The sequence below is a fragment of the Dermochelys coriacea genome, chromosome 3 (assembly GCF_009764565.3).
Source record: "Dermochelys coriacea isolate rDerCor1 chromosome 3, rDerCor1.pri.v4, whole genome shotgun sequence".
Taxonomy (NCBI): Eukaryota; Metazoa; Chordata; order Testudines; family Dermochelyidae; genus Dermochelys; species Dermochelys coriacea.
In genome coordinates this window covers 30,019,002-30,140,897 of record NC_050070.1, presented here as the reverse complement: position 1 = coordinate 30,140,897, position 121,896 = coordinate 30,019,002, and the positions used below count along the sequence as shown (strand labels likewise).

Genomic DNA, 121,896 nt, shown 5'->3' with positions numbered 1-121,896 from the left:
CCAGCAAAAAATAAGTTGTGCTGTAGAACAGAAATAAATAAATGTAGAAAAAAAGTTATAAAATTACAAAGTCAGAACATAGGAAGTATTAACATAAAAAAACACTTAAAGATGCAAGTGCTTAGCTACTAACATGTTATTAATATCTGTGGTTAATTGAACAATAATTTAAGTAGCACAATGTTAGCACATCATTTACTTTAGTTCAGGACAGTAAGTCATAAAAATGCCATTTTTAAAATAAGCACACTTTAGGAGTGAAACTACATTAAGTGTGGAGACCAAGGAATGGAGTAGTATGCGGGCAATCAGAACATCAGATAAGAAATTTGTGATTTGCCATGAGATTATATGTAGACATGTTGCAGCTGTAGAAGCTGACAAGGAATTTTTTTAAACACCAAAAACATATGAGAATTATGAAAGATTCTGGGATTTTGTATGTGTAAAATATTTCACGGAATCAAGTCTCCTTTCGTCTGGTTTTCCCTTCTGCCACTTTTCCAGGGGCTCACCTCTGTCACCAGTTCTGCCTGTCTGTCCCTCTCCTACCCCTCCTTCCACCTAGTTATTCCTCCTTGGAAAAGTTCTGCCCGTCCTTCCCTTCCCATTCTGCTAGCAAAGAAGGGACAGCTAGGGCAGTGCCTTCAGAAGATGTTATTGAGCATGCTCAGATCTCTGGAGCATATTCAGTTGCAGGAAGCAGTGTCTGGCACTACGCCTGAAACTCTTCACTCCCTTGCAAGCTGCACAGAGTAGCTAGTCCAGACCAAGCCACCGTTTTCACCAGCAGGGGCTCAGAGCATCGGAGCCTCTTCTCTCATGGAATGAAAACTTCCATTCAGCACAAGGTAAGAGAAACAAAGCAACTGAACTATACTGTCTGTATGTGAGCTGGGGAAACGATTTATGCCCTGGGTCTTTTATGTCATTTTTAAGTGATTTAATGTGTTGGGAAACTGGGGTCTCTCTAGTGCCTTGTCTCAGAATCTTAAAGGTGAGGCAAATGACAACAGTTATATTTTATTAGTAATTACCACAATGTTCTAGGCTCTGTACAGAACATACAAGTAAATGTTGACTGTGCCTCAAGGAGTTTATACTCTAAGCGCTGATTATGCATTTCTTGCGCTCCCCAAATTCCCAAGGAGCTGTATATGTGCATGCAAATAATTCATGATTAAGCCCTAAATGATCAAACTAGTTATGTCCCTCCTAGGACAACCTGTGAAGATGGACAAAGAAATCTAAATCATGAAGTCCACTGCAGGAAATGCTATTTGAAGGTTCTTTTGAGGTATTTTCATGAAAAAGAAAAAAATCAGGAATCTCTGTGTGACAGAGAGGGAAATTCTCTTCCCATCCACTCTAGCTGTTCCTTTATTCTGAACTGTTTAATAATGTACTTTCTCATTCACCTTTATTTTTTTCTGCAGTTTGCATTATTAGTTGCTAAATATATTGTATTTACTGACGTGTTCTTTACACTGTAGATTTGAGACCATTTAGTGTGGTTTCCCCCAATTCTCTTCTCTGTATATAAGTAATATAATTGTGGAAATTGATCACCATGGTACTAAAGTTTTTTAAGAGACTGTGTTTAACAAACAGAAACACATATTACATTTGGATTTTTGCGACCTACAAAAGGCTCACTCAGCGGGAGTTTTCCATTGGCTGCAATGGGAGCAGGATCAGTGCCTTAAATCTGATAGAAGAGGGTGTGCTATCATGGAGATTTATTTTTACAAAAACCTCCTCTCCAGAAACCAGATGAAACAACTCTGGGGGAGGAGGAACTTCTGCTGCCTTTTCATGACATTCAGGAGAAGGTCACATTCAATTTAGGTTTCAAACTGAGGGAGCTACAATGTTCTTTAACTTATTTATTAAGTTAGTTTGGATAATCTCTATAGCTATATAGTGCTTCATTCTACCTGGATTCAGTTCACAGGGGAAATACAGTAACCTTTGCTTGTCTTGTTATTTGTGGCTATAGTGATCAGGAGTGAAGAGAGAGACTAAAAAGCATGTCGGAGTTCTGGTTAATTTCTGCACCGGGGGATAAAGTAAATCTGCAAGCCCTGGAGAAAATGAACACAGTGACATCCAAAGCCAACCTGTCCAGCAACAATAAATTCCTCATCCCAGACCTCAAGGTAAAAGCAGAAAGAGAGGATAGGGTTTGGCTGGCATAACGAACACAAACAGGAAAATCTTTCTTTTTCTTTACGGGGTGCATATGTTGGGAAATGGAAGAGAGTTATGCAGGGAGTCCAATGAAAATGGATTTGAGACAAAGATGATCAGGAGAGAAAAAAGAATGGGTCTTCTGAGGTTGCCTGCATACATTTTACTTTACTGAGAGGATGTCATCAAGGAGTGATACATGCCAGAGGTGGCTAGACAATTAAAACTCTACACATGCTGGTTGATCTCTGTTGCACTCTGCTCACCGTTTACCCATGCTCTTCAAGGTAGTATACCATTACACACAATAGGCTCACTAATGCAATGGGAGTAGTTAGATATATGGATACCCAGGAGTGTGTTAATGAGAAACTTGACGAAGAAGAAAATAGACAGTGATAAATAAATAAATAGAAAATGATAAATGTTGCTCTGAGGAAACAAAGAGTTGTACACCAAGGTGTGCACATTTAGATCTGATAATGGGCTGAATCTCTCATAGATAGATAGATGATTACACTTCAAATTTCAGTCCATTATTAATCCTTATTTTTAAAGCTCTGAGTCTTATTTTGATCTCTGTTCCAGCAGTTCCAGTCACTCCATTAAAGTCAATGGAGTTACACTAGATTTAGGAACAGATTTTTTGAGGGAGCAATCTAAGTTGATGATGTGCAGCATTTTGAGGAAGAATCTCAGAACATCTGAGAATCCAGCCCTAAATCCAGAGGAACCACTTACCATCTAAAATTGAGTTACTCCAGATTTCTACTGATGTAGTTGAGATCAGAGTCTGGCCTTCTGGCTGTTAAAACACTGAAACCAAAAACAGTTTGTGCAACACAGGACTTTCAGACTGGGGCCAGCTTTCCAAATATATAGTTACCTACTATGAGCAAATCTTCAGCTGGTGTAAATCGGTGTAGCTCCCTTGGCTTCAAAGGAGATTAGTTGGTGTAAGTTAATAGATCTCCTTTGAAGCCAGGGGAGCGATAGTGATTTACATCAACTGAAGATGTAGCCTTTTACTTTGATTACCATATTTTTGCTAATTACACTCTGTAGAATTTGCTTCCACCCAACCCTTCTTCTCTCTGTATGGCCTTCCAGCAAAGTCCATCATGATGAACTGGCAACATTACAATAATAGATTGAGCAACAGACTGTGATGTCATAAACATAAGATTATGACTATAGTGTGGAATCATATAAAAAGGAGAAGCTGGGCTTGGAGAAAGACACGATCTTCAGTAATAGCAAAGAAAACAGACAAGCATTGCTCAAAAGCATTTCTTTAGTATAAATACTGTTCCTCCTCCCACACCAAGTTTGTTCCTGTGTGTATGTGTTAGTCTCTTAAATGCTTACAAAAATACAGTATTTTATTAGTGAAATGTCCAGTCTGTTCTATGTGATGATTCAGGAATCAAAAATAGGAAGGAGGACATCAGTGCATGATCATGAGACTAATGTATGCATTTTTTCCATTGATCATAATGTGCTTTATAGTCCCAAAATCTAAAAAGAGCACCTACTGCTATTTTCCATTAAGCGAACAAAGTTCTACTAAGTTTTCTGTTTTTATAATTGCTAAAGAGAAGTCGGTGCTGATAAAGCATTTAAAGCATATGTCTTGCACAGGCTTGTGTACATTTAACTTATTTATGGTCCTTTGCACAGGTGGGGACATTGGATGCTCTTGTTGGTCTCTCAGATGAGTTGGGAAAACTTGATAGCTCTGCTGAAAGGTAAAATAGATGTTATTTACTGCATACAAATGAGAAACGGACATTGTTTTCACAGGACACAGTGTCCTTGTGTTCATCTACCTCGACTTGTCTAAACCTGGTTCTAGAACTCAACTAAAGTTGATAGGTTTGGCTAGCCTATAGTGGGTCACCACAAATAAGGGGCCAGATTCTACATTCCTTAACCAACAGGCCCACTGAAGTCAGTAGCAGTTTTGTCCAAGTAAGAGCAGCAGGACTGGGGTCCTTGTGCAGAATTTGTTTGAAAGATAACCCTGATTAAGGCTATAGTACTAGGAAGGAAGCTCCAGTGAGAAATGTAGGAAGGTTTTAAAAGCAGGAACGCCAATGAATAAAGGATTTCTCAAAAGACTCTATTCCCTCCCCGGTAAGAGGCAGGATTTTTCAGGGGAAGGTTTGTCTAAGCAAGAAGTTTGAGTTCTCCAGAAGTCCAGTTCACATTCCTCAACTCCTGCCATGCCAACACTGGGCCAGATTGTTGAGCCCTTATTCCCACAGAGGAGCAACATGTACAGAAGCAAAGAGCCATGCTGATCTCATTGGGACTCACCTTAATGAATGAGTGACCGCTCTAAGGTCTGACCTTTGGGCCAAATGACACTTGCACACAGAGGGCTGCATGCATCATGAAGGGAGCAGAGAGGTTGCCTGGTTACAAGGCATTCTGTAGCACAGGGCAAGACTTCACATGCTGAGTCAGCACAACCTTCTTTTGGTTGTTCTTTGCTCCTTTTTTTGGCAACACACATTGCTCATAGTCATGGTTCTGGTGGTGGCAATGGAATACGCACATGCTCACTTATGGGCTAATCATGCTAACCCTCTTCAGGCTGTTTTCCTATCCCAGGTACATATTTGCCACCTGAAGGGATTTTGTGCAGCAGCTGAAGCTGTATGCAGGGCTACCTGTGAGGGGATATGAGGGCTTCTTACAGCTACATCAGATGGCTAAATCAGGATTAAGCCCATTAGAGCAAACTGATTCCTGGTGTAATTCTCGACTTCAGTGGAGTTACAGTAGGGCTGAATGTGGACCATTGCTTTTAATCATTATACAGTGCACATGCAATTGCACTTCTTATGACTGCTTTCCAGCCTTTTAGCAAAACAGAGCTATTTAATGCTTAGTTCAATGATCAATCTGCCATTCCTGTGGTGGCGGAGGGAGTCAGATTTTCTCCCCAGAATCTTTGAAAACCTAGTCACAGCAGTCAATGTCCACAGTGGTGTGGGGTGAAGAGTGGGCAAGAAATGGGGAAGATGGTTTTCACTTTGTAGTCACCAGCTGTAACAATAGGGTACCACTTATCCAAGTGAGCCAGGGGCCAAGTTACTACATGGTTTGGGTTTGAATGTTTGTCAAAAGCACTTAGGTCCTGATTTTCAGAGGTGCTGAGTATACACAGCTCCCATCAACTACAGCGAGTGCTCAATACTTGTTAAAAGTCAGGCTCTTAGAGCTTGGGCTCTGCACTGGATTATTTCAGTGTGTGTAGAAATACAAGGTGTCCTCTTCCCTCCCCCAACCCTTCCCTTTGTTTGTCATCTCCTTGTGTTTTCCTTGTCTTAACTTAGCTCCAGATTCTGATCCCTTATCAAGTCGCACCTGACTCCACAAATGGTCCCATTGACTTCAGCAGTCCCACTTGTGAAGTAACATGATATCCATCACCAGCAAAGGGATCAGGATCAGGCCCTTATATTATAAGGTCTTTGGGGCAGGGCCTCAACATATCTGTTTTGTAAAACTCCTGCTTGTCAGTGGTGCTAAGTAATACCGAGGAATTAAACTGGTTTAAATCTAAGACAAATATGTACAATATCAAAGCAAAAGATGAGCAGAGAAAGATATCAGTGGATACAATTGTGGTAAGGCCTTAGCACAGTGAAATACAAAAAAAAAAGCATGTTTTATACACTATATAAATAGTCCGGTAGGTTTTTGAGACTAGATTGTGTAATCCAAGGGTTAATGTACCAAGCACACATGCCTCAGTAGAAGTAAACAATGTACAGTTAGTTATTAGTGACAGGCTCTGCAAATGAACTGGATATTTACATTCCTGCTCATTGAAAGGAGCTCCCTGCTGAACTGTTGTTAGATAAACAAATGCAAGAAATGCTGGTTAAAGCGAGGCAGCACAAACCTGTCAGCACTACTTCTCACTAGGACAGCAGAGAAGGGGCAAGAGTTTTCAGGGTCTCTTGTTTCCACATACTTTTATTATTTATTTACACAGCAAGACAGTGTGTTTTTCCATGTCACTGGAAGGCAGTGTTAGGCTCTGATACTTTCTGATTGCTCACTCCTGATATGTGCCTTTACTCAGGGATTCACCCGCATTTTTGTTCCATGGACCACTCTGTAAGGATCTGATCCTACAAGGTGCTGAACACATTCATATCCATTGGTTTCAAAGGCTGTTGAGGGTGTTCAACACCTTTTCAGAATTGGTTCCTGAGAGAGATACTGACATTGACCCCTGTCCTGTCCCCATCACCTATCTCCCCCACACCCCTCTGCACTGTTCAATTCTCACTGTTCAATGCTCAATTCTCATTCTCATGACCCTTGGAGAGTGGACTGAAGCCTGAGCATTGCCACCCTGGGCAGGTGGGGCAAAGGCAAAGCTTAAGCCCAAGAGCTTCAGCCCCATGCAGGGGGCCTGTAACTTGAGCCCCGCCACCCAGAGCTGAAGCCCTCAGGCTTCAGCTTTGGTCTCGGATGGCGAGGCTTGAGCTTTGGCTTCAGCCCTGGGCCCCAGCAAATCTAACGCCAGAGCTAGTGACCCCATTAAAAAGGGGTCTCAACCCACTTTGGGGTCCCAACCCACAGTTTGAGAACCGCTGTTCTAGACCATTATAATAGACTACAAGATGGTTATTTTGAGAGAACACAGTTCACAGGTTCTGATTCTTATTACTCAAATAAGAGGCTTCATTGAATCATATTTTGCTTCAGTTATCTCCTTGGCAGTGGAGCCCAGGAGAGTATGACACCAATGCCCAGCGAAGGAGTGGTGAGGAACCAAGTGCTGCCATCTCTCTCAAGGAGTCAGAGGGAAGAAACCTAGACTAGAGGAAATAGCTGTGTTGCTAGTGAGCTAGAGAAGACAGTAGGGGGTTAAAGGAACTGGACCACTGGCACAAGGCCTCAGCTCAGATGGTTCTTTGTAGCCAGTAAGTCTTCAGATCCCTGCATATCTTGTGGAACCTTCCAGTTTAGGAGGCTGGACTTGCTGCTTTTTCTGCAAGGAGGCAAGTAAAGGGGTGGGGTGAGGGAAATCCTCAACAGAAGTAAAATTTGGAGGAAACTCTGTAAGGGGAATCCTGCACTCCCCCAGCTACCTCCCATGGATATTTCTGCAGGAGAGGAGCAGTTAGGCCCGTCCCTCTGTGGAACAATACATAGGGGGTGCACCTTTGCCGTAAAGTAGGATTTTGGTTATGTCCTTAGGAAGCTTTTTAAATCTTAGTGAACTACAGAAATTGATTTAGCATCCTCTGAAACTGATTTATTTTTGTTCTAGTTGCACATTTGCATTACTTTTTTTTATTTCAACCACAGCTACTCTGGAATACTCAATATTTAGAAGACAATCCCTTGACCATCCTTGGAATTTTATGCACACATACATTTTTCTAGGATTAAGTCTTTATGCATACATGTTATGAAGTGTAGTAGATGCACATGAGGTCAAATCCTAATCGCAAAGAAATCAATTGCAAGATTCCCATAGGTTTGAATGGGGCCAAATTATAGATTAGATTAGAAAGTATTTACAGAATACAGTGTATTTAGAAATAAGCAGTGTAGTTATGCAATATGCCATAGGTCTTTTGTTCATCATCATTTGAATTACAAATTAAAAGTCTTGCCTCAGAAATATGTTGAACAAGTATCTCCTTGTTAATCAGATAATTGTTGTAACTGTTTTATCTTCAATTAGATTCTGTCACTAACAAAAGCTTCTCTTGTTACACATAAGCGTAATAAAGAAAGTAGCACAGTACATAGGAGAGGTTATGGAGGACTCGAAAGATAAAGTCCAGGAGAATCTTCTGGCCAATGGAGGTAGGTGCTGTGAATATGAATGTTTTTATTCATTGATGCTTTCTGTATTTATGTTAGAATTTGAACAAATAACATTAAGACATCTATCTTTTTGTGGGGGAGATGCAGGAAATTCACTAATACCATTTTCTAAAACAGATCTTAACCCTGGTCCTACTTTCACTGATGTTAATACAAGATTTTTCCAGTTTATTTCAGTTTCACTTCCCCTTTCCGTTGTCCAGTGTCCATTTTTCATTTAAGAGAGAACTTTTATCAGCCTGGGGAGGGGAATAGAAAAAAAGGTAGGCGTTATTGTCTGACTCATGACCCCTCATGGGCTGCATGGTTTTGAAAATGTATGGACCAGTGAGCCTTAATCTGTTCTGATTGATTATCTGACTGGAATGCTAGTTTGTGACATCAGTTAGCAAAGGCATATATGCTTCTCATTCTCCACTACAATACTGAGAGAGGAGGAACTCTCTGGTAATTACAGCTTTACCTACCTGACATCATAAGTGGACACGTCAGTCTGCCTCAGAGCCAGACCATTAAGAGTCACTTCATCTAATGGAGACTAAGTGCCAGTTCTGGGCAACAGGACAGCGGACATTGTATTTGTATAATACAGTAGTCTCAATACTTCAGGTGTAAGCAGTACTTTAAGCAGTTTTCTGTACCAATAACTTAGAATAATGGTGTTCTTGCTTCATACATAGGGCAAAAATCCTGCTTTATTTTGTACAGGAAGAGAGAGGAAATGAAATGAGGGGCTTTTTCCAGGGCATGATCTTGCTACATTGCTGAAAGTGTTTTGAGATGTTCTCTTGAGGACACAATGTGTGACCAGGGCACTAGTCTGCCAATTACAGGGCAGGATCAACTCCAGTGCAGCAGTCAGTGGCTGTGAGGTAGCTGGATACACACACATGCTGCTCCTGTTTGGAGTGTGTTCCCTTCAATCTTCTCTGTGCAATTCTGCCCTGGCCACCAGCATTTATACTCCATAGAGTGCTCTTCATTCTCAAAGCACTTTACAAATATTACAATGACCACTCCTCATTGTACCTCTGTGGTAAACATTATTCACATTTTACAGAAGGAGAAATTAAGTTTACAGGCCATGCCCAAGGCCACAGGGAGAGTCTATGCCAAAACTGGAATTAATGTTTAAGAGCTTCTAGCTCCCAGTCTTGTGCTCATATCATTAGCCTATGAGTGTCTCAGCTGTTTAGAAATGACTGTTCTCCTTGTGTTTTCTGAGGCTACCACAGACCTGTAGCGAGAAATCCTTAGATACCAGAGGAATGCCTTGGCAGTCATACTCTGTGTGTTCCAATTTTAAACAAGTAGTTTAGCGTTGACTGTTTGTACTGTTTTCTTTCCAAACCTGTAGGAATAGTGTTGGGGTTTCTCTTTTAGAAAAGCTCCTCTTGCATATAATAAATCTGCATCTGATGAGTCGAACTCTGAAAGTTTAATAATCCCACTTACTGTGTTTCAGGACTGAAGAATAAAATGAAGTGTCTAAAGAGTATGTTGAGTATTGATTGTTGCTGTGTTTTTACAAGCATGCACTTGAGTGTGTTAACGCAAATGATGGGTCTCTCAGTCTGGTTGTAGGGATACAGTGATCAGGTTACGAGGGATTTCTCAAGTAACAACCTCGTAGCTCGATCACGATATCCCTATGACTTAGATAACAACAGGTTTAACCCATTGTCTTCTTTTATTTCCTCATTTTGCCCTTCTCCTCTCCTCTTCTAACAGCTCTGCATGCACAACAGACACATGTGGGAATGAGTTGGCTGTGCAATATTTCTTACAAACATTTAAGTTCTGATGATTAAGATAATTCATTTCTTTCTTAAAATCAGGCTAGGAGTACTTCAGCCTTTCAAAGACTATTGCATCTTGCAAAATGTAGTCAGATTTTTGTACTAAAGAGTTCTCCTTATACATTAGGATGTCATGCATAGACGTCAGCTAACTAATCCTCGTGACACCATCTGAGATAAATATTACTTCACAGTGGGAGAAACGGACACCCCAAAATTAAGGACTTGCCCAAGGCACAGAGCAAGTCAGCATCAATACTATAACACTTGAGCTCCGGCTTCCTACTCCCGTTTTCAGCCCACTCAACCATACTGGGTCAAATTCTCTCTTCAGTTACACCTATGCAATCCCATTGATTTCAGCTGGATCATGTGTGTGATTGACGGAAATATGGCCCAGACTTTCTGAATTCAGAGAGTTTAAGGCCAGAAGGGGCCACCAGATCATCTAGTCTGCTTTCCTGTAAATCATAGGTGACAAAACACCATCCAGCCATCTCCACAGCAACCCAGAATTAAACCAAAGTATTTCAGCCCTCAGGAGACTAAACTATCAAAATGGCATGTGTGTCTACATGACAGTGGCTTGTCTACATTCATGCGGGGAGGGCTGGGAACAGCACAACACATTGCCTTTTTAGTTTAGCCAACAGACATATGCAGAGTTCATTGGGGCAGGAGCCAGTTAGTGTTGGGCAGGTGGGGTACGCCTTTTATAAAAAGCAAAACGAATATGCTACCGGGAACACTAGCCCATCACAACAGCAGGAAATACCTTCTTGCGACATAATTATATGAACTTCAAAAGCCAGGGAGTGAAAATAAAGCTTTTCCAAAGGTGCTAGGCCCAAATCTGCTGTCATTTATAGCAACATTAATTCAACGTGACTTGAAATTCAATGGAGTTACGCCATCTTTACAAATTATGTTCTATAGTAGAAGGAGATCAAAACTCATAGGAACAGCAAGAGGGGATAAAACAGGGGTGGAAATATATATACATTTTGAAGAATTAAACAGTGTGGAATAAAATTATTACAGCTGAGTGACTAATTCACAGCCAATAATTTCCTTGAAGGATTTATCTTATAGCTTGTCTTTTGGCTCTTGGAGTGCCAACAGCAGCTGGATTGTAAGCACTTCAGGGCAGGAAATGTCTCTTTTCTTTGTTTGTACTTTGTACCCAGCACAATGGATCTCCTAATCCCAAATCAGACCCCAGGAGCTACCATAATATAAATATTTACTACTACTAGCATTGATTTTCCTCAAGGATTTTCAGTATTTGAATTAATGCAATTTTTTGAGGATCTTTCTCTTACCTTTGAATTGAGTCTTTACAGTTTTCTGTAAATATCTGGTATTCGGTATTGAAAGTTTGTGATGGTATTGATATTCTGTTTACTTCCTAGGTGGATAAATGTAATTCCTGATCAGGAGGAGGGGCTTGCAGAAGCTCTGGGGCTTTGAATCTCAGGGATGAATAGCAGCTTAATCAGTTTTAGAAGGGGTAATGTGTGGCCCATAAGAGGAAACAAAAGCTTGCCTGGAGTGCCATTCTTGCTACAATTAGCACACTACAGGGACAGAGCATTGATTGAAAATCAGTGTGTGCTGTCCCAGCTGCAAAGGTGTGGTAGATTGTTTGGCTCATTTAGTTGCCCCAGTGCTAGCTCTGGTGAGGGGTTTGGGGAATAGTGTGTCCCTGTTGTGTCAAGCAGCATCCCATCTCAAATTATCCCAGTTCCAAGTACTATTGCACAACAACTTTGGAAAGACTTAAAGGTCACTTTGGAAGTACTAGTGTGAGTGAAATGCAGACACAAAGAGGGCATAAAAAGGGTCAGAGTGACTGTGAAGTTTGAACAAATGCTTTTGGAAGCTTGTGTAGAATTTGCTACGTCTATTTACTATCCAAACTAGGCTGATTGACACCGTCAGATCATTCACAGACTATGTGGGTGACTACCCATGCTCATCTCTTTCTTCTGACCAATAGTATCAAGCTGGATATGCATGAATTTAGCACTCCAGATTTTCTCTTCTGCCGCTCAAATGCCAACTTTCTTCCAAATGCTCTTGACTGGCTCACAGACTTGCAGGTTTACAGTAACCAGCTCTCATCAGCATTGTACCTGCTCTAAGATGATTTTGAAGTCAGTTAATCCAGTGAGGAAAACTCACACAGAATGTTCACTTCTGTTGCTACAGAGACACCTTTGAGGCTATTTTATCATACTCCATAGCATATGGCTGGAACCCATAAGCTACAATAATTAGAGCATGCATTTCCTCAGGAAGGCAATTCAACCTCCCTCTCTAGGAGAGCTGTCAGAAATGAGTTTTAAGAGTGTTGAGTCTGAATGTTGGAAGGAAGATGCTTTGGTGAATAGGTATTGGGGGAGGGGCATTCCAGACATAAAAGAGGAGCAGAAAAGGGGGATCCTTGGCATCACTGGCAGGTCAGAGATGATGGAGCAGCAGAGAACACAGAAGGAGGCCAGGTTAGATATCTGGGCAGGGACCATGTGATGTGGCTTGCCCAAGGTAAAGAGAACTCTGAATTCAATGTTTTGAGTGTTTTGGCTTGTTTGCCCCAGGGAGGGGGTTGGTAAAGTCTTCTTGGAACTTCTGTCTTCCATGTGTTTTCATGAGAAATTTCCACATCATTAGTTGCAAGTAGCTCCATGTTGTATTCAGGCACACCTTGCCTAGAAACCAGGTTTAAGTTAGGTTTGTCACCTATAAAGCATTACTTTTCACTATGCACATGAAAAAAACAAACTCTGAAGTGACTGTAACAGACATCTAACCTCTCCAGCACAGAGATGCATCCACTACCTCACTTTCCCTCCAGCTGCTAAGCTGATTTGGCATGTTGGCAATTTGGCCCTTCACCTTCTCAACTAAATCTGTCACAGTGAGCAGAAGGGAGCCTTATATAGTCCTGCCCCTTTTCCCAATAGGCCTTGTTGTAGGCTGTAGTCATATGATCCTTCTGGGGAACTACAGGTTCCCAGAATGCCTGTCCTCAAAGGCCAGCACTTGGAGTAGGGATGGGCTGGACCCCTTGCCTTTCCGCCTTGTAACGCCCACATAAGTGCAGCCTGCTTCCACACACAGCATGCAATATAATAAACATTAATGTGCTCTTAACAGGCAAAATCCTCAACCCTGCAAACAGGGCTGGGTTAAGGTTATGAGGCGCCTAAGGCTAATGGGAGGGAAGGGCCTAAGTATGAATTACATATTGCAAAAAAAATTATGAAGTCATCAAACATTTATCTACATACATATTTATATATTATTTATTTCTGTAAAATTAACAAGTTTATTTTACTCTGATTACACTCAATTCTTCAAACAGATACTTCTGAGTAAGAGGTAGCATGGGGACGCTACACTGTCCTTTTCTTAGGCTTCCTTCCTCCGAGGTAGTGGGGGGCTCCTCTGTCTGAGGATGAACACTGCAGCATTCCTCATCCTGTTCATCTCTTTCAACCTGGTGCTTCTACCATCAGCTCTCCACATGGCACAGTGCAAAGCCAAGCCCTGCAGGTGTTTCCCCCAAGCTATGGACTCTACACCACATACCCTGTCTTACTCTGATTGCAGTCTAGGAGGCAGCCAGCTTTTATTATGTAAAAAAAAAACACTCAGGTGTAAAATCCACTGAGTAGAGGAAGTAGTTGTGGGGAAATTACATTGGGTGGCATTGTATTTTAGGCTGTCTTGCTCTGAAAACTGCCTCCCAATGTTTCACTGGCTGAGGACAATGAATTACTGTTTTCACATTGAACCCAAATATTATTTGTGTGATGATATCCAGTTTGTGGGTCCTTTCCCCTGACTCACAGCCTCCTACAGGAACCTATCTGTTCCCTATAGGTCTCACTCCCCAGGTCCTCTGCTGGCGTGCTGGGGCCTTTCTCCAATATATGAACTTCGAGCTTCCTAGCCTACAGGGTTACAGTCCCAGACCTGCTGCCTGGATACTGAAGAGAGCCTTTGTCTTCCTTCTTGTCTCCAGCCTCCTCCCTCAACTCAGGCTGCCCTTATATTCCAGTAGGTCCAACTCTGAGGCCCAATCTTCTACCATGTGATCACAGGACTTATTCCCTTCTGTTGGGAAGGCAGGCTCAGCCTGGCACAGGGTGCAGCCAAGCCCCAGCTCCCTTAAAGGGTCAGCTCACCCCATGACAGTCCTACAATAATTTCTAAGGTTGCCTGAACTTTTGATGGGACACGGTAGAATTTTAATGTAGCATCATGGTCTTGTCACGTCATGACACAACATGAGGACATGTGAGCCTATCACATCAGACAAACTTGCATAAAGACAACCCTACACGGACGTAACATCTGGGTTGACTTATGCAAAAAAATTGCCTGTTTCATAACAGCATTTGACATATTGATGAGCAAAAACATTCATTTGGTTTTGTAATGTCTACTCAACCTTTGATGGTAGCAGACACTAACGATCACTGTTTTCCAAGTGGTGCATCATGGCAAGAATCCGTTTTGCTAGCTGGGAGTCACTGGTAAATTTCTCCCCCATCACAGGAAGGAGTAGAGGCTCCCATTACTCAGTTTCAGAGTGACTCATTCATGGGGGCTGTATGCATAGCAGAACTTGCTGTTTCTGACTTTGGGTGCTGTGACTGATTTATTCTTTCGTAGAAACACTGTTGCACAGCTTTGCTTCCATTAGCTTGGGAATTCTGAGTTTATGCTTGCACTGGTACCTGTCAAAGCCAAATCAGGAGTTTCTTGCTCAGTTTTGACTCACTCCTTATTCAGGTTTGACTTCAGGAGGAGTCTGATAGAGTCAAAACTGAGTAACAGTATCAGCTGTATCAGTAGCAAACTGGATGAAATACTTCTCTCAATGCAATTCCATTAACTCCAGTGTTTGCCCCAATGATAGCTCCTACTGATATGATTATAAACTTCATCCACACTTTAATAATCAAAACTGAGGTTTCATGAGCATATTTGCCTAAAATGAGAATGACTGCAAAATCTGATACTGTTGAATATCTGTTTGTCCAGAACAGGCACAGCTAATTTTATAGTGACTCTAGTTTGGTGATACTAATGCCCCGATCCTCAAAAATATTTTCTACTGGAAGATAGGCGTTTGAATATTGTTGAAGATCTGGGTCTAATTGTTTGGGAACAATTTACCTCAGTGAGGATGTGTGATTTGATTATTAATTAGTTGGACCTGTGCTACGAAGTTTAATTCTGGATCTGAACTTTTTCCAAGTTTGGGGAAAGCGGGGGTGGGGGGAGGATCTTGAGGGTTTTTTAGAGTTGTGGTTCTGGTTTGTAAAATTCAGATCTGGTGCGGAACTCTGGGGTCCTTCAGAAGTGGGATTCTGGGTGAGCCCATCTCTAACGTTAACGAAAGGTATGTCTAGTGAAGCAAATGGAGAATAGCTCCCAAAGTTGTATTTTACCTTCAGTTTTAGAACATAGTGTAGTGGATTTCTCAACTTGCTTGTTTCATACATATATTTGGTATCTTTTCAGTTGACCTAATTAGTTACCTGACCCGGTTTGAGTGGGACATGGCCAAATATCCCATAAAGCAGCCACTGAAGAATATTTCAGAAGCATTAGCAAAGGTAAATCGTACTCACCAACTTCTAAAAAGGCATCCAAATGGGAGTATTATGCTGTTGCAGTTCTCAGGGCTAGTATGTGTGTCTGATCCTTCCCCTATCAGAGTCAATGGAGTTTTGCCATTGAGTTGAGTAGGAGCAGAAGCAGACCGTGTGTACTGAAATAGTCAGTGTGATTTTTTTTCATTATGAAATAATGCTGGTGAAATCTACTCAGAATAATATATGGTGAAACCTACTCATGTCACAGGAGGATGACAATGTGCCTTAACAGCTCTTCCTGTAGGGTTGCCAACTTTCTAATCACACAAAACCAAACACCCCTGCCCCACCCCTTCTCTGAGGCCCTACCCATGCCCTGCCCTTTCTCCGAGGCCTCCTCCTTCCCTAACTCTTCCCCACCTTCACTCACTTTCACCAGGCTGGGGTAGGGGGTTGGGGTGTGGGAGGGGGTATGGGCTCTGGGCTGGGGGTGCAGGCTCTGGGGTGGGGCTGGGGATGAGAGGTTTGGGGCACAGAAGGGGCTCCGGGCTGGGCCAGGGGGTTGGAGTGTGGGCTGGGTCAGGGGATTGGGATACGGTGGGGGGTTTCTGGCCACGCGTACCATGGCTCCGAGGAATCGGCTGCCAGGATCCCTTTTTGACTGCGCGTTCCGGTCAAAAAACGGATGCCTGGCAACCCCATCTTCCTAGAATATTTTTATATAGGCTTCCTACTGCTTTAATCTCCTTTATTATCATACTTTTATTATTATTATATATTGCAATGTTGTTGTCCATATGGAAAATATTGTATTTTTTTTCTACAGTATTCATGGCTTTACATTAAATCAAAACATTGCAGGATGGATGAATTATTTACACTGTAAACTTCTTGGGGCAGGAGCCATCTGCTATTTTATATCACTATACTGCTTAGCACAATAGGTCCCAGATTCTGGTTGAGGCCTAATGCATTGGATATAATGGGAGGGAGGTGAAATGGAGAGAGCATGGAAACAATGAATTCTGTTTACAACCACTTTTCCTATAGTTATTTTCTTAAACCCAGGTGAAGCTACCTCTTTGCAAGTGTAACACCTTTCATTAACAAACATGCCATCTGATAACTCTCTTACTTGTGCTGCGGATGCACTGAAAATGTAATGAAAATATACATGTAATGAATTTAGCATTTGGTCCAGCTCCTTGCATTGTGCTACTTATTTTACAGCACTGTTGACTTTGTAAACATAAATGCAGTCAGTTTACGTCAGGTGCATTTTTGCTTTTGTATTTAGCAAATCACACAAATAGAAACAGACCTGAAGTCCCGAACAGCAGCATACAACAACATTAAAGGAAATTTGCAAAGCCTGGAAAGAAAAACAGTGTATGTATAATATCTGCCTGTTTATGTTGAGTGTTTGTGCTGGTGTGTTGTTTGTACGTATGTACTTTCCTGCCTACTTTATAAAAGTGTACATGTTCTGACAGGAATGAGTAACAGGAGTAATTGTCAGAAGTGCTGAGCACCCACAGATCTAACGGAAGTTAAGTGAGAATGGGGATGTCCAGTACCTCTTAAAGTCAGACCAATAGATTCCTTCTCTTTGCTTAGGCTAAAGTTCATAACTCTTGTCTATAGAGGCAATGTGACTGACTTGCTTTGTAATGCATCAAAACCTAATATCATTGCATTTGTTCTGAGCATATTGCATAGTAACAGCAATAAGAGATGGGAACGTTCTACTAAGTCAACCAGTGCAATCCCATGCAATGCAGGTTGTATCCTACACTTGGTTATAGAAGTCCCATGCAATTGTGCTTCCATTATTTCCCCTGGGAGACCATTACACCGCTGTCTGCATCTCACTGATGATCAGCCTTCCCATTCTTAATTTCATCGTATTACTCATGGGTACCCCCTCTTGCTTTAGTAAATATTCTCTTTCCTCTCTTCACTAGGTTAAATAAGTTCACTCTTTAAACATGTTGAGACTATTATAAATATAGGGTATGCTGGGTTCCCTTGAGTCACTACTTTTGTAATTTTCCTTAAACAAGCAATGAGATTTGGCTGGCAAGCTCCATTCTTTTTAAATTCAAGTCTGCTTTTATCATCTCCCCACTTCCAATGGGAGTTAGAAAATCCTAGGTAAGGTGAATTTTAAGCAACCCATTTGAGAAGAAAACATCTGTAAACAGAACTTGTGGCGCATCTTAGAGAGTGCCAGGCAAAACCACTGTCAGTGCCAACACAAGTCTCAATGCTAATGTGAGCTCGCCTTTCGTGTGCAGGTTCTCTAGTTCCATAAACAGCCTCACAGCTGCCACTCCACACTGCTGGGACTGTTTCCAGGGAGCTGAACTGTACTAATGAAAGTTACCCAGGCCCTGTGGTAGGGGAAGTAGGGCTCCAGGAATAGAGAAGAGTGCCACATGCAGTGTAGCTTAGCACTTTGGAGAATGGTTAGGATGAGAAGTGGCCAGGCATTTTTCATCTTAGTGGGTTTTTTTGTTTGTTTGTTTGTTTTTATTTCTGTCAAAACCAAAATGTTAGCAGGAATAGGTCTGTTTCAATGCATTTTTTCAACTCAAAACATTTTTGAAAAAAAAGTTTTGAAATTGTTTAAATGTTTCATTTTGGCATGTTTGAACAATTCCGATTTTCCGTTTGAAATGCCCTTTTGATTTGAAATGTAAGCTAATTATAGTAAAATAGAACACAGTCAAAATCTTTTGGAGCTTCAGTTCACAAAAATTTGAGATTTTTGACTTTTTATCCAGATTTAGGATGTGAAAAATTTTCAAAAACTCAATATTTTTGCCAGAAAGAGAAAAACTGTTTCCTGCCTAGCTCTATTTAGGATGCAGCCCCTGCCCCCCTTGCAACAAACTGGTGGATTAGCATCTTCCCTCCCCCAACCCCCTTAATTGCTTGTGGCATACGCTGGCAGGGTTACTCTGTCTCTCCTTTTGGGTCTGCATTCTTTACTGCCTTCATGCCTCTCTCCTTCCCCCCCCCTTGTGCTTTTGCTTTTTGTTTTATATTCATGTTTGTTCACTTGAGTTTTGCTGTGCTCCCTGGGTCTTTCCTCCCAGCCCCGACTCAGTGGAAGAGCACTTGCTGCATGGGACAGAAGATACCCATGGTTGGCTAAGTGGAGCTGGGACTAGCTGTCCCCTCTCCAATTCCTCAGAGGGTTGACCTCCACTATGGGAAAGACAAGGCGAGAAGTAACATAGCTGTGGTGGTTCTGTTTCCAGTTATATATTGAGCTGTAATAAGAGATGAGGCAAAAATATGAAGAACCTTAATGAAGGGTCTAGTGAAAGTTTCAGTTCTACTCACCATCACAGACTCAGGGGCATGGAGGGTGTCTTTCTATACAGTATGTCCTAGCAATGGGGAAAGGCTGAAGGGCTTTCCTACACAAAACTTATACTGCTTTAACTAGACTTAGTTAACGTGGTACAACACTGCTAGTATGGGCACAGTGATACCGGTGTAATAAATATTCCCATATGAGAAGGGGAATAAACTAAACTGATATAAGGCAACTTTATATTGGTATAACTGAGTCCACACTAGGAGTTGTACTGGTATAACTCATGTAAGAAATCTCACCCTTTACCAAAATAGATATACTAGTACAAAACCTGTGTGTAGGCAAGGCCTTTAGACATGTCAGATCTGGAAAGTGCATTCCTCAGTATATAACACTACTTCGCAGTTAGCTGTATAGCACTTGACATTTCCAAAGTGCTGTAGTCACCTGTATATGCTCCAGTCATGATTCTTTTTTTCTGATTTATTTTATTTTAGGGGAAATCTGTTGACTCGTACTTTAGCTGATATAGTGAACAAAGAAGACTTTGTGCTGAATTCAGAATATCTCATCACTCTTCTTGTCGTAGTTCCAAAGTAAGATAATCTCATGTCTTTCCTTTCGGGGAAGGAGGGAGAGAGACAGAGTGCAAGAGTGTGTGGTTTCCTTTTAAGAGGGAGGGAGTTATGAAAGATAGGGTCAGAGTCACAAAGTTTGGATATAGGGTTTTGGTTTGGGCCCATCTCTAAGGGTATGTCTACACGACAGCGGCTCAGTTGTGCTGTTGCTGTGTTGCACTGTAGCTACATAGTGTAGACACTTCCTACATTAACGGAAAAGGGTTTTTTTCCCCATCCATGTAGTTAATCCACTTTTCTGAGAGGTAGTAATTAGGTCAATGTAAGAACTCTTCCATTGACCTAACCACATCTACACTGGGGGTTAGGTTGATGTAACTACATTGTTCAGGATGTGAAATTTTTCACATGAAGCTAGGTCAGTCTAATTTTTGAGTGTAGACAAGGTCTAAGATACATCTAGGAACTACATAAACATGCAATGCACATGTCACAAGTCATGCCAACTGAGAGCCCATTAAACCTTTATACCAAACCCCATCATCCTGGTTTCTTTAATGACACATTGTACAGAAAAGTTATTTTAAGAAACTTTTTGAGAGTTTAAAATACTTTTACTGGGACTATTTAAAAAAACAACCTTGTACCTGTAAAGCTATGTGTGACACTTTGGGGTTTCCCCCAGACAGTATGGGGTTGTGTCACCATCTGCCCTGTAAACCTAACCGCTTCTGTGTTGGCTCAGAGCCCTGATCCCAGCAGCCTGCTTGCAGCACCATGGCCTCACCCTGGCTTCCACCAGCCTGATTACCCCAGCAGCCCTTCCAGTCCTGGGTCTCCTCAAAACCATCTCCCCTGCAGTGCTCAGCCCCTCTCACTGTAGCACTCACCAAAGCTTATCAAGTTTGCTGCTCCTTTAAAGAGACAGTGCCCAGCACCCAGCTATTAGTTTGGCTGAGACTTTTACCCCGCATTTGGAAATAATGTACTGAGACAGGAGTGTAATAAAACAAGATCAAGTTTATTAACAAAGCACATGCAGCAGTGTTATAGCTGTGTCGGTCAGGTTATTAGAGAGCCCGGGTGGGTGATGTAATATCTTTCACTGGACTAACTTCTGGTGGTGAGAGAGACAAGCTTTCAAGCCACATGGAGCTCTCGAAAGCTTGTGTCTCTCTCCAACAGAAGTTGGTCCAATAAAACTATTACCGCATCCACGTAGTTCTTTAACAAATAACAGACATTTAAGCAATCCCAAGTAGAAGGCATTGAGATAGGAATGGTTACAAACAAACAAAAGTATGCTTCTAAGACTAAAACCTAACTTAATGAACTAGTTTTCTCACCATAGTCATTCTTCCAGCATGATTGGCCAGTTCTTTACCAGGAGCTAACACAGAGCTCAAAGCACTCTGTTCCTTTGTCTCAGCAGGAGAAGGATGCCAGAATGGCTCTCTCTTTGCTTATATCCTCAAATTTTATCTTTCTTTTCAAAGTCAGGAAGCCTTTCTGGGGGCTCAGCTTACTATGTCAACCAGGGAGCTGACACCATCTTAATATTTGCAGTCTCCTTCCACTATCATGACAGTTAAGTGGTTATCTCCCCCACTCGCTAGTTTGGTGGCTTTGTTCACCTTCTCTGTAAATGCATTTCCATGGTCTCTTCTTGCTCAATTTACATTGGTGATATATTCAAGCCAGCTGGAACCACATTCCTTAGTCTAGGGCTGGGTACCTTAAGCCCTACCTGCCAAGCGCAGTTGAAGAACATAGTTCCAGCATACATTTATCATTCTTTATCTGCTAACTGTACATACCCTGTGCAAGCATACTAATTGATCAGTGAGTTAGCTTTCCAGTGATATATTGCAAGACACCTTTTAAATAAACATGACGGTGGGTGGGTGTACAGGCCAGCTGAGACTCAGTGCTTCACCTGGGAGCCCCTTGCCCTCTGGCTTTAGGATGCTCTTAGTGGCACATTAAGTGCATCTTTTTACCATGCTGCCAACTAGCCAAGGCTCAAAGAGAGGGGAAAAAAATCATTCTCAAAAATACCTTGTCTAAAGATCAAAATGTCACTGTGTATAGTCTGTTATCTCAGGCCCTTCCAGGGTGGGCTAGGAGTAAGTGTGGGGTCCCTTTGGGAAGCTGGAATGTCCCCTCTCCCATGGAATAAAGCTGCTGTTTCTAGACCTTCAAGGGTGTACAATGCCAGATTTTATAGTTGTGCTATTTTGATATCTAGAAAAGCCATCACTGGAAACCTTGGTCATGCTGGGCCTCCAGCTAGAATAACTGGGTGGAGGAAGTGGGGAGGAATGCCACATGTGAGGGGATGAGGAAATATGTGCTGGCAGGCTGATTTCTTATTCATTTATTTATTTAATGGCTGCAGTTTGAAACAGCTCTAGTGTTTGGAATGTTAGACTAAATCCTGGTGAAAGAGCTTCATGGGCAGGTGATGTGGTAATAGACTTTTGATAAGTTAATTTATAATATGCCCTGTGCAGCTTGGCATTGGCTTTCACATACACATGTGTATACTTAGTAGAAATGCTTGCACTTTTCCGTTACTTAATGCACTTTGTTTTGTGTTGCCCACAGGTCAAACTATACACAATGGCAAAAAACATATGAATCCCTCTCCGCTATGGTAGTGCCTCGATCCACAAAGTGAGTGAAATTCCTGAACTAGCTCCCCTATTTGCTCCTGAGATCTCTGTGCTGTTTTCATCTTAACCCTTTGAAGTCCCTGGCTTGCAGATGGAATAGTGCATGTAACAGAAAAGCTCCATGAGAATGTATGGAGCGACACTATCCTCTCAATCTCATTGTTGCTACTTCAATCCCTGATTAAAATGGAAGCTGCTTGGTTGTGGGAAAGTGCAGATGAATGAAAATGCTTAAGTGAGCTATTTTACAATAACTTTGCTTTTCTTTTGAAATGTCTAGTGATTCAGGTCTCTCTCCTTTTACCTTGACACCTAACTACTCAACAAACCATTATTTTGGCTGCTATTGTTATGAAAATAGAGGAACACGTTGTTAAAATAATATGGGTCAAGTTCTGTCCTGATGTAAATAGGCACTTCATTAAAGCCAGTGGAGTTACAGACACTTATACAAGTGCTGCCATTTAACTGTTTCCTGATTGGGGATGGGTTAATTCAGCTTCCAAGATGTCTCTTGTAGTAGCAAAAGCCTAGTTAACTTTTACCCTCTTGGATTTACCAGGAACTAAAAGTTCCAGTGGATGGCCAACAGCAGGAAAGTATAGATTGTGGCAGGAGAGAAGGTCCAATCCAGAGATGAAAGGCTTGGAGATGGAAGATCAGGAGGGAAGGAACCAATGGGAGCAGGAGAAAGTGGAGGAAGGCAAGTTAGGGAGTGGGCAGGAAGGGGGGATTGTCTGCTACTTCCTGTCAAAAATATAGGTGGACAGAAAGGAGGAAGAGGGGCAAACAGGAGCCAAAAAGAAGGAACAACCGGAGAGAAGCAAGCAGACACAGTCACCCACCCCACTGGCAGGGTTCAGAAGCTTGGTCATAGGGGGCCTAGAACTGAAAGCCCAGTCCTGTTCCAGCAGAAATCAATGAACATTTTGCCCTTGCTTTCAGTAGCAGCAGACCTAAAAAAGTTCATGCTATCATTCAGTTTTGTAAATGGAAAAGAGAATTGCAACAGAAACCAGGTAATCAAAGCACAGGGCATTCTCCATGCTAGGTCACTGCAGTGCATTTCCTTCCTGCAGAATGATTGCTGAAGATGTGGAGGGAGGACTCTTCACTGTGACACTGTTTAGAAAAGTGATGGATGATTTCAAAGCCAAAGCCAGAGAAAACAGGTACTGTAGTTACTGAATAGCTCCTGCAGAGTGGGCCAGCCTCACATGGTTGCTCAGGGTGGGGAGAGGATGCAGGGAGCCCCTGCCCTGCATGAAGCAGGAGCCAAGCATAACCAGGGCCTTTACACTTCTCTAAGTGCAAGGACTGCTCACGTCTCTTGCTGCTTCTGGCTCTAGATTCATTGAGAGCAGGGAAGCCCAGCAGAGTCTGTCCTCTGTGGGGGTGACTGTACACTGCATTCTCCAAGAGTGGCACCGCAGCTGTCCACAATCACCACTCCTGGTGCTGTCCGACCTGCTTGCCTAAGCCACAATGTGTCTGGTAGAATAACTCCTACTATGCTGAAGTGACTCCACATTGCTCTGGGGTAACAGCACCATTCAGCATGCTGTATGGTATTGGCTGGCAATTTAGAAATGCATATTATTCCGGAAGCGTATAACAGATGACCAGGCAAGTTACATGAGTGGCAGCTATTACAAGCCAATATATTTGTTTTAAGGTTCATGGTCCGAGAATTTTATTTTGATGAGAAAGAACTGAAATGTGAAAAGGAAGAAATAATTAAATTAGCTTCCGATAAGAAACAACAATATGTAAGTAACAAGTAACACTTTGATTTGACCTTCCAGTGACTGATACTCATCACTGTAGTATCTCAGCAGCTCACAATCATAAATGGATTTTTAGCTCACAGCATCCCTGAAGGGTAGAAAAATCTCTTTTATACAGGGGGGAAACTGAAGCACAGGGTCAAGTCAGTGACTTGCCCAAGATCATTCAAGTTTGTGGATGAGCCTGGAACCCTGTCTAGTGCCCCATCCACTAAATCATCCTTCCTACCCTACATAATCATAAGCCCAATCATAAATGTTAATGGTTCATAATTAGCACCAGTATCACTACTTCCAAAGCAAGGTGAGAAATAGCAATGTTACTCTGTTTATTGCCATAGGGGCCACTACTGCGCTGGCTGAAAGTGAATTTCAGCGAAGCATTTGTGGCTTGGATTCACGTAAAAGCCCTGAGAGTTTTTGTTGAATCTGTCCTGAGGTAAGTGGGCGAATATGCAGAAGTTAAAACAAGCGGTTTATTTTCATATAGCAGTGTTCAGACAACTTTAGAGGCAAAGACTCACCACTTTAGAGTTAGGAGTTGCTAGAGCCACCACCACATAAAAATTTAGATGACTGAGAAGAACAGCACTGTTGCTTGAAGGAGGCAAAAGGGTGAAAGTAACTATTCAAGTGTATTTACAGGGGAGGAGTAAAATGAAGACTACAGTGGGGACAGAACATGTTGTTTAATCAACTATAGACTTCACAAGGGTGCTCCCATGCACTGTTATCAGGAGATGAGACAGCACAAGGGAGATACTTTGCACTGGTGGAGAGGAGTGAGCTGGTGAAGATAGGCTGATATGAGATTGGAGAGATAGGAGGAAGAGTTCCCAGAGTTTTTAAAGCAATACACTGTACCAAGAGCGCAAAGTGTACATCTGTGTATTTAAAGGTACGGCCTACCCGTGAATTTCCAGGCAATGCTGCTGCAGCCCAGCAAGAAGTCTGTAAAACGCCTGAGAGATGTTCTAAACGCAGTCTTCAAACATCTGGATGAAGTAGCAGCAGCAAGTATATTGGATGTATGTGTTCAGTCTACTGCATGAGAGGCCATTAGTTCTGAACGAGACTGTTGCAAGACTTTGTATCAATTTAATTAAAACCAGTGCTCAGGAAGCAGATCACATAGGCCTAAACCCTAGAGCATGAGGTGCTATCTCAAGGGGCTAAGAGATCTAGTGTGGAAGGGATGTTTCATACACCTCCCTCTGAAACATCTGCCCACCATCCAAAAGAGGATATTGGACTAGATAGACCACGTGTCGGATCCAGGGTGGCAATTCCTGTGACCAAAAAGCCCCCTAGTTTCTCCCCAGCCTCTGTATTGGCTATTCCTAAGTAATGTTTACAAAAACCTCACTTTATTCTAATGGAGGTGAGCACAATCCCATAGTAGGGAGCAATTTACAGACAAGTGGCTAGTAGGTATCCACCCTAGAGGGTGGAGAAGGTGAAGAATTAGTTTTGATTAAAAAAATTAATTTATAAATACTTCAAAAAGAATCCACAGTCAGAACTGAGCATGACTTCTCAGACAGAAAGCTTTGATTAAAGCAAATGTAAGAGTATGTTCTGTTTAATGACAGGGATGTAAAAACACAAGTGATCATATCTCAGAATAGAGTTTATTTCTAGCACCTAAGTTACTTTTGTCTCCTTTTGCAGATGAGTATGGACATTCCTGGCTTACAACTGAGCAATCAAGAATACTATCCTTATGTCTATTTCAAGATCGACCTCAGTCTTCTTGATTACAGTTAAGAATTAAAAAAAAAAATTTTTAAAAAAAAATCAAGCTTGACTTACTCCTGTGCAAGTGCCCAGTGTCCCAGTAGAGTTATGCTCTTCAGCCACGAACAAGCAAAATAAAATGCAGGCACCTACTCAGCTGGATAATTTATAAGAATTCTTTTGCATATGTAGCACAGTAATTTAAAATTGTCAGTCTCCTCCGCTTTACTATTTTATAGTCTCTTCACTTTGTATGGTTAGAAACATGCTTCACAAGCAGGTAGTTTATTTATTTATTTAGTTACAAAGAGGGATCATCATCTTTACTGGAATTTAAAATAAAATCAAAAGTTAAGAATCTGGTGGATAGTGGGTTAACTGGCAATGTACAATCAGGTTTTTGTAACAGATTTGTTACTAATCCAACAGAAAGGGAGGAAATCCTGCTCTTAACCTTAAAACCAGATGGGGTAAAGTTTTTAAAGGCTCCAAGTCACTTTTGAAAACACAACTTTAGAGCCCAAGGGCTTGTCCGCACTTAAAATGCAACAGCACATCTATACCAATGCAGCTGTGCCAGTGCAGCACTTAGTGGAGATGCAACCTCTGTTGACAGGAGAGCTTCTCCCATTGGTGTAGGTACTCCACCTGCCTGGGAAGCAGATGTGTCGATAGGAGCTCTCCTGTTGACCTAGCGCAGTCTACAGTAGGAGTCACATAGGCACTTTTAAAAATTTTATCCCAGATCCTTTAGTTAGAATTTAATCATTACTGAAGGCCAGCATGAAATCATCATCATCATCCATAGCTGGTACATTCCATCAACTTGTCAGTGTGAAAGACTCTTTAAAAAAGACAATACGGGGTTGGGGATAGATTTGTAAAATTACTATTGTGAAAAGGAGCTTTCAGCTGTGCCATCTTCTCTGATACACAGGTCAGTCCCACGTACAGTAACTTTGCTAGACATTGATACAAGAGGGGGCCAGCCGCAGAATAATTTTAATACCTGCCTTCAGGTACTAAATTTGCCTTCAGTTTTCATAATATTGATTTTACAAACAGCAGTAATTATACCAAACACCAAAGCGTAACCACCCCTGGGGTGAAACAGTAAGTTTTTTAACAGTGTAAGATGGGAAGCAAAGAACACCAGATCCAATGGAAAATGCAGGGAACATTTAAGAAGGCAGAACATAATCACCCAAGTTGGAATTGGGCCAGGATGCTGGACATAACACCTGGATTCTGTTGAAGAGACCAGTCAGTATCAGTTTTAGGCTCTCTCTAGAGAAAGCAGCTACAGCAGCACATTGACCCTTCACACTCTGGTGGGTCACTGGCTCACTACCCAACTCGGAGGAAAACTGCCACTTCCCGAAATCAGCAGTACTTTTCACCAGCCTGCATTTTCCCTAGAGATCTCACGTTCAGGCAGCAACCCAGATATCAGATGACAAGATCACCATCTGCGGTGGTATGCTGTTTCCAAGAAACTGAAAATAGGAGGAAAGGGAAGACTAGAAAGAGCATTTTAAAGCAAGGTTGTCTGGTATAATCTTCAGGCAAAGACTGTCAAGAAGTTTTGTAGTGGCAGGGTAGTTTAAGAGCTTTACAGCGCCATTCCTTACGATACACTGTTCACTTTGCAACAGTCATCTGAACCTGGACGGCTTTGTGTGCTAGTTTGTTGCTCTGTACAAGACTAATTCTCTATGTCAAAAATATCTTGTTTTATTCTTTAATTGAAACAAGCTGGTCAGGTTCCATCTGAATGGAAAAAAAAAAATCACATCTAAAACTGGTTACAGTAACATCCCCCAGAAACATTCAAAAAGCACACATGCTATGGACAAAATAAAAACCAAGATGTAATCAAAGATCAATTTTGTCCTCAAAACATTTGTTAAACAGAATACAATCAAATTTACTGGTTACAACAATTCATAGAATTTTTGCAATGTTTTCTTGAGAGGCATACAGTTCACTGTCGCAGTGTTCCAGAGAGCTGGCCAAGTGCTACTTCTCTGTAAAAAGGCCACTGGAATATCCATTTGATTGTGAACAACATTCCAAACTGCTTCTCCCAAGAAAAGAAACTTCCTGAAGATCTCACAATTCATCTTTATCCCAGTCTTCGAGATCCACATCACTGAGATCAATGTCATCTTCAACTGGAAGCTGTGGAACCGCAAGCAGAGTTTTTGAACACCAGTGCCTGTAAGGCTGTTCTAATATGTGACTTGAAAAATCAATGCCCTGCTGAGGATGACAGAGTGTCATCCAAAATAAGACTAAGTCTGGATGTACAGACAGAGCTAAAAGAAAAGGAGTACTTGTGGCACCTTAGAGGCTAACATTTATTTGAGCATAAGCTCTCATGAGCTTCAGCTCACTTCATTGGATGCTCACGAAAGCTTATGCTCAAATAAATTTGTTAGTCTCTAAGGTGCCACAAGTACTCCTTTTCTTTTTGCGAATACAGACTAACACGGCTGCTACTCTGAGACAGAGCTAAATGGCATTTCAGTGGAAAAAGCTGAAGCTCACATGACTGAAAGACCCTTAGTGCATTTCAACACAGGCCCAGTGGCCACTTAACTGAGCTTGGGACCAGTACATGTTGCTTGGGGTGTTTTCTACCAGGGAATTTATTTACAACATGCTATCCAGAAAGTTGGAATTTGTACGGCATTGCCAAGTTCTTATTAAAACAAAGCCACACCACTGATTCTTTGGCTCCTCCCCGCCTTTTTAAAAAAAAAACCAACCAACTTTTGCCACTGAACCCTATATAATCAAGAATTTACTGCATGCCTCAATTATCATTTCATTATCAATGAAAACTGTATAGTTGAGTCCCATGCAAGTGAAACTGAGTTTCAAGTCACTATACTACAAAGTCAAAGCCCATCTAAGTTTCAGGTGCTATAGTGTAGTCACCCCTTTGGTTCACACACTAAGGTTCCCTCATTACCAGATGTTGGCAATAAATTGGGTTTCATCCTCAACTGTTTGAAATTTAATACTACTGACTAGAACACAAGACATTAACAAGGCAGAGTACAACTGTCCATGACTTCAGATAACTAGCTATCTGGTAGGCCTAGTTAGGTTTCCTATTGTTTAAATCGTGTTGTCTCTGTAACTAGGAGATTCAATAGAAGTTTAGTTTAGAGAATGAGCATTACAATACTACCTAGCTATTCTTTATTACCAAGTGGCTATGGAGGTAAGTTTAAAAAGCAGCAGTCTGAATACTTTGTGAGGGAAACTACTAAGTGTTTCACTTAGTCTTGGAATAGGCTTTTTGAGAAAGCATGTCCACCCTGGTTCAGTTCCTCTGTCCAGTATTTCTTTTAACCTAACAAGGTATTCATGCACCCAGCGAAGAAGTGCCTCTTACCTCACCATCTTTGCCATCCCACGGCTCGACTGTGCTAATTTTAGGGAAACCCCCACCACCTACTGGCGCAGTTGATCCACGACCGAAGGAGAGCTCCCTGGGAGAGAGGGTGGGAGGGGGGAAAAAACAAAACAAAAAAGACCCCAACATTTAAGAAGTTTCCAATTTCATCCTCCTCAAAACACACTATTACTTTGTATACATTTAATAGGGAATTAGGTGTGCTACTGGATGTTTAGCTTGAATGGATCCCAATTCCACCATATCAAATAGCCCTAATTTGAGGTTCATAGATCATTAGAAAACGGTAAAAACTTTGAAGGTGACAAGAAGAATTTTTAGGGATAGCCAAAGATAAACACCAAGAAACAAACTTGAAGCCATTCAACCCATAAACAGGGGAGATTGGTTTTTAAAACAATCTATTGCCAGGTCCCCAAGCATCACAAGTTGACAAATGCAGCAGCTTCTGAGCACCTTTTTATAATGAATTAACCTAGTTGTGCAACTCACAGTAAAGATGAGACAAGCCCAAAATTATTGGTTGGTTTACACATTCTAGTTTCTGGCATCGAGGTTTTTACTTTAAGATGGGCAGTAACGTTACTTTGCCATCCTTAGTTGCCAATGTTACTTAGTTGCCAACTACAGAAGTTCATCTCCTTCAAGTCAGAAGCCTAAATTTATCATCAATTACGGAGTGACTCAGAGGGTGAACAGCTTCTGCATTCATCTCAACCTGCTCTGCTAATTCAGTTTGTAGAAAGAGAGTGACCTTTATGAACAGCAAGCATTATTCCTTTCAGTATTTTTTTCAGTGGTAAATTCACACTTATTCTGAGGTTGGCTTTCATTATCTCTTTAAAAATCTATGTTTTCCTGCTCCTCTCCTCTCCGGAGGCTTAGTTTTCCTGCTTTCAGCTGAACAGTTTACAGGCTTCCTATCACATTACATAAAGTCACAAGTTTAGCACCATGCTCAGCTTGCACTAAGAGAGCTAACTAGAGCTATTGTGACTGTACTACTTCCCTTATACACAGCACACCTGAGCTGAAGTGTTAATGACATCTACTTTGGAAGTCCTTCTCTTTGGTAAGGTAACACGAATCTTTAATTATACAGCCCATCAATATAGTGGTTACTGTGGGATATTTGCCCTAGGAAGACTGTCCTCTGGCATCACTATTCACAACACCTGTAGAGGTCTCACTAAAGTTGTTTTAAAACATACAAGAACTTACTAAGTTTGAGAAATGACAAACAGTTGTCATAGCAGTGCTGACCATCAGCATATGGACATTTTCCGATATGCTTTTTGAGGCTATTACTTTTGTATTTAATAGACCTTAAATTTCATGGGTTAAACTTACATCTTTCTGCTTAAAAGAAAAAAAAATTCTGGTAGATTTCAACCCAAAACTAAATGGAAAATCCACTAAATCAGTCTAACAAACATTGGTTTAGGTCAGTGGTTCCCAAACTTTAACAACCCGTGAACCCCTTTCACTAAAATGTCCAGTCTTGCGAACCCCCTCCTAAAAATGAGTATTTCCAGGGATTTTCTCCCTTACCTGAGCAGAAGTTATAAAAGCAGCGATCTTGGAAATATAAAGTTTGTTTTTATGACATGCTTATTTCACACTATTTATTATTTATCATTACAGTATTTTTATTACATTATGAAAACACCAACATTCTTCCAAGACCTCACTTTCATACCTTGTGTCACTTTGATTAAGCCCGTTATAAGACAAGGCTCTTATGTTTCATCAAGGAGTATCAGATGTGAGACAACATGAAGGTATTTAAGAAGCCAACTCAAAGAGTTCCTCCTGTACAAGCATTCAGGTCTTGAGCAGCCCAGGCAACCAACGCACGTTACAACAAAGCTTAAACTTGTTCTTCATAATCATTTTAAAAACAACACTAGCAGCGATTTAATTTTAAAAACCGCAAAAAAAATTCCACTCCCTTTCCATTTCTTGTAAAGAGTCTTGAAGTTTCAATCTCCTCAGTGTGATAGATATGCTTGCTATGATCTGCATAGCTCTTGGAAGTCCCCGGGGCTCCGGGCAAGCCCGTGCTGCCCGAGGTCCCTAAGGACAGCTCCGTCTGCCATTAGGGAATTCTTTCCCCCAAGAACCTCCTGTAACATTTCGTGAACCCCCAGGGTTTCATGAACCCCAGTTTGGGAACCACTGGTTTAGGGTGATGCTTCCACATTGATTTTTTACATCCTTGTAAGTATGTACATTATGCAGCTGATTCTGTTCTGTGCCGTTGTCACAGAAGAGTGCTAGGGTTCACAGTGCATCAACTGGTTTGAAAGAATACTGTTACAAACTCACTGGTGTTGGCAGTTGTGGGGTTCTTAACTGAGCTGCTCACAACCACTCCCACAACCACAATGCACTCATGCTAGTAAAGTTCATGGTACTTCCTGATTCACTGAAGCTACCCAGAGCGCATAATCACGATGTGAAGTACTCCGGATTAAAATGAACATCTAGTATTGGTGAAGTCACTGTCTGGGAAGTCAGTTAATCAGGATGCCACAGGTGCAAAAACAACTTTTTCTGAAATGGTGGTTAGAACTTTCCATGCTTAGTGCACTCACAATCTGGTGGAAGGAGAAAGAGTGGTGGCTGGAAGAGACATGGAGCACAGAAATGTTTTTGCTTCACAGTGCATTTTTAAAACTTAGGAAGAATGGTGATGGTGCAGACCTACCTTCAGACACGGGTAAAGGGAAATTCTGTATTGGACTTCAATTATTAGCACAATCTCAGTCTATTAGAATCAAACAGTTGAGATAGGCGCCATGTGTCTTCCCCCCCCCAAATACTACTGCCACACTAACTACTTTGAGTATTTGGCAGCTTACAGTTTAAGGGCTCAGTCTGATCCTGCAAATCCTCTGCAGAATCAGGGTCTTATGCTTTCTGACACTTCCCCCATGCCCCATATTTCAGTTTAAAAAAGCCACTAACAAAAAACCCACAGCAACTAGTAATCTTATTTCCAGAGCTCCACACTCCTGAATGAATTTACACTGGCATGCCAATGTACATTGTATAATGTGTTCTGTCTCCACAGATCCAGAGATTTAGTTAAATGAACAGTTTAAATTACTTAAAAAAAAAAGTTTGTACCTGAGAAATTCATTAATCCCTTGTTCACTGAAAGATCCTTTCAGGAGGGCAAATTTCATCTTCCGTGCATTGACTGCTGCCATTGCTGGGTACCCAAATCCTCCAATTCCCAATGAGTTTTCAAGCTCAGACTGAGCTCCAGCCTCTGTCCACAGCCACCTTAAAAGAAAAAAAAAAGAAAAGAAAAAAACCTTGAAGACAGTACTGTATTATTGCTTTTACACCAGTTTTTGGCAGGTCTGCTTTTTCATTTGCAAAAAAACATCCTTGCCCTTTATAGCACTGTTCACAGGGCTGCACAGATTCCCACCCCATAAAACTGATAAAGTTTAAGGAAGATTCCAAAGTTTTTGATCAGTATCATCACGGAGAACCGCACAGAGACCCTCATCTCTATTCAAGTCAGTAAGGTCTAGCCGTGATGTGGAATCATGCTCTGACTATGTGAAGAAAACTTTTCAATCTTCAACAGAGACTTCTAGCCCAAGGCACCAAAGGAAGCCCAGCCATTGAAGTCTGTACTGTAGAAGTGGCTATAAACAGATGCTCCTACAAGACAGAAACCATGTTACTGAACCAATGTTTAAGCACAGTTGAACAGTTACAGACTTGCTCTACTTCAACAGATTGCTGTGCTTTAACCTAAGCAGGCAAGGCTTACAGTGGGCTAAGTCACATACCTAAACAAGAAAAACTGTAGCCTTGAATAACGCCTGAGGCAGATTGCTAAGCAGAGAAGGGGAGTGTGATGTTTCCACTCTCCAGTTAGCTAATTCAGTTTCTCTTGCCCCAACAAGTCCTCCATGGAAAGTGAAGCATTAGACCAGTCAGGAGTTCAAAAGGTCTCAGCACTCCCCCAAAGTCTGTCATGTCACCCCCTCTCCCTCCCATGGCCTCTTTCCCAGCAGCTGCCATGTCAGAATGCTCCCCAACACTTCCTGTGATGTCCAGCAACCTGGAGTTCACAGCTAGCCCTAAGGCAACATCACCCTCCTTAGCAGACCTCTCCCTGGCTTGTGGAAAGAAAAGACACACTGGCTCAACCCCAGCATGGAGGAAGGGGGAAAGAAGAAGAAAGAAAATGCCAACTGGCCCACAGTGGGAATGTGAGGCAACATATTAACAGAGCCTGCACTTCTGAAATATAATCAGACACAACAACAGAGGAAAAACCAGCCTACCAAAGTAAGGCTCCAAACAAACCAGACACGTTTTACAGCTCAAATATTGCTTTCAACATTCAGACCTGAGAGGTATGTTTGATCTAATCTCAATGTTTAGATGACACTAGCCTTAAGTAGTCAAAATGCACATTTGAAAGCAAGGTGAAAAAAGGATTAATCAGTTGGGTTTTTTGTCTGTTTTTTTAAACAGATCCCATTTAAAAATAGTCATGTTGACAAAGGTATCCACTGACCTATTCACAGGGCTTTCTGTTTTACCATGCTCTTAGCTTATCTGCAAAATAGCACTGTCAGATGCTGTGTGCAATAGCACTGTGCCCACCTCTGCAAGGTATCTATGTATTTCTACAGAAAAACAAGATGCGGGATCTTCCAGAACACAGGGTAACTACCTCTCCGAATCTAACGTGGACATCTGAGGTCCTCCACACACACCCCTTTTCAAGAGAAGCGGCCAAGCCAGCAATGACACTTACCCCCACATTTTCTTTTTGTATTTGTCTGCCATTTTTAACATGACTTCCAAGTAGGAATTTCTACCTGCAGCTCCTGTTTGCCAGACAGAATTGACAAGTTAAGGCAGGTCGATCTTTTTTCTTAAGTGATATTATAAAGAAAAATGCTTCCTTTTATTCTACCTGTATCAAGAATATGAGGCAACACAGCAATGACACAGAGCTGGTGGGCATCACAGGTTCTCTTCACAACATTTTCATCAATAATCTGGGAGAATGAAACAAGAAACCACCAATTATAAAACACCACAGCACTCAGGTGATTAACAGTCCTGGGTGCCATAGCCTCAAACTTAGTCCTGCCTGAAAAGACAACTGCTTTGAGGGAGGAAAAAGAAAGAAGAAAAAAAAACAAAACAAAACTACTTTTCCCCATGGCAACATGCCAGAAGAGACACTGGAAGCCTCCCTCTAGTCCACTAGCAGGATGCTCATCTGAAACCCCATGCCCAAACCTATGCATACTTCTACCAATACTGTTGATGCTGCATATTCAGATGTGAAGGGAGATCAAATGGAGACTCAGCTGATAGGCTATATAAAACTTTATTTCCTGTCAGCAGGCTAACTATAAAAGCTAGTGAAGTGGTTAGCAGCAACAGTGGGGAGGAGCGGGGCAGTGCAGTGGACAGAATCTCCATGGTAAAAATTTCACTGAACCGGGAACAGGTTGGGTGATTTCAGTGCCTCTGGTGGAGCCAACCGCACTTGCCATGCTGCTAAATCTTCCCAAGCCAAGAGGGACTTCTAGTCTTGAGGCTCATTAGACAGACGTATTGTGGTTTGTCAATAACAAAAAAAGGCCTAGTCCAACCCTGCCAATTTCCAGAGGCTGAGAGGGGTGCGTGCACTTCATAATTTTGTCAGTCACTAAGATACCATGATCTGGGGGGGTAGAAGGGAGAAGAGGTGTGATGCCAGGCGAGGTAACTATTACTCTGAACAACAGTTTATTTCCTGTGAAATAGATCGAATTGCACCCAAGTGGTGCAGGCACCCAACCCTGGTGAAATCTGCATGTGTGTCAGATTACATAAACTGTTAACAGTGCTGCAATGTTAATATTCTCCATGCGTACCGTAAACACTTTGCCACAAAATGCAGCTTAGTATAAGTTTGCCCAGTAGTGTCATTAGCCTCTCTGATGTCAGTTAGGAGGGAGTTTTTGTTTAAATGGCAAAGTTATTCAATTGGCCAGTCCCTCACCTCAGCATAGATTTTATCACAGGCTAACGCACAAGATTTATGGAAAGCTCCTTGTTACAATAATGGCAGCCCAACACGCTACATACATGACTACAGGAGTCAATTTTTGCTTCTAAGTCAGTGGTTCAAATCCAGCCCACGTCAATCAAATCTAGACGTTACCAACTGTAGGCCGTTAGACTAAGTGACATGAGTGTGGTTTCCACCCAGTTCTTCATGTACAGGTGGTCCACATGACAAAGCCACCACCAGTCTCAGCAAAGGGGCCAAGGTTTTAGTGGAAATGGAATCTGAACTTTCATCTCACCCCCTTTCTCCAAATGAGGATTTAGATACATTGGCAAGATAGCTTATACTGCTGCCACCTTCACGGTATCTATTCCATGGATCAAGGTCTTCAGCATTCAGGACTGTCAGTCCAGCTTCTTTTATGAGCAGTACTATTCACTGTAAAAAATATAAAGCTATACCATGAACCAGGATGTTATCTTTGGGTACTCTTGATCCAAAAGAAGTTCTGCTCGTGCACCATTTTGGTCATTTTCTTTACCATCACTATTTTTCTTAAAAATAACTGCAGGGCCCAAGAGACAGGATGGAAAAGCACTCAGAGAAGTTAGGTTTGCAGAGCAGGGATACCTCTAGCAGCTCAGGTGGTGGGGCACTTTCAGAAAAAAGATCCAGAGCTCGAGCAACTATATCAGATCTTGTTCTTCCACCATCATAATCAACAGGGTCTTCCCCTTTCTGAAAGATCTTGATTGTGGGAAATCCACGGATCTGCAATAAAATATGGAAGTTATTAGTTCAAATTAACAAGAATGTTAGTGGTTGCAATGGAATACCACCATGGTATGCTCTAGATAAAGAGGGAGAGTTTTGCATCAAGACAGGGGATCTCCACACTACATCGCAGGGCTACACCCTCAGCGTAAACATTTTAAAAGGCAAGTTAGTTATTCCTTGTCTATGCTACAATTTAAAATTGGGTTAGTCAATACATGTTAAAAACACTATTAGCTATTGTAGTATTAGCATCTGTGGTGCATCAAGGGTCCAAGTTTTGACACCAGATCTTCCTAGAACCATGGATTTAAATATCAGCAGGGCCAGCTTACTCCTTCATGCCTCTGAAGGCAAAGGTGAAGATCCCCTGAGTTTATTAGGGGAGAGAGGGAAGCCTGTTAAGAACTGTGGTCACCTCTACATCACATGGACCTTAAAAAACAACTCGTTTTTAATAAGAGTGTGTTCTAGTACCTTCACTGATTGCCAACTGATTATCGGTGACTGTTGAATTGCAGTGAGATTGAATTCACCCTCCACCCGCATGCTACTCAGTGATGTTTTTTCTTTCTACTTTCTTAAACTATTTTAGTATTAATGAAATATGGAAGGACACGTAATACTTTTAAAAATCATGCTCTTAGGAGACAAGTGTGGTTCTCAAAAGCAACTAGACACCTCACACCCATTGAAATCAATGAGTTTTATGTGCCTAGGTGCCTCTGAAAACCCCACTAGGTGCCTAAATACCTTTAAAAATCAAGACAAACTTCTTTCTGGGGGAGAGTGAGCCAACGAAGCACCAAGTTCTGAGCCTGCAGTATCACATCTGTATAGCTAACATGACACCTTTGGAATTCTTTCAGCTGGAGATACTAGCTGCACTCAGACCCATGTACAAAAACTGCCAGTCTCAGAGAGGTGGTATATACTTTAGGATGGCACTTAGTAAATTACTATAGGGTGCAGTTATGCCAGACCTCATGGAAGCAAATTGCAGGAGTCATAAAGATACTTTCTCAATGGCAACATCCATATTTATTCCACCTTCTCTCAGCGTTTGGGAAAAGCACTAATTTCCCCATGAATTGCTCAAGTCCCTTTTATACTAATATTTCTTAGTACTAAGAACTAGAAGTAAGTGCTGTGGTAAGAGTTTTTTAGGTTTTACCGGGGAACGTGACCCATTAGAGAGATTGCAAACAAGGGGAGGGAATTTTCAAACCTGTAGAGCACACTCACCCCATATCGGCTGGCTAACATCTGATTCACTGTAGCATCTACTGCCGCCAGTTTTACTTTCCCCTTGGTTTGTTCTTTCACTTCTGTGGCAGCAGTTGCCCATTCTGGCTCCAGACTGAAAAGCAACATAATGCCAATTACTAGCAGTAAAAATTGGTATTTTAGAGGCAAGTTAGTGAAACCACAACCCACCGCTTATACCTGGAGGAGTGCACTCTCTCCAGAGTAGTAGCAGCTCTGGAAAAGGACTCAAGGACTACATGGAATATCTCAGTACATCTTGAATTCTGGGATTAGAAGACTCTCCTAACATAAGAAACTTTTGAAGAACCAGATCCTGTTCCCACTGGTGGCAGTGGGAATTTTGCCCATGATTTCAAATGAAGCAGGACTGGGTCCAACAAATGCTAAAACTGCTGATGGGGGTGGAGAGGGAAGAAACAGGTTCTCTGGTAAATTCTGGAGTGGGCAAATTAAAGAGTGAGCAAGTTAAATTGTCAAGACTCACATCCAATAAAACAAGCGAGACAGGGTCCCAATTCAAGAAATAAGCCTGCTTACATAAACTGCAGATGACAAGCGAGTACCCATTTAAAATGATTACCAACAGCTTCACTTACTTTTTGCAGTGTCCACACCATGGGGCATAAAACTCTACCAGCCAAACGTCATCACTATTCACAACGTTCTTATCAAAGCTGTCATCAGTCAGTTCAATCACATCCTTTTTATCACCGCCTCCACTTTCTCGGCTACTCTGTAGGTCAAAAATAAAACCTGTTAAGCTGGGGAAACTTTTGCATTGCTCCCTCACATAACCACACCACAGCCGCTCCAGATGCGATCATTTCCATGTGTGTACCTACACACTTCTTTGCTAAATTAAAACGTGTTTATCAGAAATTTCCAAGTTCAGACAATCTGAGTTTCCCCATGCGAGAGCTATCCATGTTAAGAACACCCATAGAGCATACAGATTGCAGCTAACTCCTAAAGACCTATGGGAAGCAACACTATAGTCTCTGGAAAGACCAGAACTCTGATCTTAATGGCTCAAGATTTTTTGGTTCACTTTTATAAAGAAGTCTCACAGGCAGAATATAAAGGGACACAATCAGGTTAAAAAAAATTACAATTTAAAAAAAAAGTTCTTATCCACTTTGGTAGGTTAAGTATAAAATTTTCAGGAGGTTCCTAAATCAGTTAGGTGCAAAGTAATATTTTAGAAGTGACTTAGGCACATAGGAGCACAAATCCTGTTGAAAGTCAATGGCCTTTAGTAACTTTTGAAAATGGGGGCTGGGTACCAAGCATTTTTGACAATGTTACCCTATGATAGGTTTCAGAGTAGCAGCGGTGTTAGTCTGTATCCATAAAAAGAAAAGGAGTACTTCTGGCACCTCTAATACATTTGTTAGTCTCTAAGGTGCCACAAGTACTCCTTTTCCTTTTATGACTTTTATAGGGTTCTTATTTTTCACTGTTCTGTTTACATTTTCCACTTCAGGGCTTGGACTATGAAATAATCTCATTCATTCTGCAGCACTTAATGCTTAGCAGCTGGTCTCGTTCCTGGTTATGTTTTGCTTTCTAGCTCTCATGTTAAATTAACTAACTACTTTGAGGTCCTCAGATGGAACGTGCCACAGAATTGCAAACACTAATGAACTTAGCCTTAATACAACTCTGAGGAAGGGATGAAGGAACCCCATTTAACACATGGAGAGACAGAAAGATTGAAGGCCAAGTCACCCCTTCCACAGGGTCTCTCTTGCATTAGTGCTTAGAAACTTGACAAATCTCCACATGCAGGGCTTGTCTACACTTACATTTTATAGCGCTCTAACTTTCTGGCTCTCGGGTGTGAAAAATCGCCCTCCCCGGGCGCAGCATGTTTGAGCACTTTAAAGCGCTAGTGAGGACAGGCTCCGAGTGCTGGGAGCTGCACTCCCAGTGCTCGGAGCTATTCCCCTTGTGGAGATGGATTACCAGGAGCGCTGGGAGAGCTCTCTCCCAGCGCTCACGCGTGACCACACTCACACTTCAAAGCGTTGTCCTGGGAGCGCTCCCGCAGCAGCGCTTTGAAGTTTCTAGTGTAGACGTAGCCGCAGTTACTCATCTCTTTGGGAGAGTAGGACTTCTCTTCTCATGGAGGGGACTGCAGGTCCTGGTTTCATGAGGCCATTTTGCACAGCGGTGCACAGAGCGCTCCAGAGATTTGCACATCTGTTGCAGGCAAGAACTGATGCATTACTGCAGGCCAACAGTGGAGCTGCTTTCCGTATGCTGGCACAGCCAGCCGTGAAGAAAGGAATGGTAGCCCAGGCCTCAGTTAAGGATTCAGAATCTCCAAGCGTCCGAGTTTCTTTTTAAAAAGGATTTTAGTACACCATTAGCCTAATGAGGTTTATATTCAAATCACTATGTGATGTGTTAGCCAAGCTACTCCCACTGACTGCAGTGGATGTGTCAAGGTAAAGAACCAGGCTACTTTTAAAATATTGATCATATTTTTGATGATTGCCATCAGCATTTAACTTGCTCTAGTTATTAATAACTATTATAATACTTAGCATTAGAATGTTGTGGAGCTGAAAAAGGTCAGCTAATACCTAAACGTTCCACTTCTACAAGTCAACAACTGAAGTGATTTTTTTCTGTCAGGAAAAAAAGTTCCTTCAAGTTGAATTACTGAACCTCTAAAAGGTTTCTAGACATCCTGAATGCTTACTAGTGGACAGAGATAAACATGCCATATAAACCATTTTGGCCAATGAAGAGTTCTGCTGCAGTTGGTATACCACATTAGGGTCACATGCAACCTGGCTGTTTTCTAAACCATGTTATTCACTTTATCTTACTTTATGGGTATATCTACACAGCAAGCAGAAACCCACAAGAGCAAGTCTCAGAGCCTGGGTTGACAGACTCAGACTCAAGTTACAGCACTAAAAATAGCTCCACAGACATTCAGGCTTGAGCTGCAGCTTGAGCTCTGAAGCCCATCTCCCTCCCTAGGCTTTCTGGTTGCCATGCAGACATATCCTAAGAATGAGACTTGTGGCTTTTCTGGAACGTGCTGCGAAACAGCCCAAAGAGAATCTTCTGTCAGTCAGCATAACCAATACCCCAAGTTCTTTCACACACTTTGCAAGTGTCGTACCAGCATGAACACACAAAGTGATCCCACGCACCCTCAAGTGCTACACAGATCTTGGAGCACAAGGCTCTGATTTGCTGCAGAAGAGATGAAGCCTCATCAATAAAAACAATGCGTTATCCATTCCCTGAGAACTACCTGCTTTCCAGAACTATATCCTCCACTTCTGCCACTAAGACGATCCTTCACCAGTGATCGAAGAGTACTTAAAGCAGCATCAACAATAGCTTCACTTGTTCTGCCACCTGTGACACAGCAGAATAAAGGGCTGAACTATCAAATCATATTAGCACCCTATTTTACAAGCTTAGATTCAAGGCCCAATCCTGCTCCTGTTATCTTCAGTGGGCACAGGATTGGCCTTTACTGACATTTTGTGTATGGTGGGACTCAACTAACTTGGGCACTAAGGTTGCACAAGTGTATTTCCTCACAAATGCTAAAAAGCAAGGAAGTTACATGTAAGGCAAATTGATATTGAACACAATACTCTACAAGAATTAGGTCACTACCACCATGACAGCAAACGAATACCCTCTCTAATAAACCCTCTCCTCAGGGCATACACATCAAGAAATCAGTAATATCTTACAGCAATACCTTGGACCTTCCAAACTTGAACACTGCAGTGTGATTTAACTGGGAATCTGCTATTATGTTTCCATGACATCACAACAGATGAATTACTCAACTGCAACTACTAGCAGCAGAGTTCTTTTCTGTTTGTTTCCTAAAATAACCACAGTCTACATGAAGATACCTGATTATTAAGGCTGGGAGTTTGTCATAGAGGTCATAGATTTTGTGACTTTCCAAGATCTCTGTGACTTCTGCAGCAGCTGGTGCGGCTGGCCTGGAGGCCACCTGAGCAGCTTGGGTGGCCCCCCAGCCAGTCACACTTGGGGCAGTCTCAGTCCCCTCCCACACTCCAACAGCAGGAGTTTGGGTATGGGAGGGAACTCAGAGTTGGGGCACAGGAGGGGGTGAGGGTTCTGGGTGGCATTTACCTCGGGGGGGAGGGGGAGGCACTCTCCCAGTAAGCAGCGACATCCCCCTCCCTCAGCTCCTAGGCAGAGGCGTGGCCAGGCAGCTCTGTGCCCTGCCTCCACCTGCAGACACCACCCGTGCAGCTCCTATTGGCCGCGGTTCCCGGCCAATGGGAGCTGGCACTCAGGGCGGAGGCAGCACACAGATCTGCCTGGCCACATCTCTGCCTAGGAGCTGAGGGAGGCGGATGTTGTCACTTCCGGGGAGACATGGAGTCAGACAAGGAGCCTGCCAGCTCCGCCAACTCACCCCACAGTGGGTGCACGCCCAGGCTGCACACCCGTCCCCCCAAACCCACGGGCCATCCCCCACAAAGATTTAGTCAGGGGTATACGGTACAAGTCATGGACAGGTCACAGGTCGTGAATTTTTGTTTACTGCCCGTGACCTGTCCATGACTTTTACTAAAAAAAAAAAAAAAAACAAACTGTGAATAAAACATAGCCTTACTGATTATAGATAGCAGACATGGAATAAGCAATTTTACAATTCTTTTTATCTATTGTGTCAATCATATCACACGAGACATGAAAACACACCACACATGAAAGAGTACCGCACAGCACTTACCCTGGTAATCTTCTGCTTTGTTCTTGTTGGATCCAAATATCTTGATAGTTGGAAATCCTCGAACACCGTACTGACCACCTAGGGACTGATGCTTATCTGCATCAACTGCACCAACTTTCACAACACCCTACATAAATTTTAAAAAAGCTTCAACTGTAATTTAATGCATTTGACAGCAGGAGCCATAATGATCAGGTAGAAAGAACCAGTGAGTAATGTACTGGGGAAGTTTGGGGCCATGGCAGCCTAGTAGTTGGGAATGGGAGAGACAAAGTTATCAATTAATGGGTTTTTTTAATTAAACAAAAAGGTGTGTAGAAAGACTAAACAGCAAATTCAAAGTTCAGCCGATCACTGCATTGTCACATTTACCATACTGAAACAAATGCTAGTATGTTGCAGTTTACAGAGCTATTTCCACACACCCAACCTGTGCTAGTTCTGGGATCTAAAGGCATTCAGAGGCTTTTTTTTTTTTTTGGGGGGGGGGGGGGGGGGGGAAGAGAGAAAAAGAGGAAGAAAAATATTTCTCAGCCAGGAATCTGGATAATAAAACCATTGATTTTTGATTCTATAAACAGCCTTCCACAGCAGTCATGGAAGTTTACAAGAAAAAGCAAAAACCGTTGGACAGATTATTTAGAAAAACCTGACATTTTGCCTGTTAAAGAATTTTACTTGTCCAGGGCTAGTACAATTTCACAAGGCTGACCTAAAGTTAGTTGTAAATTTCTAACAGCCTAACCCCCCCCCCCCCAACTCTAAAGCACTGCATGTGCGTGGGGAAAATTTAAACTTACTTTTAATGCCGTCGCTGCTTTCTTCCATTCAGGAGTTAGTCGTTGACAGTGACCACACCTTTTGGAAAAATAAATTTATTTTCATTCAAGTAAGTACTTGGTAAGTACTTCATTTCACAAAATACCTAAGAAATCAATGAAATTTGAACTCTGCAAGAGTCCAGCATACAAATGTAATTAATCATTTGCTATTTGCATTTTGTGAAATGGAGTTGGGAGTTCTAGCCATGTGAGGGGGGAAGAATACAAAGTTGTGATATCACCATCTTACTGCAGACACCAGGAGCAAACACTGCAAAGGATTCTTATCCTGCTGACAACGATAATCTAAAAACTAGCCTCAAATGGAAATGGTGAGCTCCAACCCAGCAAAAGAACTGTATATGATAAGAACTTGGACTGCCTGGTACTGTTAAGTCTTAAAGAAAGGAGAGAGGAAATCTCAAGGGAAGTTATTCCAGTGAAGCAGAACCCCCAAGCAATCTTGACTGAGGGATGATAACTGAGTAGTTTGTTCAAGCAGATCTGCACAAGAGGCGTGTCAAAGAAAACTGTAAGAGTATACACATGCTCTGGTAAGCTGTGGTTTTCAGTAAGCTACTCTTCTTTTTCTGGTGTGTAAAGGACATTTTCTTCTGCAAAGAGCATACACTGAGATCTTAGCTGTTTCTTATACTTCCATTATGCTTTGCCCCAGGCTAACCCTGAAGACTTTTCCTTTTTCACTGTTTACTTTATGACAGGTTATCTTTAGTTATGATGGATTAGAACCTGGATGTGTTAGCCCAACAGTGATTCACCCTTGTTAGTATGCTATTACATTTCATAGAGGAGATGAGGGACACAAAGCTTTGCCTAGAATAGTAATACAGGCTAAGTTGGGCAGCTGGATGGGGGCATCGTAACCACAAATTCAGCCTTATGCCTTCATGGCGGGGTCAGGCTGGGAAAGATTGGACAGAGAGAAACTCTTCATTTAGAACATACTGCTAATCAATTATTTTTAGAGCTGCCAAACAAAAAAAAATGAATTGTGATTAATCACAGTTTTAAATCGCACTGTTACATAATAACAGAAAACCATTTATTTAAATATTTTGGAATGCTTTCTACATTTTCAAATATATTGATTTCAATTATAACACAGAATACAAAGTGTACAGTGCTCACTTTATATTATTTTTATTATAAATATTTGCACTGTATATAAGAAAAAAATAATATTTTCCAATTCATTTATACAAGTACTGTAGGGCAATCTCTTTCGTGAAAGTTCAACTTACAAATGTAGAATTTTTTTTTTACATAACTACACTCAACTGGCACGTAAATATCTTGCATATGGCACTGTTGTTGCTGGCGTTGAACGCCTGTTCTCACGTTCAGGTGTCATCGTAAAATAAGAAGTAGGCAGCATTATCTCATGTAAATGTAAACAAATTTGTCTATCTTAGCGATTGACTGAACAAAAAGTAGGACTGAGTGGACTTGTAGGCTTTAATTTTTACATTGTTTTTCACAGTAAAGAGAATGAATATATTTGAAAAATGTAGAAAAACATCCAAAATATTCATAATAAGTTTCAATTCATATTCTATTATTGTAGTGTGATTAAAACTGCAATTGTGATAAAATTAATCGAGTTAATTTGTTTGGAATTAATCGTTTGAATTAACGATGATTGACAGCTCTAATTATTTTTCTATCTTTACTGAAGTTAATATTGATAGTTATAAATGCAAAAAGATTTGAGCGTCTAGGCTGGGATCTAATGCATCTCTTACCAATCCAGACTAATTATTTTCCCCCAAGCTGTTCTATAAACCCAGGTTTATTTTGCTGGCCACATTTGAAATGTATTGAAACCCAAGTGAGATCTATGTGAGAGAGTGAATGGTTGGTCAGGATTTCTACTAAGTCACCTTTGTATTCCTCGAAGATACAAGGGTGAGCAGAAAGTCCTTTGTTTATAGAAATTAGTCAATCCTCTTACAAGCACACCTGGCAAGACAGCATGTGCTAGGATTCTCTGACTAGCTATGATACTTACCATGGTGCGTAGAATTCTACCAGCCATAAACTGTCGCTCTGAATGACTTCCTTGTTGAAATTTGTTGGCGTTAGCTCTATCACATCATCACTGGATGAATATAGGCTGTTAGCTGCCAGGAAGAATGTGCAGCTCACAGCTCCTAAAACAAAAAGAAAGCCCAAATTATACTCCCATCAAAAATATCACTGGCTGTACTAGATTCATGGCTGAATCACCCCCCTCCAACCCCCCTTTTCTTTTAGCAGTAGGGAGAAAGACAGGAACACCAAATCTGCCAGAGGGAGGGAAATTGCAGCAACCCATCTCTCTCTCCTTGCCATCCTGCAGAAGCCTTCCCATGCAAAGATCATGTGTCCAGGACTCCATGGATTTAGGTGACAGATGCTTTCTATACCACCATCTTCCAGCAAACCTGATGGAATTTATGCTGCCTCTCCAAACCCCCTCAAAGATTTTTGGCTCACGTTTGGAGGCCATAGCAACTACCTGAAGGCCTGAAACAGCACAGACAGGCTAGACCTCCATGTGCATACCCTGGAGATCTGCAGGATGTCCTCACAGGTCTCAGGAAAAAATGCAGGGTTGGCTGGCCACACCCCTTACCCAACATGATTCAAGGACAGCATAGGCCGAAATTCTCAGATCTTTCCCCCCCAAGGTAACAGGACATGTGTCTTAGTTCAATTATTTCAAGTTACACTGGTTTGGAGTCTAGGACTTGCTACATTCAATTTGGAACTAGAACCAAACAGCAGCAGCAGGAGGGGTAGGAAGGAAGGCAGGCACTCCTCTGTCCTTGCTACTGATGAGTCCTAGCACCTATAGTATTGTTTTGTTTCTCAAGTGGTAGGAGGCAAACCAGAAGTTAGTCTTTGGGTCACACCTCCTGGAATAACAAACATTCTAAAATAGGGATGTAAAAGGTTAACCGATAAGCATCAGTCTTACTGGTATTGGTTAACAGTTAATGACTGAACTCCGCTGTCCACTGGACCCCAGGACTCCACTGCTGCCCCAGGCGCAGGGCCGACAGCGGAGTCCCTGGGTGCAGTGGCGGGTGGTGAAGGCCGGCGGCAGAGTCCCTGGGCGCGGGAGCAGAGCCTCACGTAAAACGTGGGGATGCTGCAGCACCGCCCGCCCCCTTAGTTCCCCGGTGAAATGTTTAACCATGTAACTGATAAAATTGCAATTGGTTATACAGTTCCTTTTTTTTTAAACTGCTATTTACATCCCTACTCTAAAAGGCCATTTGAACTCTAGAAGATTTTTCCTGGTGAAAAGTTGAGCAACTCTTTCTGTTGAACTGGAGACGGTGTAGAAAAGAGCCATAAAATTATTCAAGGGCTGGAAAAAATGCCTTAAGAGGGAGAGACTTAAGGAACTCAATCTGTTTAAATTTATCTAAAGATCAAGAGGTGACTTGAATACAATATATTAAGTACCTTCATGGAGAGAAAATACTAGGTACTAAAAGGTTCTTCACAATAGAAGAGAAGAACATAACAAAAACCCCTGGCTGGAAGTTAAAGGCAGATAAAAAATGTGTGATGTGTTTCTAGTTTGAATTTAACAGTGAGGGTGATTAACCATTGGAACAAGCTACCAAAGGAAACGGTGGATTCTCCATCTCTTGAAGTCTTTAGATGAAGACTGGCTGCCTTTCTGGAAGATCTGCCTTAGTGATGATGAAATTCTATGGCCCATGTTATAAAGGCGGTCAGACTAGGTAATAATACCACCTCTTACACAGCACTTTCCAAAAGTAGGTCTCGAAGTGCTTTACAATGGAAGTCAGTATCATTATCCCCATTTTACAGATGGGGAAACTAAGCCATGGAGGTGAAGAGACTTGCCCAGTCTCAGACTCAGACCTTATGACCAAAAGGGACCATTGTGATCATCTTCTAGTCTGACCTCCTGCACATAGCAGGCCACAGAACCTCACCCACCCACTCCAGTAATAGGCCCATAATCTCTGGCTGAGTTACTTAAATCCTCAAATCTTGATTTACAGACTTCAAGTTACAGACACACCTTTTATTCTACTTCAGACCAACAAGTGACCCATGCCCCACTCGTCAGAGGAAGGCAATCCCACCAGGATCTCTGCCAATCTGACCTGGAGGAAAATTCCTTTCCGACCCCAGCAAATCAGTGGCTGTGCTGGAAATATAGCATAGTTCTCCCAAGTCCGATTCCAGTGATCTCCACTTTGCCACACTGCCTTATAATGGTCCCTTCTGGCCTTAAAATCTGTGAGTTTCTTTTGAAGTAATCCTGGACCAGCTTAAGTATGTTTATTCATGTTCTAGAGCAGGGGTCTCAAACTCAAATGACCACGAGGGCCACATGAGGACTAGTGCACTGGCCTGAGGGCCGCATCACTGACACCCCCCCCCGCTGCTCCTGCCCGCATTCCAACCCCTTCCCAGAAGTCCCCACCCTAACTCCACCCCCTCCCTGCCCCCAGGGGGTGCAGGAGGGGTGTGGGGTGTGGCAGGGGCTCAGGGCAGAGAGTTGGGGAGTGGGGTGCAGCAGGGGGTCAGGATGCAGGGTGTGGCAGAGGGCTCCGGGCAGGGGGGTTGGGGTGCAGGAGGGGTGTGGGATGTGACAGGGGGCTCAGGACAGGGAGCTGGGGTGCAGGCTCTGGGGTGGCAGCGGCACGCACCAGGGCCAGGGCAGGCTTGCTGCCTGCCCTGGCCCCGCTCCAGGAAGCGGCCAGAACCACCTCCCTGGGGGAGAAGGCAGCGGCACAGGGCTCCATGTGCTGCTCTTGCAGCTCCTCCAGGTACCTCCCCAAAGCTCCCATTGGCTGCAGTTCCCCGTTCCTGGCCAATGGGAGCTGCGGGGGGGCAGTGCCTGAAAGTGAGCGCAAAGCACAGAACCCTCTGCCCCCCTGGGGCCACAGGGACATGATTCTGGCCACTTCAGGGATTGGCATGGGGCTCACGGTGAGATGGGATAGGCAGAGGGGCGGTGCATGGGAAGGGTGGGGGTGTGCAGGGAAACTTGGCAGGCCGCACAAAAGAACCGCATGCGGCCCGCATGTTTGAGATCCCTGTTCTAGAGATTTTTTTCTTCCCCTCATCCCCTTCCTCCAAAAGAAGTACTACCCTCACCACAGGTGATCAACTCACACCAGTGTACTTCAGGAGTGACACGCAGCCCACATACAATTGCTCCTGCAGCATGTCAGGCTGACCTGCAGTAACAGCTGCCATTGGGGGTGAGATAAGGCATTAAGAAAGTGAAAGAGAGCCTTAGCTGCATGGTACAGCTGCTCTTAAGAGAAAAGGAAAACTTCCCCTCAGAGCTGAATACACTGTATGTACAATTGCAGCAAAACTTTTTCAGGAAGTAACTCTACATCACCTAAGAGATCTGTGGCAGAATGAAGTCAAAACTAGAGCTCAATGAATTTTATTCAATAATTTCTGCCATTTCTCCCCCTTTTCATAAACAGATCTTCCAATTTATCAGAAGCTTTTGTTAATAAGCAAGTTGTCAACAGCTCACTATGAAATTTGCCCCAAGTCATTTTCTGTTCCCAGACTGGAAGACATCGAACTAACCAAAAATGTGATTTGCAACTTCTACAATCGCATATGCAATTTGAAATTTGCCTTCAGCAAAAATTCAAGGTTAAAACTCACTTTCACACAAACAGTAATCAAACCTGGAATAGGGCTTTCAAATCAAAAGGCATAATACAAAGTAAAAGGTTCCCCAACACTGTCAAAACAAAATGTGCTTTACAAATTTGAATGAATTATATAGAAAACAAGACCATCCATAGTCATGACAGAATAGAAGTATAAATTCTACATAGAAACCTTCACTGTCATGACAAAAGCCACCCATTGACAGGGCTAAGGAAGAAATTTCCCCTAAGGGCAGATTATTTCATGCATCCCTTACTAAGGATTTTTGTAGAAGTCTGATTACTGTGCAGTTCATAAACTGGTGCACATGCATGACAGGTAAGACACTCCACCCTGGCCATGCATGGTGCTGTTTATTCAGCATTTCTCGCTACCTGTGAATGTTTTAAGGGATCAACGCTTTTGTGAGTGCGTGAGGGCCAGGTTGAGTAATGGAGGTGGAAAAAAGGCCACAGAAGTATTTAGTCTCTACCCTTCCTTCTTTCCCCCATCAACATTCTATGCTTTCTGATAAAGTATCAATTTCTCACACTGACGTGCAGGATCCTAGTTATGTGCAGCCATGTAAATAAAGCAGCAAGACACTCACTGGAGAGGTAAAACAGAATTCATTTAATTAGGCCTGGATTAGAGAGGGGAAAATACATACTGTGTATTTTCTACAAAAAACAAACAGGTAATCTTAAGTGTTCTACCACTGTATTTCCTATTGCAAATGATTAATCATTTTGCAATAGTTGAAGTGCACACTGTAGACAGCTTTGCTTTCTATCTTAAGAGAGCCGTCATCTCAGCACTTACTTCCTCTTCCAATATATTTGCATTGCATTTGGTTGCGTCTCTTTGGCCATTCCCTCTTATTCATCTTGCATTTCACTTGACAGTAACTGCACATTTCTATTGGTTTCAATATGGATTTCCATTTTCCAGTATCACATCTGAATCCATATTTTGAACCTTCCCATTTAACCATCCATACTGTTTGCCTTCCTGTAATTATTATTTTGGTTAGGAGGTATTATACATGCTTTGCGTCTTATGATATATTTTACTGCTTATGATATACATGCTGAGTCTGAGAAATTTAGTTCTCATTTTTGATTATCTTCCTTTAAAAAAAAAAAATCTCACTTTCTAAACTTGTGTGTCACAATGCTTATCCCTCCATGCTAAAACTTATTTACATTGTGGTCACTAGTACTCAATAGCCTACCAATCATTAATTCCTCACCTGTGTATTACTTAGGATGATAGTCTCTGCTCTTGTGAGCTCTGGAGCAAGCAGTTACAAGCAATTATTTAAGAAGTTAAGAGATACAACTTATCAACATGATTCCATTAGGACATGATGCTTCTATGTACAGATAACTGCAATCTCATAGATCATTTTATTAGATCTAGTTGCTGCTTTTATCTCCCCTCAGTTATGCACTCAACACTTTTTACAATTCAGGAATCCAGTAGCATAACCATGCAGCATATTTGTATTCTATGATTTGGCCTTTTCCTCATGTTACATCTCACAACTTGACCCCTTATCTTCTGGAATGATCTTCTTCATGCATGGAGAATAGTCTCCTACACCTCCATTGGAAAGCGTGGCTCAACTAAGAATAAGGTTTGCTACAGATGGATACCTTGGTAAGGTTAGAAGACACACAGAGAAGTACATTTTTTAGAATCAGAGTCCAACAATCCCATGAACTTCCACGGTTGTTCAAAAGGAGCTTAGCCCAAGCTAGAACAGAACTGGGTTCCTATAAACGAGAGATGGAAGAGGCTCACCCCTGGCTCACGTAGGCCATTCCCCCAGGAGCAAGGCAGGATTCTTTCTGGCTATTTGCCAAGCCTAATTTTAAAATGTCTTCGAGTACAGGGCTCCTATTTTCAGAGGGGGCAGCCGTGTTAGTCTGCATCAGCAAAAACAATGAGGAGTCCTTGTGGCACCTGAGAGACTAACAGATTTAGGCAAATAAATGTGTTAGTCCTTAACGTGCCACAAGAGCTCTTCGTTATTTAGGGCTCCTACTGTTTCCCCTCAAAGATTATTCTGCAGCCGAACAGACCATGTGCTCAGGGTTTAGCTGATGGCCATATTTGGGGTCGGGAAGGAATTTTCCTCCAGGGCAGATTGGAGAGGCCCTGGAGCTTTTTCGCCTTCCTCTGTAGCATGGGGCACGGGTCACTGGAGGGAGGCTTCTCTGCTCGTTGAAGTCTTTGAACCATGATTTAAGGACTTCAATAGCTCAGACATGGGTGAGGTTTTTCATAGGAGTGGGTGGGTGAGATTCTGTGGCCTGCGCTGAGCAGGAGGTCGGACTAGATGATCAGAATGGTCCCTTCTGACCTTAGTATCTATGAATCTCCCCATTAGTTGGTTTCTTCCTTGAGCCCGGATCGCCGTCCTTTTTCAGTTAGCTTTGGTGACACACTTCTCCCCTCTCGGCTTGTGTCCCAGATACTCGGACCCTTGCGCGCCCCCAGCAAATCTGGCCAGACAGCGCTAGGGGGCCCCCTCCCGCACGGCCTCTCCGGCGGGTGCGATCTGCAGCAGCTGCCCACCGACGGAACAGGGAGGCCTGACTCGGCCGTGAGCCTCCCCCTCCCCCGGCCCGCCAGCGCTGGCCCCCGGCCCGAGAGGCAGGGACAGCCGCGCTAGGCCCGCAGGCTCCCGGGCAAGGGGGGCTCGCGCCGAGCCAAGGGTCTCACGGCTCCTTTCGGCGATGGAGCCTCCGCCAGGGTCACCGCCCTGCCGGGGCGGGGCCCAACCCTCCCCGCGCAGCCAGTTCCCAGCGGAGCCCCCTGACCCCGGCCTGCCGGCCCCAAGCAGGGCCTCCCCCCGCTCCCGCGCCCGCGCCCGCGCCCGCCGGAGCCCGCGCGGCGCCTACCGAGCAAGAGGCGGCTCGCGCCGAACATCCCCATGGTGACTGGGCTGCGCGCGACCTCGCCGCTACAAAAGCCGCTTCACCGCCCTGCCCACGCGGCCCCGCGTTCCCAGCCGTGGCCGCTGCTCATTGGTGCTGCCGCCGTTCTCTCATTTGCATAGCCAATAGACGGCGGCCGGGTCATTCCCAGCTGGGGGTGACACTGTGCGGAGGGTGGAGCCCGGCGGCCCCGCTGAGCCTATGGCGGGCGGGATCGTGGCTGGGTCTGGGGTTGCCGCCTAGAGGAGCGCGTGGGGTTCCCCGCCCTGTTCTCCTCCATGTCCAGCACTTTCCCCGGGCAGCCGGGCGGGACGCGGGCCACGCGCCACGCAGCGCGTGAACAGCTCCCCGCTGCTAATTTGGAGGGGCCCTGTTCCTCTCCCCCTTGAACTGCCTCGCGCTGCTGGCTAGAGGGGCACTGCCCAGTGTATCCCCCAGGAACTGGGGAGGGGGCGAGAGCAGGAGGGAGAAGGTGGGCTGTAGTCATGGCACCATAGTGAAAATGGAAAAATGTTTCCTGACCTTTTTATTAATTTTAACTCATGTTTTAAAATCGTCGCATATATTAAAGCTAGCTCCGCAAGCCGGCTATGAAGCACAACAGCTACATCCTTCTTGGTTTTAGAGTAGCAGCCGTGTTAGTCTGTATTCGCAAAAAGAAAAGGAGGACTTGTGGCACCTTAGAGACTAACAAATTTATTAGAGCATAAGCTTTCGTGAGCGACAGCTCACTTCATCGGATGCATTCGGTGGAAAATACAGTGGGGAGATTTATATACACACACAGAGAACATGAAACAATGGGTTTTATCATACACACTGTAAGGAGAGTGATCACTTAAGATGAGCTATTACCAGTGGGGGGGAGGAAGAAAATCTTTTGTGGTGATGATCAAGGTGGGCCATTTCCAGCAGTTGACAAGAATGTCTGAGGAACGGGGGGAGGGAGGGGAATAACGTGGGGAAATAGTTTTATTTTGTGTAATGACCCATCCACTCCCAGTCTCTATTCAAGCCTAAGTTAATTGTATGCAGTTTGCAAATTAATTCCAATTCAGCAGTCTCTCGTTGGAGTCTGTTTTTGAAGTTTTTTTGTTGAAGAATAGCCACTCTTAGGTCTGTAAGTGAGTGACCAGAGAGATTGAAGAATCTGTCCTATCTCGGGGTCTCTCCTTTTGCCCCTCCACTCCCACGAACATGATACAGTTCTGTGGTGACCTAGAATCCTATTTTCAACATTTCCGACTCAAGGAATATTTCCAACATACCTCTGAACAACATACTAACCCACAGAGACCTTTCTACCAACACTACAAAAAGAAGGATTCTGGGTGGACTCCTCCTGAAGGTTGAAACAATAGACTGGACTTCTACATAGAGTGCTTCCACTGATGTGCACGGGCTGAAATTGTGGAAAAGCAGCATCACTTGCCCCATAACCTCAGCCGTGCAGAACACAATGCCATCCACAGCCTCAGAAACAACTCTAACATCATAATCAAAAAGGCTGACAAAGGAGGTGCTGTCGTCATCATGAACAGGTCGGAATATGAACAAGAGGCTGCTAGGCAGCTTTCCAATACCACTTTCTACAAGCCATTACCCTCCGATCCCACTGAGGGTTACCAAAAGAAACTACACCATTTGCTCAAGAAACTCCCTGAAAGCACAAGAACAAATCTGCACAGACACACCCCTTGAACCCCGACCTGGGGCATTCTATCTGCTACCCAAGATCCATAGACCTGGAAATCCTGGATGCCCCATCAACTCAGGCATTGGCACCTTGACAGCAGGATTGTCTGGCTATGTAGACTCCCTCCTCAGGCCCTACACTACCAGCACTCCCAGCTATCTTCGAGACACCACTGACTTCCTGAGAAAACTACAGTCCATCGGTGATCTTCCTAAAAACACCATCCTGGCCACTATGGATATTGAAGCCCTCTACACCAACATTCCACACAAAGATGGACTATGAGCCGTCAGGAACAGTATCCCCGATAATGTCATGGCTAAGCTGGTGGCTGAACTTTGTGACTTTGTCCTCACCCATAACTGTTTCACATTTAGGGACAATGTATACCTTCAAATCAGCGGCACTGCGATGGGTACCCGCATGGCCCCACAGTATGCCAACATTTTTATGGCTGACTTAGAACAACACTTCCTCAGCTCTCGTCCCCTAATGTCCCTACTCTACTTGTGCTACATTGATGACATCTTCATCATCTGGACCCAAGGAAAAGAAGCTCTTGAGGAATTCCACCATGATTTCAACAATTTCCATCCCACCATCAACCTCAGCCTGGAACAGTCCACAGAAGAGATCCACTTCCTGGACACTATGGTGCTAATAAGCGATGGTCACATAAACACCACCCTATACCGGAAACCTACTGACCGCTATTCCTACCTACATGCCTCCAACTTTCACCCAGATCACACCACACGATCCATTGTCTACAGCCAATCTCTACGATACAACCGCATTTGCTCCAACCCCTCAAACAGAGACAAACACCTACAAGATGTCTATCAAGCATTCTTACAACTACAATACCCACCTGCTGAAGTGAAGAAACAGATTGACAGAGCCAGAAGAGTATCCAGAAGTCACCTACTACAGGACAGGCCCAACAAAGAAAATAACAGAACGCCACTAGCCATTACCTTCAGCCCCCAACTAAAACCTCTCCAATGCATCATCAAGGATCTACAACCTATCCTAAAGGACGACCCATCACTCTCACACATCTTGGGAGACAGGCCAGTCCTTGCTTACAGACAGCCCCCCAATCTGAAGCAAATACTCACCAACAACCACACACCACACAACAGAACCACTAACCCAGGAACCTATCCTTGCAACAAAGCCCGTTGCCAACTGTGTCCACATATCTATTCAGGGGACACCATTATAGGGCCTAATCACATCAACCACGCTATCAGAGGCTCATTCAGCTGCGCATCTATCAATGTGATATATGTCATCATGTGCCAGCAATGCCCCTCTGCCATGTACATTGGCCAAACCGGACAGTCTCTACGTAAAAGAATAAATGGACACAAATCAGACGTCAAGAATTATAACAGTAAAAAACCAGTCGGAGAACACTTCAATCTCTCTGGTCACTCGATTACAGTCCTAAGAGTGGCTATTCTTCAACAAAAAAACTTCAAAAACAGACTCCAATGAGAGACTGCTGAATTGGAATTAATTTGCAAACTGGATACAATTAACTTAGGCTTGAATAGTGACTGGGAGTGGATGGGTCATTACACAAAGTAAAATTATTTCCCCATGTTATTTCCCGCCACCCCACCCCCCACTGTTCCTCAGACGTTCTTGTCACCTGCTGGAAATGGCCCATCTTGATTATCACCACAAAAGGTTTTCTTCCTTCCCCCCCACGCTGATAATAGCTCATCTTAAGTGATCACTCTCCTTACAGTGTGTATAATAAAACCCATTGTTTCTTGTTCTCTGTGTGTGTATATAAATCTCCCCACTGTATTTTCCACTGAATGCATCCAATGAAGTGAGCTGTAGCTCACAAAAGCTTATGCTCAAATAAATTTGTTAGTCTCTAAGGTGCCACAAGTACTCCTCTTCTTGGCTTTGTGTTACAATTTTTTACAACTCTGTTAATGAACTTTTGAATACAGTGCGTCCATCTTCAGTGGCTTCTCGTGTGTCCAGGACTTCCATTCCTTCAACTGATATGCTCATTAGTTCATTCATATGATCAGGCAGAGGCATGGGTGACAGGTGAATGGCCGGCTGGGAGAGACTGCTGCAAGCAAGGAGAGTCACGGTTGCAGTAATTTTAAGACAACAGCCAAGGATTACCCATGAGAAAGCCAGCGGGTTTTCTCGGGTTGGACTAATTTGAACTTCAATCCCAGAGTATCTTCTGTTTTTTCTAAGAGGTTCAGTCTTTTTGTTTTCTTGCTGAAAAAAGAGTATAATGAAGACATTACATTTATGGTTTTTTAAATGTCTTTTGAAGAGTCTGGAGCTCATACTAGTTCTAGTTGGAGTAGATGGCCTCTGCAGTGTGTATAGGAGAGATTAGGGTTACACTTTTCTCTGAGCAAAGCTTGTACCCCACTATGTCTTCCAGAGAAGTTTGCAGCTCCATCAAATGCACAAGCCATCTGTTTGGGGTCCAATTTACAAGTATTTAACTCTTCTAAGGTATGGGTTGTCACAGATGCAGCCAACGTGTCTTCTATAACCTGAACATCTAGAAATGAATCTACTGGCCTACCACTGGCATCAAGATAATGTATGCAACGACGTAATACTTGACATCCATTTATATCGGTGCATTTATCAGCCCTTTATGCAATTTTTTTGAATGTGGTGAGAGAGTGCTTCACTTTTTCAACTGCTCAGTCTTTCACTGTTGCACTGCATGCTTCTAACCGGTCAGTTGAGTTTCTTGCAGAAAGATAGTGAACATTTGCCAGTCTTGTTCGGACCCAGTGTCCAACTTCAGGATTAACAAGTGACAATGCACTTAACAATGGCCTCCAATTTGTAGTGTGTGGTATCTCTTGCTTAAATAGAAAGTATGATGTGACAGCCATATATTCGCATAAAATATGTTGTGTCTCCAGCATTCTTAACAGCCTCATAAAGTACTTCTAATATTGGCTTTGACGGTGACAGGCTTATAAGGCTTTCTGCATGTCGATGCGGTGCAGAGGATTGGGGTTTTGTTGTCTTTTCACATAGTTTGTCAGTATTAACTTTGCAGGTTGGTCTGGAAAACCAAACTCCTTCACATCAGTTGTAGCTTTGGGAAGCTTTCCTTCTTCATAAGCTTTTATGCAAGAGGTGCACTGGTAGCCATCTTTTGTCACTTCAATAAATAGGAAAACTTTGACCGACAAACACTGGGAACTGCCTTTAGATTTTGGAGACACTATTTCTTCAGCGGGTTGCTGTATTTGTGCTTCAGGCTGGTCAGATATAGGATATACCACTTTAACCTTCAGATGACATATAGGTATATGCTTGGTTCTTGATGTGTTCTTTATCTTGGCTGGTTTTTGAGGCCTTTGAGTGGAAAAATTGTGGCATTGTTTTTTGTCTTTTCATTTTCACTTTGACTTGCAACACATAAAACAGATATGAATAAATTAAATGTTTTGTTAGCATCATACAAATTTAACATAAGGATAATGCAAATTATGCCAAAACACATAACAGTTCTAGATTTCTAAAACAAAAAATATACATAAAAATGTATTTAATTTAAATTGACTTTGGAAAAGTAAGCAGTCATGGGATAAGAAGGAAGGTCTTTCATGAATCAGTAACTGTTAAAAGACAGGAAACAAAGGATAGGAATAAATGGTCAGTTTTCAGAAGGGAGAGAGATAAATAGTGGTGTTCCCCCGAGGTCTGTACTGTGGCCAGTACAATTCAACATATTCATAAATGATCTGGATAAAGGGGTAAACAGTAAGACGGTAAAATTAGCAGACGATACAAAATTACTCGAGATAGTTAAATCCAAAGCAGACTGCGAAGAGTTACAAAGGGATTGCACAAAATTGGGTCACTGGGCAACAAAATGGCAGATGAAATTCAAGGTTGATAAATGCAAAATAATGCATGTTGAAAACATAATCTCAACGATACATAAATATATGATGGAGTCTAAGATAGCTGTTACTGCTCAAGAAAGAGATTTCAGAGTCATTGTGGATTGTTCTCTGAAAATATCTGCTCAATCTGCAGCAGCAGTCAAAAAAGCTAACAATGTTAAGAACCATTAGGAAAGGGATAGATAACAAGACAGGAAACATCATAATGCCGCTATATAAATCCATGGTACACCCACACCTTGAACAGTGCCTGCAGTTCTGGTTGCCCCATCTCAAAAAAGATACATTGGAATTGGAAAAGGTACAGAAAAGGACAACTAAAATGATTAGGGGTATGGAACAGCTTCCATGTGAGGAGAGATTAATAAGACTGGGACTTTCCAGCTTGGAAAAGAGATGACTTAAGGGGTGATATGATAGAGGTCTATAAAATCTTGACTGGTGTGGAGAAAGTGGTTAAGAAAATGTTATTTAATCCTTCACATAATACAAGAACCAGGAGTCACCAATGAAATTAATAGGCAGAAGGTTTAAAACAAACAAAAGGAAGTATTTCTTCACACAACAAACAGGCAATCTGTGGAAGTCATTGCCAGGGGCTGTTGTGAAGGCCAAAAGTATAAATGGCTTCAAAAAGGAACTAGATAAGTTTATGGAGGATAGGCTTTTAGGCATCAATGGCTTTTAGGTAGGATTGGCAGAGATACAACAGCATGGTCTGAGTGTCCCTTCCCTCTGTTCACCAGAAGCTGGGATTGGATGACAGGGGATGGATCACTTGATGATTACCCCTTCTGTTAATTCCCTCTGAAACACCTGGCATTGGCCACTGTTGGAAGACAGGATACTGGGCTGGATGGATCATTGGTCTGACCCAGTATGGCCGTTCTTATGTAAAAATTAATTATGATATAATAATAAAAATGTTTAGTACAGAAACTCCCCAAGATAACAACCTCTTGAGATAGTAACAATGTGAGATAACGACCTTGCCAAATAATGCATTTTAAAAATCTTGGCCTACTAGGAAACATATATTTATATAAGTTTCCCAGTCACAAATCTGGCATTCTGGATCAAAGTCACTAAAACATAGTCCAACAAACAAAGGTTCCTTTAACGTCGCTGTCAAGTCTCCCTCCACCCCACCCCACTAACTGTTGTTGTCTTTGGTCACTAGAGATCCGGAGTTCAGAAGTGCTTTCATGAGAGTTCACTTACCATGGAGGAGAGAAGGGGGAAAGTGCCTTGCTCAATTCTTCAGCTGCTCACCGCTTGCTCTGGCCACTGTTGTTCATCATGTCACCATTCACTCTACCGCTCCATTGCCAATGACCCTGTGCCCTCACCTTCTGCTGTCACCTACCACTATGACCTCTGTGAGTAGGTCTCTTGAGGTTCCACTCAGCTCTCAGTGTTTTCAGCTCTCAGTGGGGGAATCTCACTGCTGGTGAAGGCTGGGCAAGTCTCTTCCACGGAAACACTGTCCCACAGCAGGTCTCAGCACTTAGGCCTGATTATCACCTCTAGTGGTATCCTAAAAACAAAAGACTCTCAATGGTGCCTAATCAGCTCTATCTTTTAACAGGGGACAGAGGCAATCAAATAGTGCTGGTCACTCTTAGGGCTGGTCTACACTACCGTTTAAGTCAATCTAACTGACATCACTCAGAGGTGTGATAAAGACACCCCCTGAACAACGCAAGTTACAATGGCCTAAGCGTTGTCCACATTGTGCTATGTCAGTGGAAGACACTCTCCCTCTGGCATAGCTTCCACCTCTCTCAGAGATGGAGTAATGATGCCGACAGGAGAGTGCTCTCCCATTGGAATAGCACGTCTTCACCAGATGCTCTACAGTGGCACAGCTGTATCAGTGCAGCTGCGCCGATGCGGCGCGGTAGTGTCGACTTGCCCTTAGGCTATGTCTACATTGCAGACCTTACAGCTGCACAGCTGTACCACTGCAGCTGCACTGTTGTAAGGTCTCCTATGTAGGTGCTCTGTGTCAGTGGGAGAGAGCGCGCCCACCGACATAGCGCTTTTGTTGGTGAAAATCATGTCGGTCAAGGGTGTCTTTTTTTCACACCCCTGACAGACAAACATTTTGCTGACAAAAGTCCTAGTATAGACAAAGCCTTAGGCAGAGCCCACACCACCAAACAAAACACCTGTCCCCACCCTCTCTCTCCACTGGGATCTGGCCTTCAAGCCCTCTGCTTAGCGAGTGTAATTCACTTGAGGATGGGTGACCCCTTCAGTCAGGACAGGCTAAGCACAGTTCTGCTGCCCTTTAATCATAAAATAGTAAAATTGATAACAACATTTAATTACCACGGCATTCAATTCTAAAGTGATTTATAACCCAACACCAGCCAGAATTGATCACTTGGGCAACACAACTCTGAATGCTGGATACCTAGGCAGAATACGTGTTTTCATATAAATACAGTCTGGTCCTGAAGCCTTTCCCCCTCAACCACCCTAGATCATCACTACCTGTCAAGGGAGAGAACGAGGAGTAATGGTCTCAAGTTGCAATGGGGGAGGTTTAGATTGGATATTAGGAAAAACTTTTTCACTAAGAGGGTGGTGAAACACTGGAATGCGTTACCTAGGGAGGTGGTAGAATCTCCTTCCTTAGAGGTTTTTAAGGTCAGGCTTGACAAAGCCCTGGCTGGGATGATTTAACTGGGACTTGGTCCTGCTTTGAGCAGGGGGTTGGACTAGATGACCTTCTGGGGTCCCTTCCAACCCTGATATTCTATGATTCTATGATTCTATGATTCTATGAGAGCTCATTCAGACCCTGCTTGCAAATCATAATTTAAATTATTAGGTCAGCCAACATCCCTGAAATGAATGCGTTGACATTGTCATAAAAAACACAGCTGTGTGAGGAAGCTAGTCTTGGTTCATACTTTTCAAACCTATCATGCTTTTTCAGATACATGTATTTTATCATATACTGTATGTGCTTTTAAAGTGTGTATTAATGTTTCAGTTTCATTTCACATTTCCAGCCAATGACTAAATTGGCAACACTGCATGTAACTAGTTGACCACGGGTGAGGGTGGGGGGTCGGATGTCTGAGAAAATTGGCGGGGGAGTGTAGAAATCCCTGGCACTGCCCCTCTCCCCGCTCTGAACTAACCCCTGCTGCTGCCTGGAGGGGACCTGCCCCTCTGAACAGCCCCTGGAGTGGTACAAGGGCAAAATGCAAACAGATTTTTTTACCCAGCCCCCAGCCGCCCACCTGCTGAGCAGAGAAGGGGAAACTGCACATTTAGATTTTTATTCAATCAAAGAAAAAAGCCAAAGCTGAAATCTGCCTGGATTCTGCTGCTATTTAGTATCAAGTTCCCTTTTCCTGCACCAACCCCCCTGGATTCTGACAGCACTGGGCACAACTGCTACAAAATCCCAGTTCCAGCTCCTGGATTCAGCCAAATTTTGGCCTGATGCCCCCCATGTTCAAATGCATAAATCAAGAACAACTCTAGCCTCTTCTATTGCACCAAAAACATTTTGGGCTTTGATGAATCCTCTCACATGAGCACTGAAAATTTTTTGATCCACCATCTACATCTAGGTGCATCTTGTCAATTTTTGACTCTAAATTGTTCAGTATAAATGGAAAATCAGTGTAGCTGCTCCTCCTTTACTGGAAAAAATCTGCATCCCATTCTAATAGCACTGAAAACACACCTACATGATACCAGTTGCGTGATCTTTGTTTTTACAAGGCTTATGGACTGTGGGGTCCAGAAGTTTTTGGTGCAGTAAGAGTTGATAGACTGTTCCTCTAACCTCTAGAATATGGGAAATTTGAGCCAAACTTTGGCTGAAGACAGCAGGATCCAAATATCAGATTGGGGTTTTTGTAGTGCTCAGCCTTGAGGATATGCTGAGGTCTGGATTTTTTTGGTGCAGTAAAAGTGGCTAGTCTTGTTTTCAACTTTGATGGTACAGTTTCAGGGTTGGGCCCAAAGACAAGCAGAACTCACATAGATCTGGTTTCAGAGTAGCAGCCGTGTTAGTCTGTATTCGCAAATAGATCTGGTGTTTAGCTTTTTCCTGCCATTGGTGATGTGCCCACAAGTAATGCTGTTAGTGCTACTTATGTCTGGCTCTCAACAGTGCGACATTGTTAGCACAGTAATGAAAATGACACCCAGACAGTATTAGCCCCAAGTTATCTCGCAAATGGGGAAGCACGTAGGACGGAGGCACAAGAAATTAAGCAGCCGTGATCAGAGTGGCCATCAACAGTAGAAAGATCACTTCATCTTTATCTGAGAAGCTATAACAAGGTGCAACCTGCAGAGCTGGCAGGGTGTAGGCTGTGATGTTCCACAGCACCAACATAAAACACTGCATGCTTGGACCTGTCATCTCTGCTGGCTACATTTCTGTATGAAACATAAAAGGTTGCTGTCTGTTTCATTTTATGTAAGTTATGTGCAGTCCACAACAGCTAATATATTGCCAATACATCGTCTCATGTGGGAACACTACACTAGTTTGAAGATATGAATAAAAAGTACTGGAATATTAAGAAAAGCATAATTAATATATAAAATAAACAGGAGTTGCTGTCAAGAACTTAATGCATCCTTTCAACTGTTCCCCAGAGGAGTTGAATGCCAGGATTTCTGTAATGTTGTGCCAACATTCAAAGAGGGCAAACAGGTTGACTTGAGTAATTAGAGGCAGGTTAAACTGACATCAATCCCACACAAAATAATAGAAAAACTAATACAAGAACCAAACAATAAAGACTTAAAGGATGGATGCATGGAAAACAGGTCTTGACAGAGAAACCAGATTCCATTTTTTGATAAGTTTGATAACTCTGTAGATATATAGACTTTTACAAGGCATCTTACTACTGCACAACATTCTGATTTTAAAAAGTAGCATTTTACGACGTCAGTTAAGCAAACATTAAATGGATGAAGAACTGGTTAACTGTCAGATCTCGAAAAGTAGTTGGCAATGGGGAATCATCATCAAATAGGGATGTTTCTGATGGGATTCCACAGGATTCAGTACTAGGCCCATTGCTATTCAACATTTTCATCAATGATCTGGAAGTAAATACAAAATCACTGCTGATAAAATTTGCAGATGGCACAAATACTGGCAGAGAGGTAAATAATGATGAGGACAGGGCAGTCATCCAGGTCAATCTGGATTGCTTGGTTAGCTGGGCCCATTAAAACAAAATGTGTTTTAATACAGCTGCATGCAAGGTCATACTGCCAGGAACAAAGAATGATGCCATATTCACAGAATGGGAGATCATGTCTTGGAAAGCAGTGACTCTGAAAAGGATCTGAAAAACTGCATGAATAATATCGTGTTTGGAGGCTAATACAATAGAATCTTGATTTCTTAGACTACTTGGACAAAAATATGTTTGTATAATTAGGCTCGGTGGGATTTGATTTAAATAGTTGGTTGTCGGTAAACGTCAATTTCACCTGATGTACTGAGATCGAAAAAAAAATGTCTATCAGTAACAGTCAGCCAAGTGTAACCTTCCTTGCACATAAAGGGATTTGGTGTCACCAGCCCTCTGCAGCCCCACTATCAAGGCCCTGCACACTCACCAGTCGGGGGGTAAGAGGAGTAGGGACATCCCTGGGCAGGAGCCATTCAGCAGAGGTGTGACTTCCCCCGTAGCTGGGGACTCTTCCTCTTCCTGGCAGTCCTAGCTGGGGGGGTCTCTGCCCCACTAGGACTGCAGCCTCCTCCATATCTTATGCTTGCAGGATCCAGTATCATTGGCTCCATGGCTGCACAGGGAGCCCTCTGCAGCCCCACTGTCATGGCCCAACTCACTGACTTACCAGCTGGGAGTGTGGGAGCTGTCTCCAGGTTGGAGCTGTTCAGCAGCGGGATGGCTTTCCCCATGGCTGGAGGCTTGTCCTCCTGGTTATGGTTCCGGAGGAAAGGATATCTTCCTGGCAATGCTGGCCATGTGGCCAGACAAGGTGCACTTGAGCAAGTGATCACCTGACAAAAGGCTAAGGCAGCTGCTAAGTAGGGTTGTCAGGTGTCCGTTTTTTGACCGGAACGCCTGGTCAAAAAGGGACCCTGGCGGCTCTGATCAGCATTGCTGACCAGGCCATTAAAAATCCGGTTGGCGGCGCAGTGGGGCTAAAGCAGGCTCCCTGCCTACCCTGGCTCCGTGCAACTCCCAGAAGAGGCTGGCATATCCAGCTCCTAAGCAGAGGCATAGCCATGGGGGCTCCACGCACTGCCCCAAGTGCCAAGTGCCAGCTCCGCAGCTCCCATTGGCTGGGAACCACGGCCAAAGGAAGCTGCAGGGGTGGCATCGCAGACAGGGCAGCGTGCACAGCCACCTGGCTGCCCCTGCGCCTGGGGGCCGGAGGGAAATTCTGGGAACAACCTGAGGTAAGCACCACCTGGAGCCTTCACCGTGTTACCAGACGCAGCAGATATTCCATAGTCTGGTAAATGTTTTGTGCACTGAAGTGATTCTAATGAATTCAATCCAGGGTTCAAGCTTTTTATTAGCTCTGCTTCGCAAGTATGCATCGGCAGCACACATTTGCCCACGTCTTCGTCTTCGGAAGAAAATACCTACCTGAAGTTTTTGCTTACCAGCAAGCTGCAATTAAGGATCCTTTGAGTGTTGAGAAATTCTCTGTAGTAACTGATGAAACCCCACAGCTTTCTGGGCACCCAAAATTAATGTCCTTACAGTGTTCTGCAGTGATCAGAATAAATCTTTAAATACTAATCTCCTGAAACCTTCTGTTCTTCAGTGCAGTGCGGGATTCATTTAAATTTGGATTCAAGATGTGTCACCAGAGCATGGCCAAACTTGGGGAAACTATGTGTCAATCAACAGTGACGCCATAGTCATGTACAGTGCTATCGTAGGCTGGGGGAGACTATACCTCCCTAAACAGCCCGGCATGGCCCCGCCCACACACCACCCGGAAGGCCCCCTCCTGCTTGCCTTTTCCCCTTAGCCCCAGCCCAGGCAGGCTGGCTGCTACTCTTCAGGGAAGCGTGCTGGGGTTGGGGCTGGAGCTAGATCCATCCATGCAGACTAACTTGCAAGACTGGGCTTAAATAGACAGGATAAGATAGGTAGGCCTAGAACACAGAAAGAAGGGAAGGAGGAAAACGAGTGACAAGAAGAACACAAGGCTGCATATTTTAACTAGCTGTACAATTTGGACGCTTTGTAGTTATTTGTCATTTTAATGAAATAAGTGAACAGGGGCTGTTAACAAATCACTAATAGATCACTCACCTGCCCATTATCATTTGGTTGGCATGGATTTAAGAAAGTATCTCTAGTCTATCCCCATTCAAAGCCTATCTCTGACTGTACCTAGGCTCTCCTGAGAGGTTCAGCTCAGCCTTGTTTACCCATAACCACCGACTCAATATAACTCTTTATAAAAAGAAATCTTCCCTACCACAATTATGCTACAGTTGATCAGGCAACTCAACATATTTTTAAGACAAAAATATAAAACTCTTAAACCAATATTAACTAATTTACCTAGTCACAAACAAACCTGCCTGCAATGTAAGAGATACTCAGCTACTGCCACGTGCTTCCCAAAACACCACACAAGCCTAGAGTCAGAGTTCATGCCAGGGGGAAATGATTTAACTCAAGACAATCTAAATAAATTGGCTTAAATCACTTGATTTTTTTCCAAGTCATTGATGTCATTTTTAAAGGTTGACTTTGTAAAGCTAATTTGAAAATTTTTGCTATTGCAAATTTAGATTAAATTACGTAAAATTCAAGATACCCTACCAATAGTGGCAATTATAACCCCCCCCCCCAGCATTTATAATGTAGTTATTTATAAATTTTATAATATAGAGTGTTACAAAACTGCTATATGCAAAAAACCCCAAGATATTGAAAATTAAGACCTTGATCCTGCAGACACTTAAATATTGAAATCAGTGGGACTGCCACTGGTTTTGAAGTTAAGGATGTGCCAAACAACTACAGCAACAGGGACTAAAACTGTATTTTTATTTTAAAAAATTTAGTGGCATAAAATCTGTTAACAACAATAAAAATTATTTTGAAGCAACAATGAAAAGTTATCTAGCCTTTCTATACATTAGCAAAGTTATTGTGCACATATTTATACTCACAGGCCAACATTTTCAAAAATAGGAGACTAAAGATAGGTTCCTAAGATCCAGTTCCACAAAGGTATTTAGGTGGCTAAGTCCCAGTTTTACTCTCCATTGTGCTGCCTAACTCTGTGTGCGCCTAAACTAATTCAGTGACTAAATTTCTGCTGTAAAAGTTCCCTTGGTACCAAAGTTTCTGCCTCAGGGCATGCACACTTCCTCCTGTTTCTGGGCATCCAGGCACTTATTTCCTGGCTAAGCCCCATGCTATCCATGAACCCGTGAAGGCAGGCAAAGGACTGCCTCTCTCACCTATGGGGCCCAATCCAACAGGTGTGTTCAGAGGCTGCCTGCTGGATCAGGTCCCATTCAGAATCCGGCTGAAGAAGGTGGTGGTGGTTTTGCTGTCCACCTCATAAATTTTAGCCCAGTGGTTAGATCATTTAACCAGGATGTAGGAGACGCAGGTTCAATTCCCCTCTCTGCCTGAGGGGGGAGAAAGGATTTGAACATGTGTCTCCCACCTCTCAAAAGAATGCTGCCACCATTGAACTATGGGATACTCTGATGTGAGAATCCCTCAATCTCTCCTATTGAAACTGTTCCACTGTGTTTTAAATGAAGGGTCACTGGAGCAGGGGGGCTGGACCTTGGGTCTCCCACCTGACTGGTGGGCACTCTAACCACTGGGCTATAGAGCCATTATCTCTCTCTCTCTCATGCCCAATGACTCTGTAAGTATATATCCAAAGTGGAACAGCTTCAACAGGAGACACTGAGGGAGCCCCATATCAGAATAGCTATAGTTCCATGGGTAGTGCACTCACCTGAAAGGTGGGAGACCTCTGTTTAAATCTTTTCTCCTCATCAGACAGAGAGGAGGAACTGATCCTGGGCCTCCCACAGCTCAGGTGAGCACTCGAATCACTGGGCTAAAAGTTATAAGATGGGCACTTCTTTTTCCTCCTCCTGTTTTATGTGGAGTGAGGCACCTGCCTCACTCATTCTGCAAGAAATGACTTAGACATCTATACCGCTTGACTCTAGGAGAAGGGCTCTTGGTTGTGGATCGCTAGAAGAGACAGGTGCCTCCCTGCAGCTCTGACTTAAGAGCTTATCTCCATGAGAGGGACAGGGTTTAGGACACACCCTTGTCCTTGGCATCTCCCATGGGCTAGCTTAGAAGGCTTCCCACCTAGCATCCTGGTTTTTGTGGATCACATTCTCAGGTATGTATCTGTACCCATTTATTGTATAGGGAGTCTAGGTGCCTCACTCAGGCTTTGTGATCACAGTGTTGTTCATGTAATTTTCTAGGCACCTATAAGTTAAGTGTTGTGAAGCTGAGTGCACCCACCTAAGTCCCTGTGTGGATCCAGGCCTAAGTCCATATTTATGTTATCAAATCTAGTATTTTAAAAAATGTTTAAATGACTTAGAAGCACAAGTGTCATTGATTTCAAACTGTAAATGCTGACAGAAGCGTGTAGTATGGTTGAAACATTCCAGATTTGGCTTGTAGAAGCCCCAATGTACTGGAAGCTAGTGTTGATTAAAATATAGCATGAATTATTTGAGACACCTCTAGACTAGGCCCTAGCACCTCATAGCTCCAGCACCTCTGGGCTTGCTGGGTCAGTTATGAAAGTAAAAAAAACTGCTTGAGCCCCAGCAGCTAATTGTTTGAGCCCCGGCATCTCTTTCATGACAAATTAAGTACTGAACAATGCCTAACATCCATTTTAAAACTATAAACTGGGAAGTAAGGAACTAGAAAAGTGTGTACAATAATCTGATTTAAGTTTAACAATCAATTGAAATGAAAAAGAGTCATGATTTACAATTTAAAAATTTAAATTTCATACTTTCTTTTTTAAATTCATGAGTTTATCTAGCCTGGTTTAGCTCACCTCAGACCCAGGAAACCCCAGATCCTGGCTGAGCTTTCATTTCAGGGAGTTTCTCCCTGCAGGGAAGAGACCAAAGGTAGTGTTCCAGCTGTCACAGGCCATCCTGCTGTGTTAAAAAGAAAAAGCCCATAATCAACTGACAATTAAATGAGATAACTTAATAATAGCTCACCAAGCCCTTCTGAATTGCACAGCATATTGTACTATTGACTTCATTTACTTACTAGTCCCCAGAAATAAATCTTGTTGAGTATAAAAAGGAGAATGGGGCCTTTCAAAACATCCTGTAGCAGGGTGCTGCCAGAACACACTGTGTCATGGTGTAGTACCGCAGTCGCCCTGCCTCAGTTTCCCCTCTTAGTTCTGCAATTATCTCACATGCATCCAGGAGCTTTAAAATAACATTCCCACTCCAGGGGTCATCACAAAATAGACACACAAATCCATTGGCCAGTCCAGGCTCAAATCACTCCAACTGTGGTGCAGCATCTCCACAGCCCTCCTACTAAGTGCTGACAAGCCACCTCCACCCAGCCATTTGCTAGCTCTGCCATAGCAGAGCTTTTCTGCTCCTTGCAGATCTCCCAAGTGAAGCTTTCCCCTCAACCCAGCTTGTCTTCCCAAGCCCTCAGCCTGGGAGCTCTGGAGAGCTGTTGCCACCTTCCTCTCTCTCTCCAGCAGACTCTCTAGAGGAGACCCTCACCCTCCCTCTCTGGCCTCTTTTAGATTGCTAATAGGGCCAGCACACCATAAGGGGCCCTAAAAGCCCTGGTTATGACCAGGGGAGGATTCCCCTTCCACAGGCCCCTTGGATGACAGCTATCAGGCTATGCCTTAGCTTGCTCATGCACACAAAGTCATGGTAACCACATACCCAAATGACAGGTTCTACTTCTGACCACTAGCAGACTGCACAGTTACTGTGATTACCACTCAGTGCTCTGTTTTTTACTGTTTCAGCTTTGTGCTTTTTCCTGGCATGGCCACCCTGCTGCAGAGCCATGTACACATACAGTACTAGAAAATAAGTCATAATAAAGATGTGGGTAGTGAAGGAGCTTAAAACTGATGCCAGGATCAGGAAAGGAGACAGAGATGTCTGAGATGTTTAACTGAAGGAAGAGTATTTGCCATACAACCATAGACCCAGCGTAATGAAAAAACAGTAATGTATCAAATTAGGGGTATGTACCTAATGAGGCCAGCAAGAATTAGTGTTAGTGTCAGTATTAATGTCTTCATTAAAGATCCAGAAAAAAAGCATGCTCATGAAATTCAGCAGGCAATAGTCCATTGGAAGATGTTGCTAAGTGAGTGCAGAGAAATAATACTAAAACCTAGAAACAAGGACTGAAAACAATAATGAGTTTGAGCTTGGAAAAATGTAGGCAAACACATCTGGGAAAGCTAGGTGAAACACAGGTACTCACTGAGATGGCAACATCTGGAAAATAGTAATATAGCAGGAAATGAGGGGTGAGATCCCCATTGACATGAATGACAAAACACCCATGCACTTCAGCCGAGTGAGGCTGTCACCCTAAGTGCTATTATAGGCAGCAAATAAGGCATGAGTATGCAATGCTACATGCCAGCAAAAAGATAAATCAAATTCGGGTACATATACTGACCTTCCCTGTAAGGCTCTGGTACACATACACTTACTGTATGCATTCAGTTCTAAATACTGCCTTGCCATACAAGTATCAATGAATTTAAGAGATTTCAGAGAAGAGCACCAAAAATGACTACATGCTAGGAAGAAGGATTTAGGAGAAATTATTTAAAGAGCTAAGTATGTTCTTGTATAGCTTGCCCAAGCAATGATGAACTGGAAAGGGGACATATGAAAACAGCTTACAGGTATCTGCAGAGTATAAACATCAAGGTGACTGAGGAATTATTTAGTGTGATACAACTAGGAGTGATGGGATGAAATTAAGAAAGGAAACATTTAAGATATAGAAAAGGAAAGACATCCAGATAATTAGCCTGTGGAATAGTCTCCAAGGGAAGTAGTGGAAAGCATATTACTTGGAGCATTTCAACTGCCTTGACAGGGGGACGGAAAGGATGACCTCATGGGTCTGTTCCATCTTTTCTCTCTGTATTTCTCTTTTTCTCTCTCCAGGGACTTGTCCTAGCAATGGGCCCTGATTTAGTATTAAAGTTTGGCATCTGACAATACAATAAAAATCCACTAGATGGTACTCTTGACATTTCTTAACCAGCATCACAGTATAAGAACACACTACACAAGCAGTAATGTAGAAAAGGATACATTTAATGTTTTAAAAAAATTGAAGTACCAGAGTCTATAACAATGGAAAGATCAAGTCATGAGAATGATGGCACCTTTCTAAAACACTGAGATATAAATCTTGTGCAATAAAAATAAATGTGCAATTGAACAAGATGACCTAAAGAGAGAGCATTCAAAGAAACCATGTAATGGGAATGGAGTATTTATTCTGCAATGTCTAGTACCCAGTTAGAGAAGAATTTCTAGGGAGATGTGTTTCATGTTCTAATGAAGACCCCATCAGTAATAAATAGTGTTATTGCTGTAAACATTTTCTACATCCATAATATCTCATTAATCATAGTGTCTCCCAGATCAGATAATACAGCTACTAAAACTACTGTATCACAGTTTGTCCCTGGGTTCTGAAGCAAATAAGCCCAATTACAGCTCTAATGTATTGTTCACTTCCATAATACTTTGCCACTAACTTGAGAAACAGCAAAACCAAAAAATTTCTTGCTTGTACTAAAAGATGGAAAGTAAAAGATCTGCACTTATTCTGTTGACCTAGAATTAAAACTTGTAATTGCTTTTACCTCCAATTGAAGCACATAGATTACATGTTCTGGCTGTAATATGTAATTTCAGATTGATTTATTGACCAAAAGTATGTCATTTTTCATGCACATTATTTTAGATTTGCTATGCACAAACTTTAAAAGGATATCTTTTCATTTGGGTAGATTCAGTCAGTGGCTCCTTCCCAACAAGGAGCAACATGCAAGTGGACTCTGGCAACCACCTGGAGCCCCTATTCAGGTCAATGGGACATTTCCTGCAGTTCTCCATGCAAATCCAGGTGTCAATGATGTCATCTGAAAAGATGGGATATTTCCTGTTGCTCTGTAGAGAAAATAGCCCAGATTCTGACTGATCTGTCCACATATGTGGTAACTCAGGATTTTCAGAGGACGGAAATGAGGCCTTCTCTGCCTGAGGATGCTGGTGCTCACTAGGGTTCCAGATATCCTGGAAAAACTCAATTCTACAGCCTGGTCTTTGGGCCCCATCCTTCCTAACTGGGAGTCTGGTAGAGAGATCCTCTAGACCTTCCTGGAAGAGATCAGCTGTATGTCTGATCTTGGAGACACTATGATTAATGAGATATTATGGATGTAGATAATGTTTACAGCAATAACACTATTTATAAGGAACTGACGGGGTCTTTATTAGAGCATGAAATACATCTCCATAGAAATTCCTCTCTAACTGGGTACTAGTCATTGCAGAATAAATACTCCACCCCGTTACATGGCTTCTTTGAATTCTCTCTTTATTGCACAAGATTTATACCTCAGTTTTTTTAAAAAGGTGCCATCACCCTCATGACCTGATCTTCCCATTTTTATAGAGCTGTATCTCATCTACTTTTGAGTAAGATCATTGAGAAGGCTGTGGAGAGGTAGCTTTGAGTGTCTAGATGTCTCAGATCTTCCTCATCTATTTGGCATCAGAACTGGGGTTATGGCACTGGACATGCCCTGGCAGTGTGGTCTATGTTTACCTCCTGGTGATGGATAAGGATCAGATGTCCAGACTGATATTATCAGAACTGTTAGCTGCCTTTGACACCATTGATCATGAGGTATCATCGACTCGCAGACCCAAACAAGAGAAGATGGAGCTGCCTTGCAGCAATTTCATCCTTTTCTCTCAAAGTGATTTAAGAGGTTAGTTTTGGATAATGTTTTTTCTGTCCCAGAGGCCATCTCATGTCAAGTCCCTCAAAGTGCCATCTTATCACCCTTTCTTCTCAATGCCTATATGGAATTAATATGAAGGTTAGTGAGTGGATGTGGGTTGAAATTTTTTCAATATGCTAATGATTCTCTCCTCTCTTATTCCCCTCTATTCCATGAAGAGCATAGGGCCTTCTCCACTGCCTTCCATCTTTGCCAGTCACCTGCTGCAGTCTTAGCTTTTTCCCATGTCATTTCTGATAGCTTTAAGTTCTGCTTCTATTGTTTGTTCCCATGTTATTCTTGGTCTACCTCATCACCTCCTGTCCTTGAGGTTTCAGTCCAACAGGGGTCTTGTCATGTTTTTCAGATCTTTCCTCCATATATGTCCTAGACATCTCCATTTTCGTTCTGTAATTTCCTGTCCAATTGGTTTCTGTTTCATCCTCTTCCAGAGTTCTTTGTTTGTGATTTTTTTTGACCACCTGATATTGAGGATTTGGCTAAGGCAGCTGTTTATGATAACTTGGAGTGTAGATAGTAAGGTCTTAATAAGTCTCCAAGTTTCAGCACCATCTAGGAAGACTGACTTTATAATGGTGTTAGATATTCAAAGTTTAGTTTGGAGGGCAATATTTCTGTTTCTCCAGATTGACTTAAGAATTACAAAGGCATATTTGGTTTTTGCTATTCTGGTTTTAATTTTTTGGTCTGTACTTACAATGCTACCAAGAAATGTGAAATATCAGAGCTCTTCTATGTCAGTCCCAGAACTTTGTCATAAATCATATTGTTATAATCCTTTCTGAAACTGGTGCCCATTCTATCAGGCTTTTGTCTGCCCTCTTTGATCAGACCCACACCATCTCTGTGTACATCACTGGAATTCAGTTGTCCAGAATATAGTAAGATGTGTCCAGTTGGTAAGGTTATTTGTCCTGATGTTACCCATCTCATTTCACTTAGGCCTAGTATATCTAGTTTATCTATCAATTTCTTTTGTTACTTGGACCATTTTACCAAATCTGCACATTCCATGTACCAACTTTTGATAATAGATTTAGGAGAAAGCAAATTCATCAGCAGAGTAACTTCCTTGCAGGTTTGGCCACTTTGTGTCATCATCTTTCTTCTAGGTCTATTTAAATTGAGTTGACTTGGACATAAGTTTGTTGAACAGAGCAGTAGCATAACCTAATGACTTTGTTTTTTACAGGAGAAGGTCGGTAGCCCACTCTCAACCCCTTATGCTAAAGGGTGCTAAAGACACTCATTTCTATATCTCTATTTCAATGAACTCAAAGGGTATGGTCGAGCCTGAACCATGGATGAAAGAGCCAGCTGCCTGAGGCTCAATACAGAGATGATTGAGGTGATGCTGGTACGTTGGAAGAAGCAATTGGAGGATAGGGTGAGGATTAGATCTGCTTTTTAAACTGAAGGGGCACATTTACTGCTTGTCAGTAGCATTCACAATTTAGGGGTTTTGCTAGACACCCAGCTGCTATTAAATGGTCAGATAGCAGCAATGACTAGGACAAATTCCGCCCCCCCCCCATGTTTAATCAAGAGATGGTAACTTTTCTCTCAAATGTGGACCTATGGTTATTCATGCCTTTTTCTCTTTGTGATAAGACTGCTACAATGTGTTCTACATAAGGCTATATGTTAAATCAGCTTGGAAAATGAAGCTAGTGCTGAAGGTTAAGTCCAGTATTTTGCTGTGATTATGTGGTATCTGATGTGGATTTCTGGATGGTGTTTAAGGTATTGATTTTGATCTGTAGGGTATATCTGCATTGCACAGTTAACCCAGGCTCTTAACCTCACTACCATCCACACACAACAACCTTTTACCTGATGCTTTCAGCCTGGGCTAGCTGACCCAGCTGGGGGTGCCGGTTAAAACCCAGGCTTCAATTTAACTCAGGTAAGAACCTGCCACTTTGCAGTGAGGAACACTCAGACTTGGGCTAGTCCCAGATGCTAATCACACAGGTTTACTGCAGTGTAGACACAGGCATAGTCAAAGATAAATATCTCATTTGTTTGTATTATAGTGAGACTAAGCTCCCCAGGGCAGGAAAGGACTGTCTTCTGTTTCTTGTATAGCACTAAGAACACTGCCAAGTAATAAAAATAATGCACTGGGTGGTGTACAAGTTGTCAGTGCAAATATGGACTTTGTTTTTCAAATATTGGTTCAGCTGGGTTTTTTTTTTAGTTCTGCACTTTGAGTTACGGAGTGTTTTCCATTTGAGAAACATTCATACAATGAATCAAAGTGTCTTATCTTCAGACAATAGCTGGTACTCTGTGTGACCTACAGCTGCTGGTGTTTAAAAAAATAGGGAGACACATAAGCACAACAATCACTATTGAACATACTGGGAAGGATTGTTCTTTCTGTGGTTAGTGTATGAGATTCAAGACTCCTGGATGCTGTTTCTAGCTCGAACACAAGCTCCTTGTAACTGAGTTTACAAATCTGCAAACTAGTTTATCTTCTCTTCCCCACACTGCTTTGGCCACTCTCTCTGATAAACCCCAGTGACCCGTGAAGTAAATATCACTATTTTACAGACAAGTAAACTGAGGAACGAGGAAACCCTGGCAGAGCATAACAGTGTTAGTGTCAATGCTTTAGCAATTGAGAGCAAGTCATTTTTACTTGAGAGCTACTAACACACACAGAGCAAAGCACACCAGAGAAAGAAACAGCAGTTGTAACGGGCTGTGGGGGAAAACATATCAGACTTGCTAATGCCCTTGCATGGAGCTTGGACTTAAGATTTGTGGTCCCCTGTGGTTCATTTCAGCACCCCAAATATTTGGAATGTGCCAGGCTAATGTAGTGCTTTTGAAGGAACACAGGATCATTCCAGAGAATTGAAAGCAGAAGCATACTATGGGGCAAACAAAGGTGAGCGTCTGGGAGAAGAAATAGAGGAGTGAAAGGACCCTTCACCCCTGGGGAGTGCTGGATACCTTTTTAAGCTGAGCTCCTATTAGTTTATGGGGAGGAGCTGTCTGTCTGTGTGTGGCACTTACTGAGGGAAAGTGAAGTCAAATAAATGAGTTTTGCCTTTGGTTCTGAAAATGGCTAGTTCCATGGCCGGAGAGAGTCCCTAGTGTAGGTCCAGCTCCTGTGAAAATCTGTCTCCTTCTCTCTGAAGCCTCCCCCTGTTGGTTATATATGATAATGATAATGATAGTTTCATTTTGTTCCAGTGGAGCAGGATGATTGTGGGAGATCACAATCATGGGGTGGGTGTGGGGAGGGTGGGAAGAGAAAAAGGTTAGGGCCAGTCCCTGCGAACACTTTGGATACCATGACAGAGAGTTTGACCCAGGATCTTTATCCAACAGGCAGCCAATGCAGAGAGTCACAGCAACCAGTTTACTAATCAAATGGGTTGGATTTTACACCAGTTTGATGTTTTCCAAGATATGTGGCTCATTACAAGATAAGAGTTTCTTGTGGGTCATGAGTATACAGATCCTGCCTGGGGCCAGATCTCAGTTTGATAGGATGATATGCAAACTTTTGGGCAATTACAAATGGAAGGGAGCATATTTTGCTAACATGGCTATTTGGGCATCCAACAACACTGGAGTCCCAAAAGACCTCAAAGTGGTGAACTAATTTCACAGATGCCCTCACTGCAGGGGGATGTTATCAGGGGGTATGGCAGTAAATTTCACAAAAACATTTTCTCTTCCTGCATGAGAACTGCCTGAGTTCAGTCTTAGCCAACTGCTCTCTGCAAGGCCTGGGAATAACTGGAAGATGGTGCTGTTTCCTTTTGATGCAGAAGAAATGTAGGGGGTGGGTATCATCCTCAGTCTGTGTTGTCTTGCTACTCTCCAAAGAGGGTCATACAGAGGCTGAATTCTGTGGGGAAGGGGGCTGAGTCTTGTGGACCTTGAGAACTTTTATTTAAAAGAATCCTAGCATAATGAATCAAACCACTGTGGTAACATTGTTGCAGTATGCAGTATTTTAGGCCATTAGGGAAGAAAACTCACGTTTAAAATTAGACACAGAGAACAAGACCTTCAGCTGCTGTAAATTAGCAAGCTCCGTTGTTAGAACTACATCAGTTTACACCAGAGCATTTTGTGAAGTGAATTACATTGTGCTTTTATAGACTGAAATGACCACATCAAATCAAGTGGTGACTTTCTATTTTATTCAGACAAATATCAGAGCAAAATCACCAGGCTTAAGAGGAAATCAAATGCTCCAGCAGGAGCAAACGGTGACCTTTTCCAGACTACGCAATTTAGAGATGCTAAACTGCATTGTACAGAAGAATCATGTTTCAGATTAAGAATTGTAGAAGGAAACGAGGATTATTTCCTGTGAGTCAGGTGCATGAAAGGAAAATAAAATAGCTTTGCCTCTTAATATAGGATGTTGATGATGTGATATTTTGTAAGATACAACAATGAATTTCTTGCATAGTGTTGGTAGGTTAAAATAATTCGTGTATCCAATTTCTTAAGTACAGAGTGTAGTGTACAGAGTCCCTTGTGATTTTTGGTACAAATGCTTTGTGATGACTAGTGAAAGCCAGAATTGAGTTACTGACTACTTCAAAACATCCTTGCCTTGTTCAGTTCCAGATCCTACCTTTCTAGAATGGGCCATTTAATCTGTATTGCTAGCTGTTACCAGTGTGCTGAACAAAATATTCATGGCATATTCTCATCTTAATGTGTGGGACATTGTCAGTATAGCATCCCTTGGTGTTTACAGGAGCCATATAGGTTAAAGCCCTGCAAATTCAAATATATAGCTGAGAAATACCTGGTATCTTGGAGGTGAACTGAAAGGCTTTTTCCCTATTCAAGCCTAAGAGCTGAATTCAGCTTCCTTTCACCAAATGATGATCTCATATGTATTAGCACCTTTCATCCTGAGAATTTCAGAAAACTTCACAGTTTTTACAACCATTTCTCAAATGAGTGAGTAGCTGCCAACATGCTGCACAACAGCAGGGGAGAGGTGAAAATTTTGGGCAAGGACAGTTAGGCAAACCCCTACTCTAATGCGTCATGGGACTTTTAATGTTGAACAGAGCAGAAGGGACCCGAGTTTTTAAAGGTCTTATCAGATAGACCTCCTTCACATACAGCAAACTGCATGGAACTCACTTAATGTACTGCAGAAAGGTGATAGGCTGATGTGCTGGGAGTTGGGAGGACTAGTTCATGTTAGCATAGTCCTCTTCAAACAGGACTACATTAATATGAATTTGGAACCTTTACATTTGCTTGCAGCATCCACATGGGGGAGTTACTGTGCAGCACTTTAGTGCACACTGCTATTCACACCCCCATAATCCAAACAGCGGGGCAGTGTAGCCAAGACCTCGAATGCTATTTCTGACTTTGCCACTGAGTTGCTGCATGACCTTAGGCAAGTCACCGGAGTCAATGTTTTCAAATTTGGGTCCTTAGAATTAGGCACTCAAATCCATCTTTAGCCCCATAAATAAGTGCCCTGACTTGCAGAGCTGCAGAGTACCTAAAGCTTTCATTGAAATCAGAAAGTCAGATCATTTTATTTATGAGCCTAAATTATTTAAATGACTAACTTTAGGGATCTGAGTTTTAAAAATTTGTCCTTGACCTCTAACTGTCTCAGTTTTCTCATTTGCAAATAATACTTAGACATCTTTGTAAAGTGCTTTGGCTGCTACAGATGAAAGCCAGTCTATAAACAGGATTATAAGTGTTAATATTATAAGACAACTATTCTTGGATTTGAACTTTTGATTCCATGCAGTCTTGATATTTCAAACTTGATACTTTGACTACTCAGCCATCCCCCGGGGAAAGGAGAGCAATGTTTCACCCTTCAAAAAACCTACTGCTTTCCTTACATGGCTTGATTTGTGAAGACATCAACTCCAGCAGAGAGCACAGAATCCTGAGCTCAGGTTTTGATAAGTAGATAAAGGAGGAAATACTTTCAATTTAGTTTTACACCAGATTTTTAGTCTTAAAGTAAAAAAAAAAAAAAAAAAAAAAAAAAAGGGGGGAAAATTCTTCTCACATTTACACTGGTACAATTTCATCAACTTCAATACTGTTACACCGGAGTAACTGAGCAGAGAATTTGCATCATAAGGTGTTCTTGATTTGGACTCTTAATAAATTATCTGCCTCAACAGAGTTTGTTTTCCAGCTTTTTTTTTGGTCACATTTTCTGCTGTGTTCCTACATAATGATTGGAGCTGACTGAGTATACAAACCAAACAACTACACATTCCTGTGTCACTCTTTCCATATACAAAAATCCAACAACATTCTTTATTAAAAACATTTATTTCAGTTTCCTTTTTTTACAATTTAACTTTTTCTCTGACAGAGCACAAGAATAAAGATAAATGCAGAACAATCAACACGCCATGTTTAAGAAATATTGGTTTCTTCAAATCACAAATCATTTCATATATACTGCAAATTCACTGTTCAGTTGGCAGCTGTCGACCCACTGTGGTAAAGACACCACTGTAAGTCGATCTAAGTACGTTAACTTCAGCTAAGTTATTCATGTAGCTGAAGTTGCGTAACTTAGATCAATTCCCCACCCCCAGTGTAGACCAGGGCTGTGTGTCCTTATTGCCATCTAAATCAACGCAGCTCTTCCCCAGCTGTAAAATGCACTTCCCTACCTCACAGGGATATTGTGAGGTTAAATGCATAAAACTTGTGAAGTACTGAGATACTACCATAATGGGAACCATAAAATACTTTAATCTTGCATGGATTTGACATTGCAATACATGCCCAGGGTCATTCCCTTTGCTACTGCATGTCAGTGAGACCCTTTTCGGAAGCATACAAATGGCCATACTGGCTCAGACCAGTGGTCCATCTAGCCCAGTATCCTGTCTTCTGACAGTGGCCTATGCCAGGTATTTCAGAGGGAATGAACAGAACAGGGCAATTATTCAGTGATCCATCCCCTGTCATCCACTCCCAGCTTCTGGCAGTCAGGGCCTGGGACACCCAGAGCATGGGGTTGCATCCCTGACCATCTTGGCTAACAGCCATTGGACCTATCCCCCAGGAACTTATCTAATTCTTTTTTGAATCCAGTTATAGTTCTGACCTTCACAACATCTCCTGGCAATGAGTTCCACGGGTTGACAGTGTGTTATATGAAGAAGTACTTCCTTATGTTTGTTTTAAGCCTGTTGCCTATTATTTCCTGGTTCTTGTGTTATCTGAAGGAGGAAATAACACTTCCTTATTCATTTTCTCCACATTATTCATGATTTTATAGACCTTTATCATACCCCCACTTAGTGGTCTCTTTTCCAAACTGAAAAGTCCCAATCTTTTAAATCTCTCCTCATATGGAAGTTGTTCCATATCCCTAATATTTTTGTTGCCCTTCTTTGTACCTTTTGCATTTCTAATATCTCTTTTTTTTGAGATGGGGTGACAGAACTGCATGCTGTATTCAAGGTGTGGGCATACCATGGATTTATATAATGTCATTATGATATTTATTGCGTTATTATCTATCCCTTTCCTAATGGTGCCTAGCATTCTGTTAGCTTTTATTTTTTTCCACTGCTGCTGCACATTGAGTGGATGTTTTTAGAGAACTATGATTCCAATCCCAATGATTCCAAGAGCTCTTTCTTGAGTGATTACAGCGAATGTATAGTTGGGATTATGTTTTCCAATGTGCATGACATTGCATTTATCAACACTGAATTTCATCTGCCATTTTGTAACCCAATCACCCAATTTTGTGAGATCCCTTTGTAACTCCTCCCAGTCTGCTTTGGACTTAACTATTCTGAGTAATTTTATATTGTCTGCAAATTTTTCCACCTCACTCTTTACCCGTTTTTCCAGACCATTTATGAATCTGTTGAACAGTACTGGTCCCAGTACAGATCCCTGGGGGACATCACTATTTATCTCTCTCCCTTCTGAAAACTGATAATTTACTCCTACTCTTTCTTTCCTGTCTTTCAACCAGTTACTGATCCATGAGAGGACCTCCCCTCTTATCCCATGACTTATCAGAGAACTACAGACCGGTCAGCCTCACCTCAGTCCCTGCAAAAATCATGGAGCAGGTCCTCAAGGAATCCATTTTGAAGCACTTGGAGGAGAGGAAGGAGATCAGGAACAGTCAACTTGGATTCACCAAGGGCAAGTCATGTCTGACCAACCTGATTGCCTTCTATGATGAGATAACTGGCTCTGTGGATATGGGGAAAGCAGTGGATGTGATATACCTTGACTTTAGGAAAGCTTGTGATATGGTCTCCCACATTATTCTTGCCAGCACGTTAAAGACTTATGGATTGGATGAATGAACTATAAGGTGGATAGAAAGCTGGCTAGATCATCAGGCTCAACGGGTAGTGATCAATGGCTCACTGTCTAGATGGCAGCCGGTATCAAGCAGAGTGCCCCAGGGGTTGGTTCTGGGGCCGGTTTTGTTCAACATCTTCATTAATGATCTGGATGGTGGGATGGATTGCACCCTCTGCAAGTTCACGGATGACACTAAGCTGAGGGGAGAGGTAGATACACTGGGGGGTAGGAATAGGGTCCAGAGTGATCTAGACAAATTGGAGGATTGGGCCAAAAGAAATCTTTTGAGGTTCAACAAGGACAAGTGCAGAGTCCTGCACTTAGGACGGAAGAATCCCATGCACTGCTACAGACTAGCTAAGCGGTTCTGCAGAAAAGGATCTGGGGATTACAGTGGACGAGAAGGTGGATATAAGTCAGCAGTGTGCCCTTGTTGCCAAGAAGGCTAACGGCATATTGGGCTGCATTAGTAGAGCATTGCCAGTAGATCGAGGGAAGTGATTATTCCCCTCTCTTCTGCACTGGTGAGGCCATATCTGGAGTGCTGTGTCCAGTTTTGGGCCCCCCACGACAGAAAGGATGTAGACAAATTGGAGAAAGTCCAGAGGAGGGCAATGAAAATGATTAGGGGATTTGGGCACATGATTTATGAGGAGATACTGAGGGAACTGGGCTTATTTAGTCTGCAGAAGAGAAGAGTGAAGGGGGATTTGATAGCAACCTTCAACTACCTGAAGGGGGGTTCCAAAGAGGATGGAGCTAGGCTGTTCTCAGTGGTGGCAGATGACAGAACATGGAGCAATCCTCTCAATATACAGTAGGGGGAGGTCTAGGTTGGTTATTAGGAAAAAACTATTTCACTAGGAAGATGGTGAAGCACTGGAATGAGTTACCTAAGGAGGTGATGGAATCTCCATCCTTAGAGGTTTTTAAGGCCTGGCTTAACAAAGCCCTGGTTGATCCTGCTTTGAGCAGGGGGTTGGATTAGATGACCTCCTGAGGTCTCTTCCAACCCTAATCTATGATTCTATGACTGCTTACTTTGCATAAGAACCTTTGGTGAGGGACCTTGTCAAAAGCTTTCTGAAAGTCCAAGTACACTATATCCTGTGGATCACCCCATCCACATGTTTGTTGACCCCTTCAAAAAATTATAGTAGATTGGTGAGGCATCATTACCCTTTACAAAAGCCATGTTGATTCTTCCCCAACAAATTGTGTTCATCTATGTGTCTGATAATTCTGTTCTTTACTATAATTTCAGCCAATTTTCCTGGTACTGAAATTCGGTTTACTGGCTTGTAATTGCAAGGATCGCCTCTGGAGCCTTTTATAAACATCAGTGTTACATTATCTATCCTCCAGTCATCTGGTACAGAAGCTGATGTAAGTGACAGTTTACATGCCACAAATAGTATTTCTGCATTTTCATTTTTGAGTTCCCTCAGAACTCTTGGTGAATACCATCTGGTCCTGGTGACTTATTACTGTTCCATTTATCAATTTGTTCCAAAGCCTCCTCTATTGACACCTCAATCTGGGATAGTTCCTCTGATTTGTCAAGAATGGCTAAAAAGAATGGCTCAGGTGTGTGAATCTCCCTCACATCCTCTGCAGTGAAGAATGATGCAAAGAATTAATTTAGCTTCTCCATGTGACATTACCCAGGATACAATCGGGATTGTTAAACAGCTGTGTCCTCTCAGTTTGCCAGTTTGGGGTGCCTTTTACACTGCTTTGCTGTGAGAACAACCACTCCTAGTCCTGCTCACACACACAGCCTCTAGCATGCAAAATCACTCCCAACTGAATTGGCTATTAACCAAGATGGGCAGGGATGGTTTGCCTTTGTTTGCCAGAGGCTGGGAATGGGCAACAGGGGGATGGATCACTTGATGATTACCTATTCTATTCATTCCCTCTGAAGCACCTGGCATTGGCTACTATCAGAAAATAGGATATTGGGCTAGTTGAACCTTTGGTCTGACTCAGTATGGCTGTTCTTATGTTCTGAATTACATGAATGCTCTGGCCAGTCACCCATGAATTACATAGAGGGTAATACCAGCAAATTCCCAGTCCCAGACCTTCCCTAGAAATGAGTTAATACAAGGGTAGCTGAAATCTCCCATTATTATAGAAATTGAAATGATAAGTTCTAGATAGAAAAGAGAAGTTGAGACAATTTTTTTACAGTCATAATGGAACGGACATATGATATGAAAGTCTAAAGACTTTAAACAAATGAGCAATTCAACCATTTACAACACTGAAGCAGAACCACGTGTGAGAAGACGTCAACTTTGAAAAAATTCCAGTCATCCCAGAAGGTGAACAATTTAATTATTGATTAAAATACCCAATTTTTAAAATCTATTTTAGAATTTAAATGGGGAGAAATACGGGGTAGGCATTTTCTTAAAGATGAACTAAGAAACTTGTAAACAGAGAATTACTGGATGAAGACTCACAATGCACAGAATGTATGAGCACAGTCAGCGTCTGACTCTTACTGCTATGTTGTGAGCATGGACCTGAGACGGAGCACTCCTTGGGGCACAGAACTTCCTGGCAGATTTGGAAGTGTGAGCAAAGAAATTACATGCTGTTTGTCCCACCTGTGTTCAGAGAAACAGGACTTTGTGTACATTCTTTGTAAATAAACAGAATTGCGCCAAAGAATATACCTGACTCATATCACAAACTTCTTCTCCTAACAGAAACAACCTAGCAAGGCCCCAAATATTGGCTAACCATTCCAGCCAAAAGCAATATATTGGTTTGAATATTTAAAATTCACAGTTAAAGGTACTTTGTGTATTTTGGCCCAAATTCTTCTCTCACTTATGCCATGTAATCCCATTGGCTTCCTGGAACTAGACTGGTGAAATGAGAATTTTGTTGTTGTTGTTGGCTTCGTACTGCTTTTTAATGTCTGCAAAAGTTCATTTAAAAGCCACAGAAAGAAAAAAACGCATTTTACATCTTACGTAAGGAATAAACCACTATATTAACAATAAAGCTTTCGGAATTGACTGGCCATAAATGAGAGGGAGGCATTAACACAGAAGAATTCTGACACTTTTGAGGAGACTTCCAAAACCCCACAATATTTGAAGTCAGTGGAGGGTGGGGTGAAATGGAGGTGACACAGAACAATTTTTGACCCAGCTGCAACTGTAGAAAAATGAAAGTTTGGCTCCACAAGGCTGAGGATGCAGAACCTAAGTGACAGGTCAAGAGACAAGACTTCAGCAGAAAGGGCAATGCAATTTTTAACTCTGGCCCAGAAAAACAAGAGACTAATTAATCATCTGGTCTCCGAAGAGAACATTTTCAGCCCTTTTTATCCATTATTAGATCTGCCTGGAAATGAGCCCTGCCTGGAAAATTACTTACCTTTTAATTAACTCCAAGAAGTGCTGAACTGAGATAGGTGCTGAGCCACCTAAGATGTGCAGAGCAATTTTAAAGCTGCCTAATAGGAACTGAGATGCCAGAGCACCCAACTCAAACACAGGTGCATCAAGAGCTGTCAGGTGCTGGACTGTTAAGGAACAGTGATAGACCATTCCTATCAAGCAGTGAAATTCTTGTTCACCCCACATCACCCCCAAAGGGGATAAAATGGCTCAGAAGGGGCTATTTGACTGAATGGGCCTGGATGAGCTGTAAGCTGACTATACAGCCCTAATTGAATCTGGAACACACCTGGGCAGGAGAAGGCTGGGCTTGTATAAAGTGAGAGCACAGCAAGCAGAAAGGGACTGAAGGGAGACAGAGTTGGCAGTCACTCTCAGGATTGAGAGAAAGGAGTAGGAAGAAGCCTAGGGAAAACAGCCGCCAGAGTGAGACCACATGGACTGTACTGAAACTGCTGATTATGGGGTCCATAGGCTGGAACCCAGTATAGAGAGAAGCCTGGGCTCACCTCCCAGCCATTGGGAAAATGGCACTGGCAGTGGACTTTGAAGACTGCTCATGGCAGTTTGGTTAGAGAGACTTTGATATCATGAGAGATGGACAGGGAACTGGCTGGAGAGCCAAGCCATGAAGAGGAAGCACTACAGCTTGTGGGGCATGAGAGAGGCAGCTCAATGAGAGATCAGGACAAGGGGCTGCAAAACCACAAGAGGCGGTGTCAAACCACGGTGAGCAAAACCCAGATGAGCCACAAGGAGGCACCACAGCAGTGAGTGGAGCAAACCCCATCACACCAACAAAGGAACAGAGGAGGGGGAAAAAAACCTTAACACATACCTCTGATATGTACTGTAAATGGGAAATGACACTGATAAGTAGTCATATCTGTTATGTAATGGCCCATAGACTTATTGTCCCTGATTGATCTTGAGACGTGAAGTTCCCTATATTTATTAGTTAACTCTCATAATTGTGAAAAAAAGAGGTTAATGGATTCTTGAGAAAGAAGACTATCATCAGCACACTTTCTTTTGTAGGCGGAGTCTCATACTTGAAATCCCTACCCTTCACCTAGGTGCCCGCTTAAATAAGCCTAGACAATGGTATGATCTAACAGAAGAAGTGACAAAGTACTACCTTCTCCAATACCCTTTTGGATTTCAAATGCAGAGTAGAACTGCTCCTCTGTGGCCAGGAGGAAATTATAGAGGAATCTGATCCATTTGATAAAATTTGGCCCAAATCCAAATCCTAAATTCAGCTGGCAAAGATATTTTGAACAAGACTATTTTTCCACTGGACAATGGGGTGTCCTCAAAATCTAAATTTTCTGTGGGAAAAGATTGATTTCAATGGAATCTTCTGCCAGGAAAGTTTAAACAAAATGATTTGATGTAGAAATGTCTAAATGTTCTTTCTAATGGAAAATGTTAAAACAAAATATTTTGACATTTCCAAATAGAAATTTTTGAGAACTATTCATTCTGGGAAACATTTGGATATTTTGACTTTTTTCATTGTAATTTGAGATGAAAACAAATGTAGAAATATTAGCATTTCCCATGAGATAAATATTCTGTTTTTCCAATCAGCTCTAATCTTAAGTATAGTTAGTATCAAAGGTTCTGGAGCCAAATTCTACCCTTAGTTATGTTCTCCTATCTCCAGCTGTATGAGGGCAACATTTACCTCAATCTTTTCAGAGGTACAACTGGCCTAAATACAACAGTGATGGAGGCATTAGAAATGACTAGCTGGCTGCCTATGGGGTGCTGATTTTATCTTTTCACTGGATGAATGAGAGAGAGAATTTTTTTAGTGTTATTAGCACCAAGTCTGTCTTTGAATACTGTGACAAAGCTCTGTCCTTGCCTCCGTGGGTCCTGCATTTCCTGGCAGATTTTACTAGCCTCAGAGGCTCACTGTGACCATCCACGTAACCCTTCTTTCTCTAGAGACAAGGGTCACAGTCTACTGAGCCATTTTCATCATAAGCCAGCAAGGGAGGTGAGAAGTTATCCTTCCTTGCACAGCCTCTGTTGTCTCCCAGTCTCAGTGATTAATCAGGGGGCAAAGGTAGGGGGGAGCCCGGGCCCACCCTCTACTCCGGGCTCCAGCCCAGGGACCCTAATAGTATCAGCTATGGTAGCTGACCTTTTAGAAACATGACATGTACAATTCCCTGGGCTACTTCCCCCACATCAGCCCTCACTTCCTCAAGCTCCACTTCACCCTTACCTCAGGGCCTCCTTCCTTGTGCCTGATATGGTGTGTACTACTCAGCCTCTCCAACCACGCAACTTCTTCCCACAACTCCTGACATGCACATCCACCTGACTGACTGGGAGGCTTTTAACTAGTTTCAGCCAGCCCCTGATTGGCTTCAGGTGTCCCAATCAACCTAGTCTTCTCCCTGCCTTCTGGAAAGTTCTTAATTGGCCCCAGATGTCTTAATTGACCTGGAGCAACTTCCATTTCACTTAACCTGGTACCAGGGATTTGTTTAGCCTGGAGTGAGTCTCTCTCTCTTGTATCTGTCGGACAATCAGGGGAGCTACTTCATTCCTATGGATCCCAAATCAGAATTCAACATATATATATATATTTTATACTAACACACTCTATATATTGTTTAAAGGAAAACACCTGTGTACTAACTATCATGTGTTAACCTGAAACCATGGGCTTAGACATTGTCACCTTTTGACCATTGGCTACTGTGCTTATCTTGTCTTGCTGCTAGACCTATCCAGGCGTTTGGGACTGCCTACCCCATCATTTTCCTCTGCCCATGGAAAATCCATATCATCCATTGTAATCAATTCTTTGGCAGTGTCTCTGAGCCTAATAAGCAAGGTGACACTCCACCAGCACTGTGCGTAATAAACTCACGTGCTTGATTCTACACGGTGTCCATATTTTGTTCCTTCATCCCCCCTCTAAAGAATAACAAGTTTTAAAGAAGAAAAAGGAAGCAGAGTTTAAACAAACATTCATTAGAGCACTGAAAGCCTTTCAAGTCTGTTCAGAATCTTCCTAGCAGCCACATAATTTTAAATTTCAGAATAAATCATCAGCCTTAAAAAATAGGTGCTCTGCTTGGTGCCCAGAATTATTACTGTTATTGATTGTGAGTAGCATGCTCATCTCTGCACATGCGTTTACCTTTCTGCCATGCATCCCTCTCCACTGGAGAACTGGCAGAATTTAGAGGGTGGGGTGATGGAGCGGCTCCGGAAATGGACAGGACTACTCCGATGCCTCTCCCTTTGAGGGAGAGCGCTGGTGCTTAATCAACTAGTCCTGTCCATGCTCTGGTACCGGCTCAATACCCTGGTTCCGGTCCCGGGTTTCCTGGCCAACCTCCGGACATCGATTCTGGAATTCTTTTGGTCAGGACTGCACTGGGTCCCTGCAGGGGTTCTCCATCTACCTCTGGAGGAGGGAGGGCAGGGCATGAAATGTCTGCATACTCAGGTCCATGTCTTCCGCCTCCAGGCCCTGCAGAGGCTCCTTTATAGTGCAGGTAGTCCGGCGTGGAGCATACTGGCGCACGCCTTCCTGCGCCGCTTCTGAGGGCTCCGATACGACCGGCAGCTCCTTTATCTCCATCCGAGAGGTCTTCCGCGAGACCTCTCCGGGCTGCCGGTCTTCTACCAGGACCTCCTCTGGAACTGGAAACTCTTTTCAACGACCAGGTCCGTGGCGGCCACCAAGGAGGCAGATCTCCTCGCGGAGATCCCTTTCTTCCCAATGCCGCCCTGTTACCCGCCCTCTCTACCCTGGGGAAACGGATCTCTGTCATCAGCCCTCTCCCGTTGGGCTGCAAAGACTCCGCCCTCTGTCACGTCCTCTCATTCTGACGGCAAGTGCAGCTTGAACTGCCGCCGGTGGCGCGTGAAGAAGAGGTGCTAGAGAGGTCCTTCCTAGTCCCCTACCAGGGGGCCCATTACTGGGTGCATTACTCCACGGGGGAGGCCCAGTGCTACCTCTGCTGGGCGATGGGGCACATCCGGAGGGACTGTCCCTTGGCCCGGCAAGGAGGGGCATCTGGGACCCCCAAGCCCCGGCAGGTCATGGGCCCAGTCATCGCTGGCGCCCCTGGCTGCCCAGCACCTGAAACCACCCCTCCTCCTTCCCAGTCCACTATTGCTCCCGCTCAGGCCCAAGGGGCACCTCCCCAACTATGCCCAGACAAGCGGGAGAGCCCCGCCCCCACTGCTTGCAATCTGGCGGGGCCGGTGGAGGAGGGTGCGGCAGGGACATCGCCGGGCAGGGGAGAGGACCCGCCCCAAGGGGAATCTTCCCTTCCTTGTGCTGCCCCAGCACTATCCCCTCGAGTCCCTGAGCCATCGCCTCTGCCCCCTGACACAACCCCTGCTAGCCAGCCCCCGGATGATGCTATGGAGGGCTGGGCCCTAGTCCAGGGGAAGCGGGGCAAGCGGAAGGCTCGAGCTCCGCTCCTTTCATCTGATGCGAAGGCCCCCCGGAAGACCAGGAAGGGGGGCACCGATGCCGAGCCTTCCGCTCTACCTACGGGTGTGTTTCATCCACCAGAGCCGGCTGGGGAAGATGTGGCAGCACTGGAAGGCAGTATCTCCCCTCCATGGGAATCCCTCCCCTCCGAGGCCCCCAAGGCGCCATCTGAAACCTTAGTGTGCCCCGAGGCAACCATCGCATCAGGTGCCGGCGGGGAGAATCCCGGGTTGGCGAAAAATGATTTCCCATCCATATATGAGGAGATCGAGGCCCTGGGTCTGACAGGTCACGCAGGGGGAGGACGACCCTATGCCAGCGGGCCTCGATCTGGGCGACTTCACTCCAGCCCCCCTTTCCCCATGCTCCCTCCCCCTAACCGTTGCTTCCTCTCCCACCTCCGAGGAGCCCCCGGACTCCTCCATCAACCCGGCTGCAGATGGCGAGCCTGTTGAGGCGATGGCCAGTGCCATGCGGCTGGGACCTGAGCCACCAGGGGCACCCCTCGTTGGTGAGGAGCATTCGACCTCTTTCCCAGGAGAAGGCCCTACAGGAGAGAGTCCACCTCCTGATGCCGTGGCTGCCAAATCCACCATAGAGCCTTCGCCTGGCATCACTGAGAGCCCTCTCCCCGCCCAGAATCTCACCTCTAACCTTGCCCCTCCCCCGTCCCTGTCCCTATCCCATCCACATCCCGAGATATTATTGCCGCCCCTGGGGCTATCTCCTTCCCTTTGCCAATCGATGACCCCCAGGGAGCGGCCTTTGTGTTTACCCGTCCCGACCCACCAGGGGCTGCTATCCTCCCTCCGCCGCCCCCTATCGCCCCAGCGTTCGGCCAACCCATCAGGAGTCCCGTCGGGGGTCCACACCCTGTCTGCCCATCTCGGCGGGTCACGGGGCTGTACTAAGGACCGTGTTGGGGAGTAACCAGGAGACCGTACCCCCAGCCCCCCATGCGCTGCGAGAGGAGTTGCGGGAGTTTCTAGAAGACATCCGTGGCTCCCGCAACAAAGTACAGCTTGCCCTCCAGCGATGGGGGGACTTCCATCAAATCCTCCGGGCCGCAAGGGCCCTCATGGGGGAGGGTAAAAGAACTGGGATGCAGGGTGCCGTGGTCTACCAGTGGGTCCGCCTCTTCCGTGACTCCTTACTCACCTACGGGGTAGGTCATGGACTGCTGCGCGGCCCGTCGGGAGCCGCGAGTGTCCCTGCCGGCGAGGATCCCCCCCAGCCCTCCTCATGGCACCTCTTACCATCGCAACATTGAACACCCGCGGCTGTAGGATGGGTCTCCGCTCTCCTTCCTTCGGGAGTGGGGGTACTCTGTGGTTTTCCTGCAGGAGACCCATACGGTTCCGACCACCGAAGACAGCTGGCAGCTGGATTGGGGGGACAGGGTCTACTTTAGCCACCTCACAGTTCATACGGGTGGAGTGGCGACCCTGTTCTCCCCCGACCTACGGCCCGAGGTGCTGGGGGTCGCCGAGGCTGTGCCGGGCCCCCTGCTGCACCTCCGGGTCCGCATGGAGGGGCTCGTAGTCAACCTCGTCAACATCTATGCCCCAGCAGCGAATCCGGAGCGGCTGCAATTCTATCAGCAGGCGTCCGCCTTCCTCGGCATCTTGGATCCTCATGAGTGCCTGGTTCTGGGAGGGGACTTTAACATCACTCTTGAGGAGCGGGACCGCTTGGGGACTGAGCAGAGCCCAGCCGCTGCCATCCTCCAGGAGATAGTCGAACACCACTCCCTGTGGACGTCTATCGCGACCACCATCTGGATGACACTTCCATGTTCACCTTTGTCCGGGTGGAGGCCCATCGGTCACGCCACTCCCAGTTGGACCGTATTTATTTATCACGCCTTCATCTTTCACAAGCCCATTCCTCCAGCATCCAGCCGGCCCCATTTTCTGACCCTCATTTAGCCCCCGTGACAGCCTCCCTCTACGCGGAGAGGCCGGGGCCGGCCTATTGGCATTTTAATAACAGTTTGCTGGAGGACGCGGGCCTCGTGGCGTCCTTCCGGGAGTTCTGGCTGGCCTGGCGAGGGCAGCGGCTTGCCTTTCCCTCGGTGCGGTGGTGGTGGGACCTAGGGAAGGTGCGCGCCCGGCTCTTCTGCCATGACTACACCCGGGGCGCCAGCCGACAGAGGGATGCAGCGATAGAGCAGTTGGAACGGGATGTCTTAGAGCTGGAGAGGTGTCTGGCTACCAGCCCCGAGGATCCGCCCCTCTGCGGAGCGTGCCGGGAGAAGCGGGAGGAGCTCCAGACCCTCAAGGACCATCGGGCCCGGGGTGCCTTTGTTTGATCCTGCATCCGTCTCCTTCGGGAGATGGATCGCAGCTCCTGCTTCTTCTACGCCCTGGAGAAAAAGAGGGGGGCTAAAAAACATGTCATCTGCCTACTGGCAGAAGATGGCACCCCCCTCACGGATCCGGTGGAGATGTGCGGGAGGGCAAGAGCCTTCTATGCAAGCCTTTTCTCCCCTGATCCGACCGATCCTAACGCTTGCAGAGTGCTCTGGCAGGAGCTCCCGACGGTCAGCGCGGGCGACTGAGACCGGCTAGAGCTGCCTCTCACTCTGGCCGAGTTCTCGGAAGCCCTCCGTCGCATGCCCACCAATAAATCTCCGGGCATGGACGGGCTGATCTTGGAGTTCTACCACGTGTTCTGGGACGTCCTCGGCCAGGACGTCCTAGTCACCGTCTGGGCCGAGTCTTTGCAAAGCGGGATCCTTCCTCTTTCGTGCAGGCAAGCCATGCTCGCCTTATTGCCGAAGAAGGGGGACCTCCGCAATTTATGAAATTGGCGTCCCGTCTCGCTCCTCAGCATGGACTACAAAGTCGTGGCAAAAGCCATCTTGCTGCAGCTAGGGTCCATGCTGGCGGACGTGGTCCACCCAGACCAGACCTATACTGTCCCGGGCTGCAGCATCTTCGACAACCTATATCTGGTCCAGGACCTTTTGGAACTCGGGTGTAGGGATGGTCTTTCGTTCGTCCTCCTGTCCTTAGATCAGGAGAAGGCGTTCGACAGGGTGGATCACGGGTATCTCCTGAGCACTCTTCAAGCATTTGGCTTCGGACCCCAGTTTGTGAGTTTTCTCCGGGCGCTGTACGCCTCTGCAGAGTGTCTGGTCAGGCTCAACTGGACCCTGACCGAACCGGTCAGCTTTGGGCGAGGAGTATGGCAGGGGTGCCCCCTCTCGGGCCAGCTGTATGCTCTGGTGATCGAACCCTTCCTCTGTCTCCTCCAAGTAGGTTGACAGGGTTGGTGCTGCGGGAGCCGGAGCTGTGGCTGGTCCTGTCGGCGTAGGCTGATGACGTGCTCCTCGTGGTCCAGGACCCGGGCGACTTGGCGCAGGTGGAGGCTTGCCAGGCCATCTATTCGGCAGCCTCCTCCACACGGGTCGACTGGGTCAAGAGCTCTGGCTTGGTGGTAGGGGACTGGTGGCAGGCGAGCTCCCTCCCACCCGCGCTTCAGGCCATCTGGTGGAGCACGGGTCCGCTGCTCTATCTGGGCGTTTACCTTTCTGCCATACATCCCTGTCCGCCGGAGAACTGGCAGAATTTAGAGGGCGGGGTGACAGAGCAGCTCCAGAAATGGACAGGACTACTCCAGTGCCTCTCCCTTCGAGGGAGAGCGCTGGTGCTTAATCAACTAGTCCTGTCCATTCTCTGGTACCGGCTCAACACCCTGGTCCCGGCCCCAGGTTTCCTGGCCAACCTCCGGACATCGATTCTGGAGTTCTTTTGGTCAGGATTGCACTGGGTCCCTGTAGGGGTTCTCCATCTACCCCTGTATGAGGGAGGGCAGGGCCTGAAATGTCCGCTTACTCAGGTCCATGTCTTCCACCTCCAGACCCTGCAGAGGCTCCTTTATGGTGCAGGTAGTCTGGCGTGGAGCATACTGGCACATGCCTTCCTGTGCCGCTTCCGAGGGCTCCGATACGACCGGCAGCTCCTTTATCTCCATCCGAGAGGTCTTCCGCGAGACCTCTCCAGGCTGCCGGTCTTCTACCAGGACCTCCTCTGGAACTGGAAACTTTTCAACGAGCAGGTCCGTGGCGGCCACCAAGGGGGCAGATCTCCTCGCGGAGCCCCTGCTACACAACCCCCAGTTCCGTGTGCAGGTGGCGGAGTCCCGCTCGGTGTGCCAGAGGTTGGTCCTGGCAGAAGTCACAAGAGTCGGAGAACTCCTGGACTATGACCGGGGAGACTGGCTGGATCCCCTGATGCTCGCTCAACGCATGGGTGTCCCCAGACCTTGTACTCCCCGGCGCATACTTCAGGAGGTGAAGGCTGCCTTGCCGCCCGCTGCTCGGGTTTATCTTGACCGGGTCCTGCACGAGGGCATGCCCCACCCACCCCCTACCCCAGGCCCGCTGGACCTTTTAATTGGACCCGTGCCCCGTGGACCCACCTGACCCCCTCACCCCTACACTGTAAGCCGGCTTCACGAGATGCAGCCGGTCTGCTTTCAAACCGCGCCAAGAAAACATCCATACATGCTCGTGCTCCATACCCTTCACGCCCTCACCCTCATGTCCCGTCCCGATACAAAATGGTGGGACCTCCTGCCACCCTTGGAGGGCGAGGAGCCCCGGTGGGCCAGCCTATATTCCATCTTAGTCCCAAAGCCCGCCGCGGATGTCAGTTGGCGGCTCCTTCACGGAGCCGTGAGCACGGGCGTGTACTTGGTGCGGTTCACCTCAATCCCAGACACCTGCCCCTTTTGCAGCGTGAGGGAAACCCTGGCACATACATACCTGGAGTGTGCCAGGCTGCAGCCCCTATTTCGGCTCCTCACCAATATTTTCTTATGCTTTTGGTTGCACTTTTCCCCTCACCTTCTTATTTATGCACTCCCTATCCGTGGCCCCACAAAGTCATGGGATCTCCTGGTCAGCCTCCTCCTGGCCCTAGCTAAAAATGGCCATCTATAAAACCAGAGTGAGGAGGTTGGCCGATGGAGTTTTCTGTGACTGTGGGGCCTATTTCCGATCCTTGGTCCATTCATTTATCCGGGCAGAGTTCCTCTGGGCGGCATCCTCTGACTCCCTTGATGCCTTTGAGGGGCAGTGGGTGCTGTCTGGGGTTCTCTGCTTGGTGTCCCCGTCCGGTTCCCTTCGTTTGACCCTTTGACCACACTCCTGTCCCTATTATTTCATTAGTTGTCCCCCGGAATTATTTGGAATCTAGGTCCTGTGGATCCCCCTTCTAGGCTGGGGGGGGGATCCTTTAGCAGTGGACGGGCTTCGCCCGCCCACTTCCCGGATCCCAAAAGGACTACTTTTCTATAGCCATCTGGCCTTGCCCCATCACAATGCACAAAGCTACACATCATGCAGCATTTGCACAAAATAACTATTATAATCATTAGAAAAGACAAATTCAACCCATGTGGTAAGCTTATGTTCTGTGAAGATAATTACCCTGTATCATGTAATGAAGTACAGAGGTTCAAATAGTTATATTCCCAGTGTAAGGCTAGTTATTCAAGTAATGAATACTCTATCTACCTTACTTGTGACAGAGAGGATTGTGATGGAAATAGATCACTTATTTTATTTTTGAACAAACCAAGTAAATTTGGCAATAGCCAGAAAATACATCAGTTGATATTGTGAGAAATTGACTAAATTTCTGATAATCTATGTAGCAGGATTCCAGGATTGTGACTCTGTGTGTCACTCTGAAGCCTAGAATGTCTGAGTCATTGTGAAGTGATAGAAAACAGCTACAGGTAAAGCTCAGAGCTCTTTTTGTTTAGAATATTACCAAGTTCAATCATTGCTAGGATTCATGGCCTGCCATTCTCCAGTTGTTAAATTCTCAGCTATTTTGGGCATTTTTACATTTTATGAATTATGGCTGTATTGCTACACAGGCTCTCACCTAGTATTTGATATGACTGAAAGATTACAATTCTACAAAGCGCTTATATGATTAGTATATTTTATCCTATTCTGTTCATACTGCTAATTCAGTTCATTTGAATGACAGACAGTTGCTTAATGAGAGATTGTGGTAAATAATTAGCAGTCGTATTTCTGCTAAATTGAAATCTTCATTTCTGCTTCCTGCTATTTAATAAATTAGGCATTAGGCAATTTCTTTATCCATGCAGTCCTTATATATGCACACAACCCTACTTTCAGCATGTTTCTTTGACAGTGCTTGGTTTGATTTATATGTTAAGGAATGTATCTGCTGTGTAAACAGATTTGATCAGAGGCCAAGCTAAAGAAACATGCAAAACTTCGAATTTCTGAGTATATTGCCTCTAAGCCAGAAAGACATGGAAATTAACAAACTGCTTTGACAGAGGGAAATCAGCCATCTTAGAGAATACTACAATCATGATCCCTTGAAATTTAGTACCTCTCAGTGCCAGTTCCCATACCAAGAGTAAAAGAATTGGAATTGCATATGGCCACTTGAACTATGCCTATTCTTGCAGAATGTGTGACTGGCTTTAGAAGGTTGAGATTTACATTTTTTTGCAGTCTCCTTGGCAAGGGAATCAATTTTTCTCATTAAGAGCTTACCAAGTAAAGCATGGGACACGGAAAGTCCTGAATTCAGGGGTACCAGTGTAGGGAGCATGCATGGGCATCCTCTGAGTGCTGCACAGGAGAACCATTCCATAGCAACTCTTCATCGGGCCCACAGAAAAAGTTTAGAGGGAGGACTGCTACATGGCAATCATGGACATAATTTCTACTATCGGGGGTAACCGTGTTAGTCTGTATCCACAAAAACAACAAGGAGTCCGGTAGCACCTTAAAGACTAACAGATTTATTTGGGCATAAACTTTCGTTGGTAAAAACCCCCACTTCTTCAGATGCAAGTAGTTGGGTTTTTACTCACTAATGCTTATGCTCAAAGAAATCTGTTAATCTTTAAGGTGCCACCAGACACCTGGTTATAATTTCTACTGCAAACTTTTGGGGCTGCATTTGCTGCTTGTCTTTAGGAGCTCGCCTTTGAAAATCACCCGGTTGGGACATCTGAGAAGCCAGGCTACCATCACACCTCTCCTGTCAAGCACAAGTTGTGGCTGTCAGAACTCACTCCCACTCTGGCTGTGCCTTCCTTTGAAAAGCCTGTTGAGCACAGACATCTCTTGCACCTCCTCTCGTTGGTGCAAACCCCCAACCTAGTAGAAAAAATTCTTTTGGAAAAATTAGCTTGCAACTGGTGTAATGGAAAAGCAGAGCGTACTAGCAGAGGTCAAAAAGCATAGGGTCAGCTCAACGTAAACAGGTGTTCAATCAATCCCATGTGGTTGGCATTCAAAATTATGCTAATGTTATAAATCACTTCCCCGCATCTGCCTTCTGGCTGGTGCCACATCACAAAAATAGATTACCACCTCCAAAAGGACTTTAGAAGATGGATCAACTATTCCTTACAAGCCTATGAAATAAATGTTAATTGCTGTGACCACAGTACCCATCCTGGGCTAAATTAATCTAACGAAGTCAGTGGGGGACAGATTTTTAAGATGCCTGAAGATGCAGATAGGTGCCTAGCAGGATTTTCAGAAGCACTTAGGTGCCTAAATCTTATATATGTCATGCTCTTAGATGTCTAGTGGGATTTTTCAAAACCACTTCTCTGTTTCGTGAAACCAGTTTGGTTTGTCTGTGTCATGATTGTAAAGGGAAGGGTAAACACCTTTAAATCCCTCCGGGCCAAACGTAAAACCTTTTCACTTGTAAAGGGTTTAGAAGCTGGGATAACCTCACTGGCACCTGACCAAGATGACCAATGAGGAGACAAGATACTTTCAAAGCTGGGGGGTGTGGGGAGAACAAAGGGTCCTCTCTGTCTCTGTTTTGCTGGGACCAGAGCAGGAATGCAGGTCAGAACTCCTGTAAAGAGGTAGGTAGTAATCTAGTTAGACATGCGTTAGATTCTGTTTTGTTTAAATGGCTGATAAAATAAGTTGTGCTCAATGGGATGTATATTCCTGTTTTTGTGTCTTTTTGTAACTTAAGGTTTTGCCTAGAGGGATTCTGTATGTTTTGAATCGAATTACTCTGTAAGGTATTTACCATCCTGATTTTACAGAGGTGATTCTTTTACTTTTTCTTTAATTAAAATTCTTCTTTTAAGAACCTGATTGTTTTTTCATTGTTCCTAAGATCCAAGGGTTTGGGTCTGTGCTCACCTATGCAAATTGGTGAGGATTTTTATCAAGCCTTTCCCAGGAACGGGGGTGAAGTGCTTGGGGGGGAGACGTTTCCAAGTGGGCACTTCCCCTGTTATTTTTGTTAGACACTTTGGTGGTGGCAGCATAAGGTCCAGGGACAAAAGGTAAAAGTTTGTACCTTGGGGAAGTTTTAACCTAAGCTGGTAATAATAAGCTTAGAGGATCTTTCATGCAGGTCCCCACATCTGTACCCTAGAGTTCAGAGTGGGGAAGGAATCTTGACAGTCTGAAATTTTATATTGATTAAATATTTGAAACTAAAACCAAAGCAAAATGGCGCAGTGAAAAGCACAACAGAAGGTTTTATTTAGTTTTAGTTTTCAAAAGGCATAACAAGCAAAATTTCAATGTGGAACAAAACTAATATTTTCATTTAGTCTCATTTTGAATTTTTTCCATCAAAAATGTTGTATGAAGTCAATGAGTTTGAAATTTGTCATGGAAATTAAATTGAATATTTCAAAATTATTTGAGCTAAAAATATCGTTGCAGCAAGGTTGCCAAAGTGAATTTTCATGGCACTGGTGAAAACACAAAGGGCAGGCCCTACTACCAACCACATTTAATCAGGCTGGGACTAATTTCTGCATGTACAATAATTTGTCACATGTAAGAAGAACAAGAACTCGTTCCCTGGTGGATGTTGCCATCTTGTTTGTCCACTGTTTCTCACCAGCTCTGCCTGGGCAAATACTGACACAGTTCTAGGTAGGGTCTCTAAGGTTTATGGTCAAAGGAAGTCTCTAACCATGGATTCAAAGCAATGGCTGGAATGACACTGGGCAGTGCTCTAGCCATGTTTTACTGGCCACAAGGGACCTACCAGCAGCCAGAGCCACAGCCCTCCCAGCCAGAGATCAAGGAGCAGACAGAGCCACCCTCACCCAGCCACAAAGGAATGGGTAAGGCTAGCCAGCGCTAGGTGGTACCAGCTAGGGGCCAGCAGCCCAACCAAAGCATTCTCCAGCTGAAGGCAGGAAGCAACCATATCCCTGTCACAGCACAGAGCAGGCAGCAGCCAGCACTAGAGTTTAGCCACACAACTACAGCTTTCCACCAGTTCAGGACAAAGCACAACTGGAGCAGAGCCTCAGGGAGCTGCCAGAGCATAGCAATTCCTATGTTCCTAAAGCTTGCTCCATGCTGGAGCCTTGTCAATCTTTAAATTCTGGTAATCAGGATTGTGATGGAGTGTACCAACCCCCCTGGGCCAGAAGGGGTTTAAGGACAATACTGGCCCAGATTGCCCCACCCCTCAAGATGTGCAGAGAATGCTACCACTGGAGAGGAAGCTTAAAAGGGAGCAAACCAGCTCTCAAGGAGGGGGCTGGAAAAGAAGACAGACCTACCCTGATGCCTCCCCTGCCCCTGACTTCAAGGTGCAGAAGAAGCCTCCTGTGAGGAATAGGACCGCATGCTGAATCCATTCGGGACTGAAGATTTAGTTCTCTTTGCTCTTTCTATCTTGTATTGGACTTGGAGCAATGTGGAGAGATGGATAGTAAGAAGTAACCAGGGGTGGCTAATGCTAAGGGCCTTGTAAGGGCCGGACACTGCTTGGCTTTTTGAGGGCCCTGGGTCAGAACCCAGTGGCCTGGGAGGGCCCAGGCTCCCCTACCAACTGCTCCTGCATAAGCCACATTCCAATCTCATGTCCCCTCTGATAAGAAGAGAGCAAGGACATTGCAAACCTGAGGTGAGCCAATACACAGGTGAGGAATTGGACTGAAAGGCCTTTCTGCTGGGAGGAGAGAATAGATACTGGATGTGCTACCCACTCGACAACATGGCCCTCTGAGGACTCTATTACAAGAACATTTGCTGCTTTCATAAATAAGACAATGTATAATAAAATATGAAATTTAGGATTAAGTCATTTACATACCGCCTCCAGATTTCTGAACTGTCAGACTCAATGGGTTTGGGTTGCTAGGTGACAACAATGCACTTACTTATCACCTCATTTACACAAATCATGCACTGAAAAGCAAGAAAATGAAGGTGTAAGAACATCGCAAGTCTTACACTAACCCAGGGGTTCTCACAACAATATTTTTGGTGGCTTCAGTGTGCAGCCACCAACTCTTGCTGGTGTCCACACTGACACTTTCCTCCCCTAAAATACTTAATTAACTTTAGGAAAAACAAATAAATATGCTCACATACATGTCCAAAGCATTGTAATTTATTTATGTAGGATTTTTTTCCTGACTCAATAATAAAAATAATGTACAGTTGTGTTTATTCTTCACTGGACCTAAACAGAATAGAAACAGAAATAAGGTGCTTTGCACATTCTTGTCCTTTTTTTCTTGTTGTTTCTTTAAAAAAAAAAAAACGAACAAAAAACGACTTGCTAACTACTAAGTTTGCTGTGAAAAGTGATATTAACAAACATACAAATATCACTTTTCATAGCAGACGTACCTAGCCCCAGCAAACCCAAATATAAATTAAGCCCTGGGTGGGGAGGAGGGCATGGATGCAGCGGGGGCCAGAGCAATGGGTGAGCTTGGGGCCAGAGCCTGCCACCTTGTGGCCAGCAAATGGAGCCTGGTGAAGCCTCATGGCTAGAGTCTGCCACCCGCCACCTTAGAGGGCTGAAACCCAACCTCACTCCCCCTGGAAGGTGAGCAAATCACTGGCTGCCTTCTCCAGCTTTAGTATCTGCAGAGGGGGGCAGGGACTAAGCACTGTTCCCCCGCACCAATCACTGCCCAGAAGGCTGTGGCTGTGGCTGCAACAAAAGCCCCTGGTGGCTGCAATGGTGGCCGCATTTGAGAAACACGGCACTAACAACAAACATTATTCTTAACATGTAGAGAGAGGTGTATATTTTGTTACAATACAACTCTACTCTGACTCAAAATAAGTACTATTCTTTCATCAGCAATCTCAATATTTACTTACAACGTAAAAGTCATCTGAAAAACATAATTGTAGATGTAGGCTGTGTTCTTGTAGTCGTGTTGGTCCCGGATATTAGAGAAACAAGGTGGGTGAGGTAATATCTTTTATTGGACCAACTTTTGTTGGTGAGAGAAACAAGGTTTTAAGCTACCCAGAGCTCTTCTTCAGGTCCTCTCTCACCAACAGAAGTTGGTCCAATAAAAGATATTACCTCACCCACCTTGCGTCTCTCTAATACATCTGACTGAAATGCAAATCCATGTACATAATTTTACTTATAAATTAATATTTTACATGTCATATTACACTTCAAACATTATTCTCAAGAAACAGCAGGTACAAGTCTTTCACCAAAACATTATTTTGAGAATTATATTGATACTGTTAAAACAAAAGTATCCCTTAGAAAAAAAAAATTAGATATGTTAAGATAACTAAAATTAAAAAAAAACTTCAAGTCCCAACAATCCAGAGTCCAGAATTCAGATTGTTGTGTTGAGATTAGTAAGAATGTCTATTATGTGGATAGTGTGTGATTTGTCATGTCCTTTACTGTTCAGTCCCTTGCATTTAAATGCTTGAGTACTAAAAATAATGTAACTGCCTTCTGAAGTGAAATCTTTTGGTTTTGGAATATTATAGATATGGGTTAATTTATTTTTATTGCAAGTATTTTATAACGGTACTAAGGCACTGATAAATATCTAACTGATCTCCTCCATTTTCTTACCGTTCCATGGAAGCCTTAACAGTTACAGTGCCTACATCTAAAGTGGCTTCTAAAGACATCTTGAAAATGTAGTGCCATTATAACTGTCTCTATTTGTAATTCAAGGGCCTTTTTATATTTGTTCACAGTAACCTTTTATTTTTGCTTCTTGTAACAAGTGGATCACTTATGTACAGTATTTGCTGTAGCTCACGAAAGCTTATGCTCTAATAAATTTGTTAGTCTCTAAGGTGCCACAAGTACTCCTTTTCTTTTTGTGAATACAGACTAACATGGCTGCTACTCTGAAACCAGTTTATTTGTTGTAACACTTTGTAATACACAATACAAAATTCATCTTACTAGTCCTGATTCCAGAGATACCTGAAAATGCAGCTGCGACCATGTTAGCTTTACTCCATGGAAAGCAATAAAGCTATTCTGATTTATACTAGCTGAGGTTTTAGCTCTTAGAGCTTCTACGGTGGTAACCATAAACAGGACATCATAGCAATGAGCTATCTGCCAGAGATTCATACTATGGAAAGGTTTCAGAGTAGCAGCCGTGTTAGTCTGTATTCGCAAAAAGAAAAGGAGTACTTGTGGCACCTTAGAGACTAACAAATTTATTAGAGCATAAGCTTTCGTGAGCTACAGCTCACTTCATCGGATGCATTTAGTGGAAAAACTGAATTTCCACTGAATGCATCGATGAAGTAAGCTGGAGCTCACGAAAGCTTATGCTCTAATAAATTTGTTAGTCTTGAAGGTGCCACAAGTACTCCTTTTCTTTTTAAGTTTACAGTAATTTGCCTTGGAGCAAATTGCTATTTATTTGCTAGCTCATTGGCACAATTTTCCTTTTTCCTCCCTAGATGTGAAATACACCCCTGTGCACATGCCAGAGAAGGACTATGCACCACTTGGATTTATCTACATTGCAATCAGGAGGTACAGTTGCTATATTAGTAGATACACCCAAAGCTAGCTTTGATTTAGCTAATAAATAAAAAGAAAAGCAGTACTTGTGGCACCTTAGAGACTAACAAATTTATTAGAGCATAAGCTTTCGTGAGCTACAGCTCACTTCATCGGATGCATTTGGTGGAAAAAAACAAAACAAAAAAAAACCTGACAGATTTCCACTCTATACGGCTAAATTCAGTGCCTTGCATAATGACAAGTTTCAGAGTAGCAGCCGTGTTAGTCTGTATTCGCAAAAAGAAAAGCAGTACTTGTGGCACCTTAGAGACTAACAAATTTATTAGAGCATAAGCTTTCGTGAGCTACAGCTACAGCTCACTTCATCGGATGCATTTTTTTCCACCAAATGCATCCGATGAAGTGAGCTGTAGCTCACGAAAGCTTATGCTCTAATAAATTTGTTAGTCTCTAAGGTGCCACAAGTACTCCTTTTCTTTTTGCGAATACAGACTAACACGGCTGCTACTCTGAAACCTAATAATAACAACGTCTCTGGGGCAGCAGCAGCACTGACTACCCTAAAGCATTATAACCCCAATCCAGGACCCTTTATACATACTGTACTTGAGTGGCTAGCCTGAGCTGCCACTGTGCTCAGTCCCATATAAGTTCTTGAAATAGGGGTTAAGAGGGATTTAAGTAATGCATAAATCTTGTGCTGGCCCAGAGTCTGGATTCTGCTAGGAGCTGAGTGGCTCTGGGAGACACTGAGAATTCTTGACTCCTATAGTCACAGAGCTAAGGATGCTCAGTACCTTTTAGGATCAAGCTAATGATGTCAATGCAATGTGACTGCTGGCTTAACATGGGTTACTTTCCATAGTATAAAGAAAAGGAATACTTGTGGCACCTTAGAGACTAACAAATTTATTAGAGCATAAGCTTTCGTGAGCTACAGCTCACTTCATCGATGCATTCAGTGGAAATTCAGTTTTTCCACTAAATGCATCCGATGAAGTGAGCTGTAGCTCACAAAAGCTTATGCTCTAATAAATTTGTTAGTCTCTAAGGTGCCACAAGTACTCCTTTTCTTTTTGGGAATACAGAATAACACGGCTGCTACTCTGAATACTGTAAACTTGTTTGAGATATTCCTGCCATTTCTCTCACTTTCAACCTTAACTAAAAATAAGGAGACATATTTGAATATTTTAGTTTCCAAAGTTCATGCTGCAAGAACCTAAATTTGACAATTTCAGACAACTTCTTTATTTACTAAATAAACTCCAAGCGGGAAGGCCCACTTAATATTCTTGCTTTTTACAGTTAGAGGGAGAGTTCAAATACTTTGTGTATCTTCAGGCAAAGATTAGTTGTGTGGTTTTCATTGTCGTTGATATGGCCCATTTTTCAGATAGACAATACAAACACATTTTTAAAAATCCACATGGCAGAAAGAAGCAACAGAAATGGAACATAAGGTTTTGATAATAGCTGGGTGCATTTTACAAGACGTAATTTCTTTGGTGTTTCATTTAGAGATAGAGGATTTTACAAGTAGACAATCCCAGAGGAATCTGTAAAGTACACATGGGTAATTAGATAATTGAACCTGTCCCATTCCCTGGTAAAATGCCAGTAGGTGTTTTATGCCTAAATTGGTTATTGGAAAAAAGAATGCCTAGAACTTCCCCCACCCCTACCTTTAGCATCGCTGCCATAGAAGGTGGGGGTGGGGGGCAGAAATGAGAAAATATATATACATAAGGGAGAAGAGCTAAAAGGAGGCAAGTGGGGAGACAGAAATGCAGTTCTCCCTGCAGATTTATTTAAGTCCCTGATGCAGGACTGATTCAAGTGAATATGCAAAGCCTCTTGAATACTATTCCAGTAGCAAGGTCCAAGAGTCAGTCTGAATTTTCCCTCGCATAAAGTGATGAATATATATCCCAGTTTTTCATTTGATGTCCCCGTGCCCTGAGGACCTCTTTCAGGATGCCTTAAATGTCAGTCAAAATTTTTTTTTTTTTTTTATAGCTACACAATGTCTCAACAAGATGTATCGCCACTCTGATATAACATGTTCCACGCTTATCACAGAGTGAGTGTTTTGTGAGAACCATCGTCAAAGGTAAAATTTGTCATGACTAGAACTGGGCAGAGAGCAGTAATTCCACTTCATGGATAATTTTGTGATTTCAGAATTTGTTCTGTTCCAGTTTGGAATGAGAAACCCAAAATGTCAAAGTTCTCCATGAACCAGAAATTGGACACTGAAATTCACTCTGATGAGTTGAAAGGGAATGATGAAGCTCTGCTCTACAGCAGCCCAGCAGCTTGGGAAGGGGTCGCACAGCTCCCCAGCTTCTGGGCCAGCTGACTCCCAGGGTGCCCAACTACTAGGAGTCAGGCAGTCTGGGGAGTTAGCTGCCACAGACAGTGTGCTTGGCTGGATGCCCTGGAACCATAGATGCTGGAAACCTGGTCTCTAACAACTTGCTAGGCCAGTTGCTGAGGAGCCTGGTGGGTGGGTGAAATGGCAGGAAACCTAGAAGGTTTCCCAACTGACCAAGGTTCCACTGAAGCTTTGTTGAAATCAAACGCTCTCCACCAAACCTTTACACAAAAAGCTGGCCAGAGGACAGCAATTCCATTCGTGGCCACTTTAGAGGTTCTGAAATGTGTTTTTCCTTCTGTATCAGAACAAAACTAAAACCTTTCAAATGTTCTCACAAAATGGAATTGTGTAGAAACACTCACTCTCTGCTCGGTATGGTCAGGATTTAAATTTTTTTTCTCTCCCTCTCTCTCTGTGGTCCGATGTAAAAGGAACACCATTTACTGAACAGCACTTAAAGTAAAGGCTTTCTGGTCAGAATTGCCCAGAGAGCCTTGTGCCCCAGAAATCATCCATACAAATACTTCACTGAGATCAATATCTGAGTGAAATGTTTTGGCTTCACTGAAGCACTGTATTTCAATGAAAAAACATTTTGTCAAAATCTTGGGCTATCAGTTCCTCACAGCATTTACAAGAGACTCCCAGCTGCCAGGGGACATCAGCCCACCTTAGTAACCAAAGGGAGCCCATTCCCATTTGCCCACTGATGACTCTTCCTACCCTTCAACATATCAGGGCTGCAGAATGAGACATCTGCTGTGATTACTGCCAGCAGAGGCCACAGAGCAGCTCACTGTCACCATTGCGACTGGAAGGACCAGCTGCAAGGTGGTGGTGGGGAGGCAGCTAAAGGAGCATCATTAAGTTCGTGGGGAGGAGGAAGCACGGTGAGCCAGGTCCTGGGCCTAGGGAGCAAAGGACTGCCTGTGTTAAGAGGGAAGGGCATAGAATTCATTTTTGGTTTTGGGAGGAAGTGTGGACTAGAGTAGAGGAGAGTGTTTTACCCAGGGAATATTGCCTGTATTACTCTGGGGGGAAATTGAGAGAGCCCTTGTTACCATGTAGGTAGTGCATCACTGTCACATCACTGGAACTGGAACATTCCACCTGTATCTGGACAGGCAGGAACTTTTAGAAATAAGAATTCCAGTTTCATTAGGTTTGCATGCTATTGCTTGGTGCCAGAGGTGCATGGGGAACTTGATGGGGCTGGCAGCAACTGGGACAGCCTCAGTTGAACAGGCGAGGAGAACACAGGCTGAGGGGTTGTAGTGGTGCCCCGCCTCTTCAGAGTCTCTAGCCATTCATTGGCTAGTTATGGGAGGAAGGAAGCCGATTGGTTCCTTACCTTCCCCTTCATTAATTTAAACCTTAGCCCAGGCCAAGTGAAGCATCTTTTAGATCCATTCCAGCAGCCCCACCCTCTTAACCCTGTACTGGTAGCCTCGGTGTTGTGTTTTCTGGATGCTATGGATCTGACCAATCACCTATTTTGGGGTCAGGAAAGATTTTTTTCTTCCTGTAAGGGCCAAATGGGAAGAGGTCTGTGAAATTTTTCCTTGTGGAGGTGCAGTTAAGTGGAATAGGATTTAATAATTAGTGATAGTACTTGGTAAGGATGTTAGTTCATCGCAGCTAGTGGCCGGTTTCCATTGTGGCTACAAGGAACGGTTCCCAGAAGTAAAAGACCTGGGATTTTACTGAAGGGGGTTTGTGCTCATGGGAAAGGGAAGACTTTGTGGTCTTCATGAAGCAAGGTCCCACCTTTTAGTGTCCTTTGTTCCCCTCACGGTGGGTGGATTATAGGCCTCAGTAAAGTGAGCTGCATCCTAGGGTAGGCTGAGCAGAATCTACCCCAAATAATGAGATAGATGATAGAAGCCCTGTAAAGCCCACCCTGGAACAACTTAAAATGCCTAGGAGATGAGTATGGGTGACAAGACAGATAGTGCTCTTCCTCCACTGTTAAGTTTTATAAAGTTGTGGCCTGCTGTTCAAAATCCATCCCTGTGTTTGTCCTCATACACCATCCTGGCTGCATCAGTAGTGTGTGTTCTTAAGGGCAGTCTGTGACACACTCTCTCTTATAATGTCTGGCATATCTAATCACCTACCACACAGGAGAGCATCAAACAGTGTTCAGAGCCCAACTCCCACAGCCAGACTGAATTAGAGCAACTCTGGGTGTCATTTTATCATCTCTGTTTTTGCAGAGACATTTCCTCTCTTACAGTGCAATACTAACACCAGGAGAGTGCAAGGAAGCATAACTCAAGAGTTTGACATCTTACAGGTAAGGTAATTCATTATCTGGAACATAACTGCAGATTTTTAACATTTACTGTTCTGGAACAGGAATAACAATGGGAGCAGAAAGGATCTCATCTTTTTCCAAGTTGTTACAGGGCTCTGCTCAAGGCAACAGTATTACAATACAATAATATGGCTCTCTTTGGCTTAATAACTACTATACAAAGGGCATCCTAAAATGCTTTACAGAATAGTGCCTCCACCTGCATTTCTCCCAGAGGGGAACGCTGCAATTCACCCCACTATTGACTGGATCACCCAACTGCAACACCTTAGAGCAAAGAGCGTAATTATGAGGGGGATGAGAAAAATTGACGTTAGACTGGCAGCCGCCTGTAACTGTGGATTTATGCAAATGCAGATGTCTCTACTTTTCCCTTGCCCTCCTCATTTCTGTATTTATCAATCTGCTGTGTATTGTCTAAATAGCTCGTCATGTGCTCTTGGGCAGGAATTCTGTTGTTTGTTTGTACAGGGCTTACTGAAGTGGGATCCTGACCCTTGTGTGTGGTCTTTTGATGCTACCACAATAGAAATAGTGTTCAGATGAAATGGGATACAACTGGCCAGTGGAGGTGGTAGAGAGATACTGAAAGATTATTACAGATGACATGAGACAGATGCTGACCTCTGCATTGACAAGACTTGTGAAGAGGACAGGCAAGGCAGGTGCATGATGAATGGGAAGAAGCAGGGAGGGAAGTAGAAAGTGGTTAAAAGCTTTGAAGGGTTAAAATTCATTGCTAATGTAATAACTTGGTATATGGATTTGTGTACAGGCCCAAAGTCCAGAGTTTGGTCAAGAGGTCAGAGGCCTAGCAATAGCTAAGAGAAAGCAGAATAAACAAAGATAACCTTGCTTTTGCTAAAATATGCCTGATCAGCAAAATGCCAGATGTTGGGGCAATAATTGTGTCTTATTTAAAGTTGAAAATAGAACAAAGAAGCCCTTTTTTTTTGGGTAGTGTTAGGTTTTTTTGTAGGGAGATGTTTTTTCCACACATTCAACCATGAGTTTATGAAAGTATAAGTATAAGACATGGCCTCCTCCCACCTCCCTTTCCCAGGGACCAATGCCTGCCTTAAAACACAAATGAACAACTTGAAAGACAATCTCTGTTGCCATATACTTTCACAGTTTTTTTGCTTTTACCCCTAGATATGTATCTGTTGGACAATCAAAGGAGCTACTTCATTCCTATGGACCCCAAATCAGAATTCAACATATATATTTTATACTAATACATTTATTAAAGTACTAATTAAATGGTAGATGTTAATTTGTCAGCTTGAGACCATGGGTGGAGACATTATGTAACCTTTGACCATTGGCTACTGTGCTATCATGTCTTGCAGCTAAACCTATCCGGGGGTGTGGGACTGCCTACCCCGTCACTTTCCCCAGTCCATGGAAATCCATATATTCCATTGTTATCAATTAATTGACAGTGTCTCTGAGCATAATAAGCAAGGTGACATTCCATCAGCGCTGTATGTAATAAACTCCTGTGCTTGACCTCTACACGGTGTGGATTTATGTCTTTCAAGCTTGATACAATATTTTAATTATGAGAGAACTATAGAATCCTCAACATGGAAAAACTATACATTTGATGAAGATACTTATAAGATAGAGGACTATGATTAGGATAAAATTAATGTATCTGCTCAGGCTGCTTATTCTATGGTCACGGTTCAGGGATAAGTCTGCGCGAGCACATGTTCCAAATGACAGGCCTTCACCTGCACTTCTCCCCGAGGGGAATTCTGCAGTTCACCCCACTATTGACTGGATCACCAACCTGCAACACCTCATATTCCCACTGTTCCATCATGATTACAGAGCAGTGCATTAGAACCCACTTTGCATACCCAGCTGTTCTCTGTGAACAGCTCCCTGAAGACGGAAGATTCAGGGACCTCTTGGTGCCAACGGGAAAAGGATGCAGGGTTTTATAGGGATCCTCTGGTTCCCTTTTAAAAATTGCTACATTGCCCCCTCCTCCTTTCTGCAGAAGGTACTGGCCACGTCTACACTACAGAGCCTATGCTGGCATAGCTATGCCAGCAGAGCCCCCTAGTGGAGATGGCACATATGCCAACAGAAGGAGTTCTGGCAGCATAGCTACACCACCTCCTCCAACATTAGCTATGCTGACAAAAGCTTTCTGTCGACATAGTTGCATCTTCACTGGGGGTTTTGGTCAGGATAGCTATGACAGTTAGGAATGTGGTTTTTTCCATACACCCCAGCTGACATAAATATGTCGGCAAAGCTTTGTAGTGTATACCAGGTCTTTGTGCCTCACAGGGGCATCTCACTTCACCACTCCATATGGCCACTGGCTTTCCACGCCAAACAAAACCTTCTTTATTTGCTCTATCTTTGTCCTATATCAAATGGAGGAATCTCGTCTACTCATAAGTCCCAATGCTAGAGTCCTTCCCACTGAAGTTGAGGGCAGTCTTGCCTGAATAGAGACTTCGGAATGAGGCTGACAAATCAATAAAATTAACACAAAGTAAACTGAGCAAAAAAGAGAAAATTTAAAAAAGGAAGAAAATGCTATTTGCTTTGTTAAACTAAATGCAGGTTTTGATTTGGCAACACTGAAGGATAAATTACACACTCAATCAAACTTCTGCTCTCCTTACAATCTCACATGGGTCACTACAGCAGATTGGAGTAATCGAACAAAGTCAGCACAAACAGTTTTCTAGTTAAACCTCTAGTCTTCAAACCTCTTTGCTAAGGTTACAGGAACCCAACATAACTTTTCACAATTTAATTACTGGGTGGAAGCTACAGGATTAAGATTCATCACAGCCTCAACTGCTTCTTTGTCATGTACAAAGGCTATAAATAATAGATATGCCAGAAGTGGCCTGGTGTATACTGTAAGTTTGAGATGTTAGAGTTCATTGGTTCAGATCCACTTTATTTTAGTTCTTCTGGTGCTGTATTAATTATATTTCTCATGACTAAAGCCATTTTATGTACTGGTGCCTTTCCCAATCTGCTTTCAAAACACAGTTCACATACTGCAGAGTCAAAAACTCACACCCTTCTAGTGGGCTGGCTTTATTAACGCACAAATTAACAATACAATAAAGTTCAGTGCAGCAATCTCTCCAGGCTGACCTGCCCAGCCTACACCCATAGAAGGGACCTCAACTGATCATCTAGTCCAGTCCCATGCATTCAAGGCAAGACTATGTCATAACTAGACCATTCCTGACAGATGTTTCTCTCTCTCCTCTCATCCCCCGAGAAGCATGTCCATCTCCTTTATATCTGGTTAGAGTAATGAGCTACCTGCCTCAGAGTTAGCAGGACCCAGTTAACCTTGTCCCAGCAAGATAAACATCTACTAACAGAAGAGGGTGGTGTAGGCAAATGCTGCCTGCCTGTTACATTCTTCTCAAGACACTGACAGCCATGAAAAGTTAGCTGGGTGATTTTCTTTGGCTGCTGTACAGAAGGAACAAGCAGAAAATCTGAAATGAAATGGCAATATAAATTATTCTAAAAATGGGCCAATTTTTTGGTATGTTTGACAGCATAGATTCATAGATACTAAGGTCAGAAGGGACCATTCTGATCATCTAGTCCGACCTCCTGCACAGCGCAGGCCACAGAATCTCACCCACCCACTCCTATGAAAAACCTCACCCATGTCTGAGCTATTGAAGTCCTTAAATCATGGTTCAAAGACTTCAAGGAGCAGAGAAGCCTCCCTCAAGTGACCGGTGCCCCATGCTACAGAGGAAGGCGAAAAACCTCCAGGGCCTCTCCAATCTGCCCTGGAGGAAAATTCCTTCCCGACCCCAAATATGGCAATCAGCTAAACCCTGAGCACCTGGGCAAGATTCACCAGCCAGATACCCAGGAAAGAATTTTCTATAGTAACTCAGATCCCATCCATCTAATATCCCATCTCAGGGGATTTGGCCTATTTACCCTGAATATTTAAAGATCAATTACTTACCAAAATCCCATTATCCCATCATACCATCTCCTCCGTAAACTTATCGAGTAGAATCTTAAAACCAGATAGATCTTTTGCCCCCACTGCTTCCCTTGGAAGGCTATTCCAAAACTTCACTCCTCTGATGGTTAAAAACCTTCGTCTGATTTCAAGTCTAAACTTCCTGGTGGCCAGTTTATACCCATTTGTTCTTGTGTCCACATTGGTGCTGAGCTGAAATAATTCCTCTCCCTCTCCTGTATTTATCCCTCTGATATATTTATAGAGAGCAATCATATCTCCCCTCAACCTTCTTTTAGTTAGGCTAAACAAGCCAAGCTCCTTAAGTCTCCTTTCATAAGACAAGTTTTCCATTCCTCGGATCATCCTAGTAGCCCTTCTCTGTACCTGCTCCAGTTTGAATTCATCCTTTTTAAACATGGGAGACCAGAACTGCACACAGTATTCTAGGTGAGGTCTCACCAGTGCCTTGTATAACGGTACTAAAACCTCCTTATCCCTACTGGAAATGCCTCTCCTGATGCATCCCAAAACCGCATTAGCTTTTTTCACAGCCATATCACATTGGCAGCTCATAGTCATCCTATGATCAACCAATACTCCAAGGTCCTTCTCCTCTTCCATTACTTCTAATTGATGCGTCCCCAACTTATAGCTAAAATTCTTGTTATTAATCCCTAAATGCATAACCTTACACTTCTCACTATTAAATTTCATCCTAATACTATTACTCCAGTTTACAAGGTAATCCAGATCCTCCTGTATAATATCCCGATCCTTCTCCGAATTGGCAATACCTCCCAGCTTTGTATCATCTGCAAACTTTATTAGCACACTCCCACTTTTTGTGCCAAGGTCAGTAATAAAAAGATTAAATAAGATTGGTCCCAAAACCGATCCCTGAGGAACTCCACTGGTAACCTCCCTCCAACCTAACAGTTCGCCTTTCAGTAGGACCCGTTGCAGTCTCCCCTTTAACCAATTCCTTATCCACCTTTTGATGTTCATATTGATCCCCATCTTCTCCAATTTAACTAATAATTCCCCATGTGGCACGGTATCAAATGCCTTACTGAAATCTAGGTAAATTAGATCCACTGCATTTCCTTTATCTAAAAAATCTGATACTTTTTCAAAAAAGGAGATTAGATTGGTTTGGCACGATCTACCTTTTGTAAAACCATGTTGTATTTTGTCCCATTTACCATTGACTTCAATGTCCTTAACTAATTTCTCCTTCAAAATTTTTTCCAGGACCTTGCATACTACAGATGTCAAACTAACTGGCCTGTAGTTACCTGGATCACTTTTTTTTCCCTTTCTTAAAAATAGGAACTATATTAGCAATTCTCCAATCATTCGGTACTATTCCTGAGTTTCCAGATTCATTAAAAATTCTTGCTAATGGGCTTGCAATTTCAGGTGCCAATTCCTTTAATATTCTTGGATGAAGATTATCTGGGCCCCCTGATTTAGTCCCATTAAGCTGTTTCAGTTTCGCTTCTACCTCTGATATGGTAATATCTACCTCTATATCCTCATTCCCATTTGTCATGCTACCATTATCCCTAAGATCCTCTTTAGCCTTATTAAAAACTGAGGCAAAGTATTTGTTTAGATATTGGGCCATGCCTAGATTATCTTTAACCTCCACTCCATCCTCAGTGTTAAGCGACCCCACTTCTTCCTTTTTAGTTTTCTTATTTATATGGCTAAGAACCTTTTACTATTGGTTTTAATTCCCTTTGCAAGGTCCAACTCTACTCGACTTTTAGCCTCTCTCACTTGATCCCTACATGTTCTGACCTCAATTAGGTAGCTTTCCTTGCTGATCCCTCCCATCTTCCACTCCCTGTATGCTTTCTGCTTCTTCTTAATCACCTCTCTAAGATGCTTGCTCATCCAGCTTGGTCTACAACTCCTTCCTATGAATTTTTTCCCCTTTCTTGGGATACAGGCTTCTGACGGCTTCTGCAGCTTTGATTTAAAGTAATCCCAGGCCTCCTCTACCTTTAGATCCATAAGTTCTTCAGTCCAATCCACTTCCCTAACTAATTTCCTTAATTTTTGAAAGTCAGCCCTTTTGAAATCAAAAACCCTAGTTGCAGATTTATTTTTGTTAATCCTTCCATTTAGTTTGAACTGAATTAGCTCATGATCACTTGAGCCAAGATTGTCCCCTACAACCATTTCTTCTATGAGGTCCTCGCTACTCACCAAAATTAAATCTAAAATGGCATCCCCTCTAGTCGGTTCAGCAACTACTTGATGAAGGAATCCATCAGCTATCGCATCCAGGAAAATCTGAGCCCTATTATTATTACTAGCACTGGTCCTCCAGTCTATATCTGGGAAGTTAAAGTCTCCCATGATCATGCAGTTTCCATTAGTATTTACTTTAAGACATTAAAAAGGGCTGTATCCATATCCAAATTAGATCCCAGAGGTCTATAGCACACCCCAAGCACTATCGTAGGAGAGGCTTTACTAGTTTTCTTCCCCAATGTAATTTTTGCCCAGACGGACTCTGTCTTATCCATTGCATCGCTTCTTATTTCTTTACATTCTACCTCATCATTGATATACAATGCTACTCCACCCCTTTACCTTTGTTTCTGTCTTTCCTAAACAGCACATACCCTTCAATACCTGTAGTCCAGTCATGACTACTATTCCACCATGTTTCTGTTATCCCTATAATATCTGGTTTCACTTCCTGCACCAGTAGCTCTAGTTCCTCCATTTTGTTACCTAGACTCCTCGCATTGGTGTACAAACATCTTAATTTTTGCTGTTTGGCCTCGCTCACATTTTGTACCCTATTAGGCACAGTCATTCTACATCCAGTATAACCTATTAGACTAGCATCCACACCGCCCTCACTCCTTATATACATTCTCCTACCCACGGCTGTATCCATTCTTACTTCATCTTCTTCCCTCTCAATGCTAAAATCTGGCGTGGAGATTTTCTGGACATCTCCCATCCATCTCCCCCCAGTTCCTAGTTTAAAGCTCTCTTTATCAGTTGTGCCAGCCTCGATCCTCGAAGTCTATTTCCTTCCCTACTCAGGTGAAGTCCATCCCGAGAGAACTGACCTCTGTCCGTGAATGCCTCCCAGTGGCCATACATCCCAAAGCCCTCCTTATAGCACCACTGCCTAAGCCATCTGTTGACAGTCATAATCTTGTCAGACCTTTGTTGCCCTTCTCTAGGAACAGGAAGGATCCCGCTAAAGATCACCTGAGCCTCAATTTCCTTAAGCGTCGTCCCCAGCCTAGCATAGTCTCCTTTAATACTTTCCAGCGAGAATCTGGCTGTATCATTTGTTCCCACATGAAGGATAATTAGGGGATTCTTTCCTGCTCCCTTTAGGATCCTTTTCAACCTCAGGTCTACATCCCGTATCTTAGCACCCGGAAGACAGCACACCCTTCTATTCTCAGGATCAGCTCTAGTTACAGGCCTGTCTATTCTTCTCAATAAAGAGTCCCTGATCACATAGACCTGCCTTTTCCTGGTGACAGTGCTATTCTCCAGTCTCTCCCCTGTTCCCTCTGGCTGCAAGTTCTTTCCATTCCTATTTTCCCTTACAATCTTCTTCAACCCATCCTGTATCCTCCTGGGGCTCATATTTGGTGTAGTCTCCCTTGACTCTTCCCCTTTTTCTATAGGACTAGCCTCTCTTCTCTTCTTCCTTACCCTTCCACCTTCAACAAGTACCTGCTGAGCCCCTTCTTCATTTTCCAACTCTGCAAACCTGTTCCTAAGCTCTATTTCTCCTTCACTAGCCCGTCTTTTTCTCTGCCTGGTTCTTTGAGTCACATGTTTCCACTGACCACTTTCCTCATCCAGTCTCTCCTCAAAATTCCCCAGCCCTGCTTCCATCCGTGAGTCTGAGCTTTTCCCTTCAGATACCTCATATCTTTGCTCCATCATCTGCTCAAACCCCTTCCTAAACTCAACCAGACTTTCCACCTGCATCTGCAAACCTCGCATCTTTTCCTCCATCAGCTCTATCAGACGGCATTTCATGCAGAAAAAACTCTTACCGGTTCCCCCCTCCAGGATCATGTACATACCACAGCTTCCACATCCAGTCATCCTCAATGTGTCTTTCACTGCAGGAGTCACTCCCACAGCTGCCTCTGTATCTGTCATCTCCTTCCCACCTAAATCCTGTTAATCTGGGAAACACAAGCCACACCAAAAAGACCACAACCCCCCAGCAAAAGCAAACCCCAAACAAGCACCACAATGCAAACTCCCCTGTTTAGAGCTCTGGTTGCTAGCTCCTGTGCCACTGCAGCTGTCTGTGCCGCTGCACGACTGGCTGGCTACCTTTATAGGGCCCCTAGTCAGAAGCCCCACCCCCTAGGCAGGGCTCAGCTGCTCTCTCAGCACAAAGCCCCACCCCCTAATCAGGCTCAGCTGCTCTCCCAGCACAAAACCCCTACACACACACACACAAATACTAAAAATACAAAACCAAGTACAACTACCTTCTCCTCCAACAGAACTCCCACTCAAACTCCCCTGTTTAGAGCTCTGTTTGCTAGCTCCTGTGCCGCTGCAGCTGTCTGATATGGTAGTAAGGATGGGATTTTCCCATGTAATTAGGGAGCACATGCTCCCAAGTCCCTTGGATGCTTTGGAAAAATCTCACCTGAAAATATTTAGTGTGCTGAGAACAATTTCCAAATTGTATATTTCTGCAGTATGAACATGTCCCCCACCATTAATCCTCTAATATAAATCCCATCAAGCACAGATAATGTTATTAATCAAGAAATCTCAGGAGTAGTTTCATACAGGCAGGCAGTAGTCTCACAGGGGTGGTGCCCACTGTGGGGTGATGATGATGCCTGAGAGAGTGGTCTCTCCCCTTCTCTATGGCAGTGGTTTTCAAACTGTGGGTCCTGACCCAGTACTGGGTTGTGGAATGTAAAGGCACTGGGTCTCAGCGGCTCTGGTCAGCATCACCAACCTGGTGGTTAAAAGTCCCATCGGCGGTGCTGCCTAGGCTAAGGCAGGCTAGTTTCTACCTGTTCTGACACCGGGCTGCACCCCGGAAGTGGCCAGCAGCAGCAGGTCCAGCTCCTAGGCAGGGGGACCATGGGGCTCTGTTGGCTGCCCAACCCATGAGCACCTGCTCCGCACTCCCATTGGCCGGAAACCCAGCCAATGGGAGCTGGGGGGGCGGTGCCTGTGGGCGAGAGCCACACAGAGCTGCTTGCGCACCTCCACCTAGGAGCTGGACCTGCTGCTGGTCACTTCTGGGGTGTAGCATGGTCTATGGTGCCAGGACAGGGAGGAAGTCTGCCTTAGCACCCCCGCTGTGCTGCTGACCAGGAGCCGCCCGAGGTAAGCCCGTGCCTCAACCCCACGCTCCAATCCCCTGCCCCAGCTCTGAGCCCTGCCCAAACCTGGAGCCCCTTTCTGCACACCAAGCTCCTCATCCCTGGCCACACCCTTGAGCCTGCACTCCCAGCCCAGAGCCCTGACTTCCACCCATACCCCAACCCCCTGCCCCAGCCCTGAGCCCCTCTAAACCCAGAACCCCCTCTTGCACCCCAAATGCCTCATCCCCAGCCCCACCCCAGAGCCTGCACCCCCAGCCTAGAGCCTTGACCCCCTCTTGTCCCCCACCCCCTGCCCCAGCCAGAGCCTCTTCCCATACCCTGAACCCCTCATTCCTGGCTCCATCCCACAGCCCTCACCACCGCACCCCAACCCTCTGCCCCAGCCCTGAGCCCCTCCCACACCCCAAACCCCTCATCCCCAGCTCCATTGGGTAGCGAACATCAACAATTTTCTTCAACTGGGTCTCACATAGAAAGGATTTTACAGCCTCAGGAGACAGAGGGAGATATACCATTCCACTGAGCTTGCCTCCATTGCACATAGCACAGAGGACACATGACTCTTGGCTGCCTGTACTCACTGCAATCACCTATTAAAAATTTCTAAGGAAAAATGGAACAATCTGGCTGTTGAGAATTCATAATTGCTAGAAATATCTTTGCTTGGTTATTGGTTTTAGATAGTGCAATTTACCCTGAGCCTATAAGTATTTTACTGTACACTTTTCTGTTGGTTTAAATAAACAGCATTAGCACTTCTCTGCTGGGTTGGGTGCAGGTAGCATGGCCAGGAGAATGACCTTTTAGCTGAATTATCTGGATCACTAGTCTGGAACCATATGGGTTTTTGAGGGGGGAGGTGTTTGTGAAGCTGCAGGCAACTGAATTGTTTGGTCAAACTGGACAGTCTCTATGTAAAAGAATAAATGGACACAAATCAGATGTCAAGAATTATAACATTCAAAAACCAGTCGGAGAACACTTCAGTCTCTCTGGTCACACGATTACAGACCTGAGAGTGGCTATCCTTCAACAAAAAAACTTCAAAAACAGACTCCAAGGAGAGACTGCTGAATTGGAATTAATTTGCAAACTGGATACAATTAACTTAGGCTTGAATAGAGACTGGGAGTGGATGTGTCATTACATAAAGTAAAACTATTTCCCCATGTTATTTCTCCCCCCACCCCATTGTTCCTCAGACGTTCTTGTTAACTGCTGGAAATGGCTCACCTTGATTATGACCACAAAAGATTTTCGTCCTTCCCCCCCCTCCTTCCTGCTGGTAATAGCTCATCTTAAGTGATCATTCTCCTTACAGTGTGTATGATAAAACCCATTGTTTCTTGTTCTCTGTGTGTGTATATAAATCTCCCCACTGTATTTTCCACCGAATGTATCCGATGAAGTGAGCTGTAGCTCACGAATGCTCAAATAAATTTGTTAGTCTCTAAGGTGCCACAAGTACTCCTTTTCTTTTTTGCGAATACAGACTAACACGACTGCTACTCTGAAAACTGAGTCAGCAGGTTTTGGATTAGGCCCTAAATCAGAAGTAACTCTGCTGAAGTCAATGGTGTTACATGGTGTAAAATCAGGGTGTGAGCAATATCAAACTATCAAAATGTAAGCTACTTTGCTTACTAAAAACAAATTGCACCAGGTAAATGTGGACTTTTCACTACTCAGTTGTGAAAAGACAGATTTTCAAGTTTCACTTCATATGAAAGGGTTTGTAGAGGTTTATGGGTTGAGAGACTATTATTTGAGTTAGGAACTTTAAAATTAGTTTGGATCTTGATCTTCCACACTGGGGCATGGTGAGCAGTGTGAAATGCCTTTTATCTTTTGAACTTTCATACTGCTTGGCTGTATGAATGTATATAATTTTCTTAAAGACAACAAATAAACAGAAACATGTTCCAAACTCCTGGGTGCATCTGCTGCAATGGCCATCTACTACACAACACAGGGCTGGCTTCTGTTCTCAATAACACCTGCATCAGTCTGAAGTAATTCACTGTCTGGTACTGATGTAGCTGATGAGAATCTGGCCCCTGAAAAACAGGGACTGGAAATCCAAACTGTAGGCTCTCATACCTACTGCATGAGCAAAATCTTAAATCCTAGTTTCTCATCTAATCTAAATAGCTATAGAGCTTTTTTGGGCCACGTTAGAGTAAAATGAGAGAGAAAAGAGCTATTTAAATAACAATTACTCATTGGTCTGGCAGGTGGTAGCAATGGAGAAGTTGACTCATCAAGTTAGAACAAGACAAGGAAGACAAAAAGACTCCTCTAGAAATCTGATTGTTCTTTATTTCATATTCAGATAAAAAGCACTTGCCTGCTGTTTAGTCCCAATATCTACAATCATTCTTCGAGTGCTGATAATCATATGATGCAGATCCCCCATTCCCCAAAAACCAGTACTCTAATCTGGAGTCACCTGGAATACAAAGATGAATGAAATTGTTTATTATCTCCCTATAAGTAATTGCAGTTTATATAAAGGCCTATTATACTGCTGAAAGAAGATGTATATATTTTAGGGGAGAGGTCTGAGATGATATAAATGTATGTGTAACACTTATTGTACCATCTCATCTCCTAATGTTGATTAATTCATAAATTAATAAATGATTAAAAGTACATTCTGAAAGTCTCTATAATTAAATAAAAAATGAGGTCCTTTCTAAAGGGTTTTAACTATCCTATGGAGTCCTATGGCAAGGATAACATTCTCTATTAAATAACAGGACTTTTCCATCAAGCCACAGACTGGAGGCTTCATTCTTTACTTATTTTCCTTATCTATCTAGGTTCTTACATTATGCCCATCATCATGGTATTGTAGTGCCTACAAAGTGAATATTGAAAAATAACTATAGCAACAAACTAATTAGAATTTCTGATAACTGTTAGAGAACCAAATGGGAAAGAAAGCAGGAAAAAATCCACAATTTATTTTCCCTTGACTCTTCCACGTAATGAAAAAGAGGGAGAAAGAGCCCATAATATTCAGAGACACTTATTTACTATGTGTATCACAGAAGCCCCATCAAATCAGGGTGGCAGTGTGCTAGATGCAGTGCTTAATTTGTAATGAAAGAGGTGTCAGGGCTCAGGCAAGTAGGTGCTGGGACTCAAGTAATTTTTTTACATTCATAACTGTTGCAGCAAGCCAAAAAGTGGCAGGACTATGAACTGCCAAGTCTAGAGGTGCCAAGGCTCACCCCTGGCACAAATTAAGCACTAGCTGGATGCTGTATGAACTCAGAGGTTTGGGCTTCACATGGAAAGTGAGTTGGGTAAGAAAACTACTTCTTCATCTCTTTATCCCATCATCTTGGGCCGGGTCATCATCATGCAAGCATCTGCCATCTTCATCTGCCTGAGGCAACCACCTGCTTACCATCTTCTTTGATGCAATCTATGCAACACTTCCTCAGCTTTCCTTGGGGTTTCTTTCTTACCATCCTCTCCTCCATGCTAACTTCACCAGGTCCTTGTCATTCGTGACAAGCTAAATAGATTGAGCTCTTTGAGTCTAACACAGAGAATCAGAGAGTTGTAGGACTGGAAGGGATCTCGAGAGGTCATCTAGTCCAGCCCCCTGAACTCATGGCAGGAGTAAGTATTATCTACCATCCCTGACAGGTGTTTGTGCAACCTGCTCTTAAAATTCTCCAGTGATGGAGATTCCACGACCTCCGTAGGCAATTTATTCCAGTGCTTAACCACCCTGACAGTTAAGAAGGTTAAGGGGCAACTTGATTACAGTCTATAAGTATCTTCAAATATTTAATAATGGACTCTTCAATCTAGCAAAGGAATAACATGATCCAGTATCTGGAAGTTGAATCTACACAAATTCAGACTGGAAATGAGGCATAAATTTTTGACAGTGAGGGTAATTAACTATTTGAACTGATGGTAAATTATATAGTCAATTGCTTGGCCACCCTTTCGTTCATTATGAAATATACTCAAGAGACCAAATAACAAAGGTCAGTCAGGTTTATTGCTATGAGCCAATGATAACACAGTACAGGAACAAGATTCTATACAATATTAGTCTCCAGGAAGCCATCTTATGCAGCATTGTTATATTCATCTTACATAAAAGGTGTGCTCCAAAGTTACACATTTCAGCTGGTAGCATTTATAGGATGATTTTACCAGTTATACATTTCTTTATATGTCACTAAAATTTAACCCCTCAGTTTGTCCTAGTTCCTTAACTTGTTGTTCTGTTCCTTTCCTGATCCAGGTACTGGTCCATGAAGGTACCTTCTCGGTTTGTACCAGGGATATCTTGCCCTCTTCCTTGGGATATTCCAGTGATGACTTGTGAGAATAACTCCCTACCTGTTGCTATGGTAAAATGCTTATATGTCCTGATCCTGACAGCTTTCCGATCTACTTAAGCCAAAACTTATTTTAGTTAATGCAAGGTGTTATGGGATACTTAGTGTAAGTGAATAGGATTAAAGTATTTAGGCTATATAACTGCTATAATATTTGTGTTTAATGCTATTTGTGTACATATATATGTATATTGCAGATAATACATATTATTAATTATATATGCTAGCCAGCATATATTATTCAACAGAACATTTACCAAGGGTTATCGTGAGTTCTCCATCACAGATAATTTTTAAATATGACAGTTTTTAAAAATCAAGATTGGATGGTATTTCTGAAAGGTATGATACAGGAATTCTCTTTAGGAAGTTCTATGTCCTGTGTTATGTAGGAGGTCAGACTAGATGATCAAAATGGTCCCTTCTGGCCTTGGAATCTATGAATCTATTAATCCTCTATATGTGTCCGAACCCATGAAGTTGCCTTTCCTGGATTTTGTCAGCCAGACATTTTTAATGAGTATGTTTTAAAATACCAGTTAGCTCCTAGCAGAGACAGTTGAATTTCAAAATGTCTTAGCTGCTCCTAGCTAAGTGTAGCATTTGAGTGTCCCCCCAGTGGATGGATTGGATTTTGTAGTAAGGGTGTTAAGGTTAACCACCTTCACCTCGTATGTTTTTAAACATGACTGTCAGTCTAGACCAGGGGTGGGCAAACTTTCTGGCCTGAGGGCCACATCTGGATGGGGAAATTGCATGCAGGGCCATGAATGTAAGGCCGGGACAGGGGTGTGGGAGGAAGTGTGGGGTGTGGGGGGGCGGGTGTGCAGGAGGGGGCTGGGGTGCAGGAGGGGTGCGGCAGTGGGCTCAGGGCAGGGGGTAAGAGGCTCAAGGCAGGGGGTTGGGGTGCACGGTGCAGAAGGAGTTTGGGGTGCGGGATCTGGCCTGGCACCACTTACCTTGAGCGGCTCCGGGGTGACAGCAGCACGCAGAGGGGCTAAGGTAGGCTCCCTGCCTGCCCTGGCCCCATGCCGCTCCTGGAAGTGGATGGCACCATGTCCCTGTGGCCTCTGGGGGAGGGGGTGGGCAGAGGACTCTGTGCGCTGCCCTCGCCTGCAGGTACCTCCCCCAAAGCTCCCATTGGCCGTGGTTCCCTGTTCCTGGCCAACGGGAGCCGTAGTGCCATAGTGCAGATACTTCCTACAGTGACAGTGTTGCTGTAGGTCAGTGTTTCCGAAACTTGAGATGCTGCTTGTTCAGGGAAAGCCCCTGGCGGGCCGAGCTGGTTTGTTTACCTGCTGAGTCCGCAGGTTCAGCTGATCGCAGCTCTCACTGGCCATGATTCACCACTCCAGGCCAATGGGGGCTGTGGGAAATGGCGGCTGGTACGTCCCTCGGCCCGCGCCACTTCCCGCAGCCCCCACTGGCCTGCAGCGGCGAACCGCGGCCAGTGGGAGCTGCAATCGGCTGAACCTGTGGACGCGGCAGGTAAACAAACCAGCCCGGCCCGCTAGGGGCTTTCCCTGAACAAGCAGCGTCCCAAGTTTGGGAAATACAGCTGTAGGTAATCCACTGCCCTGAGCTAGGTCAATGGAAGAGTTCTTCTGTGAACCAACCTATGTCTCCCCAGGGGTTAGACTGGCATAGCTATGGTGCTCAGAGATGTGAAAAACTGATCAAGTCACCCCTTAACCTACTTTGTGTTGAGCTAAATAATCAAACTCCTTGACTCTCGGTACAGTGCATGTTTTCTAATAGTATAATCAGTCTCATGGTTCTACTAATTTATCAACAACCTTCTTGAATTGTGGACCCCAGAAGTGGAAACACTATTCTAGCAATAGTCACCCCAGTGCCAAATATAGAGGTTAAATAGCCTCTTTACTCCTACTTGAGATTCCAGTTTATGTGTCCAAAGATCAGATTAGCCCTTTTAGTCACAGCTTCAGATGGGGAGCACATATTCAGCTAATTATCCACATGGCCTCCAAGTCTTTTACAGAGTCACTGCTTCCCAGGATACTTGTAAGTATGGCTTACATTCTTTGTTCCTAGATATATGCATTTATTTTTAGCCGTACTAAAATACATATTGTGTGTTTGCATCCAGTTTACCAAGCGATCCAGATCACTCTGAATCAATGACCTGTTCTCTTCATTATTTACCACTCCCCCAATTTTTGGGTCATCTGCAAACTTTCAGTTACGTTTCCTTCCAGGTCATTGATTACAGGGTCAAGAACTGATCCCTATGATACCCTACTGGAAACACACCCATTCAACATTGATTCCCTGTTTACAAATACATTTTGAGACCTATTAGTTAGCCAGCTTTTAATCCATTTCATAGATGCCATGTTAAGTTTATGTAGTTCTAATTTTTTTAACAAAATGTTGTGCTGTACCAAGTCAAATGCCTTACAGAAGTCAACGCTATTATCTTTATCAATGTAACTTATAATCTCTTTAAAAAAATCAGGTTATTTTGACAGGATCTATTTTACATAAACCCATGTTGTTTAGCACTAATTATGTTACTCTCCCTTAAGTCTTATTAATCTAGTCCTGCATCAGACACTCCATTATTTTGCCTGGGATCAATGTCAGACTGACAGGCTTATAATTACCCAGGTCATCCTGTTAACCTTTTAAAATATTTGTACAATATTAGCTTTTCTCCAATTTTCTGGAACTTCCTCAGTGTTCCAAGACTCATTGAAAATCTACACTAACAGTCTAATGAGCTCCTCAGCCAGCTCTTTCATAACTGTTGGATGCAAGTTACCTGGACATGCTGATTTAAAAATCTCTATCTTTAGTACTTGCTGTTTTACATCCTCCCAAGATACTAGGGAATGGAAAGAGTGCTGTCATCATATGACTTGATTATGTCATCTGTTTCTTTACCAAATACAGAATTTATTGAACACTTCTGCCTTTTCTGTATTATTGATGATTCTTCCATTTTCATTTAGTAATGGACCATTGTCAGGATTCTTTTTTTTCCTACTATACTTAAACTCCTTATTGTCCATAACTCTGCTTGCCATTGATTTCTCCTTGTGTCCCTTTGCTTCTCATTTCAATTTTCTACAATTCCTAGTTTCTGATTTCTATTTGTCACTATTTCCTCCTTTTTAATTCATGTGTTATAGATTATTAATTTTATTTTTATAGCTGCTTTCATTTCCTCTCTAAACTATCGGTTTTTAACTTGTAAAGTTTAACTTCTTCCTTGATTGTGGCTTTTTGGGCATCTACTAAAGTGTTCTTAAACAACTCCCAGTCACATTCTGATTAAATTCTTCCTCCCAGCTTGATGGAGAGATTGTTTCTGATCTGTCTGTGTTGTCTCCCTCCCTTAACTCTGTCTGTTAGTCAACAGTAGATTAAAAAATAAATATAGGTTAATTTCCTATTTTAGGACAGAAGAATAATAAGAAATAACCATAGTAACACATTGATGATTAATTAGAGTCTCAGATAACTTCTATGAAA

At 43.5% G+C, this 121,896-nt stretch overlaps 2 protein-coding genes and 1 long non-coding RNA gene across 4 annotated transcripts; 1 reads left to right on the top strand and 2 right to left on the bottom strand.

The window, feature by feature from the left end:
- Positions 1–516: 516 nt before the first annotated feature.
- Positions 517–27,348, top strand: ATP6V1C2 (ATPase H+ transporting V1 subunit C2). Its single transcript, XM_038395177.2, has 13 exons — positions 517–851; positions 2,000–2,159; positions 3,871–3,938; positions 7,949–8,034; positions 15,393–15,487; positions 16,764–16,855; positions 19,292–19,390; positions 21,980–22,048; positions 23,127–23,219; positions 23,723–23,816; positions 24,176–24,273; positions 24,733–24,862; positions 25,506–27,348. The coding sequence occupies exons 2-13, from the start codon at positions 2,031–2,033 to the stop codon at positions 25,599–25,601; spliced, it is 1,149 nt and encodes a 382-aa protein (XP_038251105.1). The 5' UTR covers positions 517–851; positions 2,000–2,030; the 3' UTR covers positions 25,602–27,348.
- PDIA6 (protein disulfide isomerase family A member 6) lies at positions 27,290–51,424 on the bottom strand. 2 transcript variants are annotated; one of them, XM_038395176.2, is made up of 13 exons: positions 51,244–51,424; positions 44,691–44,832; positions 42,641–42,698; positions 41,841–41,967; positions 40,362–40,468; positions 37,684–37,820; positions 37,064–37,178; positions 35,675–35,815; positions 33,953–34,037; positions 33,791–33,863; positions 32,131–32,289; positions 28,978–29,074; positions 27,290–27,752 (listed from the first exon to the last, which is right to left on the bottom strand). In XM_038395176.2, exons 1-13 carry the CDS (start codon positions 51,275–51,277, stop codon positions 27,684–27,686), a joined length of 1,344 nt encoding a protein of 447 aa, XP_038251104.1. In that variant the 5' UTR covers positions 51,278–51,424; the 3' UTR covers positions 27,290–27,683. The 2 variants fall into 2 exon arrangements, with proteins under 2 accessions (XP_038251104.1, XP_043366179.1); XM_043510244.1 differs by lacking the exon at positions 28,978–29,074 and having other exon boundaries at positions 51,244–51,360.
- A 10,372-nt stretch (positions 51,425–61,796) lies between these two features.
- LOC122459220 lies at positions 61,797–82,838 on the bottom strand. The gene is made up of 3 exons (XR_006279753.1): positions 82,699–82,838; positions 66,961–67,066; positions 61,797–61,992 (listed from the first exon to the last, which is right to left on the bottom strand). It is a non-coding gene; the product is annotated as an uncharacterized LOC122459220 (long non-coding RNA).
- Between the last annotated feature and the right edge of the window lie 39,058 nt (positions 82,839–121,896).

Bases quoted from the DNA above. Each gene is read 5' to 3' on its own strand.
- ATP6V1C2 (XM_038395177.2), top strand. From the start codon at position 2,031: ATGTCGGAGTTCTGGTTAATTTCTGCACCGGGGGATAAAGTAAATCTG. The intron at 23,220-23,722 runs GTACTGTAGTTA...ATTTGTTTTAAG, and splicing joins GCCAAAGCCAGAGAAAACAG to GTTCATGGTCCGAGAATTTT. The intron at 24,274-24,732 runs GTAAGTGGGCGA...GTGTATTTAAAG, and splicing joins TTTGTTGAATCTGTCCTGAG to GTACGGCCTACCCGTGAATT.
- PDIA6 (XM_043510244.1), bottom strand. From the start codon at position 51,277: ATGGGGATGTTCGGCGCGAGCCGCCTCTTGCTCG. The intron at 37,821-40,361 runs GTAGTTCTCAGG...TTTGACCTACAG, and splicing joins GATATAGTTCTGGAAAGCAG to AGTAGCCGAGAAAGTGGAGG. The intron at 27,753-32,130 runs GTACAAACTTTT...GCGGTTCCACAG, and splicing joins GGGATTAATGAATTTCTCAG to CTTCCAGTTGAAGATGACAT.